Source organism: Phaethon aethereus, assembly GCF_964289735.1.
Source record: "Phaethon aethereus genome assembly, chromosome: 9".
Classification (NCBI taxonomy): domain Eukaryota; kingdom Metazoa; phylum Chordata; class Aves; order Phaethontiformes; family Phaethontidae; genus Phaethon; species Phaethon aethereus.
Genome location: NC_138585.1, coordinates 26,315,987 through 26,437,882, shown reverse-complemented (window position 1 = coordinate 26,437,882; position 121,896 = coordinate 26,315,987). Strand labels below are relative to the sequence as shown.

General features: G+C 42.5%; 3 protein-coding genes across 4 annotated transcripts; 1 reads left to right on the top strand and 2 right to left on the bottom strand.

Moving 5' to 3' along the window:
* Positions 1 to 5,046: 5,046 nt before the first annotated feature.
* Positions 5,047 to 5,631, bottom strand: ARL14 (ARF like GTPase 14; the record flags this gene model as incomplete). The annotated part of the gene is made up of 1 exon (XM_082003744.1): positions 5,047 to 5,631. One exon carries the CDS (start codon positions 5,629 to 5,631, stop codon positions 5,047 to 5,049), a length of 585 nt encoding a protein of 194 aa, XP_081859870.1.
* Positions 5,632 to 13,048: 7,417 nt separating this feature from the next.
* Positions 13,049 to 14,007, top strand: B3GALNT1 (beta-1,3-N-acetylgalactosaminyltransferase 1 (Globoside blood group); the record flags this gene model as incomplete). The annotated part of the gene is given in 4 exon segments (XM_082003889.1): positions 13,049 to 13,073; positions 13,076 to 13,329; positions 13,333 to 13,338; positions 13,342 to 14,007. Coding segments are annotated over 4 exon segments (951 nt in total).
* A 9,886-nt stretch (positions 14,008 to 23,893) lies between these two features.
* Positions 23,894 to 121,209, bottom strand: PPM1L (protein phosphatase, Mg2+/Mn2+ dependent 1L; the record flags this gene model as incomplete). 2 transcript variants are annotated; one of them, XM_082003567.1, is made up of 4 exons in its annotated part: positions 23,894 to 24,240; positions 28,328 to 28,489; positions 46,456 to 46,623; positions 120,807 to 121,209. In XM_082003567.1, the coding sequence occupies 4 exons, from the start codon at positions 121,207 to 121,209 to the stop codon at positions 23,894 to 23,896; spliced, it is 1,080 nt and encodes a 359-aa protein (XP_081859693.1). The 2 variants fall into 2 exon arrangements, with proteins under 2 accessions (XP_081859693.1, XP_081859692.1); XM_082003566.1 differs by having other exon boundaries at positions 46,456 to 46,630; positions 120,811 to 121,209.
* Between the last annotated feature and the right edge of the window lie 687 nt (positions 121,210 to 121,896).

The following is a 121,896-nucleotide window of genomic DNA, read 5'->3' as shown; positions in this document are numbered from 1 at the left end:
GTGTTTGGGTAATTCCAAGTATAAGGAGCAGCATGAGAGCCAGCGCAAAAACACTCAATGAAAATCTAATTAAAAGACGATGAAAACTGGCATCGCCATTTTGATAATTGGTGAAGGACAAGGAAAGTGAGAAAGCTCTGCTGTGCAGAGACCTGCAAGTGTAAATACATAGCTGGGGGGGGACGCAGAGGTGACAGAGGGTGAGGGGAGGTGTCTCTTGATGGCAGCCCAACTTAGCGCTAGATGTGGGCAGATTTAGACCAGATCTAAGGGAGAAATGTTTCACCATGAGGGTGGTGAAGCACTGGCCCAGGTTGCCCAGAGAGGTGGTGGATGCCCCATCCCTGGGAACACCCCAGGTCAGGCTGGACGGGGCTCAGAGCACCCTGCTCGGGTTGGGGATGTCCCTGCTCACGGCGGGGGTTGGACTAGATGGCCTTGGCAGGTCCCTGCCAGCCCAAACTGTTCTATGATTCTGTGATTCTATGATGTACAGTTACACTGCAAACACGTTGTGGATGAGTGGGAGCGGTACAAGGACATCTATCATAGCTAAATATTGTAGGAGCTGAAACACAAGCTAATGAGCAATTTGTTAAAATTGCATGCATTCAAAATAAGATGCGTTCGGACTTGCTACTCTTTTATGAATTTGTATTTGCAAACTGTAGCTGCAGTATGGTGTGTGCTTTATAAGTAGGGCCTCCACCCTCAAGAGTTTACATCCTAAATTAGACTTGTACAATCCAGCCTGTGCGATCTGATGAGATATATGTCCAGAATCCTTATGCCTGTGCTGAACAGGAATACTCAAGCTAATTATGAGTGGAAGAAGTCTAATTGTAGCAGCACAGAACACAGCATGGGTCACTTACCTTGGCAAGAAAACCTGCTTTAAGCAGTTTAATATGCATACGGTGCTTCAAAGTATTGTCTTCCCATGCAGTAGGCTTAGAACTTGTTTGATATATGAAAGTCTTTTCTTTGGTTGTTTCAGTTAACTTGTCAGAAATGAGGAGGAGATGGCAACAGAGACGTTTGGAGTAACCCGCCCAGCTCTACATTACCTGATACTGAAGAAGTCTTGTCTTGCATTCTTTATACACTACACTTTGATTCTGCAGCATATTCAATTATTGGGAGAGTGGTCTCCCGGGCAAAGAAGGAGAGAGTGTTACTATCCAAATTGCAATGGTTTTTATGCTGCTCCACACCTTCCCTTAAAATAGCATTTCATCCCACTGGAACTATGTTCAGTGAGCTCCATGACAGCTATTTCAAAACTCAGAAAGCTCATCATGATTTTATACCTCAGTAATCTTGTCAATGAATGGTCACAAGGACAGTTCCCCACACTCTGGACTTGTCAGCTTTTAAATTGTAGCATCCAAACGCGTCCCAGTGGCTAATCTCCCCGAGAAGGCACAGGATACAGCATGTCTCAGGTTTCCCAGATCCTACCCTTTGCGTTTCACAATCTCAGATGTGTACTGTTTATTTCTTCATGGATGACTGTTCTGTTAGCAGAAATAAACAGGTACAGCAAACTTTGTGTAAGGAATATTAGCATACACCGGAGGGCTGGAGGGCTCGCACACTTTAGCCACAATATAGTTGTAAAGCTTCTACCACTTCGTTGCAGTTGCGCAAGACTGCCAGTATGCATCAATAAAAAATGCAAGAAGCACCAAGGTGATCGGGGTATGATTTATTAGGAAAGCCAGTGAAAAAGGTTCCAAAACCTGAAGCAATATAAACAGCTGAGGGGGGCCAAACTCTTTAAGGCCTTTCATCCCATGCAAACTTTTCACCTCATAGACTTTGTTTCCACTGCGAAGGCGGGCAGCCCTTCATATTCTGATTGTTTACCTTCTCAAAGCACCCTGAACCCTTCAAAAGCCTAAAATTGTTTTTAGTGAGTAACCTATATAAATTCTAAATAATAAAATAAAACAAAACTTGTCCAGGAATAAATTATGCTCATGATCCTACGGATTGTATTTTTAGCACAAGTAGAATTCCACTTTGTTGTGCTCTGAAACATAAAGGCAATTCTGCTCATTATATTGTTCAGCCAAGCAGTCGAAAGATCTAAAACTCTCCAGAGCAGGATGAAGCTGTAAAATGCCTTTGTAACTTCCTTGCTATCGATTTCACCACGTAACACGTGACAGGCTTGGATATCAAACAGTTTCAGAGAGTGCCCTGGGGCGAGTATATGCATGAGGGCGAAGGCACGGATGGGGAAACGAGCCGCATGGCTGCAATGCGGGCAGTGCGGGGCCCTGCTCTGCATTCTTGCAGAGCTGAGCCAGAAGTTCCACCTCCTCTGCACCTTCCTGCCCACATAATAGGCTTTTTCAGGGATCCTTCCCAAAACATGCTGAGTAGTCCAGGCGATTGTTTACTCCAGGTGTGGAAAGGAAATTTTAAGCAGTGGATTCTATATCCTCTCTCTCCTCAACCTAAAGAAGCCCCCAAGTACACTACTTACTCATGCCATATAGAAAAAGACCAACTAGCTCCAGGAGCAGAGGAACTAATGAAGTCTGAGCTCTGTGGATTTATGTCTTCTTGTAGGCTCTCTTGCGGCTAAAATGGAACATTTATCTCTGAGGGGATTAGTCTTTTGTGCCTTATCAGCTTTGCCTTCACTGGAGGCACCAGTATGGTCACTTTTCTCTATCTCACCGTTTTTTTTTAATTAAACTTTCAGGCATATAATTCCTTTGAGAACCTGCGCCTCTGTCCGACTTGATTGATATTTGTTTTAAAGCTTAAAAATTACTCAAAAAAGCAGGGGTCTCCATGGGCAGATAAAATGGGCACAGCCTCACTTCTTTAGGAAACCATGCTCTTAGAAAAATCAATTTTTAAATACTTGATATTCTGTAAAGTGAATGGAATAGAGTTTATTTATTTCCTTTGAAGCATAACATAAGAGATTTTCTTCAAGTCAATGTGAGTATCATTTAATCTAATTTGATAACCTGGAGAAGGGACTGTGTGCCTGAAAGCTTATTCTCTTTTTCAGTTATATGAGCTGGTCTATTATACTACTTTATTTCTCCCTTCAGAACTTGCTTCTTGTCTAATTAGAGACCCTGGTGCACTCTCATTAAATCTCTCAAGGAGTATTATTCCCTGAGGAAGTCCTGAGGCCAGTGAACTAGATGCAGATTTATAATAGGCACATGATTAGATTAAACTAGTGGGAGAATTCAATATGTAACGTACGCATGCAAATGATTATAAATGTACCGATCTCAAATACTACATTTTTCCACATCGAATTGTTCCCGTTGTTGTAGAGTTTTAAAAATCTTTTTGGGGACAGAAGATGATATTTCATATTGTGCCTAAATCATCAGACCAGGCAATGGCAAGTCTAAATACTTGCTCTCCTTTTAGAAATGTAGTCTGAACATGACTCAGGATTTAGCCCATGGTCATTACTGTCAGTATTAATAACAGCTTCTGTTGAGAAACCTTCCTTTGTTTACTATTTCAGCAAATTCACCTGATGATCTTTTGCCTTTGAATAATATATGCATGAGACAACAGGGTACGTCTGGGTGCTTTTCTTGCTGCTTCACCCTTCTATAACTTGAAATTCCTGCCTGTTTATTAGTAAGAACTAAATGTACATTTCTTACGTGAATTACTTGGCATAATCACTCTGTGGCAGGAGAAAGGCTCACAAGCTGACCCTTGCCACAGCTTTTTCAGAACGCGTAACTGAGAAGTTCATTTTGCCAAGGGACTGCCTTGGCATGGGGTGTGTGAATGACTTGCCTGTGGTCAAAGATTGTGGTAGACAGAGGGAAAAAAAAATCCAGCTATCTAAGCAAGCATCCTAACCACTGGAGCATCCTACCTCTGCAGACATTGCTCAAGAAGGAAGAAATAATTGGGCTGGATTTTCTGCGACTGTACAACCAATAATTAGATGGTCTCTTTTCTCTTGCTTTTAAAAGAGCAGGCCCTATTAACTTTTCAGCTTTGGTGTTTAAACTGTTTTCATGGTTGATTCAGTTCAATTAGTCTTCTAGTTCTCAATCCTTTGTTGCTTTAATGGCATTCAGAGTACTGATTCACTCCTTCATGAATCAGGAAATCTCAACAGAAATTTAATTTGGATTTTTTTTCTACGAACTGTAGTAATAGGATTAGCAATTCTGTGCCACTTATGTCAAATTTAATCAAACCTAAATTTATCAGTAACAAAATTTCAGGTGGCTTCAGTACAGGCAGGACAGGGTCCATCGAGATCTATAAAAAAACAACCAAGGAGCCAATCCTCCCATTCCTTCCCCTTTATCCCCCACCCCAAAACCAACGGGGATCAGCGCTTTGCTGGACTGATCCCATACTGGCTTCCATTGCTCTGCTCTTGCCTAAAGGATAGAAAATAGGAAAGAAATAGGTACATGGAGATCTGTAACAGAGGGACATCAGACCTACACCTTACAAACAGCACTGGGTCTCCGTTTCGTCTGTGGCTTGATGAGGAGCAGATCCTGTTTTTTAAAATCTGTTTGGAGTAATTGGTTCTAGAATGCAATAATATCCAACAAGTATTTCAGATTCATAGGTGCTCTTGTACATAACTGACAGTACAAGCTCTAAAACGGCTATATTTTTACATGAAAAATACATCCACGGCGCATTTATTACAAAACATCATTTTCTCTATTGCTTCTCTTGCTGAACAAACGACTCGGCTATTTTGCATCTTGACAAAATAACTTGATTTAAGCATTTTAAGCACTGCTCACCTATTTTGTTTCCACTTGCTAAAATTCACAAGCTCCTCTCCACCTTTTTCATCATTCAACAGCCACACTTCTGAGCTGAATAACCCCGAGTATACGATCACTGATAAAATGCTGCAGAGTAGTATCTCAGAAGCATCTGCAGGTATATTGTCAGAGTTCTTTATAAATATTTACTTATAAGAGTTCTCCAGAATCCAGTATTTTCAGATTTAGTCTGTCCAACAAAATATGTCGATTAAAGTTCACCACAATTTGATGATAGAAATTCTTAGTGTGTTTTGGTTTCCTTAAAGATTGTAGAAGTCTCCTTTGACCTGCTGTAGTGTTTTGCAAATGTGGTTAGTGTTTGCAGAGCTTCTGACAAACCTTCTCCTGTGAGAGCACAACAGGGCTGTACGTACCAGTTTCTGTCACTGCAGTACTTCTTCATGTTGAATCTCCTAGTAATTTCCTCAGCGTTCAAAGCTCCATGCAAATCCTGCTTGTTCGCTAGCACGATGACTGGTACGTTTTTTATAAATTCATTCTTTAAAATGAGTTCAAATTCTTTCTTTGATTCCTCCAGACGTTGCTTATCAGAGCTGTCCACAACATACAGCAATCCGTCTGTGTCTTCCAGGAAATTGCACCAAACCTGTCTCATTTTCTCTTGTCCTCCAACATCCCAAAAGGTCAATGTAAAATCTTTCCTGGTTTCAATCATATCGACATTAAAGCCAATTGTTGGAATTGTTAGAAAAACATCGTTATACTTGAACTTGTACAACAGTGTTGATTTTCCCGCAGAATCAAGCCCTAACATCAGTATATTAGCTTGCTTGATTTTGGAGTGTTTGGTGTTGTGGAGGCCCATTTGTGCCTCTAGTAAGCCTTTAAAACTGGAATTTGCCGCCTTCCGTGAAGCCAATTTTTGTCAGTAAATCTCTCCTCCTCCGTGAGTTGAAGCACAAAGAGTAAGGAAGAGGAAGGGGAAGAAGCAGCTTTGCACTACGAAAAGTAAGTAAAAGCTCTGCACAAATACACGCTGGCTTTTATCAGCCTGATAATACGCAAACAGTACTTACGAAGCTGTAATGCTCAGTGCCAAGCCTGTGGGTGGAACAACTATGAGTAACGTACCAGTTGGTCACAAGTGCAAAGGTTACAGTCTTCAAACGTGTTTGAACGGTGAACCACACTTACATGACTGTTTCAGAACTCCTCACAGTGTAGAATTGTGTGTAGCGAACCAGCAGCAGCCTGGTTATACTCCCTAATCCCATGGTCCAGGGAACCGCTAGCTGTCGGCTCTGTTTCAGTGTGAACCCAGAGATAAATCCCTTTATTACTGCATCCACGTGTGTTTTGGAAAAGAAACGAAGTACAAACACAGCCAGTGAGGAGGGGAAATCTTAAGATTTGTCAATACTTATCAATCCACAAAGTGACAAGGGGCCTGATTTATCAGTGTGGCTCATCTCCCAGCAACAAATTAATCTCAAGAGTTTTCAAGTGTGTGTCTACATGGGCACATGGACTTGGTCAAACAGTAAGAGAACTCCACTTCAGAATGTGCTGAAGGCTGCCTCAGACTCCATCAGTTATTCCTCCTGCCCGCTCATGCATGAAGTTGGCTGCTTTGAGAACACTGCTGGAGTTCTAAACTCTGGGAGTTATGTTTGTATGAACAAGTTTAACTGCGCTCTGCATGGTGGAGGCTTAATACAGAGGTTATGATCTGGTCGTTGTTGAGATTCAGCTACCTGAAATCAAAAATTTCTATTAGCTTCATTATTCTGTTTTTGCCCACTGATTTACAATCAAGATTTCCTTCAGGAAAGGAATGAGAAGGGGGGGGGAAGTAGCTGAATCTCGATCAAAACATCTTTTTTTTTGCCAGCTTTCTAATGACCATAATAAAAAAAAGAGGAGACAGAAAATTTAGTCTAATATTATTTATTTCATATTGAGGCTCCATTTTCTTGACAGTTAGTTGACCCACGTGGGGCTGGCCCAATGTATACAGAATATTTCAATACTTAGTTGCCTTCATGCTCAGATGCACTAGTATTAGTTATTACCATTTGCTTTTGCTTCAGAAAGTACATAATCAGCAAAAAGAGTAAAGGTCTTCTGGCCAACTGAGCTGCTGACTGATAGGGTAATCATTTTGATAATTACAACATTGGTTGCTCAGATATTACACATGTTGCGTCTTGACAGACAAGTTATAATCTGGTTTTTCTTGAAGCTAAAAGGGTTATACCAGAACTAATTGGGGGCAACAAAAGATGACAGCGACAAACTCACTGTCGTACATTTTTCAGATTTAATAACACGTATAGATTATGTGTAGGATTTCTTGCAGGAGCCGGTCATGATGTATTAAACCAGGGAAGAAAGTGTTTGCATTTCTTTATAAATAATGTATATGAATGAATTGAAAATGGGGAGACAGGAAACTATGCAAAACACATTGTTAACACAGTCAAATGAATCATAATTCCCTGCAAAACAGCATGCCGTTTCCTTGAAATATGGTTAGCCTGATAGAGGGCAAAACCTCCCTTCTGTGCGAGCTCTGACAGCGGATGGATGGTCCGTACCCCTGGGTTGTGCCGTGATATAAAGATTACTCACAGTTCTCTGCAGCTCCATATGTTTGCTCCAACTGTATTCGATATTTATGGTCTCAACTGTTATTTTATTAAAGCAAGACTATCACTTTAAAGAAATGTTTAAGCAATGTCTGACTTTTTACAAGCTAATTAAATTTATTGCCAGGACAGAACTGCTAGCTTCTGAAGAGTCCATGGTTTTGCTGTTTTTAACGGTACCTGCGTCAAACGTGAGTTTGGTTCAGAGCAGAATTTTGTGATGCGGAGCTGCTCCCAGGAATGATTTCCCACATTACTGTGGAATTTCTATACCAGCGTGAGATCAAAACAGAGCCGTAGTCAGCTGCACAAGATGCAGGTTCCCCATCTGCATTTGCACTGAAAGGCGAGCATTTGAAAGAAGGAGAAACCTACCTCTGAATTGTCCAAAGGTGTATTTGCTTTGCCAGGGTGAGGCTATCTTGCTTGTGTAGGGTTTGCCTGTAAGTTCAGTTTAAAAAAAAAGAGTAACAAAACCAAAACTGGGGCAGCTGATTTACCATCAATTAATCCGACTTCAAACTTTGCACAAGAAACCTTTCGTAAACTATGTAGGCTTACGTAAACTATGCAGGTTCCCAAGTTGTCCAGGCAGGATATTCTTCCACAGCCACATGTTTTTGTAACGTTATAAATTGTAATTAATAATTCGGAGAGGCTTGGGGGCGAATCCTCACAATGATCAATTCCCGTAGCTGAAGCAAAAGAACAAATTCCATCTGAAAACGCCTGTAGGACGAGAGCAAATGGCCTGAAGTTGTGCCACAGGAGGTTTAGATCGGATATTGGGAAAAATTTCTTTACTGAGAGAGTGGTCAAGCACTGGAACAGGCCGCCCAGGGAGGTGGTGGAGTCGCCATCACTGGAGGTGTTCAAAACACGTGTAGAGATGGCACTTGGGGACATGGTTTAGTGGGCATGGGGGTGTTGGGTTAGTGGTTGGACTTGATCTTAGACGTCTTTTCCAACCTTAATGATTCTGTGATTCTATCTCTTCTTCCCAGGAGTCCATCAGCTTCACTTCCACATCTAACGACGCTGTGGTTTTTAAGAGATGGAACCGGCAGCCCCGAGAGCGCTGCCCGGGCCAAACCCGGCGCCAGGCCGCGCTCGAGAAGCCCGACAGGCCCCAAGGCCATTCTGACGGCCCGCGGGCGCTGCCCGGCCTCCCGCAGCGCCTTCCCGCCCAACACCCCGGCTCTGCCGGGCCCGACGCCCGCCGCGGCCCCGGCGAGGAGGCGGAGGCCGTCAGTTCCCACTGCCCGCCGCGGCCAGCGAGCGGCCCTTTTCTTCCCCCGGGCGCGGTCAGCTTTCCCCAGCCAGGCCCGCGGCTGCGAGGAGAGACGGCGGCTACACACGGGAAGCGCGACGCCATGGCCCGCCTGGCTGGTGGGCGGGCGGCGGCAGCGGCACCGGGCGGCACGGTAACGGTGACGGTAACGGTAAGGGCGGGCGGGGGTGGGGGGAACGACACAGCGCCGCTCTCCGCGGCGCCCCGAGCTTGAGGGGACACGCGGCCCCCGCGGCGGCGCCGCCGCCATTTCACGTCCTGAGGGCGGGTCGGGGGACCACGGGCCCGCCCGCGGCGCGCTGAGGCGGCGGCCGGGGAAGGGGAGCGCCGCCCGGGGGGAGCCGCTGGGCTGGGGCGGAGAAGGAGTTCTCGAACCCGTGTGCGGCGGAAGGCCTCGGGGATGACTACAGAACACTCTTCTGTCGCCGTATTCCCCTTTTTTTAAACAGAAAACCGTTAAACGGCGTTAAATTTTTATATGGTTTCAGCAGGGGCGGTAGGTTTCCTCTTAATGAATTTTGCCTTTTGGGCTGTTACCTCTGAATTAATGAATGCGTTGTGAAAAGTTGCCTGGAACGGAGAGTTAATATTGCTTGGGCAATCTGAAGTGAGAGCAAGTTGCTAAAGGTTATTTAAAATAATTTTTAAAGTATTGTTATATTAGATCGTCATAGCCCAGGATCTTGGAAAAATTCTTCTGGTTCCTATTGGTAGTAAGCCATATGAAGAAAATTAGAAGCTGGGAACCGTAATGTATTTCCGAATTATTTCTGCTGGTAGCTTTAAAAAAAAAGGATTTATTTTTCTATACATCTAACATAAATACTGTATTTTTTAAGTAATTTAATTGGACTGTCCATTGGTTACTGTAATTATTATTGTGATTATTAATATGAATATGAGAATTTGCGACCTTCTTCCTGCCAAGAAAATAATAAATTTTTTAATTAATTAAATTCACTGCACTCAGTAATTACCTAGCTATAGCAGAGTGTGAGAAATGTACCTCAGATTACTATGGAGCATGCTCACTACATGTTTTCTTACAGGTTTTAAAGTCAATCACTTTTCTCTGTCAGCATAATCTCAGACTATCGTGTTGTGCCAGGAAGCTGTGAGCTTGCAAGCAAACGAAAGTATTTCCCTGAAAGAAGCAGTTCTTGACCTTGCATTGCTCCTGCTGCATATCCCGTGCTGCCACGGTACGACTGGAAGGCAAAAACTGCTGGCAAGTAAAAGTCTGGAAGTGGTGGAGAACCTGGCCTGGGCGTAGCTGGAAGGTCTTCAACTGCACCACCTCTGAGCAAAAGTGCCAGCTCAGCTTTCAGACCCTGCTTCTGCAACCTTATTACTTTAAGCATCTGAAATAGGTAGAGAAGGGGATTTTCCTGTCGAGAGCTGTGCTTGGGGTTTCCCCTTTAATTTGCCTTTGTATTCTTTTCTGCATATGTTTGAAGTCAGAGTTCTGTGCTTAATGGTATTTGGAGGGTGACTGCCTGTATTCTGAATTCTCAGCGCTGCAGAAGTAGCTGTCTTGTGTTTTGGGGAGTGCTGTTTCTACCCCACGACCATTATGAAAGCTGTGTTTTAGTGAACCTATGCTAGATTGCAAACAGTCTGGCATATCACTGGAGGAATGTGACCTTAGGGAAGAGAACAGCAGGGTTTGTGGGCACTGGACTTCCCAGCTCCTCATTTTACATTGCTTCTCTTGGATGCCCTGTAGCACATGCTTTGCATAAGGATACGGTAGCTTTGAGATTGTGTTTTGCATAGTGTGGGCAAAGGACCTGAACTGATGATTTATTTTCCTGGATTTTTCATTACATAACAGATCAGGTATTGGTCTCTGATTCTGTTGTTCAGAATGTCATGTAATCAGGCTTTTCTGTCCATAAAGACTCAAAATCCTTATAATCAGATTTTTTTTTCCATTGGATAGTCAAAAAGTGATCAAACTTTGATATGCTTTTGCTTTAAATTGATCATCAAACCCTGAGAAATGTTATTTATGTGAAATCAAATACATAAGCACTGTTATATAACTTAGATTATCTTCTTTCAGTATGTCTTTTTCATATTGTTCACTAAAAGTCAGGTTGGTATATATAAAGAGAGAACAACTGAGCATTTTTTGTTTTTTCCTTCCCATAAAGAAGCCGGGAAGTAAATACCAGATTGGCAAATCTGAGTTTTTTGCAGTTATAGTCAACTTCCCTAAATGCAGTTTGAACAGTCCTGACGACAGTTTCCTCTGCAGTTGCCAAACTTCTGTTATACTTGCATATGTCTAATCCTTGTGGAGAAAAAGTGAATCAACATAAAGCTTCAGAGGTTCTATGTTTTTATAAGCTAGAGCATTGGTCAGGTTAGGAAGTTCTTAACAAAACTCACTTGTTCATCTGCAGTTATGTGAGGTACCTTTAATGAAGGATTGATTCCTGTTGGCCACACAGTATTTTTGGAGTAATGCAGCTTTGAGAAGGATCAGTCTGAAATTCTTTTATTTAAGCTGTTTGTATAAAACTGCTTTAATACATTTTAAGTGAGGCGCTCTGCATCATTGGTGAAATGGGCTCCAAATGCTTCCTTTAAAGAATCCTTAAAGTCAAATCATATACAGAAGTACAAGGCAGGTGGGCTCTGGCAAATCAAATTTGCCGAAATTCTAGTGTGCTGTGTTGGGTTTTGGATTTATTTCTGGTTTAGTGTAAAACATTTACAAGCCCTGCAGTGATCATGTCGAAGATAAGTTAAATAGTAATTAATTGCGCTGTGAAATTGAACCTTTCATCGTCCTTACTGTGTCATTATGGATACTTTACAGTGCAGTGTAAATATTATTACTGCAGGCATTAGAAATCATTTGGGAGTCCCGCAGTAAGACATTGTAATTATTTTGGCTTAAAGGTATCTAATATAATGTTCACAGCATGTGTAGTTTTACAGAAACACAGTAAAGGCAAGCACTGCAAAATGGAAGGTAGAGGACTGCGATTCTATTTTTAAATTCAGTTTTGGAAAGATGTATTGAGTGGAACATCTAGTCCAGACACTGTAGTAAGATCTTCAGCATGGACTCCACGGGGGTCTGTAAGTACCTGCCTGTGTAGGTTGGACTCCAGGCCAAAAAACGGCTTCGGTTCGTCTCCATCTCCTGTGCTGATATTGCTGTTTTCGGTCGGTGTCGCATGCCTGGTGGAGCTGAGCGCATCTGTCGCGTTTTCATGCACTGGCAGATGGGGCTAGGGTTTGTAGAAGTTTCATGAAAATAATGCAGATGGGATGCTTTCTACTTTAAAACTTAAATAGATGGAAGTAGCAGGAGGATTTTGTAGTGTCTTGTTTGTTTAAATGGAAAACATTAGAAGAATTTACAAAACTTCTTTAATATTTGAAGCTCATCTGCTGCAGTGGGTTCCCTGCTGCTCCCATTATGTCAACTGTAAAGCTGCTATGACAAAGTCGGTTGCAATGCCCCTTTACTAAATTGCTTGATTTAATGAGCGCATAGCAGAAAATAAATGATTGCCATATAACGTTGCGTGTTGTGGGAGCAGCCGTTTCTTTGGGCAGTGTAAAAGCTCAGTCTGTGTCAAGATAGGTTTGTGTTTGCCTGTCCGCAGCTCTCACATTGTTCCTAAGGAAGTTGGTTTTCTCCTTCTCCCTCCATCACCTACTCAGTCAATTCAGAACAAGTAGCTGCTCAACCCTTAAATGAGGGATAAAGTATTTCCTTGTACTTGTCTTTTTACCTGCTTTCTTGGCTGATTTGCTCCAGTTTGTAAAAAGTAGTAGGACTTCTTTTCTTTAAGATAAATTACAAATTTTTGAAGCCTCTGAACATCAGTTTGATGAGCACTTTGTAGCCATGAGATTTTGTGCACGGTATTCCTTCCTCGAGGTTTAACTGAGTCCAAGACGGCGTGCTGAGGTCTCTGGGATCACAATGCTTCACGTGTGATCTTTTGCAGACATCAGGGTTGTGTAGGGGAAATTTCCGAGGTGAAAGCTGTGAGGTTTAAATCCGTACTGTGCTCAGTATCAGCTCAGTGTTCTGCTCGCGCTCGTTTCTGGGATACAGCGTTGATTCGTGGTGTACAGGATGCTGTATGTAACAGCTGGGACAATGAGTCTTGGATTTCTTTTGATGATATTGTAGCATGCTTTCAACTGACACTTCAGGCAAGATAAGAAAAAGATAATATTTGAATGATAGCATTCTGAACATTACTTTTTCATTTCTTTTTTCAGCAAGAAACACGCTTCAGAACTTGTGGTAGATTTTGAAGGTCACTGACTCGCTTCTGCGAATTAGTTATCGCCCAGTTCCAGTTAGTGTCATGTATATGAGAACACTAAAATGGATTTGTTTCTCCTTGTATTTTCTGTCATAACAATGTGGTACGTAACTTTTTCTCCCAACGCTGTGGCTGAGCGTACAAACCTCATGTATTTCTACGAATATGAACCGATTAACAAGCAACACTACCTCTTCACACTGCGGGACCATTTGAAATGCAGAGACGTAAATCCATTTCTAGTCATCTTGGTGTCTTCAAGTCCTAAGGATGTGAAGTCAAGGCAGGCCATCAGGATAACATGGGGATCTCAAAACTTCTGGTGAGGACGTTGAATTCTAACCCTATTCTTACTAGGCCAGGAGACTCAAAGAGAAGATGATGGCACAGCACTGCCAGTAGAAGATGAAAGCGTCCTCTATGGCAACATAATTCGCCAAGACTTTATGGACACTTACAACAATCTCACCTTGAAAACGATCATGGCGTTTAGGTGGGTCACGGAGTTCTGTTCAAATGCTAAATTCCTCATGAAGACTGATGCTGATGTCTTCATCAACACCGCTAACTTGGTAAAATTCCTTCTGAAGCGAAATTCCTCGGAAAATATTTTTACTGGTTACCCTCTTATAGATAACTTTGCCTATAGAGGCTTTTACAAAAAAATATATATCTCTTACAATGAATATCCCTTCAAGTTGTATCCTCTATATTGCGGTGGGATGGGTTATATATTGGATGGAAAACTGGCTCTGAGGATTTATGAGTTGATGAGTCATATCAAACCTATTAAATTTGAGGATGTTTATGTTGGAATTTGCTTAAACATACTTAAAGTGAACATCAGTATTCCAGAAGATAACCAACAATTCTTTCTTTATAAAATTAATTTTGATATCTGTAAGTATAGACATTGGATTGCCGTTCATGGCATTACACCCAGTGAAATAATAGGGTTTTGGCAGGATTTGTCATCAAACACTTCAGTTACTTGCCTTTGACTCTGTATTAACATATAAACTTAAACCTAGTTGGTGTAAAAACGTTTGAAGTACAGGGCAACACAAAACAAAACCACAGTTGCAGACATGACTTTGACTGAAGGAGGGCTGTGCTGCTGGGGCAAAACTGTAATGGCAGCCTTTCTCTGGGCCATGCTGATGTTCTTAAATAAAAACATTAGGAATTTCCGAAGCACTTTTCCATGTGTGTATCCTACGCATGCAGGATACTTTGGAATACACTGTCCTGTCTTCTGACACTTCTCCACATGGTCTGCTGTAACCCCTGGATTTCTGCCTGAATCTTGTGGAATTTATGAAATGTCTCTTGAGGAATAATGTTTATGCCAACGAACTAGCTTTGAAGATGCTTCCCAAATTCCTGGCTGGATTTTTTTTTTGTTTTTGCAACTGCATCATCCTTTGCCACCTTCAAGTATTTTGTTCTCTGCCCAGCACGAAACTTAGAACAACATTCCTCTCTCAATCTCTCACCTCTGTAATCCTCCGGAGAGTGTTATGCCTGCTTATTTAAACACAGCACCTCGGTGATCCTTCAGAGAATGTTACAAGCCTGTGGTTCCTGTGGGGGTCTGCAGAAGCCGATGGAAAATTCGGAAAACGTGATGCACGCTGTGTGTGTTACCTCTAGTTATATCTATATACATACAAAATAGAATTGCTTTGGCGTCTTTGATAATGTTCACAGACGACTAGAGGGCTAGAGCCAGCAGAGGTCACACGCAGTTTAGTTAACAGACATCTTTAACACATTGGGATAATCAAAACCCACATATGGCCACACATAAATGTATGTACTGATGCAGCCCGAGAGTTTTGGAACCACATAGGGGAGATTAACACCAATGCATTTATACTGTGACTTTATATCTGTTTCTAAAATAGTTTTCTTTCTTCAAATGTTAAGATGAAAAAAGTAAGACATTCTAAGAAGATTCTTGTTTCTTAAAGAAGACAAACTACTACATATCTGTAAAGATGGGTATTTTAATCACTTTATTCATATCAGCAAGGCCAAGTTTTCAGTAGTTTACACTTCTAATAGACAACAATACAGAATTTGCAGTTGCATTAACGTAATTATTCTTGACACATCCACTACACAGTGAAGATACTATAGTTACATCCTGTACATCTAGAATGACAGAGCACTGCCACCTTATTTGTACTACAGCTAAGATGTTATGATGTATTTACACTTGGCTGTCTTTCAGATAGTCTCTTAGAGACAAATTAGAAGAGGTGCAGAAACCTCTAGTACCAAGTTTGAGGTTTCACCAGGTCTTTTGTTACATTGTGATTATGGTCAGTATTGAATTTTGCTATCGTTTCAACAACTGTGCATGGTTTTATGATGGAATTATAGGACACATTATTTTATTAGATATAAAAATGAGGTCTTGGGGAGAATACTCTCTAGACAAGTATTTCAGATGTCAGTATTCTAAGAATGGATGTTAAGAAGGTCAAAGTTATTCAAAAATAGATTTTTTTTGGTAAACTAAACAGCTAAAGCTACCGTATTGCATAACTGAGGGAAGAATGCTATTGTATTTCTAGACACAGAGGTGAAACTCCAGCTGTTGCTGTGGTTTTAGGATCTGTTACTTGGTTGTTGTACTGCAGTCAGATCCTGAGAGCTCTCTGAAGCGGTTAACTTGTCCTTTGATTGTTTGTACATCTTAAAAAAAACTAAATTTTTTTTATAAGCCGGCCATGGTAAATGTTCAGAAATAAATTGTCACAAGAACACTGATACTACAGCACAGTTTGTATTGCTTTTTCAAAAAAATGTCATTGCGAAAGACTATGCAATCTTCAGAAACTGGATAGGTAAAGCAGACAGTGCTCCTGTTGGGAGAGTAAGAAACGAGGATCACAGAGAAATGGCAGTGCAGGACTGCAATAAAAATGCAACTGTCTCCAAGCAGGGTATTTTTTTTGTATTTGTGCCCTAGAATGATAACGCTGATCACAGATTACAAGGCTTTTGCTTTCACAAATGTAGGTTTATACACAGTGATCTGTTTATGCCACCTGAAATTGTAATCTAAGGTGACATCAATTCTGGAAGAAATTTACATTGTAAAATACTCCTCCTCCGATTTTTTAAAAGAAAGAACTCATTTCCAAATACAGTTCGTAATTGAGTCTGACCTTATTATTGCTTAAAAGACCATAAAAATTCATAACTAAGCTAATGGTTCTGCTTAAAGCAAATACAGGGAAGTTTCTAGCGTGAGCAGCCATGCAAGAGGTAAAAAAATAAAAGCTTAAGACTGTGAACTAATGTAAGCATTAAAGTCAGTGGTGGGCCCAAATTTTATTGCATGTGCCTACAGTATTGTACTGAAAAGGAAGCCTAAACCACAGGCCAAGATTTTCCCAGATTCTAAGATGTTTTTTTCTTGTGCAGGCAGGTGATTCAGAAAGCCGTATTAAATCAGAATTCCAAGCACTTGCGATTTTGGTAGGAAAATTGTGGGGCTTTCTGACTTGAAAAGCCTAAAAATGATAATCTGTTGGTCAAAGATGTTTGGAAACTACTGCTGGGTGGATAGCAAAAGGGGTTTCCAATGTAAAATTTCAAGGCTGTGTTGCCTGTATATTATTTCAGAAGAGTTAAAAAGTCAAAATGCTTATGTTGTGTGTGTTCTAGAAGAAACAAGTTCAAAATAAACCATGAAATAGTAAGTGCTGCAGATTTAGGGGCGTGATTCTCTATGATCAGTTCAGTATTCACGGGACATAGATGGTTTGGAATATTTTCCTAAGTTTTTTCTCATGTTTTCTAGTTACTACTAAGGCATTTCAGTGCAAGTTCACTGTAGGTAACTCACGAATGCCTGGATGCACAGTAAGTAATGCAATTTCCTCACATTTCTTTCAAATAAAACTTATGATTGAAGGTGAACCAAACAACGTGACACGGAGTTCCCGATACGTGCCTGTCGGTTAGGTTAGGTACGCTCAAGGAGTCTGGGAGGCAGGGCTTTGCTCCCTAGTTTTCAAATTTTCATTCACTTCCATTTTTGCCTGAGTAGCGTGTACCATTTTGGTCATTTGTTGGAGATAGAGGTGGTAGGGAAAGAGACGGAAAGCTTTCTGCAGTCTTGGGTTTTCATGCAGTTACTGTGTATTGCGTATTAAGCTGTAAACACTGTCCAAATGCAAGTACTCCATGTAGAAAGGAAGGAAAACAAAGCTAAAATGAAGCTAAGCAGATGGGTTTGCTGGGTTTTGTTTCTTTCGTGTGTAGTTGAGTCCACATTTTAAAGAAACCTAAAATTGCAAAAGAAACCTAAAATTGTAAAACAAAACAAAGACCTGCTCACCCCCTCCATTTATATACTGGGTTTCAAAAAATCCTAAAGCCACTTTCTTTCACAGGACTAAAAGTATAGTCTCTCTGAAATGCTGCTGTGCCGTGATTCTTAGCTAAAGGCAGTATCGACCTGCAACTCCTGTGAGGAAATACTGCCTGTATTTCTATACAGCATAGTCTGTCTCACCTGCAGTTACGGGACTTTGGGATTTCATCTTCCTCCTATAAAATAAGGACTTAAAAATACAAAGTTTACCCCAAGTGACCTCTCTTGAGATGGTTTATGTATCTGAGCTCCGTTTACCTCTCGCCCTCTGACAGTTGTTGCGCAGCACGTTAATTTTCCAGACTACGTTAATTGGTGTCATGGCAATGAGGTTTTTCACAGCGCGAAAGGCGATGGGGTGTGCGTGCCGCGTCCATCCCGAGTGGGACGGGGCGCAGCCCGACGGCCCAGCCGCTCCTCTCAGTAAAGCTTAGCCTGCGGTGGTCCTCCACCTGGGAGTAAAGTGCAGCCTCCCCTGAGCTTGCAATAAAGATAAAATCTTAAACGCTTCTGGCTCCGAGTGAAAAAATGTTACAAGCCTGAAGAGGCTGTTATCTATGATAACACAGCCCTGTTGTACAAAATGGAAGCTGCCTTTAACCAAGATGGATTGCTCAAACACAGCGGTTCTGTTATCTTGTGTGTTGTGTAGGATTTTTGTTAACAAAGCTCTGACCTGCCCTTGCAGAGTCCTGAATGTGCGGTTCACTGTCACGAGTCTGTCTCGATTGTTTCTTGGGGAGCGTTTCCAAATACACTGGGCCGAAGTGGTTCTACGGCTGCTCAGTGGAATAGCTGCACGGTCCGGTTTTTAATGCTGTTTTTCCAGGCCCTGCGCCTGTAAACTTTGTAGTTGAGAGCTACGCAATTGTTACAGTTTGCTCTGTTAAAGGTAGAGGAGTTTGAAATTTATAAAAATAGATTTTGTTTGTGAGAAAGACCAGCATTGCTAACCACTGCTTATGTTTTGCACCTCGCTCACACATACAGGAACGGGTTACCAAAGAGCAGTGTAGAGATTCAGTACTGAACGGAACTAACTCCAAAAAACTTCTTCCAAATGAAACGTGTTTTTAACATAACCGAGCTTGTCTTGCCAGCAGGAGAAACTTCCAAAATCGCAGATGAACTCTGGCAGTTCTGGAGGGAGAGTCTCCTTTCGTCAGCCAACGCCAAGGGCGCGCGTCTGCAGAGGCGCCGGAGCAGCCCCGCTCCGTGCGGAGCCAGCACGTGTCTCCACGGGCTCAAAGGAATACAGGGTTGGTCTTTTAAATGCAGAAAAAGTGCTTTATTTCCTTATGCTCAGCTAATTCGGAGTTCTTCTTAAAGACTGAGCAGACCAGACACAGGAGCTGACCTGCTCATAACCATGGATTTCAGAACTTTACTCGGGAATTGCTCTCTATGTCAGCCTCTTTATTTATGGTTTTAGACAGGCTTTAACTGCTTTGACTGCACACATTTTGCTTAACAGAGCATCTAGACTATCACATATGTATACATGTAACTAGTTACCTAGAACTTTTAAGTTACCTAAGGAAAACTGGATGTAAAACGGCTGCTTACCTAAGCCTTACATAGTCAGCACTAGATAAATAAAAGTGATTTACAATCCAAATCAATATTAACTTCATTGTATATATCTTTTTAGGTATGAATCCTCAGGTTTAGAAAGATAATTTATAACTATATTGACAACGCTGAGGGGCAGCAGCTCTTGTCTATACAGTTGCCACACTTCAGCAGAACATTCTAAATTTTAACCTTGCAATTTTGTACAACCAGATTTCAGGATGGAGGCCTAAAAACCTACTTTAAAGCAAAAGGCTGGTGAGTTCTTTTTTTTTCTGTAGTATAATCACATACTAAATGCTTCTCTGTGTAAAATAAGTATTAGATACATTAGCAATATATTAATATTATTTAAAGAAAGGATGTCATGTATTCTGAGAGACAGCTGAACAACAAAACTCCCTTATTTTCAAGATGCAGCATTAGTGTTTATGTGGAAAACACTGTTACTACAAGCTGGTGCTGTGCTTTAGTACTAACTTCTGTATGCTAAAAACCTCACGGCTTTTTTTTTTTTTTAATTTTACCTTACGTAAATTGTATGATATTGTAATAACATTAGCAGTAATTTTGGTACTGACGTTGTGTTCGCAAGTCAGTAGACAATACTTCATGATGTTAGATGGCATTTACTTCATTTAGCTAAACATCCTATTCAGTAAAACAGGCTCATTCATTTCAACTTTTGTATTTTTAGAACTTGTAGGACTACAGTGCTGACGCAGTCCTCACCATGTCGTCTGCGAGCATCCCTCCCTCGTGAGACAGGATCAATATGCCCAGGCCACTAGTGCTGGATGTCGCAACAAAAGAAGTGGCGTACATTTTATACGGCATGAAATACCCTCTCCTGCCACCCCTGAGGCTAGCGATGAATTCGGGACTCTCCTACGGCCTGTGTAAGCTGCACTGTTGCCAAATATTTGGATCCCACAAACAAGACGTGCAGACACCCATGCAGGAGATGCGGGGCAGGGCCGTGGTGCGCCAGACTTGCAGGCACGTTTTTAGCAGCTGAATATCTGCGTTTCGTAGCTGGGTCTGGGCGTGCAGGTGTTCAGCCCGCACAGCTTCGGCACCGCTGCAAAGCTCGGCCTGAGGCAGCGGGTCTGCCTTGGCCTCACAGCGAACTTGCGCGCGAGGGACAACGGGGACGAATCACACACGTTCTTCACACGGGCTGAGAGGTGCTGCTAACTTTAACCAGTCCTGCTTGGTTACCGTGCTTAGGCCAGCCTCTAGACGGAGCTATGGTCACGCCTGACTAGGCTGGTACCTAGGCCGGGGATTCTAAATTCTTTTAAGTAGTGGATAAGCTGACTAATGACGGTACATTTTTTCATTTTGGACCATACGAAAGATGCTCTGTGGCAGCAACTTAATATATCAGTTTTCTACCATGTGATGCTCTTACTTGATGAACAGATGTCACCAAGGGTGCTACTCTGGCTTAAGCAACAAAAAACTTCTGTGAACACCTACGGCAAGAGGGAGCTCTCAGATATGTAGAAGCCACATTTTAACCAAAAGGCATCTCCCGTTTTTTGGAGCAGTGGCCAGGCAGGAAAGAGGCACCGAAGACGGCGTGCTGGGAGAGGCTACTGCCTCTCGGATGCTGCAGCGCATTCTGCCGCACTGCTGGAGCGTACGTGGGGGTATTTCTGCCTGCGGTGGCTGGCAGCCCGTTCCGGATGTAGGGTACGTTATTAAGGCAGTGGAGGCTCAGAGCCTGGATCGTTCAGGTGGCATAAGCAATACATACATTACTTAATCTTGTCCCAACAGCTGTATGTATCATGACAGAATTTGGCACAAATCAGCATGACTGGAAAGTTACAGATGTCTAGAACTGGACTAAAAACTTCTCAGACTTCTAGCGGGGAGCATAGGTAGGCACTGCGCATGTATGTGGAAGACTGCACAAAGCCTGTGATCTCCATGAGTCCTTCACCTTTCAACCTAAAGTAGCTGTAACTATTTTAAAGTAATAAAAACAAAAGTCAACAACCTTACCAGAGATCATTGGCATGAATGTCTTTGGCCAGGAAAAGGAGCTACTACGAAGGCGTTGCAGAGAAACTTGAAGGGGCTAGAACAACTACTGTTGCAACTGCAGACACTTGGAAGTTGAAAGAGAGCTGATTCGGTAACTGACTGGATGGGCCTGTGCGTGACAGAATAAAAGAATCCTTAAATATCCAGACAAGTCTGCAAAACAGTCCTGTATAGCACTGTACTATGCGTTTTCCTAAATGCTGCGAGCGTAGCTTACTTCCAGAGCGAGCCACCCTCCCACTGCTTCCTCACGGCTGCTTTGGGAGGCTGTGAACGCGTACGATTCCTGCCACCTCATCTTCCTGTCTGTCTCGCCTGCTGAAGCAACCAGCGAGCCAGTTGTGCCCCGGAGCAGGTCAGGCATCCCTCAGCAGCGCTCACTAACCTCGAGAACGTGAGCTGAGGGGGCTCGGTGGCAGCCACGGGCTTTTCGCTCGAGTGGCGTTAGTCTGTAATGGGGTTTTTTGGAGCTGGCCATTGCTCCAGTTGCAACTTCTCAAATGCCTGTGGAGGATTAGCAGTGATGTCTCTGCCGTACAGGCGTCCCTCTGCTTTAGAGTTCTGCAGGCTGCTGGGTCTAACTCTTCTTTTCCCTGGGCAGCTGTTTTGACAAACATCCAGGCAGTGTCCTACAAAGAAAAGCCGGTACAAGGGAAACATCATCTGTGAAGGGGAGAGGAAAGGCAAACGCTACGTGCACCACGAGCTCTGCCTGGAGCACAGTTTCGATACTTAGGGGTATGTGATGAAGCACTCCCTTGAAAATACCACAGAAGGATTTCATTTCACAGCAAATAACTGAAGCGCTGTGCAATTATTAACGTTTCCTGTTAGCTGCTCAATTTAACTGCAAAGTTGCATTTAAAATTCACTGAATGCACTGTTCAAGAGATTTACACAGTCCGAAACCTCCCATCCTCCGGGGAAGGACCAATGCAGGCTGGGTGCCTGCTGGTTTCGGGGGATGCTGGGCACTTTCATACTTCTGCTTTTCACTTGGCCGTTCCTCAGAGTCAAGGGGCTCTCCCCAGTACCTGGCATGAGAAGAGGCTGCTAAAGGGTAAGTATGCAATTTGAGTAGCGCTGGTAATAGAAACCGATCCAATTAAGAGTTGTGCTTATCTCCAGACAAACTAAAGGAGGGAAGTTTGTTGGGGAAGAGATAAGCTAGGAACAAAAATGAAAAGACTAAGACAGGAATTCCTTCTTCAGCAGAAATCTGTGCGCTCTCATTTTTGCCGAGAGACATCACACCCGCTCAGCACAACCAGAGCACATCACAGTATTTTAGGGACCAGCAAGCCACTTGCCCAAAAATCCTATAGGTGGGTGATGAAAAACAGGTAGCTTTTTAACGGAGTAATATTGTATCTTTACCCAAGACACAGACAATGTTAGTTAATGCATTACCTCCCTGATTCACCTCAGGACACAAATACTGACGACCTCCATCACCTTGGAGGCAGAAGACTTCAGCGGGTTGTCCAGGGCCATGTTTTGCAGGGAGGGAATCCCAAGGATTCTTAAAAGACACGATACGGGTAAGCAAGGCATCCAAAATACTAACCTGCAGCTCGGGCCCTGGCTCTGTTCCTTGAACATGCATTGCCCTGTCGCTCTGCTACTGCTGCCTCTCTGTCATGAAGCAGCCAGCTAAGTTACCAGGTGTAAAGCAAACTCAGACTGTCATTGTTTAAACTTACAGTAGTCACAGATTCCAAAATACAATTAAATACTGAAAGTTAGATCTAAACATATTTTTATCTAGATTTAACATAAGCTTTCATCTTTGCAGTGCAATGACACTGCCTGGCATTTACACATTATACCAAAAAAAAAGCTTCTAAAGTGGTCTTCCCCTGGGTCAACACCACAAATTCAACCTGCAGTGGTTCAAGGAGGTCTTTAATAGGCTTGACTTCCATCTAGGTAGCTCTAAGGCATGCCCTGTTTTAATTAGTTTCCCAAACAGTCACTAACGAAATTAGTTTTATCTTGCATTACTTCATTTACAGGCCTACGAAAAGTCCCTGCCAAATAACTCACGTAAGGGTGAGTCTCGGTGAATGGCAGACATTCTTCTATCACAACAAAGCTTTTTTTTTGATACAGAAGGTGTCGGACCTCAGAGCATTTTGCTGGAGTTTATCATTAGTTGGTTTGAATACAATACGGCAGAGAAGAAATGTTGTTAGAGTAATGCACGGACTAAATAAACACGTGGCTTCAGGTAATTCAGTAATTATACCTAATCCCATGCCTGGTGGGGATTTATTTAAGGGCAGGGGGGAGGTTAAAGTAAGAGCCAGTTCTATGGTAGCAGTCTAACAGTTGGCTCCTCTTCCTCCTTCATATCAGTAACAGGCCAATAACCGCAAACCTTTTCCTATATAACCTTATCACTGCAGATTAAAAAAGAAGAGAGATGAGAAACATGACAGCATCATTCTGAAGAGTCACACCCACGAGGGAAAAGCAGCATTGTTCCTATCGCTCGCAATGAAGCGGCAGCACTGCCCTGTCCCTGCTGTGCATCTGAACAAACCTTTGACTATTAGAAATGAGAGGTAAGGAATCAAATGAAAAGTCTACACAGGATTTGTAAAGGAAATTCTGAAATGGAAGATTACAGTTAGTTTCTAAGGAGCAGCAAGGTCACAGGAGACAGGTACATGTGAACAAACTTAATTCTTACAATTACTCAGAATGTATTTGTTGTATTGCTCCTTTTGTTAAGCAAAGAACAAAGACCAGAGACATCTGTTCCTTTTGTGTAGAATCTTAACGGTATTTACTAGAGCTTTCTACTATGTTTAAAATGTAAGAGTTTGGTTTAAGTTCAGAGTGAGGCAGAGAACCAGTGGCAATTACTGTTCTTCTGTTTTGCTGCTATTCCTGAACTTCACCACCATCACTGTTATATTATCAGGACATCCTCTGTAAAAGGACTGTAGAACTATACTCTTTGCACCAAAGTGTGGTTCATCCAAGCGTTCCTTGATGAATCGGACAGCTTCCTCGTTGCTGAAAGCATCCCACAGACCATCTGACGCCAAGATCATGAACTCTGGCTGCAGTTTGTCCAGGTCAAAGGTAAGAATATCGGGGTCGGGAATGACAACATTCAGGTTCTTCAGAGGATAATCTCCTAACGAGCGAGACATGGCCAGGATCCCCTGAACACGCCAGGAGCCATTAAAGCTGATAAATCCACCTGGAGAGAAACACCAACACTTAAAGCAGTTCTTTTTAAAGTTAAAGTATTTCCCTGGCTTCCTGCTAGACCCACCCAAAAATTCATCCTGCAGTATCCTGCAGTAAACAGATGTTACCTATCTCAAAAAGCAGGAGATGCCTTAAGTAAGTCTCACAGCGCTGCCGGGAAGAGCTGGATTGTGGCTGCTGGTGCTGTGGAAACAGCTGAAGGGGAGAAGTCAGGAATGGCTCTGCTTTCAAACCAACGGCTCGGACACAGCCAGCACCTGGCTGCTACACGGTCCGATCACGCCGGGGAGGGAGCTACACGGTGTTCAAGGTCAAGGAGTAAAATTTAGGCACCTTCAGTTCCTGTGCATGCATCTGCCACTGTCTGCACTCTTTCACAGCAATAGCCCTGTCATTTTAACATGAATGAAAAGTCACTTGAGGACAAATAATTTGCAAACATGGAACATTAATGTATATGACAAAATCAGGTGAACTGTTGTTTTTTATATCCGCAAGCAGTCTGCTTTGGTGTTCTTATAAATGTCTTTGATCCTGGTAGTTATCAGAATGTTTTAAGCTCTGTGCTTCAGCCCATGCGCTGTTGGTCACCTAGTCACGTAAATGCAAAGATAGCATTTCCATTCCTGGCTGGCTGATCTAATCTGTAAATCCCTTGTGCTTTCAGGTGAAACTACTTTTCATTTAATGATTCGTTGTTGTTTAAAGCTTGAAACTTGATTTGTGTTAAAACCAGCAGAAACAAAATTTTTCTATGGAGTCTCCATTATGAAGATGTTTCTTTCCACAGTCAAAAAAAGGAAGAACTCGTGAGCCTACTGCAACTCCTCTTCAGGTCAAACCCACACCTCGTCCGGCCGCTGCCATCGGTTTTGAGGGCGCCTCGGCTGAGCGTTACACAGCCGCCTACTCACCAGCCCAGGGCTTTTTCATTAGGACTATAGTAACTGGTGTGTAATCACGCGTACGTATGGGAGTGACAGGGGAAGCAAAATGCAGCTCAGAAGAGGCAGTTTTAAGCAGACATTTTACATGCGGTCGGAGGACAGCAGTGCCCGCACCGTTCCTGTACCTGCAGAGGAGAGAGCTGATGCTGCCGACTTGCTGAGTGTGCTTACCCCAGTCTTTGCAGGTCGTGCTTACGCGTACAGAGTGACTTTTCGGTGCCATTCTCACGTGGCACCTGGAACTGCCACAGGCACAAGCTGGATTCCTGTGGTTTGCTGAAGTGTCTGTTGGCACTCCTAATATTTTCTTTTATAAAGCCATCCATACAGAATACATAAAAATGCTCATGGAAAAGCAAACATTCTGCAGCGCTGGCTGCCACTGGAGGAGAAAAGGCATTAAAGAAGTAGAAGCTTGTTGGCAGCCGCACAAACATTCTGCATGTTAGCGAGAGCTGAGCGCAGAGGATTATGTTCAAGGTGAATGAATTAAATTTCTATCAGTGACAGTCACCTTGTGGCTCTGCAACTGAGTGTGTCTTCACAAGCCAAACCCACGGTTGTTTCAAGGCCGCTGTCTTACACTGAAATACATGGCTCAGGCTCCGATCAGAAGGAGATTCCTTGTGTTTTCTGAGGAAACCAGCACCGTTGTGTCGCAGGACGTGCATTCCCCTATCCCACAGGAACGGGTCAGAGCAGCGGGACCCCAATCTCATTCAGCCGCAGGACAAGCGGCACCGCAGCACGTGTGAGCGTGCATCTTGTGAAGATAACACTCAGCCTTGAGAAAAACCCTGTGACCGGTGCGGTTAACTGCACAGCCACGCTGCACAGCAGGTAATTCCACAAGATGTGGCACCTCAGCTCAAAATGGAGGGCCCTGCCCTGGCCTCGTAGCTGCTGTCTTTCCTTCTGGCATGTGGCTGCAGGCGTGGGTACCGGTGGCCTCTCCCTGCGCTGCAGGAACTGCCACGATAAACCTGAGCGTTGGCTTTCGGGGCTTCAGTGCGAGAGCTGCTCGGGTCATGTCGGACTGATAAAAGGAAATTTTTTTTCAGGTTGTGGGTTGACTGAAAGACTTTGTACACAGTTGCTGGGAATGGGGCAAAAGAGAGGGACTGAGTTCATTCCCATCCACCGACCGCTGACAGCAGCACGCAGCGAGCCTCCTTAACATCCACCGTGGCAGCAAAAAATGACAGATTAGTTTAGACTTGTCAGCCCAATGTTAACGCCCCGCTGAAATGCACAAGGCAAGTCACGCTTTTCTTTGAGCTGGTGTTTCAGGCTGCCTCAAATTGATTTATATTGGACTGAGGTTTGAAGGATATTTTCTCAACCATGGCTACGTGGATTTCCCTTTTAAATGAAGTCTAATCCTACAGAAATCTGGAGTCATCTTGTAACTACCCATAGAGCACTGGATGGTGCAGCTCGATGGTGTAATGTGAAGTTGGAAAACCGAAATGTACCTTAATGATGTGGTTATTGTCGCCGTCTTCAGTTCTACATGACAGGGAAGTATCTAGATGGTGGAAGAAAGTCAGGTACTTTTGTCACAGTAGCAATGTAGGCTTGATAATTCAGTACGGGCACTTTGCTTCAATTTTACACTTACTGTGTGTAAAGAAGGGGTGTTCCAAAATGTAAAAGTATCTGGCAGTAGTATAAACTGGATTGTATGTTTTTAACAGCCCTGTGAGGCCACATCAATCATGATAATACAGTGGGGCAATAGGTAACAGAGCAGTGAACTCATTAAGTCACTAGGCCAGATAGAATATTTCTTGTTTAGCTGCAGATAGTTAAAACATTTACCTACTAAAATAATTTCTTCCAAAGTTGGAAATTCCTGCAAAAATCCAGGTGCATTTTTCACGTTGCTGTGTTACAAAGCCTCACTTCTACATAAAAGAAATACCCAGATAATTTTTTTTTCTCCTAAGTGAAGGCCTTCTCTAAGTGAACAATTGCATAGAGGCCCTGGACTTGGCTAAGAGGGAAGCAATTTTACAGAAAAATCTTCAGATTTATTGATCCATTCCCCAAGTACAGGTTGAAGCAAAGTGAGACCAAGACTTTCCTGTTCCTTCTTCTTAGGATCCGTATACCTTTTCTTCCTCTTCGGGGAACGTACGTGACCTCGGCTGTCTGGCTAGCAGCGGGAAGGATCCCAACTGCTCTTACGCCTCGTCGGCGAAAAAAGCAAACTGAGAGGAAAGCGCACATTGCACGTGTACAGGCATTTATGCTGCTGTGAGCGTATTGATAACCTGTAGGTTTTAAAAATGTTTTCTACTCGCGGAAAAACTTGTTATTTCCACTTTACAAACTAAGACGTGGAGGCAGAGAGGCAGTGCATCTCTGGAGGCAATGCTCATCGGTAGGTTTAACATAAACGAGAGGAACATTTTTTCTTCATCAGGTAATTTGCTGCTTGCAGGCTGTGCGAGCCAAATCAGAAACGGGTTCAAAAGAGACTTTAACAAATTCAGGGAGAATTGGCAATTAAACTTGATGATCCAAATGTAACTTCTAGCACAGAAGGTCGCTAAAGTGAGAAGTGATGAAAGCTAGAAAGATTTACTGCAGAAAGGTTGCTGTTCCTTATATTCTTTCCCTGTACTGCTGCTACAATTTCCATGATTGTGCTCATTAGCAGTCACTATATGGGAACAAAAAATAGCTTTGATGAATTAGATTCATGCGCTGCTTATTTTAGGAGCTAAACCTCACTCAGGTTCAGAGTCAGCTTCTCACATAAAGGCTGCTGACACGGTTTGGTGTGAAGAAGCCTGTAATGCTGCTGCTCCTGTTTATTAATTTGCTCCCCGCAGAGATCAGAAGGGAACTGGCCGGGATGGTCAACTGGCTGGTGAAGATGAAGGCTGCTCTTCTTACTCCGACAGTGGCTCGTTAAGGGACAGGTCAGTCTGCTTCCACTTCTCTGTCTGCACTGTGACACCCCACTGAAAAGTGCTGTGTTAACAATGGAAGATTTTATCTGCTGATGCCTCAGTCTAGTACTTTTCAGCCTCTCTCAGGGGAAAAGTCTATATTATTGACAGACCAGAGGGAAAAAAAAAAGATGAACCTTCAATTCAAAACAAAAACATTACGACTCACCAGCTCTTTTAATCCTCTTCCTCTCTTTCAGTTGGTAGGGCTTGTGATCGTGTGACAAGGGGATAGCATTCCCATCCTTGTCACACAAGACTCCTCGCGAATCACCAACGTTGGCCACTGTGAGTTCTTTATCTGACAGCAGTGCGATCAAACAGGTTGTACCTGGAAAAAACAGAAGGGAATGGGAAGCAAAACAAATATGTGGGGAATGTACACACATATATATATAAAAAAATGATTAGCCGGAAAATGTTTTTCCTTGTAATAATGGCAGAGAGGGGCTGAAGTATTCCGGTCTCCGTCTGAGAGCCGGCTTTTCCTAATGGCCAGGGAAAGTAATAAAAGTACGAAGTAGCCCCAGAGCCCACTTGCAGCTTCTGAGAGCTGAAGCTACTGCACTGGACCGTGCACGGGTAAAGCAGAGCTCTCTCCACTCATCCCCTCAAGAACTGAGGTCAGTTTTTTTTTTTTAATTGAAAAGAGGAAAAATTTTGACATTTTTAATTTAACTACTTTAACCTTTAAATACACAGAAGATGTAATTGGTCATTGACCACTGTATCCAACAGGCATAGTATTTGTTGGCTGAGGCAGCAGGAAATATTGGGAAAATTGGCTGTTTTTCAAGTGAGAACACTATAGGTTTTGTTTTCCTCATTTAAGTGGAATGAATGTTGAGCAAAGCAGAGCCCATCCAGACCGTGCCTTTTCTGTATTTTCCCCTTCTGGCTAGCACGAGCTGTATTCCTAAAAACTCCAGCTATTACAAATATTTCTTGCATGGACTTTGGACCAGATGTCACGATTTCATTCGTATTTTAGAACAGAAAGATGGCAAGTAAGCTTTTAGGTAGACACTAACAAACATTAAAATGGAACGTGCCTGGCACTTAGTTTAGATTACATGGTGCTGCTAAAATTTTTACAAAAGGTACTCTGGTATCCTTCAGCAGTAAATAAAATTAACTTTGTGGCTGCTTTCCTTTCCTTTTAGGTAGACCAGAGAAGCACATAGTTGAGTTTTCACCTCCGTTGTTAATTTACATCTGATTCTTCATTAAAAAAAGGGTGCACCCACAGCCTGGGTGCTCGGGAAGAAGGACTCGGGGCCAGCATGAAGGGCCCCAGCGATGAAACTCAAGCAACAGCAGGGCTGCAAAGCAACGCGTTTCTGCTTGTACGTTTTAATCAGACAAGGACGCGGTTTTAATGAAAATGCTGGCAAGGGGACATTCCAGCACTGCCTACCACCAGCAGCAGCCTGGCCCCTGGTTTTGCTCCTGGGGAGCATGGTTAGGGTTTACGTCTATGTTCTGCGGTCTAAAAGTTAAATTCTCATAGCTGCTGCTGGTTGCGTTGCTGTCCAAACCCAGAACTAAAAACTATGTTTTGCTGTTCCCATGTCAGTAGTTGAATATCCCATGGCTGGTATAAATAAAATAGCCAGTAATAAACAATTTGTGTTTAGATGCACTGCGTTCTGGAGATTTATTTTTAACATAATGGTCTGTCTTGCACAGCTCTAAACGAGAGCTATTTTTTCACAAGACAGGCATATATCTCTCTCTCTTATTTTTTGCAATTGACTGCCACATTGCAGACCTAAACGGATTTGGTTCCCATTTGTTGCTAAAACCCCTTGCTAACTGCACGACTTAGTGGCTCACCTGATGACAGGGCATGCAGAGGAACCTGTCCACCAGGGTCACCCGAGGGACCCAGCAAAATGAGCTGCCTCCTCAAGAAATGTCTCCTCTGACGACTAACGGAGATTGCGCCGAAGGGTGTGAAGAAGGCTGGGCTGAAAGCGGGCTGGATGCCCGCCCGCTTCGGATGCAGGTCCTGGCCTTCATGCCCCCTCTAACGCCAGAGGACTTGGTCACGAAAATACCAGTACCCCAACCACAAAGACAACAAAACAATAATGAGGGTACACACGGCTGTAGTGGGGTGCGGCTGGTCATTTAAGCAGAACAAAATGGGATTTAGCATTTGAGGTCACCTCACTCTCCACCTGAAGAAAAGCTAGTAACTCTGCAAATGCATAAAGCTCTGGAAATTACAGCAATAAACGGCACCCTCCCTTGCTTTTATTTATGAAACTTCCCTTAACAAATGCTCGAGCAGCATTGTGCTGACAACCTGCAGGAGACCAGAGGGCTGGTACCTGCTGAAGCTGGTCTGACGTTTCGTCTAAACTTCAGAGAGAAAAAGAACAGCCGCCTTTGCAATTTGGGTTGAAAACAAAACCTGCAAGATGTAAAATGGGGACAAAAGTGAAAGCCCTCTTGGATGGGAAAACGGAGCCAGCACCAGCTGCAGCAGCGTCCCGGCGTGCCGCAGGAGAGAGACCAGGCTCCGCAGATTGCCTTCCCCCTTCCCGTTATACCAGCCCAGCGTGTATTTTTCCTACAGGCAGTAGTAAAAATCATACGTTTCCTAGTAAGAAATATACTGCAAATAACATCCCAGGGCCCTGGCGTTTAGAAAGTAAAATGCTTCACAAATACAGTCATTATCACCACAATTTATATAAAAATGGTATCTTTGAACACAGTCTTCTGGTTGTATGATCTGTGTGAATGGAAAAGAACGAGCGTCTGAAACAGGAGACAATTTCTGAAGTGATTTAGGAAGGATCAGTTGTTCCACGGTCCCCGACTGACGGCTGGGCTATCGTTAAGTCCCTGACCCCACGCTACCGCCTGGCATTACATGAGAAAGCAAACTTACTTTACTTTGTTTTCTTTTCCATCTATTTTTATTTCAGTCACTTAACCTTGTGTAGAGTTAGAAAACATCCTGCTCTTGTCAGCCGCCTCAGATTTAATGCAATTGCACAAGGGAAAATTCCCAACATAAAGGGTCCAAAATTGAGAACATGTTATATTAGTCCCTCGATGCAGCTGCCTGAATAATACCCTGCTGAGCAGTTTACAAAGAAAATCACCAGAAAATTTAAATCCTGTACTGTACTGGCTGCAGAGACAGGGTTGCGTTTTTTAAAGTCAGGTAAGATCCTGGGTGGTGTATTTTAGTATCAGACAAGGCACCTTGTAAGAGCCAAGGCTGCACTGGCTCTACCAGTTTTTGGATAACCGCCTTACCGGAAGGAGGAAAAGTCACCAGAGTGCACACAAGACCCGATTAACGCATTTTAAAAGGCATCAGAAAGCCCAGGCGTGACCCAGCTCACCCTGCGGCCGCTGGAGACCTCGCGCTTGGCGTGCGGCGGCGACAAGCCCTGCTGACGCCCGGCTCCAAACCCCCGCTGGCGGGGCAGCTCGGGAGGAGGACCCCAGCTCCTGGGCTGCGGGTGGCCCCGCTGGCTGAAGTCCCCCCAGTGCCCTCATGCCATCCCAACCCATCAGCAAAGGCGCCGTCACTCCCACCGGGTGCTCTCCACGGCACCGCTTCGCTCCTGCTTCGCCGAGTTCTCCTGTTTTCCGAGTCTCTCGTGCCCCATGGGTTTCAGGCCATCAGCACACGTAACCTCTTCCCTTCCTCTTCCCCCTCGTCGACCCTGAACTCCTGCCTGTCCCTCCGTCCTGAGAATCACACCTGCCCTTATCTCAGGCTTTTAAATGGCGCAAGTCCCCAGCCAGGGCTCTTTCTCCCGAGCAGCTGTCCTTCCCACCCGTGCCCTCTCACCGCTCCTCCCAGTCCTCCCCCACCTTTTCTGTGGCTCTTCACGGAGAATCTTTCTCAGATAAAACAGAGAAATGAGACCTCCCCTTCCTACGCTTTAACCGTCGCTCCCCCATTTGCACACCACCGAGTTTCCCGGGTGTCATTTCCCACTCCGACATCCCTCAAACCTCGAGCTGGTGAGGCTGGATGGGACTCTCGGGCACCTCGTGGTGCCACCACGGCAGGAGCTGATCGCTTTGCTGCCTCGCCTCCGCTTTCTAAGGCGTCCGATGTGGAGTTTCACGCAGCTTCAGGAAAAAAGAAGAAAACTGGCAGAATAACGACCTCAAAACCAGAGACCATCACCACTGTCTTCGGAGGGACCACCACCGTCCTCTTGGCGTTCAGCCTACAAGGGTTAAACCCCAGAGAGGGAAAAGCTACAGTAATGCCCGCACCGGCAGGGCTTGCGCCAGCACGGCGGTAGTAAACAGAAGTCTGCGCAATGGGAAATTACTCTGATCTCTGGAAACAAAGCCAAGTGACAAGAGGAAAAAACCCCACAAACGTAATCAATGTTAATTTTTAGAGAGAGGCTGAGACACATGCAGAGAGAGCAGAACACTGGACAGTGACTGGAAGTGCCCAAAGCTGCTCAGGCGGAGGGTGCGGGGAGATGGTCTGCAGGGGAGGAGGGGGGCTGCACCCGCTGCGACCGCTGTGAAGCTGCCGGGAAGAAGGTCCCCAGTAACCTTAACCAGAAGGGCGATATCCCGGGTGCCGGGACCTGCGCCGCGCTTGGACCGACACAGCCGCCGCGGTCTGCGCTTCGTGAGGGGGGAGGCCCACCGTGCCCTTTGCGCAGAAGTGCCTTCAGAGCGACTGCAGGTCAAGAAATGTGGTACTTACGTGGCGGGACTGATTAAAAAACAAACAAAAAACAATTTAAAAAAAACCCCTGCCGTCTTTTTTCAACAGTGCTCAAGCTTGAATTCATACAATAATTAAGCAGGAATTAGTATTTTCGAGCTTCAATAATCTCCAGAAGGAAACAGAATTACTCAGAACAGTGCAAAAAGCAGGATAAACACAAATATAGATTTATATGTACTCTCCACTGGCAACTTGTGCTGCATGCAGGTTCTCTCTCATTTATAGACCATGCATTTTCACTTGCCTTACAGGGACTTTAAATCCTAAACAATAAGGCTCCAGTAGTTTTCAGGGCAGATATGTGACGTTTTTATCATTAATATAGGTGTCCTCTGTGCCCATCTGCCTCAGGTCCTCCTGCCGAGCCCAGCCGCGTGTCTCCTGAATTTCTCTGTGACATGCTCTACATGTACCCCTCAGCAATGCAAATCAAACTTTGATTACAGCCTGTGGAACAGGCAAGACTGAGAAAAACACCGTAAGTAAGTATATGAGGGAGGGTAAGGGAGTCTCTTGCTTCCCAGTCACCAGGAATATGGATAAGAAGTGGAGTGAGACCATCAAGATCGTGAAACGCCGCCTCCGCGCGCCCTCCAAGTCACCCACCAATTCTAATCCAAAGCCATAAAAATAAATCCAATTACCCACTGCTTATCTATAAGATAAGCAATTATAAAACCAAGCAGCAGACATTCACGTTTCATTCGTGCTACGGCAGCGCGAGGAACGGCGGGAGTTGCAGGGGCTGAAGCCCTTTCCTTGCTCGGATGCTTCCCAAACCGCCAGGTCTGCACAGAAAAGGAGGGACAGGTCAGGTACGGAAAACAACAGTTCTCCAAACAAAGCTGATCCCAACAGCCTGTAATTGGGGTGGGGTCACCGTAAAACCTTTTGCTGGATCCCAGTGACCTGCGTGTCTCCTCCTCGGCTGGTTTCTGGTCCATGGCGCCGTTTCTCGTGCATTTTTGGCTTCTCTAATGACAACCACCCTTCATCAAGGATTTGGTGAAAGACGAAGCTCATTATGCTCATTAGCGCTTCTTCACCCTTTATAGGTTACTGAAATGTTTAAACAGCTGCACTGTTTCTTTTAGCAGAAGCTACGCAGATTAGAGAAAATTCTATCACAATCTCCAAAATATTCAATTTCAGCAAATTCTGGGCTAACCTCCTGCACGTGAAATGAACTGCTGATTGCTCACAGTACCTGTCAAAAATACATGCGCATTTTTAAAGTACCCGCCTCCTTTTCCTCAAATGTCTTGCAAGGCACACGGGCCGCAACAGCCGACACATCCTACAGGCGTTCGTCCCTGAATGCCCTCGGTGCTGGTGTTCCCCAGAAATGAGCTGCACCTGCCCTTTCCGTTAACGAAATTCTTCTGTAAAAGTCAGTTCTGTAAAGCACAAACCTAAAAATAACCATTCTGAAAATTCGAGGTCTCATAATTCTTTAATCATCTCAACATATGTGGGGTTTTTTCCCCCTAAAATTAAAAGAACTCCTTCTTTTAAAATAGAATAAACATCGGATTCTTAGACATACATAGAAATTACTTCAAATCTTTATACGAGCGTAGCTTAATTTCCACCACAAAACGATTCCTACCTGGCTGTATGCAGTACTATTTTAAGATTGTGTATTTGAAGCAGAGAACCATACTGTATTTCTATTTGGACAGATCCTATTTGCCTGTCTAATCAATGAATATGGATATATCACTCAATCCTGTTTACCATTAATCATATTATATTCATCATATTTAGGATATACTTACAGACTAACAGATTCCTGTAGATGTTCTGACTCAGCTATGTAAAAATACCTAAAAGTGCTTTCCAGGTAGGAAAACAAGAGCTGGAGGAAGGAAGTTCTGTGCATCAGGTAACAAAAGTTAATTAGTGAAAAACGGAAACCCTTTTGGGCAGCCTCTCCATCTTCCAGACTGCTCTGACATTGCCTCATCAATACCGCAGCGGAAACGGGGCGCGCTCCCACCTTCGTGCTATCCTAGCGCTCCGTGATTCATTTCTTGTCTTTATGAAAAATAATCTTAATACACAGGGCATCTCACTTTCGGTCCAGAAGTTGATTTCCTGGCATCACTCCCACACTTAGTTTCACCTGAACATCCCGCTCAGCTGTTTAATATGCTAGAAGGAGAAATATGTTGAAAACGTTGTTGTTTTTTTTTTTTCTGGTTAGAAATTTCTGTATGTTACCGGGCTAATTAAAGCGTAGAAAACCACATGTGCAACCTCCTTCGCGGATGGGCTCAGGCGTTCCGCCGCAGTTAAACCTCCCGTCCAGCCTTGCAGCAACACGACAAGAAAAAAATGCCTTATGCTAAGGTCTGGACATGAGAGGAAAAGAAATCTCTTGCTGACATTTCCCTGTGAACCTTCCATACCCAGGGGCTGAAACACAGTGCAACGCTAGTGAACTCGGACTGTAGGAGCACTGGAAACTAAAACGACGGTAGATGCTCATGCAACGTAGCGTATATATATACAGACGAGGATCCTGCTACTGCTATTTCAAACCATATTCCTGCAATAGCTCTAACCAGCCGCTGCATAAGCCAAGCAACAAGAACGAAGGGTCTAGCTTAGCGTGAGGTTTAGAGATGTCAGGCAGAGCGGACGAAGCGCAGCCCCCAGCTCAAAGGACGGCGAGCACGCAGCATTCCCTCGCTGAAAAGCACCGGCTGTACAAACTGAAAGACAGAAGTTACTGCTTTCAAACAGGAATTGCATCTGACTTCCCCCCCCCCCCCCAATCTGTTGTTGAACATGTTTTCCCCAATTCCTAGGCGGAACTAAAATTTAGGGGTAATTTCATGCAATTTATCTCCTTTGACTGGAGGCATCCCCAGGAGATCCGAGGAACTCCGACCCAAGGCAGTAACGAGCTTGGTTTCGTTTAGCTCGGCAACTGCGCTGAGCAAGCTCAGAACAAAGCAGAGGGATTTCTATCGGGTCAAACGGCCGGCAAAGGAGAGCTGGCGGATATCACCCCTGTTCCAAGCCCAGCAAAATACCCACCTCTGTTAACAACAGCTGCTCACGTGAACCTAAGGTGTTCAGGAAGAAGCTGTACGTTTTTTTATTGGGGAGGATAAGGGTATTCCCTCAAAATAACAATACCGTAACTTTTCTAAGGAAGAGCTGGATAAAAGTTGAAAAACAAATAAAAGCTACTAAAAGTTTCACAGCGAGATATGCGTAGTTTGCTTTGTCAAGATTTGTCCCAAATTCTGTGATCTCTAAGACGGATCTTCTATGGATCCACCAGCAATCTTCTACAGCTGTGCACTTCCCATTACAGAAAGATACCAAATTTCGATGTAAAACACAGTCTGCAGAACTGATCACACACAAAAAAAAAAAAAAAGAAAAAAAAAAGGGATCCCATCCTCCTAGCAATTTCAGACAAATAACCCCCTCCACAATCACAGTGCCAAAGATTCGAGACGTTGCATTTACGGCACTGACTGGCGCCGAGGGAGTCGGTTCGGTACCGACCCGCACGACGTTTTAAGCCAAGCAGGAGTTGGCCGGCGGCAGCACAGCGGGTGCTCGGTGACTGTATGCGTCAGCGGTAAGGTCAGCAACGCCACTGCTCCCCATGCTGCCCCATGAGGCCGCGTAAGAGCGTGACTGACCTTATCTAGTCAGAAAACGTTACGCTCGATGCTCAACAGGCTTTTATTCGCGACAGTCAACCGTAATGAGGCCTGTAATCACACGGAAAACGTAGGCGCAAAATGAAAATCCCACTTGGAAAAAAAACCCCACAGCAAAATAATTAAAAGCATCCGATTTGTGCCGAGTCCTGTGACGTCTCTGGCTTTATCCCACTCCTACCTAAAGGATCAAGGCTGTAAAATTTCATTTGAACCCCAGGAACTGACCTGCACTTTCCCGAGGTGCTTGAGCCATAAATATGAGACGTAAAGCAGCAGCTATAAATAAGGTGTCAGCGGGTAGGCACTAAACTGAACTCAAGACACGTAATTAGCAAATCCTTCACCAACAGCGCAACTAGCAGCTGGCTTGTAGACGCTGCGCGCATCTCCACATTGCTCAGCCTGAACAGGGCTGTTCCAAACTCCCCGGCGCGTCTGGCAATTGTATTCAACAAACGGTTTTCACTACGAGTACGTTATCCCTCGGCTCCCGGGGTCGGGTTTTACGAAGGACTAACACCCATCGGTGGCAGGACCGTCTACCAGGCTGTGGTGAATGTCGTGGAGCACCACTGTAAATACCTGCCGCGCTCTCCAGCTGGCCCTGAGGCACTTGCATGACAGATCACTTGCGTTAACTCCTAAACAAACAAGAAAGTTCTTAATATGCAGGCAGAGCTGTACAGCAAGGAGGTATTTAAGAGTTATTTATTCAGCGCCCAAGGTGTTTCGCCAAATTACAAATACAAACACGCACCCTGTCCGAAGGAACTGCGATCTCACTTTGTAGCTCCCACGCTGGCTGAAGAGTGGGAGCAAGAGGAGGAGGAAAAAAAGGGGTGAGGAGCGATCACGCACCAGAATTACACACAGTTAAGGAGGTTTGTGATTCATCTCAGGAGAGTCACTCTGTCCCCATCCCCTCCACTACCCAACGCACAAAATTTGCTGATGCGGATTTTACTGAGCTGTAAATTGAGGCTGGTTGGCCTGAGCAAAGGTGCCAGCTTAAATCAAGCTGGTGACTCTTCCCATTTTCAGGTTAATCAAACTCGGGTGCTAATCATCTTCCAACAGCTGGCCAAAAGTCACCTTCAGCCGTACTTTTTTCCTTCTATATTTTCCGGTTGTATCTTCCAGCTCTCCGTATCAAACCCTACTTTGCCCATTTGCAAATGCAAAACCTTCACATCTGCTGAACATCTTTTTTTTTTTTTAGCAGAGCTGTGACCTCGTAAATCACCCTCCTGGCACACGGCTGAGTGAAAACAGCACAGTTTGGGGGGGAACTTTTCTATGAGCTCAGCAAAGCCAACTGGCTTTCCAAAGATCGGCTCAAGTTGCTGGCAGACAGCGGCTGCAGTCCGTAATCCCGGAGCTGATGGAGAAGATCCACACGGAGGGAGCAAAAAGCACCGATATTGCCAAAACTCGACAATTGCCACCCTTAGAAAGGTGTTAGGGCACGAGGAAGAGCCAGTTTTTGCTTGTTTATGACCAACTTCTTCACCTGAATGGGTTGTTACAGATTATGGATAGGTTTTTTAAGAAAGCTTCACTTGAGAACAGAAAGCCTCCTTTTGTTCCTGCTCCTTTTTCCTCCTACATCTCCCCCATGTATAATTCAAACACTGGGAAATAATGGAAAAGGCTAACAGTGATTGATTGTGGCGTGCAATGCAGTTGTGCATGCAAAGCAGGGCTTAGCACGAGCTGAGCACTGCTGCGAACGGGGAAGAGCGCAAGAAAGACGTGTGCAAGAGCGCAAGCGATCTCCAGAAACACAGCAGCGCCCTTAGATCATAAATCCCTGTGCATGTTCTTGATGTTATTGCAATATATTTTCCTCTCAATAATTTTGCTATTAAAATGTTTTCAAAAGAAGGCAAGTATTAGCTTTTCGTCCATGGTATGGCAAAACTAGGAGGGGCGAGACTGGAGATACTCATTTCAATACTAAAATCTAGCAATTGTGGGCGTAATGAGGGGTTTTGCAAAGGTGTAGCCGGTGATGATTTTGTGCCGGTCCAGCCTACTACTGCAATGCTCTTTATGCAGCAATTTATACTCTGAACCGAGTATTGTTAGCGTTTGTGTCCGGGTAGTGATGCAGGCAAATTTAATAAGGATCTCCAAATGGTCTGTCAGCTTTGTAGGCAGAACAAATTTTGCTGCCTTCACTGCTACTCCAAAGACCCTTCAGGCATTTATGTCTGCATCCATCAGCAGGTGACGAACCTCCGCCGAGATGGATGGCTTTCTTCCAGAGGCCGGGAACTGATATTCTCTCTGCCTACACTGAATTTGCAGCAAGCCGTGTCTTCAAATGCTACCTCTGATACCTGTTTAATAAGAAAAGGAGAGAAATCCACGCTCACGTCCGTCTACTCATGCAACATGTGCGTCTGAAACTGAGGAAGAACGCCACGGTACTGACAGCGACCATCTCAAGCGATGGCGCACATCAACTGAATCTATAGGTTTTCAAATGGAATCTAACAAAAACTTATGCAAAATAAATCTCAAGTAGTGTTTGTAATTCTCCAGAGCTTACGTGATGTTTAAGTCTTTCATTAGGCCACAGATACAAACAGGGAAGATGGCAATCAGGCCACGATAATGCAGAGTCCCTGAAAAAACCTTTCAAAAGGCTGGAGGCGCAACCTTCCCCGAATGCAGGAGGCATCAAACCACCCCTCCACTGGGCGCAAACCAGAACCGACTCTGCCACGAGTTACGTCTGAATTAAGAAACAACCCAAACCTAAGTTTATGCATTTAAGATGCTTGCCAGACTTCATCGGTAAGTGCACAGGAAGGAAATGGTCAGTTAGTAATCGTGAGTATTAAAACCATTAAACAGTTTAAAAAACATTTTCTATTACACTTCTGAATCTCAGCACTCTACAGGGCTGTGTTGGTTTCTTCTCTTTCTGCACGACTTTGGAAATACTAGATTTTTAAATTATTTTTTTAAATTGCCACAAATGTATAAATACCAAAGTGAAGAGTACATGGCATTTATACAGTAAGACTGAAAATAGTTACGTACGCTTGAGTGAGAACAGAGCGCTTCACGTGATTGATAGTAAAATCCCCGACTTACCGACACAGCCCTGTAGAGTCAGCACTGCACCTACGCTGCACACAGGTTTCACCAAATATATAAAAATATATTTTTTTGGTTTTGCCCGATATATAAATATATTTACCAAATGCTCTGAACCAAATATTGTTAGCATTTATGTCGGTACTAAAAAATCGACTGCTAGCTGAGAAATTTAAATAGCTAAGTACCTACTTCAAAAGCCGATGAGGAAGTGAAGAATATTTCACAAGCAAGTAGGCACCTGTCAAAGCGCTATTTTTGCTCTGAGCCTCTGCTGAAAGGTTATAATTATATGAATAATAAAAATTTATTTTAATGGAGCAAAAGAATACAACACACTTGGGCTGGCTTAAATATATGCCTGCTGTTTAAAAACACGGCCAATATTCTAGAAAGCTGGAAGACCACCATGTAGGAAGCTGGCGAGTGCACGGTTTGCATTGAAGCTACAGCCCAAAATGTAATTTAAATGGTTTTATGTGTACACCTACAGAGACGCTTATGCTGGCAGTCAGCTCCTAACTAGACCTGCCTACCTATATTTCACCTGTGAGCAAAAGCTAATTCACAGCCAACGGAAAAGAGTGGGCACGTTTAGGATATGACTCTTCATCTACTAAAGCAGATGCTTAAAATAAACCCATGAATCAGAACAGAAATGCTGTTTTCTTTCCAATGACTACTGAAGAGCTCGAGGGAAGTTGCCCAGAATTTGATGTCTGTAATGCAGGTATGAAAAGGTAAAAGAGACCACCTCGACCCTGGGTGACTGCCCTATGATTTCTGCTGTAGGTACTGGTCCTCTGCAGAAAAACAGAGCGCTGGGTCACAGTGACCAAGTTTGAGCTGTATCTTTAACGTGTAAAAGAAATTAAGTCAGCCAAAGAAAGCGTGGAGAGTAAGGCAGAGATTAAATAAATTCAGCAGTAATCAACTGTCTAGAAAGAGCAAAACTTCTACCGTATTATTTGGAAAAGGCACAACATTGAGTTCTCACTGCAGCGACCAAAGACCCAGAGCAGGGAATTGTTTCAGATCATGTTCATGAGATCAAATACCTAAAAATAGTTGAAAAACTGAACCTGAGCTGGAGGGAAAGCAGCCACCCGTGGGGGCCTGGAGGGCACTCCGCTTTTCTCCTTGTCACAAGGAAGCCTCTGGCACAGCAATAAACGCTGCGCAACACATCCGAGCGCTGTTAGTTACACATCTGCTGTGTCGACGCATTTGCAACGCATCAGAAAATAAATGTACTGGATTGCTACGCCCCTGTCAAGGGGTGCTCACCGCAGCACGCAGAAACCCGACCCGGTAACGGCTCTTGAGATTATAGAAACACATCACCTACTATAACCATCCTTTGCTTGTACATGCTTTTTCTTCAGAAAAATACGTTGTTTCTGGCTTTTCTCTTCCTCGCAGCTTCTTTATGGCTCTCCTGGTTTTGTTCTTGCATATTCTGTGCCACCCATTGCCTTTGCAACTGTTGTTTTTATCATGTTTAGTGTATGACTTTCCTTCCTGCCCTTTAAATCCCTCCTAAAAACTTACATAAAGCTTTTCAGCCATTTTTTAGGCTCAGGCCATTTCATTTTTGGCAGTATTACATGTTCCTGCAGGACCATTATCACCATATAATGATTAGACTGCAGATGTTGGCTCTTCCCAGTGCTGCCAGCAGAGCAAGCCTATACTCTGCCTTACTGGTAACGGCTGTAGCCAAGACTCAGAGAGAAATATTTCTGAAATTCCTTGTCAGGACAAGGATTTAAACACCAGACAAGTCACCACTATTGAAAGTGTGTTCCCCTATTTCCCTGAAGACCAAGCTCTCTGTGAAAAGGGCCAGTAAAACACATACCAAAAGCATGGTGCAAGCATGAGTGTACATTATAAGACAATACTTTTTTTTTTGTTTGTTTTCAAGAAGGATGCAACAAACTCAGTAGATTTCTTTCTGCATTTTCAGTGGGTTACTGCTGAGCACGGGCCACCTTGGGATAAACATCCCAGCAAAGGTAACTTGCTTTTATCTTCACTGCGATGTAGCATAATGATGACTTTACCTGGTAAAGTTCTTTGCAGTGGGAAAAAGGGTTTTTCCCCAGCAGAATATTTATTATCCCAAATTATAGGATATATTTCTGGTGCAATTTTACTGCTTTAATTTTCTCATTTTCTCCTTGTAGTCACTTTCTCTGACGGAAAACACCTGCCTGCGCTGCCAGAAAGGGAGCACTGCAATTGAAAAAGGGGCATCATCTGCCCCTCGATGATTAAAGTTAACCTTTTCCCAGGGCGACCGCACTAGCACGGACGTTTGTGTGAAGCAGACGGATTTGCCAACCTCTTGGGCTGAAGTTTAATCTCAGATGTTTTTGCTTTTCTGTACTTTTGCCAGCAACGGCAAATGCTCACGGGACTGGATCTACGCCAGGTTGCAGTCCTGAAGTCGGAATGAAGGTCTGAGCCTTGGATTTATGCTCGGAGCCCATTTTCACAGCTGCAGCTGCTAGAGAAACCAAACCCAGCCTTTCCGCGAAGCACAAAAATACAGGCTGAACATGAGGAGTCGATCTAATTCCTTATCCGTTCATTATACACTAAATCGCGCCGGGAGTGAGGAGTGGAGGACGACGCATCGCCTGCTTTGAAGGACCGTGTGATTCCCGAGGAGAGCGCAGCACCTGAGCATAGTGGGGGAATGCGGGGTACAAACCCCCATCTCATCCAGAGACAAAGTGCAATGTGTTGTAGCGCTAATGGCCGCATTCGATCTCAGCCAAAAATAAATTTCGTTGCTAAAATCAGAGTATTCGGGCAATTTGGGACACGGACCGCTAGCACAAAAGCTCATTTTAAGAAACACTATGGTACTGAGAGTGAGCCTCTCAAGCAATGGTGCCCATCAACTGTATCTAGAAGTTTTCAATCGAAATCTAACGCAAGCGGCACCCGTAGGGAGAGGCGCGCAGGGTCCGGCCAGGCACGAGCTGTAGGTCCTCCCCGGAGGACGCGTGAAGGAGCAGCCACCCGCTTTCCTTGCAGGGGGGCTCCAGGAAACGTGGAGCTAATTGAAATATTAGCTAAGAAAACGTGTTTGGGGCTGACATCTGGCTCTGGATGCAGTGCCTAAATATCAGTATCTTTCATGACTGCTTCATGGCAGAGAAAAATGAAATTCACCTTTTTTGTCGCACAATAATGAAACTCAATTTCTACAGGACTCTGGGGGAGAGGGGCCATCCATTCAAGAAAAACCTATTGACTACAGTACAAAACCAGCACCAGAATCTCCGAGCAGGCTTTAGCTACCTGGCACACCAGAGTTAAATGCCAAAGAGCCTTTAATTATCCTAAACTTGTATTTGTACGGAGTAGACCCTGACCACCCCAGATGTTTCGAGATGCTATAAATTGAAGGAATAGGATTAACATCCCAGCTTCAGCAGGAAAAAACACTCTTGCACAAAATTGACCCAGCCTTGCTAGTCAAGAATGCCACTTTTTAAACTAAGGGATTTGAAGACTATGAGAGGATTTCTACCCATCTGTCACTTTTGGCCCGCTTTCATTTTATAAAGATTCCTTAGTCAAACTTCACTAAAAATCTTGTCAACATTTGAATATTTTTAGATGAACTGATTTGATTTGGTAGCTCGATACACTGATTTCCTAAAGGGAAAGATTTACAAAAAGAGGCATTAGGATGTCGAGCCCATCGAAGCTGCAGGTTATGAATATTGCATGCTGTTAGAAAGGCCAAATTAACATGCAAAACTGGACCAGAAGCCCAAGCCATTTTAGTGCAGTTCTGCTTTATTCTGGCAAATGGATGCAGCTGGATTCCACCCGCTTTGGGAGACATCCCTGAGGCGAAGGAGGTCAGCTGTGGGTGAGCCCTCTGCGAATCCTCGGAAAATGGCCCTGCCAAGAGGGATGGGAAAGGTTTCCTGCATGGAAAAGGTCTTAAACATTTAACTTTCTAGTCTCCCTGGCTGACACGTAGCAGAACTCACAACTGCTCAGGATCACAGAAATTAATCCCTCGACAGTGCTCTCTGGGATGGGCTTTGCTGATGTCTCACGTAGCCCCATGCCAGACAAAGTTGTATTTTCCCCTTGCATCACAATCACTTTTATTTTCACGATTTTGATTTTTAAAGATTGCTTTCTTCATTTTGTATGTACCACCAGCAGCTTGATCTTCTCATTAAATTGACTTTGGTATGGAAAAACACTAATAAAAGAAAAATGTCACCAACATAGCTGCTCGAGCGCTGAAGAGCTGGAGCGCTCGGGATCACAAACAGCTGCTGCAATTATATTTATCTGCCCATTTTCTGTGCTTTGCTCACAATCAGATCTTACTTCAAGAGCAGGTAGCAGCATTTCTGCTTTTGTAGTAAACAAGTGACATGATTAGAATGACGAGCGGGCTCCCTCTCTGTGTTTTAATCTCTAGAGGTGTCTCTGCCTGATTGGGAAGCTGAAATTCTGGCTTTTTATTTACAGTGAGTTGTGCTCTCTCTCCATTCTGAATCTATGTATATGCTGGCACTTCTGTAAACTAGTTATTTATGTAGCTTCTCATTTCTACGATTGTTTTATTGTATGATATAAATCCCAAAATGTGTGTTTCAAGCAGTTTTAATCTTTATTTTCTCTGTACAAACACATAGTTTTCAGTAAAGGAAAATGCTTGCTTTTTCTTCTGACAGGAGTCCTTAATTCCTTTCACTACATTTTTCCCTTCCTAACAAACTTCTATCAATCAAAATGACTGGAGAGATGAAGTGACCAAACTAGGGAAAAAGATTTACATGATTCATTGGACTGGTAAATTCTGCGTTAAAAAAGATAAAGAGAAGCAACAGAAACAAACAACTTTCACAGCATATTTTTTATGCATCATTAAAAACAGGTCATATGTGGTTAAACACATATCCTGCACCCTCATTTTAACTTTGCTGTCCTTCACGAACTCATATGACTCCGAGCTCCTCAAGTACATGACATATAGTCTACAAATGGCACCGTAAGGGGCTCAAGAGCATTCGAGATCAAAGCAGTTTAAGAGAATCAGGCTTATTTATTGGGTGAGTGCGTGAATATAATTGATAAAGTAACAGAGCACTGTAATTACTGGAAGTTACTAAAGCTCACAGCCCTGTAAGTACCCGGAACGCGCAGACTGCAAATGGCATTTTAAGTTGCTCGAGTGCCTTCAAAATCAAAAAGTAGCTTAAGAGAATCGTATTGCTAGTGAGTGGGAGTCTGAGTGGGAGTCTGAACAAAGTTGGTAAGTAGTTTGAGCATTTTAAGTACTTCAGGGCACCGCAGCGTGAGTACAAAGCAACAGAACAAAATAACACCAGCTTGTTAGTGCTTGGTTTTTCAGAGCTGGACTAGTGACGAGAAACTCAGATGACGGTAATTTTAGCAGGGTGCCACCTAACCAAACAAAAGAGTGATCCACTCGGGCTGGTGTCTGGCAACGTGACCTAAACAGGATGAAAAACCCAGTTATGACTTTGAGGCTTCTGCCTGTAACAACTGGAAGGAAAACTGTGAGCTGAGCTCAGCACGGTTCCCCAAGGACACCACAGTAGCAGGTACGGCCAGGGAATAACAGAACAAGCAAGTGCCACCAGGGATTAAGAAAAACCCAGCAGTGGGGACATACCAAGCACAAGCTCTCTTTTTGTACTCCAAGGCTGCCCGAGGCTGGTTGGTAGGGCTGCGGGTGAAAGGAGATGCTGTCTTGCAGCTCCCAGCCACGAGCGGTTAAGGGAACTGGGGAAAGGGAGAGCAGCGTCCTCACCGCTGCTCCTCGGGGGAGCACGATGCGCTGGGTGTGCACACACCGGGGCTGGAGAACACGTGGCTCGTCCGCGCAGACCGCCAGTCCGCTCGCCGCCATGAATACCAATTCAGCAGTAAAATAATGATCCTTTCTTTACGAGGCAGCATAGTTAACTTCAATTTATTTAAACACCAAGAAGCTTAGTAAGATTGAGGGGAGTAGGCTTATAGCAGATATTGGTGGCTATTTTGGAAGATCAGCAAAAAACATCAACAGCTTCTCTTTTTTGCTCTGTAACTGTAAAGAACACCATGCATCAGGACATGAATGCGCGTTCTCAGTCAGTGAGAGTTCACACCACTCTGTGACGGATCCAAAATCTGGGAGACATTTCTAACTACTTTAAAACAGAATGCTAGTAAAAAATACTAGCTATAACCAAGAAAACCTCCAAATTATTACGATGTAAATATCAAAACTGAAACCCCCCGTAACTGCATTGTTAAAATGCCTCCAACGCTCTACAAATGATCTGGTTTTGGCTCTCCACATGCATTATGTCACATTCAAAAATCAGATCCTGTGACTACCCAGTCCACTCTCAGCGAAGTGAGCCCCCAAAATCAGTTAGCAGTGAAGGAGAAATGAGCAGAAACCAGGTCGCACCACTTGCAGAGACAATAAAGAGGCACGGCTAGATCAATCAACATCAGTGCATTACGAAGGACAAAGTGCTGTTAGAAAAATAACTTGTCCTTTCAGCTAGTTAGCATTCAGTCACTGAAGTGGAAAATTTTCTATCTCAACTTGATTTTAGGAGGAAGAAATGCTTCACTGAGTCACCTCATGCCTTTGAAGACAAAGTTCAGTTTGCCAGCACAGGAACTAGTATTCGGGAGAAAGACTGAAAATGAGCAATTTTTTTCCAGTAAAATGTAATTTACAAAGAAACACGAATATACCTGCTTCATCGTAGGATACAGTCAATTTTTCCAGCATTTCTCGATCAATTGATAAAATCTGCTGCTCCAGAATGGTTTGGTAAGACAGCACACTGTTCTCCTTGTCCTTTTCATAGTCCTGAAGATGTTGTTTTAGGACTTCAGGCAGGCGGGACTTCACATATTCTGCTGCCGACTATGTAGAAAAGAGGCAAAAGTTTAATTAATACATTTTCTTTCGAAAAGCTTTATGCATATCCATAGTTTGGTTTTGTGTGGGGGGTTTTTTTTTTAATTTAAAGCATTCTCAAATGTAACTCCTCACAATAAAACACTCTTAATGCTACGAACTCCATGGTGCAAAATCCACAGGTCACTTCTCTGCCAAAATGACCCCCGCCTGTCCAAAACTTCCAGGGAGTCAGGGATATAACAGACCAAACTCCCCTTAGTTGAGGGATAACCCACTCTTCAGCAGGGAGTTTATGTCAGTCCAGAAAGAGTTACCCGTGCTGGACTAGACACAGACCACAACAGCTCGACTTCTTCATCGTTGACATATTTTGAAATGATAACTACGAAATACATCTTTATTCTAGATTTTAAAGTACGAAGTGACAGGGTGGAGTCACTTCACCTGCTATCGATACACAACCAGGCGTGGGCAGGGAGACGGAAGTGAATCTTTAACAGCGTTAAAAAATGGCATATACGCACGCATCGACACACGGAAAATTCTTTTAAATTTTTTTCTCTGACTGCTCAAGGCCATAAAGAAACAGAGATTAACACAAGGTGGCATGGTTGTACCGACGTTACGGAGCCTTGTGCAAAAACGTACATGGTAGTAACTGTAAGAGCATCTGCCTCTGGAGGGGAGTCGGTCCCCCGGGATCCCCCCCCTGAACAGCCCTCGGGGGGCTTGGGCACAGACACCTTGGTGGGATCCACACACAAACCAGCTTTCTGGTTTTTAAGCATCAGTGACCCTCTCCTGGGTCTCCTTCCCCACTGTAAGAGGGAAGAGCGTGTCCCTCTTTCCGGCGCGGGTTTGGCGGGTGTTTGGCTTTCCATCTCTGACATGGACGCAGCTGGAAGAAGAAGATGTAGCAAAGGCTGCTGCCCAGTGCTCCAGCTCTCCCGCCAACCTCAAGACAAACGAGAAAAATACATGACAACAAGGTTATACTATTTCAGGCCTGGAACCGACCAGAAGTTACTTCTACTCAGCAACAGGCTCTTCCTGGGTTTATATTTAGTTTTCCAAAGTCAATTGCCTATTAAATTGCAACCTTAAAATACCACTGAAGTTGCGTTCAATTTTTCTGCAAGCTAAGCCATGTGAGACGAATGAAATTGTTCTAGGAAAACCAAAGGAACTCTCCACACCAGTACAGCATATTTAATGTTACATTTTAATAGCGGTTTTCTTCCACGGGAAGGCTGAAAGATACACTGTATACTAATTATTTTAGTCCAAGTTCAGGCGTTTGTGTTTAATGTTTCCTTTGAGAAGAGGTTTTACTCTGCGTGGGGGGGTGTGTATTTTTGTGCTCTCCCTGGCACAGCAATTCTAAAGAGCAGGCAACAAAATAAGAATTTATACATATTAATTTTCTGAAATAGGTCTTGTGCTGGCTGACAGAATGTTTGTAGACCGCTGGCTGTAAACACATAAAGAAAAATACCCACCCTGTCCCAAAGATCTTGCAGCCCAAGTAAAAGTCAAGAGGCTGATGGGTACGAGCAGAGGGGAAGACTGTCAGGACCCCCGGCCGTGGTCGGTGTGACGGAGAGCTGCTGTGAGCCGCGTGCCGCCAGTCGTCACGTTCCCCGCGGGCACCGCGGCCGAGGATTGCACCCGCCGCAAGCGTGACCTCACGGCGGGCTGTTTTTCCCCTTGGTGAGGAGCAAAACCCAACACTTTCGCTTAATCCCCAGCCCTTCACGTTACGTCTAGATGTCATTAAAGATTTAAACCGTAAAGCAATGACGGAAGCAATGCAAACTCCTCTCCTTTTCTAGCGAGAAAGTGATCAGCCGCATCTGAGTAATCGCATCCCTAGCTGCACTGCAGTCATGAGACACTACTACGTTCTATGCACCACAAAAGTAATTTTATCTTGGTTTTAAAAAGTCACTTCCAGTACCTGGAATATTAAAATGAAAAAGTGTGAGGGTGTGAGTGCATGTGTTTATGCACATGCTTGGTATTAAAGGAACCAAGAGGGTACTGGGTGAAAAAAAAAGGAGAAAAAAAATTTTGAAGACTTCCACCATTTCCACGCTCTTCCATCCTACCTCGGTTCTCACTGCACAGACCGCAGTATTCAACTTCTGAGTTGAACTCCCCCTGCACCCCTTACGGATTTCGGTGCAGACCGCAGTGCAGGGACCCGTTTGCTGGGATGCCGCTCGCGGGCATCCCGCCGGCAGAGCCTCCCACCACGCTGGCCAGCAACCCGGCAGCTTGGCCGCTCCTCCTCCAGCCGGCGCGGGGGTCCCCCCGCTCATATGGAATCTGCTTTCATTAATAGACGTGTCCGTGTCACAGGCAGAACTTGGGGGAAAAATCCCATTTCACTACCCTGAGGCTTCAAAATAGCTTTATCCTCTTTTCCTCTGTACAGTCCCCCTTACTCCTGCAGGAAGGAATTACAAACGTAGCTGCTCCTGGAAGACACCTGACCTCAGCCATTAGTTATAGGTACAACTAATTGTACAACGTGCTGGTCAGCCTTCCTCATCACCACCCTGACCAGAAAGCAACGTGGAGCCGCAGGCACCGCAGCGGTGAGAAACGCAAAGAAAGGGTGGTCCTGCTCACGCAGGCACCCTCCCGCAGATCACCGCTTCCAAACACCAGCGGAACAGAAATACACGTTGCTGAACTGTTACCTGTCACGGTCACAACAAGCTCCTATTTTCTGGCAGGAACATACCCATTTCTTTTACGAAATTCAAACTGCAGCATCGCCTGTGAATCTGTTTTCAGTTTGAAGCACTCCAAATTAAAGGATTGACTTTAATACCTTAATTGACTTCAGGGTATTTTATCCTACCATGAAAAAATAATATTTCATATATATAGAATAAATTTTAAAATATCTACATACAATGAAATACACTTGCAGAGCTCATTCACAAAAAATCACATTTTTCTTTATTCACTACACACCCCCCTTACATAAAAATCACATCAGGAAATGCTGAAATCCCTCAACTGCGTGGTTACCTGGACCTCAAATGCAGCCAGCATCCCTCTGTGTAACTACCAAATTTGCCCACATCTTTTAATTGATGAGAAACACATATCTAAAGTAAATCTTCTTTTTATAAATTATGCTAACTGCCTGCTAAAATTTGCTCTGCTTTTCTGAAATGTATCCTTCTGGGAACTCCCTTTTATGTGGGGAAGTAAAGGTCCAAAATGGTTAATTAAAGGCTTCTTTACGAAGCTATTTCAAAAGTCAAGCGGCAGCTTGACAAAGACGTCTCCTTACAGAGGTATATTGGCTTTCAACACGCAGGATAGTATTTGGTGTGTGGAAAACCACCACACCCGTAAGGGATAGTTGCGTCCCTGCTCATCCTAAATTGTGTTACCGGCTGATAAATACCCGTCAGTGGAAAACCCTCTCCAAGTGGCAATGCTCTGGGAATCTGCTTGCTGTTGGCCTCGCGGTGGGGTTGGGTACGAGGAGCAGGATGCGGAGCACCGGGGCCGGCTCCCGAATTACGCAGCTCTCCATACAAATGCTTGCACACAGAGAAGATACGCTTCCATGGGCACGCGTGTAAATGTGCAAGTGACCCGAGTACTCTATGACAAAATGCATTAATTAAGATGGCAAGAGTTAAGCAGCTCCATGACCTTGTGAAAAACGAGCACCTCAAACAAGGGCTATGGCAAGATCAGCACAGTGGCACATCAAGCAACTGAAGGAACTAATTAGCTGGAACAGCCGTTATTTATAAACACAGATTTCCAATTTTAAAAATGGAAGATGGAGACTTTATTGCCTCAGACTCGCACTCCACACAGACTCCCATCATTGGAGTGGAGAGAAACCACAAATCTATGATCTCAACATTCTTGAGACAATTCATTCTGCCTGCCCAGATACTGCAAACATCCAGAGACCATGGGATAATATAGGACCTGTTTTAGAGGGTGGTATTGCTAGTGTAGCTCATACACCTCTGAAGGATTTAAAAAAAAATCACGATTCCTCTATGGCATCTTGCTACCTCTCTTCATCCACGTTTCTTTCCTCTTCAAAGACACGTAGGTCACTACAACAAGTTTCTTCAGAGATGATACACCATGAACTGCTGGGCAAGAATAGAGTTCAACTTATGAAAAAGAGGAATTTCAACTGTGTTCACCTCCTGGTTTACCTCAGGGAAAGAGTTTTTAAAGGAGGATCAAGTGAGTTTGACAAATAAAAGCCTGAGGTCGGTACAACAAATGAACATGGGTGTAAACGCTGTGGAAGACAGTGTTGGCCATGATAATCTCATGGGAAGTAAACAGAATGAAGAGTAAAGTGGGATTGATCTGTGGACCCTGTCCGTATCTATTCTTACTATCTCTGTAAGAATAGTGGAGAACACACAAAAGGACCTGAAAGGAAATTAGTACAGTATCAAAACTACAATATAATCGGGCGATAAGAGAAGCTCGATAAATAATTCACACGACTAGATTGTTAATACAGATGATATAACTTATCGAGAAAGGAGGCTATGGAAATAAAGAAATGCCTTGCACATCAAGAGAGTAGCTGTTCTTCTAGGTCCAATCTGGAAAAGGGAGACAGACCTGCTGCAAGTCATCACGTAACGAAGAGAAGCACAGGGCACTACCGTAGTGGGGGTCCACCAAACACCGAACAACAAAGTAAGTAGACAGGTTGGGGTGTTTTAGGCAGAAACTGGAAAAATCAACCAAAGCACAAGATGTCATGAAGTACTACAACTACTCAGATATGTTATAGGAAATATATTTGTCCAGCATCTTTAGAGTGGATTGGCTGTAGGATGTTCCAGCACCGCAAGTCCCCGAGGATATGGAAGGCAAAAGACAACTTGCGTGAGGGTAACGATTAAACAACAAGTTCATGGTTCTTCAGGAGGAAAATGGAAAAACAACATAATAAAGACAAAGGACTTTAAAGGAAGGACACTTTAAGTTGTCTGAGGCTCGACAGTACAAAAAGACCAGCAGCTGCAAGTCAAAGGAGAAAAGAAGCTATGAGGAGCAAACATTTCCTTAGAGAAATGATGCAAGTGAAAAATATCCTAATGCAGTAACCTAGGAACGTTAACCTGGCTAAGTCATAAGCTGCTCAGTGATCTCAAACTCAAGAACGTCACATATACAGAACACCATGTGCATACAGAAGAATAACACTGAGAAACAAATGGAGACTAAAGTAAAAAGTGAGTTAGAGTTAGCAAAGGTAGCAAGAAAAGGTTCTACAAGTCCATTTGTAGTAAGAAAGAAAACAGGCAAAATGTTGCTCTACTGCTCAGCAGAGTAGAAAAGCTATTGACAAATGATGCCATCAGAGCTGATGTATTTAATGTCTTTTTTTGCTACAGTACTATCTTTACCTTGCTGCATTCAACCGGTGGCTAATATCAGAGGCAAATAACCAAAATCTTCAGAGAAAATAGGGAAAGAACATGTTGGAAAGTGCTTATAAAGATTAGATATTTTCCAGCTGGCCGGGCCTGATGAAATTCATTCAGGTATACATAGGTAACGGGCTGAAACAATCTCTTTAATGACCTCTGTCTTTGAAAATTCACAGAGGATGGCGAGACGCTATTTGGAAAGGCCAAATGTCGGCCCTACTTTTAAAATAGTATAAAGGGAGAGAAACAAAATTACAGACTAGTCAATTTAACTTCGATGCCTAAAAAATGGGACAAAAGATCAAATGATTTCTACGCACACAAAAGCGCGAAGATTTGTAAGGCGCAGACAGCAAAGTGGCTCTCTCAGGGTGCAAGGACACCTGCTAATTCCGCTCCCACCAGCTGCAGTCTGGGGAGCCAATGCTCCCGGCTCATTCCAGCAAACGTGCCCGTGATTAAAACTCTTAGTACCACTGAGCACATCACCGGCGCAGACAAATCCTTCACGCTACTCTCTTAAGCCTTAGGGGATCCTAGAGAAATAGCCTTCCCTGTAAATGAGGATGCCGAATCCCATGCAGATGAAGCATTTCAGAGAATCTTCCAGGATTAAGACGCATCTCCAGAGTCCCCTCGGACACAACACGTGTGTTTGGTGCTCCTGGGGAGCGGACGCGGGGTGTGGAAGCCTGTCGCTGCCACCATCCCACCTTCATTTGCAGCTCAGCTGCTTCAACACTCACAGAAAAGATTTCAACTAGAGGTGCTATTTGAAATACATAATGATCCCATGCGGAATTTCACATTCCACATTGCAGGCTAGCACTCCTTAGCAAAAATACTTTTATATACAGGTTTCTGGACTCACATCTTTAAAAAAACCAACAAAAGACCCTCACCCACACAATTCATTATTCTAACTTACTAGATATCTCCCAACAGGATGGTAAAAACTATGGCATAATAAGGTTGTGGACAAGAGATGTATTCCAGAGAGTCCGTTAGTGATTTTTTTTGTAGCAACGCTATACGGCTTTCTTGTTTATTTCAAAAAAGTGCAGTACAAATATATATATATTTACACATAGATACATATAAAATCAGATTGCTAGGTTAAAGAAGTCACATCTCAGATTAAGTAAGAGACAGGAAAGTCAATCTCCCCCCGACCCACTTCATTCTGGTAGAGACGTCCCTGCTTCCAGGGGCAAACCAGGACAACTTTATGAGCACATTCCCCCTGCCCCGCCACGCTGTTTTCAAACGCGGTGCGGCACAGGGACTGAGCATCTTATTGTCGATTCCCATCTTATTGTCGATTCAAGAGTTGTTTCTTGGTGTCCTGATGCTCTGTCTGGTGCTTACTATAGGAAGGAAATGGTTAAAGAATATTCTTTGGGTTCTTGCCTCCCTGAGAGCTAAACTTACTACAGACAAACCACCTTCTCAAGCTGTTCACACTGCAGTGCAGGAAAGGCTGGTGTTGATTGAAGTAGATACAAAAATCCTGCCTCCAGGCCCACATGTGCCACTTCAACTGATTTCAGAGAAATACACATCCATCAGCCCTGACTCTCACATCTCACACTCGGTATTTAGGATCAGGTGCCTCTCCTTCATCAGCGTGAACCACGAATAACTCCAGAGTCAGTGGGATTTTGCTGAGGCAAACCTCTTGGAATAAGGACATGAAGCTATGAATAGTTATTCAAAAGGAAAACATATGATAGCAAAACACACTCCACTCTCAAGAGGATTATACAAGATCTACAAAAGGCACCAAGATGAACATTTTGCCCTCTAAAGCGAGGAACTATTTAAAGAACAAACATGCCAACAGAAAGCCGTTAGTAGAGTTTTCCTGTAATACAAACTTCTGGTACACTTAGCCTATTATTTCTATTAAAAAGTGTCTTTTTTCCTCCAGCATAAATATTCAAGTAAATAATTTACTATTGATCAATATGTATTCTAGGAAAGCCAATCTCACAATTCAAAACGAAGTTATTAGCAAAAGCATAATATCTGCAAATGTTTGAGGAACTCAGAAATTCTCTCCTAGGACTTTCAACAAGACTCAACACCAAAACCACCACTATTATTTCGTGATCCATGCACAATTTATTTCCATAGTAGGAAAAATATTAGCCTCACAAACATCTTTAGTTAATCAGAAGCTATATAATCATGAGAAAATTAACCTGATTCCAAGGAGAAGTATAAAGTTCAAATTAGTATTCACACTGGATTGTCAGAGATATATTAAATCCGTAATTACAGTAATCCACAGCTGCTTCGACTGCAGAAAATAATGAATTGCCCAGTGAGAACTGGTGTCCATGAAATGGAAAGAAAAGGCCATCTGTTGTGGATCTTTGCTCTGACTTTATGCTTTGAGCACGGAGAGCTTGATCGTCTTTGACACAGGCTATATGTGGATTTATGGCTACAAGCAATCCAAATAACCGTATCACCAAACAGATCTGTTAAAAATAAAAAATGATGATGATTTATGGCTTTAAACTATGCATTTTAGTTTCTTCCCTAAGACAGCACTTGCCACTCACGTCCTAAATAGACTTATTTAAATGTCCTAGAATGAGAAGCAAGTAAGTCAACAAAATTCGTAATGGAAAAATTACATGTTCTGTTCTCCCTCCCACTCCCCCCAATATTAGTCAGATAGAAATGTCTGACATTGCAGTGAGCATACACGCGAGTGTTGGCATGGTACTCCTTAGTGTAGGACAAGGATCAGAAGAGGCGAGAATAAATGCAAAACAATTATTTTCCATCTTCCAATGAGGGAGTTGTTAGTGAAATACTTGCACAAGTAGGTTTTTTAATAATTAATTTTGATTAATTAATTAAAATTAACAAAAACGTGCTCCATGTGATATAGCCAAGCAGTCACTCATTCTACAGATGAAGAAAGAAACAAAGCACAGATTGATTTGTCCGAGATTTCACTGCAATTGGCAGAGCTACAGGGAGTCCTCTGGAATCTGGATATCAAATTAAAAGATTCATTTTATCAAGGCAAGGGGGAGCATTATGATTATCTTGTCTTCCATCTTGAATCAGGACCACAGGACTTCCCTGTCTCATTGTTTGAATGAATAAGTCATTTTGAAAAATATGTGACTGTTTTAGAGACGAAGAATCTTCCATAGCCCTTGGAAGTTAATTATCCTTACTGTTAGAGGATAAATTCACATACCACAGAAAATGTTCACATTACTTCCAGTCTGAATCTGCTATTATATATGACTTTCAGCCACTGAATCAAATGTCTGCTCACCTACATTCCTCTTTCTCATGTAAATACATGCAAATTGATCAAATCACCCCATTATCTTCTCATTGATAAACTCAATAGATGGAGCGCATTGAATGGCACATTATTACATGTCACATTATCATGCACGCTTTCTAATCTTTTCAAGCATTCATACGGTTCTCCTTTGAACACTCCTATTTTCCAACTTTGTTCTTCAGGGGTAATCGTCGCAACAAGGCAACACACCACGGAGGAAGACTTGCTAATACCAAAACCACTTCCTTACTTTTATTAACCATTTGCATTATGCTTATTGGCTCACCATTGCCTTGAGATCTCATGTACCATTCATTAGCTCCTAAATCTTCTTTTATGACCTTCATTGTGCAATATTAGATATAAAGACTTACAGTTGATTGTACTGAAATGAATGCTACTTGTATGCATTCATGCAACAAATGAGTCAAATTTCTCTGGATTGTTACTTGAACGTCATTATTTATCACTCTTCCAATCTTTGATGAAATTATGAAGTCACACCCCTACAAGAGCCAGGACAGTTCTCCTTATGAATACACCCACTTAGTAATTTCTATTTATAATTATCCTGAAGTCTATCATGCAATCCAAGTTTAATCCTTTTAGTATATACCTTATTGATTTGGAAGTATTCAAAATAGCATGTCAGAACACATGTTCTTGTAAGTTTTGGCTAACTGTTATTAACACATTATTATTGATGAAGACAATCAAATGCTTCAATTTATACAGCCATGAAGTGGAATTCTACTCACAAGGAAATCAAGTATCTTGCCATCAGTGAACCTGGATGATGGGACAGAATGCACCCTCAGTAACTTTGCAGGTGATACAAAACTGGGAGGAGCACTTGATGCACCAGATGGATGTGCTGCCACTTAGAGGGACCTGGACATGCCGGAGAAATGGGCCAACAGGCACCTCGTAAAGTTCAGCAAAGGGAACTGCAAAGTCCTGCTCCTGGGGCGGAACAACCCCACGCACCAGTACACACTGGGGGCTAGCCAGCTGGAAAGCTGGTTGAAGAAGGACCTGGGGGTCCTGGTGTACAGCAAGCTGACCATGAGCTAGCAACGTGCTCTAGCAGCAAAGAGGACCAACAATGGGCTGCATTAGGAAAAGTGTTGCCAGCAGGTCGAGAGAGGTGATCCTTCCCCTCTGCTCAGCATTGGTGACATGCATCTGGAGTGTTGGGCTCTCCAGTACAACAGAGACAGGGACATACTGGAGTGAGTCCAGTGAAGATGATTAGGGGATTGAAGCATCTGTTTTACAAGGAGAGGCTGCTCAGCCCAATGAAAAGAAGGCTCAGAGGGATCTTATCCATGTGTACAAACCCAAATGATGGCACCAGGCTCTTCTCAGTGGTGCCCAGTGAAAGGCCAAGAGGCAATGGGCACAAATTGAAACACAGGAAATTCCATTTAACAGTAAGAAAAAGCTTTTTTTCATGGTGAGGGTGGTCAAATGCTGAGGCAAGGTTGCCTGGAGAGGCTGTGGAGTGTCCATCCTTGGGGCAGTCAAAGCCCAACTGGACAGTCCAGCTGGTGTTGGACTGGACAATCTCCAGAGATCAGGGGCTCCAAATTCAGCCTTCTGTGACTCTCTAAAAATATTTCCAGAGAATTCATTGGGATGGCTACTTCACCCACCATATTTATTCTGGTTGGTTAGACAACTGCATATATGCACCCAAACAATGTTTAGTAAATATATTAAGAATAATGAGAATAAGAGGAGTTATCACTCTAATAAAAGGAAATGCAGTACCAGTTAAACTGCATATGTATTGACACACTCTGAAACTTACTTGTGCTAGGAAGCCAATTATTATTCATGCCCTTTTTAAGAGAAGGATTAAGATTAGTGAGTAAATTAAACTGAAAATTAGCCACAGACAAAGCATTTATTTTATAACACTCCTGTTAGTTTTAACAAATAAGAAGCTGAAGCTTACTGTAAAGGTGGTGTATTTAATAAATCCTAGAAAACACAAGCACAGACACAAAAGACAAGCAGTAATTATGACCACCATGTCCATATGGCCATATCTAAAGGACATTAATATTTGGCATACGAGACTAGTATCTCCATTTGCCAAAAGGCATGATTTAGCTAATGGAACAAAGCAAAATATGTTTGAATGAATTGGTTGTCATTATTAACATAGATGAGCCGAACATTAAATTAGGAAACTTTTAAAAAAGGTTTAAAAATGCATGAAAATACTTGTCCATTACCAGTTAACAGTGCAGAAAAATCTGTGTCCCAAATTACAATTTATGGTAGCAAGTGATAACTAAATATAAATGCCTATACAGCTATACCAGCAGGGATTGCATTTGCTGAAGAGCTGCCAGAAAAATTTCACTCAACCAGGAAGAACTGAAACATTTTCTTATATTACTATAATCAAATCTAAGCAATAGGGGATAATTTTTTTTTTATATTGGCATAAAAAAACAGAAGCAAGAGAAAGAGAAATAACACTGAAAATAATGGTTGAAATGACATAAAGATGACTAACTTTACAAGAGTATTGAACTGCTTATTTTGCAAGCTAGGCAGCAAGCATTTTTTAATATAGTATTTTTTAATAAAATACTGCATTTTTTATTTTACTGAGCTCATCAAACTCAACTTAGAAGGTGAAAAAAAACCAGTTTTGCCAAGTGACTGCAACTTTGTGTAACCTCCAAGAAAACAATGTTTAAAACTTTGCGACTGTAACCTTACATCAATGCAGATGCTGAAATGAAAGCCTTCATCAGCAATTAAAGTGCTTAAAAGCACTCCAGGGGATTTCTACAGGTGTTCCTGTGCAGATGCTTTTCCAAATAGCAGTGGGATACAAGATGGTTTATGAAGAATCAGTTTCACCAGAAGCTTTTCATTCTGCTACTTTCGTTGAGGTAAAAATGTATTTATAGCCTATTAGACTCAATTAAGTAGCAAGAAGTTTTCTTCTTTCTTCACTGTTGTTCTCTCCCTCCAAGCAAAGAAAGAGTATAGTGGAATATTTTAATCTAAATGGTCTTGTCTGATTTAGAGACTTCACTTTCTGCCAAGCAGAAATCATCACAAGAACTAGAAAGATTCAGTCTGGGCTGAAACACTCCAAGAATTAGTTCATTACGTAGGAGACCAGGACGACTCTATTTTCACCTGCTTAGAATTTTACCAAAATTCAACCATCTGGTCAGAAACTTGTATTCTAGTTTAGATCCTTATTCTGCAAAGAAACACGTAGCCCAAATAATTTAATTTATCTAGAGAACGAAGTTAAGGAACAGGAAATTCCTTTTCCCGTTGTAAAAGTCAGTTTTGGCAAACGCCTCCTTAAAACGGCTTCAGCTCGATACCACCTCGGTCACGCAGAGCAGGGGACCACACGCGCGGGGCACTCGTACTTACTGGGATGTCTCCAGGATGGAGCGAGGCATTGCTATCAGGTGGCGGATGAAGAGACCAGCACACAAGACACCTTACCGACAGCTGAGAATTTGCATTTGCTACGACGCCCAGCACAGAAATTGCTCCTGTTCTCTTTGCTACCCACCATCTGTTCGACTGCGCGGTGCGACGCGTGCTCAGAGGAACGCTGGTCAGGGCTGGGAGACGAGGCTCGCTGCACTCCTGACCATTACTTTTAGCTGAAGTAATTCGTCGAGATGGCTCACGCAGAGCCGCTCTGCATTGACGGGCTCTCGCGCAGAAAGGCGGGTGCACAGGCACTGATCTGCAAGTCACTCCTCAGGGTTTAGGTCGTGGCACAAGTCCTGCCCTTCTGCATTTTGCTTTCGTAACTGTGGGTGGAAGACAGGTATGGCTCATTCTAAAAAGTGAATGTGTAAGGGTTTTTTTTGATGGACTGTGCCAAGAGCAGGGGAAGCACAGTATCAGACACACTGGTTCCCACCCTGCTGCTCTGGGCACATTTTCCCCCAAGAACCACGGTACCTGCAAGGCTCCCATTGCTCCTTCTCTCATACTGAGTCCAGAGCTCCCGAATGAAATATTTCTGTACATTATTCCAGTAAATTTCAAAACTCCAAAGCTTAGCAAGTAGAAAATGGACAGGAATTTTCAAATAACTGCAGAGTGTCAACATAGAAAGTACTATTATTTTGCCTTCCATAAATAACCTGCACATCACCACCTTCGAGACCCAGCACACCCAAAACGCTGCAGCAACAGGCGGCACGTCACCTACTTCCGTCCTGGAGATGTTGTCCCCAACAGCCAAGTCCAGTCCTGATAAGGCTTTTACTAGAACAAACTAATGCTGGAAACAATAATTAAGCTTTCACTTAGGTTCCTATTTCTCTTACAAGTGAACTTATAAAAATTCTTTGTTAATAGATCACATTAATTATTAGCCCCATGTTACATCCAGTGCTGTGGCGAGAAGGAGGTAAGAATCGAGATAAACCACTTCAGTGTGAGAAAGCAAGCATTTGCAGCCACAGAGCCTCGGGGTTAATCCAAGCGGTTCTGCTGCGCCATTTGCTCCGAGGAGCTGGGGGGATTAATGAATAGATGACACAACCGCAATTGGTTCCAGCCGTATTTACCAGAGTCCCCTGCTGTCTCTTCAAAAGCTGGAACAAACCCTGCACACAAACAGTTAACGAGGAAAACGTGGCCGTGTAGTCCTTGTGGGGGCCTGATGACATTTTGCTTTAGCGATGTACATGGAAATTAAAACCTGTGAAGATAACGACTTTGAGATTCAATGAGCTCTGTTTAAATGCAACCATGGTTCTTATGCTTAGGTCCTCTCCTCGCTTCAGATTTAGAAAGGCAACGTACTGACCCACCTTGCAAACAATGTGTGGGGAGCTAGTGACGAAAGTGCCGCATTCATAGTTTATGTAAAACTAATCCAACACCGTGCAAGAATAAAGTGAACTTTTGTCTCCTCTCCGTGCATGCTACTGTAACACCAGTCTGCCAGGAAAGAAAAGATTTTTCTTGCCCATCAGACTTTGTGATCATGTGGGTGATAAGCAGCTGAAACATAAGATTATGGTACAACATAGTGTTTAAAAAGGCTACTGGAATCCTAAGGCATATAAATAGAGGAATAATAACAACTGATTGTAGTAAAGTTATTATGGACCAGTTAATGGAAAACTGTGTGTAGGTCTTATACCGGGAATTTGAGAATCAAGAAAATATCTGAGAGATTAAGAAAACAACAGAAAAAAAGGAAAACAATACAAAAACACCCCAAAGGTTACATCAGGAGAAGCAAGGACCTGTCTCAATTTACCAAAGCTAAGCTCAAGTGCAAAAACTGGAGATGCGTCTTCCACACAGGGGTATACGCTTAGCCAGAAGGAAGCTGTCACCCATAAACTCTCTTGGAGAACCAGATTACTCTGACATCTCTACCCTGTCACCAGAGTAACCGCTGCTGAGAAGGAAACCTTCCCTCTAACGAGCAACGCACGTTAACAGGTCAAAGAGGTAAAGATGCGGAGAAGGCTCTGAAGCAAAAGACGCTTCAGTGACTCCACTGCTATGAAGGACGTTACACAAAGCAGCCGTTGAGGGCACGAAGAGGTACCACTGGCACGTAAAGAATGCCAGACCTTTCATAAGCCCGAAATAGCTCCAGGATTATAGCAAAGAAAGAACTAGGCTAGGTATTCTTCCAAGAGCGCACAGATGTCTCTATTGACACAGAGATTGGATCACAGCTCCTCTTCCTAAAAAGAGGAGGAATACGAGAAAGTTTTGGTACCTCAGTAACCGAGGAGAAAAAGAATGGCCTTAGCATCTCACCCCGCTCAGTTCAGTTTACCCTGCTGCAGAAAGTGTCTTTACCTTGGGATTCTGTGTTTTTGTGTGCTGCTTTGTCTCCCAAGTTGAAAGACTTACAAACCAGCATTGAATAAAACACCTTCTTCAGTAAGAAAACACAAACCTTCCAGAGCGGACAGAACTGATGACAGAGAGTAATTATATAAACCACTTAATTAAATGGCACAGACTCAAAGACATTAAGCAGAAAAGCAGCCAATTCGAATCCATAAATATTTTCCAAAGCATGTTCATTTTCCAGTGCCATTTCACTACATAAACACTGAGCGCAGCACCCTTGAGAGGAGAGACATAAATCAGGCCTCCAGTTAGGATAAACATCAATGCCTGGATGTTACTATTTCTTCCCTCTAAAAATGCACATAGTTAAAGAGTAAAAAAAGAATTTCTCTTGCCTGTGTAATCAACACCTCTTTGCTTGCCTGTAAGCACACGGGGACCAGCTAACGCTCTCGGGAGAGGCACGCACAGAGTCCACCTGCGAAGTGGGTGGCACCTGCACACGGAGAGAAGTTTGGATGGGGCTGGAAAGCCAAGTGTGCAGAGCCAGGTGTGATGGCTTGTCCCAGGCCGCGGGGCTGCAACGGCGGCGGAGCAGAGCGTCGAGGCCATTTGCAGCAGGGCCGCCCTTGGTGCCTCCTCACCCGGCATCTGCAAAGGCAGTGGGCCACCAGCAAAGAGATGCAGAGTTCAGGAGAAACCCCCTTTTTCAATCTTACGCGTAACCGGAGAGCCAACTTATTCGCTTGTGTTCTTTGAGGAGTGTCTGCCCTTCCTGCACCTCCCTCAGTTCCCATTATCCACGCCGGATCTCCGCTGCGCTCCGATGGTTTGCCCGCACACGTTCATGGAGGCAGTGAGGAAAGAAGAATTGCACCTGCCTTTGGAGGTATTTCTGTATTATTCACAGCAGTGTCTGGCCAGCCAAACTACCTCATATTAAAAAAGAAGGGAAAATAAGGAGGAAAGACACAGGAGTAGGAAAAAAGAACAAAGGGATATTAATTAAAGGAAGAAGAGTACAGGGAATGAAGTTAGAAAAAGGAAAGATGAAACCAATGCTAGGGAAATATAAGTTACTGTTGAAATGGCAGTTTCCTGTAACACAGTTTAATTAAATACGATAATACCCAATAATTTTGTTTCTCTAGCTCATTAGGACAAGGGGTTGTTAAATGCACTTATTAACAAGGCAGAAAGTCAAGGAGATTTCAGGCTATTTTCGTCATGGAATAGATGGAGAAACAGAGGCTGAGCAAGGAAATTATTCAGCCAAATGACTTGTTGCTGAAACCCCGTGGCTGGGATCAGAATTCAGTTTTTCAACAAGCACCTCTTTCCCCGCATTAGCTGCCAGAGTTTAACGCCAGTGCGGGACAAAAACAACCACCAAACACAAAACCAGAAAACCAAACATGCACAGGCAAAAAACCCTCAAACATGAGCAAAATAATTTCTGTGCAACTTTGAATGCATTTACCTAAGGGGGGGAAAGTAACTGCATGATACACTGATTTACAGACGTGAATAGACAGCACTCTGCTACAAGCCGAGACCGGGGACGTGCTGCCTCTCCCTCCACTCTAACCACAGATGCAGGCTCTGAGTCTCGGGATAACATTAAAGCATGTGTTGTAGTCACCACTTCAGTAGTTGTTATATCTCTATACATCATCACACTGTACTACACCTAAACTGGGACTTTTCAGCAGCATCAGACTTAAAGTTACAGCCGTGACCAGGTTTACTTCTATGCTGGGACTGAACCAGCAGACACTATCAAGTGAGCATGTTCAAACTGCTTCTTTTCCTTACTGCTTCGCTTTGCAATTTCTCACTATATTTAAGAACAGCCACAGGACGGATTAAATGCCCACGATATCACATTAGAAAAACTTCAAAGACGCAACTGGAAGTTATTCTGCTTCTGCATTGGAACCTCCTTGAAAAAGCTCCTGTTCTGAAGAGATAAGAGCACAGCTTCGATTTTAAGCCTTCTGTATTGCTTAGCATGTTTGTATATTAAAGTGACACAGCCTGAAGTTTTCGGATTTCATGGCAAGCCCTGAGACAACAAAAATCACATACCTCTTTATCAGGAGTATGTAGTGAAGCAACTTATGCAACAGAGCTTAATACTTTGGAAAGTTCCCAAAAATATTCAGCCTTTAACTTCCAGGAGTTTAAACAGAAATTTAAGCAAACCTGAGCCAATGTTTCTAAAGAAAAACAGATTTGAAATTCAGAGAAACCTAATATATCATAAAGGCTGTTCATGCTTTCATTTTGTCGGGAGGTTTCTGTTTGGCAGAACAGCAAGTGCTGGCAGTGCCCCAGGACCTGCACCACTGCTTTAAGCCATCGACCTCAGGCACATCAACCCAAACCCTTCCACCCTTCTGTGTGCCTGGCACGGTAAGTTTGTTGAAATCTGTCATCCACGTGCCTCAGCTGAAGACAAACGAGCCATAACCACCCTCGTGTGTCCTATCCACAGAAAGCAAATCTGAGACACGGAGAAAGCGTGTGTTTTGACTGAGGTTGCACAGCACACTGGTAGAGGAGCTAAGAGGTCAGACCCCCCAACTCATAACCATCATCCCATGGCTGCTGGGCGAGCGCAGGGCCACAGCTGCTGGAAAAGACCCTTCCAGGCCTATTTCCAATGGAGTTATTCCCACACAGCATGTTCTGTATACCCTGCAGACATCAGCTCAGGAGCAGTTGTGCATCCTTTACTCCAGGGAACACATATCACCTTTTGGATCATCACTTTTCAGCACTTCAGCACACAATGCAACTTGTGAGAAGAATAATATTGCTCAGATTTTCATCAAAAGTAACAGCAAAGTATAATATGGCTGTTCCCTATGAACCAGATTAACACAGCTAACAAGCAGCTTATCTCACAGCCTTCGCTTTCAAAAACTCATTGAAATACCTGCCTCTTGTAAAACTCATGTTTTTCTGATTCAGTTAGCTGACAGCCTCTGAGGTACAGAGTTGGAAGTTGGTGAGATCAAGATTATTTTCCCAGCAAAAAGAGGTGGTAGCAGATCTTTCTTTTGCTGTCACTTGGTTTCTGATTTATTATTTTCTGTATTAATTAACTTGCTTTTCCCAAACTCTTAGGCACTTGGTCTCTTCGGCAAGATGCTGTGCTCTGTCTTTCAGCCTGGTGCTGTGCCCTAACTTCAGTATCCCCCGCTGAGGATGGACAAACTCTGGGTTTCCCTCTCCCCCTCTTCATTACCTGTACTCCTACCTGCACAAGCACTATTCTCTCTCCTGTTGTTTTTTCATGCCGCACAACTGATGGAAAACATAACAGCTTAAAGCACACTGAGCTGGACCACAAACAGGCTCCACTAGTAGAGTCTGGACTGCTACCAGAGGCACACACAGCACTGTGCACTGAATGTGCAACGAATACTGTCTGCCGTCCCGAGGATTTACAAATCCCATCTCTCCTGCAGTGCCGTTCCTTGCTGCTGTATACTTCTAAGTCCTTATAAAATAAACAACTTTTTCCCCCCAGCAGAATGCGTGTATTAAACCAACACATTCCTTGTGCTTAGACCCTACACCTGAGCTCGTACTGTGCCTGGTACAGTTTGAGGCAGGAGAAACGATGTACAGATTTCACAGCAGACACAGATTTGCTGAGAGGCGTGAACAAGCAGACGTACTTCAAGGTAAAATTTCAAAACATGCCGGTGCCATCAAAGAAAGCAGAGCCCAGAACAAGAGAGGCAGATCAGCAGCGTAACTGGGGATGACTCTCAGATAAAGTTGCATGGGCTGAGGTCTCTACCGACACGTTTCTAAGACAACTCCGTCCACATCACTGGCAGTAACTTTACCATCACTGACAGTATTGCTTTCTTGAAATTTTGCCTGCTTTAATGCTGCTCTCTTGTTTCCACCCCGCCCCTGCTGCTAATTATTCCATCTGGATCTTTGTCACAGAATTATTCCTGTTATGTTCCATGAGGGTTTCATACTGGTTGTCCAAGGCAAGAATCATGGCCGAGTCCCACTCACAGAAACCAAATCAGCTGTAATCTTTATGCTGATACTTGCCAATCTACCGCCAGAGCTTTCTGAACTAAAATCCAAGACAGACAGCTTTAACATTTACTGGGGGATATTCACACAGTGGTGCAAGACAAAGCAGCAGAAGCACAGCTCTTCATCTTCTCCCACAAGTCCTCCTCTCAGTCCCTTATCCCAGAGAGCAGAACCCCAGTACTATTCTTAGGAAGACGTATCCAGCATGTTATCTCCGACCTGGCTCTGCTTACTGTACTTGATACCTAAACCATGCCTAAACCTTCCCCATTCTTCGAGCACATCATCTAAAGATGCACATGCTTTTAAACCCACCTAGATAACACATACCTTCCAGGCATTGCATGATCTCAACTACTGGATCACCCTTCACGCTGTCATCTAGCTTTATTTCCAGCCTTTCAAAATGCCACTGCGATACTGCTTCTCTGCCAACACCACTGTAAACTCTTTATTTTGAGCAGAAGTATTTGCTAAAGGGATGAACTGTGGTGAAACCAAAACAGAAGAGCAGAGTGGGAAAATATGCTACTTGAAGTGTCTCAACAGATCAGGACAAAAATGTGAGAAAATAATTTAGATCAGGAAACTGCTGGAGTCAAGGCTCTCTGCACCAAAAGGTGGGCTGCTTCTTGGCAACTGAAGTTGGGACACAAACAGAGAATAAGAAAATAACATCTGAAAGAATCCCAGTGTTGTGAGTATGGTTGAAAGAAATGGTGCCAACACCAAGCAAAAAAAGGATAAAACAGGATTTGGGAATGTTGTGGGTGTGACAGAAGCTAATCTAAATAGAGAAAAATAAAATACCAACAGGAAATGTTGGGGGACAAAAAACTTGCAGACACACAGTGTGTAGAAGACTGAGAAACCGATTTTGGAGCCAACACACTGCTACAGTGCTGCAGCCTAAGAATAATGAGATTGCTCCGGGAGAAAGTATATGCAGGGAGGAAAAGGGTAGACAAAAGGGAAGCCCAACCACCAAAAAGCTTGTTACAGAAAAGATAAATGTTAACAGACAACTTTAAAGATAGCTTTGATGAAGAAGTTAAAAGAAGTTAGAGGTACTCAAGGCACTTTGTAAATGAGAGAACATCATCAATTGCCTAAACATGGAGACACCTGACTTCTCAACACTCATTCATTACAGTGCCTTTCAGTGATGGGTGTCCAAAGATCGAAGCACCAGGCTACAGTTACATACAAAACGTCACCCTGTTTCCCCGAAGAGAAAGAAAATCATAGATTAGAAGTTAATGCTGCTGCTAAGGGCATCACCAACTTCTGGGAGGCTTTCTGGAGGCAAATCCCCAGGTTCGGGTATTATTCAGTGCCCTGAGAGGTATTAAGTCACCACATGAACTTAAGAATCTATCGATTCCCTGTTTTCTGAGAAAAGCTTACTTGGTTGGGATGAGTACTGATAAGAGCACTAAGCTGGACTTCACTCAAAAAGAAACTTGCAGTTAAAGGTAGCTTTGCCAGCTGCACAGCAACATAAAAAGCCCAGTGCCAATCCCTCTCTCGGTCTATATGCCAGCTCAGTAGTTCAAAAACAGATTAGTTTGCCTTGCTTGGCCTTTTGATTGAATCTTGGCTATTTTTAATCCATCCCTTTACAGAAAGGAGAAAATCCCCTGCAAAATAAATATGGAGAATGAACCTTACCTGAAAGCGTTACAGATACTTATATATAAACCCAAAAATATCCTAGAATGAAAATGCATGAATCTGAGAGCAAATTAAACTGATGAGCTAAACTGAACACAGGTGTTGCTTTTGTAGGCAAAAGCGCTGCTTTAAGGAAACATTTAATTTCCTTTGAGCCTAGAGGCTCCACAAAATGTCAGAGCAAAACATATAAACAAAAAGCCCGAGAAAATTTAATTCTGAACTTCTTACCTCTTCTTATGAGTCCATAAACTCTCTTCCCCATACATGTAGATGCAATATTTTCAAGAAGAGCATTTTAGTGGACTGGCAAATTGAATTTGCAAGAGCAATGACCGTAGGAAATCATGATAAAATGCTTCACATTTCCTGACACTTAAAAAAATACTCTGCTTCGACAAAGTCTGTTTTTCCAAAGTTTTCCAATAAACTGTACAGCTTGGAAATAAGGTAGAAATCAAAGGGGATTAATGAATTCAAATACAAAATCATGTAACAAATGTTTTCATTAGATACAGTTGTGAGAGATTATATTTTTAAAGAACTGCAGATTAAAGTACCTGAAAGTGGAATCGTTGATCCCAGCAATTAAAGTAATAAAGAAACAAAATTAAATTTGGCTTGATTCTATTCCACTGGGTAAAAAGCTCTTTCACAAGGAGCTGCTCGTTCGCCTACATCCATACATAAGTATTCTGGAGAGCTGGTAAGTAAATAGCTTGGATTTCTCTCCCATGAAGGTTATTTTGGTCACTATTCAAGTTTCACATACACATGAGGAACTACAGGCTATTTTTTGGTAGCAGTATGATCTTTATCCTGCTATTTTTACTTCTGATTGCCATGCTTTTGCCCTTGGCCTTTTTGCACTGCTTTCCCACTTTTGTTCCTCCCCCAACTCTCAGTTATTTGGCATCGTTTCTTAAAGCATCTAGTTTTCGTCTCCTTAAACTCCTTAAATTCTTTAACAACTTAGAATTTATGGGCTCAGCTTTCCAACATAGCCTAGCCACTGTGTTACTCAACCTTGCCTTCCCACTGCGTTTTTTTTGCATAACAAGACAATGTGAATACTAAAATCTATTTTATAGATTTTCTGTGGCAAGAGCCATATGATATGCTTGATATTATACTAAACACACACAATAAATAGAATAGTAAAACAGAGCTGTATCCTGAAACCAAATTACGTGCACTCTTCAAGTACCACATTTAGGTAATCTGACTGATGTGGTATTAAAATGTCTTAAAATCATTTGAGACGGTACTTTATATGCATCAGCACAATGTGCTTGACAGAAAAGGCTGCTACTGGTAGGTGCAAGCTAAGGGATAGACTGGTGGAACTCAGAAACAGTCCCATGACTGAATTCCAGGTTCTGACTTAACTGAAAAAACAGGTATATAAGCAGGAACACTTCAGCTGGTCCCCTGAAGAACTTCAGCTCCTCAGGGCAAGACAAAAAGGCATCACAGCCCATAGGCTAAACCAACATTCCTGTCACACAGGCCACGGTTAAGCTGACCACGGACTTCTCCAGCTTAGGGAGGCAGTAAGGGATGACTAGAAAGGAAAGGCTGGTACATGCTTGACAGATGCCTTCAACAAGAGGAGACCTTGCGTCCTCTTACCTACAGTGCCAACAGATGCTCCGTTATTGTCAACAGGATGCTGCCACCTGTGCGAACGAATGTATGTATTCTATGCTGGCCTGAGCTCTAACACGTAGACGTGATATCGTGTCTCTCCCCAACGCCAGGGACCCCAATCTCAGGCTCTCCGAGTGGGCCTGCCACCCCAAGAGCAGAGCAGACGTAGAGGCCAGCTGGCGTGGCAAGGTGGTTTAGAAAGGTTTCCCGCCGCAGTCGCTGATGGCACCTTCCTGCCAGAACTGACCCATGAACTGAGGATTGTCACCTGCAAGTTGAGGAGAGCATCTACCCGCATAAGCTATCATCAGCTGAAATGAAGTCTCACGCATCCAGCCACCCAGAAGAGCTCTGTGCTCTTGATGAGAGGGCATGGGTGGCAGCTCATGGACATAGATGGAAACTTGACGAACACTCTTACTAGAGTTGCTTGTCCAGCTCGGTCGCGTTAACGGCTGGTACAATACTACGGAGACTGGAGCAGTACGGATATATTCCCTGCCTTCTCCTGGGCGCTGTGATCCACGCCAAAATTGCACACGTCAGCCTTGCCTTTCCTTCACCCTGCCAAAAAGAGTCCAACAGAAAGTATGAGGCTACTGGGACCTGAGAGTCAACTCAGATTCGGAAACTCCAGCATGGCGTGTCCACAGGGAGGGCCCATGGACCTGCTAGGAATTTTCTGGCTTTTCATTAATGATTCCTGTGCTTTTTTATTGGTGGCAGCTATTAGCCTTTCTCAGTGCTATGGATCATAGGTATTATGTAAAATAAAATATGTAACTACAGGGTCAAGCAAAAAAGCTGTTAAAATATTTTCATAATTAGGTGTCCAAGAAATAATCTTTCACTTAAAAATCAAGTTAGAAACCCAGTCATTCAAATAATGTCTCTTAGTGGTTTAGAATCATGTACTTTTTGTAATTAAATCCATTACAAGGAAAATCTGTGCTGTTATTCTCTTACCAAATATTGCCAAAACAACATGCAGATTGTTTATTTCTAGAAGGACTAACACTTACTTTAACTTTGAAAGGGACCTAATAAAATAATTTCCACGCAACTTTATCTGAGTATTCATCTATAAAATGACTCGAGGTATAAATATAACAGGGAATTCAGGGTAAACCACATCTTTAATGTCTGGCTCTCCAGCAGTCCTGTGACTGTTCTCCTTTTCATTAAAGGTGTCTAGCATAAAAACATATGTCAGAGTTGGCATTTTGAATTTTTAATAAAATACCAAATGTTATAACCGTAAAGAAGGGAAGCAAAAGCCTTCCCTTAATTATTTACGTAACTTTGTTGAACCTTCTCATATTTTTTGGTACCTCTTAATCAACTCTAGGAATCACGGGTGACACAGGGGAAACCCAGCGTAGGCAAACGCTGCTCTGTCTCTGCATCTAAAGTTTCTGCATCATGAGGAACTGAGAGAGGGAACGGGAGAGGTTTCTCCTGGTGCAGTGAGACCACCAGTTTCCCCACAGAGCCCATCAGTGGAAGCTAAACAAATGTGATGGCAGCTGGAAATCTGTACAATTGCATTCTGTATTAAGACACAGATATCCTTAGTCAGTGGCTGCTTTGCAGCACTGACCCGTTGCTTCGCAGCAAACAAACAAGCCAACGACAAAGCCAACAAAGAAACCAAAAAGTGATTCTTCCAAGGAATGGGTAAGTTGAAAAAATCAAAGAATTCCCACCTTCAGGCCTAAATTGCTACAAAAGTCACAGTAGCGGTGTGTCTCTGAAAGAAAGTCTCAACTTTGTACCTCTGGCATAAATAAAATACATTTCTTGCTGATCCCACTGCCTTTTCTGACTGGAATAAATACTTCCAAGAATTATCTTGGATTTAAAAATAGAGTATTTTGGCCCGCCTAAAGGCTACGCGGCATCATTACACGTTGCAGCGTAAAGCCCTGCTTTGAGCTTTATTGCTGCTTTGCCTCATTCGGAGGAATTAAAGAGCTCAATCAGGTCACAGAAAGACAAAACCAAGGATCTGTACTTAAATCATAGTTGCTACTTGCACAAAAGTTTCCCGGTAAAAAATGTAGTGGCCATAATTAAAAAACAGAGCAATGGTCACAACAGAACAAAATATCTGACATATTCCTAAACCTCAATAATGGAGGAAACAATCTCATTGTCCTGCATAGAACATGATAAACAAATAAAAACGCAATTTTGGGGTTAATTTACATATAGCTTCTAAATAACGTGTTTGGAGCATCCCACTCCTGGAGGTATCACATTCCAGGGGATAGTGTAATAAATACAGGCAGCATAATTTAATTAATTCTTTCACAACTGCACGTCTGCAGGCTGCAGCAGGTAGATGTAGATGTGAAGAGAAAGCAGCTAGTCAGCCTACCTTAACTGTCAATCATAAATCAAAATAAACCCCACTGTATATAAACTGCTGGAACAGAAAATGCTTTATAAATAGATAAAAAACCTCTAAGTTTACAGATCTTCAGTCAACAAGGAAGTGACGCAAAACATTATTAATACCAACATCCTATCCAGGGCTTTGTTTGCAGGTTTATTTTAGATGGGGGAAAACTTTTTAGAGGGTTCCTCTTTGACGTATCCCTTTTAGTATTATCTTAAGAGACATTTTTTGGAAGTAGTGTTCATCACAGAAGCGGACAGGATGTTTGTACATTTTGTATTTGAAAATGGAATTATTGTATCCTGGAACAAATAGCAGCGCCTGATGTTCAAAACACATGCTTTTCATGGTAGCTGCCAGAATAAAAACTGGAATAGCATTCAACCCATGACCAGGGGAAAAAACATTCCTGGTCCAAAATCCACCCTCTGGTACGTTTTCACAGTCTCACCGACATCAACAGTCTACAAGTACACAGAGACACGGCTGGGACCTTGGGCAGCATGCGCTGCACACACTAAAAAAAGCAACGTTGATATAAGATCGGAGAATAACAAGCTACAAATGATTGCAAATCCAAGAACTTCTTAAAATGCAGGTGGTTCGGGAGAAGAACAATGTGGGAAGACACAAGCGTGACCACCATTTGCAACCTATAAAACACCAAGAAAAGCCCCATGGCCACGCTTCTGTTGTGGCAGCAAAATGCTTCCATGCCACACTTTTTTCCCACGCAGATGCAAGACATGCTGGATTTAACAGTGAGTTATCATCAAAAGGGACAGTCCTGCTCTCTCCCACCACCGGGCACACATTCCCATGTCGCTTACATTGCATCCAGCAAAAAAGTGGCCAAGGATGGCGCTTGGATCAGCCAACGGATATGACTGAAAGCTAACCGTGGGAAAAGAGAACTGGCACGAGGTCTGGAGTCACACAAGTGACCTGAAAACGGGCTAATCCTGAGGCTACACGATGCCAGAGGACCCGTGTACCCACCGCCACGTCTCGGGCTGCTACTGCACCCGGGGCCATCAGTAGCGTCAGTCACACTGCCATCCAGGAGTGACAGCGTGGGCTGCTGACTCTCAGCTCAAATATCTCAATACAGTTATAAAACTGACTGCCAAAAAATGCAGAAAACAATATATTCTAAATCTGCATAACTAAAGGAAAATAACTTCACATGCTACACATTAATTAGCTTCACAAACTTCACCTCCTTCCCTCCGTCCCTCTTGCCCTTCTCCGACCCAGCTTGGCTTTCCTGACAATTTAAGGTACTTTCTGATGAAGAGCATCTCAGGCAATAAACAAGTTTGGTTGGTTGGTTTACATCTCCCATCTCATTTACTTATCTCTGGAAGAATTTTGAAAGTGTCTCCCATTGTCTTTCTGTAAGACAGCAGTGGCAAATACCGGTTCTGGGTTAATTTCATTCTGCATTAATAAGTTCTTCATAATAATACCTCTTCTTCTGACGGAACTGCTGAAAGGTCCGCCTTAATAAATCCCACGTTATCTCTATTGCTCCTCATATTACAACATCTCTGTGAGCACTACGAAATACTGTTTCCAGCTTGGTTTCCCTTGCCACTGAATCCAAATATCCCATAATGAGCAGTTCACTCTAATAATAATATTTACCAGGAAGGGACTTGCCAGCTTCTAGGAAGAGTCCTCATGTTTCTGCATCTAGCCACTAGCAAATTTGTAACACTTAAACCTTTTCATCATCATTGCTAGTGTTAGTTTTGTCCAAGGAAGCCTCCAGATGAGTATTAGCTGGACTGAAACACTGGATTGCTCTCTGGTACTTTTTCAAGATGCTAAATTTACTGAGTATACCCAGAATACAGAGCTTTGTGTGTGTATTGTAATAAACCGTGTTATTTCTTAATTGCATTATATGTTACACACTTACAATATCCAAGATATAGCATGAGATGAAAGCAACACCATGGAAAATCAACTTAAATGAACAGTATCTACAAGCGATCTCTATTTTCCTTTCAGTGCAACTCAAGAATTTACAAGAAAATGTGAAGAAAGAAACACAGAAGAGCGAGTTTGACCAAAGGGCCTGAACGTGAGCAGGAGCGCCGCTTCGTTGTGCGAGATTGGAAAAATACTCTTTACAGAGCAAGCAGCGTAAGAAATCACAGATTTATTTTGTGAATCTCAGTGGGAAAGGACCAAAAGAGTGGAGAGACAGAAAGTACCCGTGCTATGGTCTGAGCAGAGTATACGTACCTGCACGGAGTATACCTATGGCTACATGCTCTTCTGCTAGCGCAGTGCAGTCACAAAGCTGCTCTCTACTAACCACTCTCCTTCATGAAGGACAAGAACAGCAAAGTCCAAATATAAAACAAACGTTCAGCAGGCCGGTGCTAATACAAGAATTGTTGGATTTCTCCTAAATAAAGAACCAGCGACAGGAGATCTTAAATGGGCGAGACACATCTATATATAGATAAATATGAAGAGATCAGCAGGTGTTAAGAAACAGTTCTCTTGCTAAGAATTTCAGGGGTAGTGACATTGGCATACTTCAAATAACTGCTGACAGCTGTAAAATAAAACACTGCGTTAGGGAAAAAAGCACAAGAGAAAAAAAATCCGATAAAAGACTAGGAAGTGACTTATGAGTAAGTGAAGAAAAAGTCATCTGGTGCAGTTAGGAAGGTCACTACATATACGAACAGATAAAGGCACGGCCGGTTACCTCGCCGCACTCGAACAACCAACGAAGGAAAATGAAAGGAGGCAATCCCAGCTGGAGCAGCCCTCCAGCCAGACCTCTGCACGGCAGGGCCTTCAAAACCCGCAGGAGAAAAAGGAGGTCGAAACCGGAGAGGACAGATCTCGCTGGCTCGCACAGAACCTGGGGCTTCTGCGGCTGCTGCTGGGGATCTGCAGGTCTGGAGATCTGCGGAGGACAGCGGGGCATCAGCTGGGGGCCTGACGGCAGATGTGGAGCTGTGAGCCGCCTTCAAACACGCGGATGTGTGACCCCTCATAGATTTTTAGAAGGCTCAAGCCGGAGCAAGATACCTGATGTAAACACCGTTATTTTCTAACTTTATTGCTGTGTAAAAGCCACAAAGGCTGCATCCAGAAGGACAGAATAAAGTAAATTATAAGCAGCTATGAGAAGGTGTCATAAATAGGTTGATTCCTAAGTGTTACTGCAAAAAGCTTCAGAGAATTCAAAAGTATACAACTGTAACCTGTGTAGTAATGGCAAGCTGAGCAGGAAACTATCAAATAATACATCAGAAAACTACCAGTATGGGTCAATACTTCAGACTAAAGTCCTTCTGGCATTTTATTACTGAACAGGCTCTTAATTTACTCATAGTTCCCTGCACTGCAAAAAAGGTTTGTTCTTCATTTCAGTGTTAACGCATGTGATGAGAGGGAATCCGGCTTTCAGCTCAGGTTAGCAGCTTAAATTACTTCCTTGTTATTTCGAACCATTTTAGCTAATTCGGGCTAATCGAAAGAAGTCGCCCGCCGAGTACAGCCATCTGCGGAACTCACATACACCACGGCAGCGTTTTGGGAAAAGCCACAACATTATTAATAATAAAGGATGAAAATAAGAAGGATAAAGAAACTTCTCTTCAAAAAGAAATGAATGCAAGTAACTACCTCTACATGTCTAAATTGTTATTCCCCTCATGAGCGGCTTTTCACAGCTTATTGAAATTCACATATTGTCTCTGCAGTAGATGTAGCGTTGGAAAAATAATTACAGAAGATGACAAATGAAGCAAATTATACCCAAATTGTGGCTATGAAACAAAAAAAGCTGCCTGCTTCATGTCTGATGTTTTGAGGTATTTTTTAAAACTAGAAAGTTCAGAGGTTAATCTAATAAATATAATGGTATTTGCCAGTTTTAGAACTCATATAATACCATTCTTAAACATACCACAACCCACAGCATCTACAGAGAAATGTAATTTATCCTGGCAAACGGAAAATCCTGCTCAAAGCCCTTCTAGAAAAAGACTGCACAAGTTAAAATTTAATGAACTTACTGCAGAAAAAAGAATTTGGAATTTATTAGAAGTCTAGACTTGCTTAAATGAAATAGCTCTTTAATTCTGAGTTCTTGGATACCGGCTTCCGAGTCAGAAGGTTAAAATCTTGAGGAAGAGGCGAAGGCGCGTCCGGACCTCAGGAGGCTGCTCAGAGCAGCGGAGGTGCGTGCTTGGTGGCAATGACGCAGGTATCGATTCTGGTCACGCTTAAACACCTCAGACCAGCTCCTGGCTAATCACGGGAATGATGGCACTAATGTACTAAAAAGCAATTATACCTTCTTCTGCTTCCAGCAGGCTGACTACAAACAGTTGGTATTTATTACTTGTTCTCCACTTCATTACATATGGGTTATTATAGAAGGGAAACAACAGCGGTGTAACTATTGTTTACATCTAACCCAGAACTAGTTTTATGTACCCGAGGGAACAGAAGTTAAATCACTGGAATTATGGAAATTAAAACACAAACTGCTTGACATGAGGTATTACTTACTATAGGCAAAGGTTAGCGTTACTGTTCCCTTCACTGGCATACGTAAAGACTTGAACCCCAGGCAAAACAGGGAAATAAACTGTGACTTGCAAAGGGAGAGCATCTCTACTTTGAGATTTCCTCTTGGGGTGGGGATAAGGACAAGGGCACAGCCCCGTCCCATCACTGTGCTCACACATCCTCCCTCCTGCCTTCAGCAGATCGGCAACTTTAAGCGTCTCCTTCCAGAGTACGGCACAGAAGATGAAATCACAATCATGCATTTTAATTTAATCAGATGAAATTATTTTCTTCCGCTGTTAAGGCGAAATTAGCATCACGTTGTACCTTAAACTGCCACCGGGGAAGGAAAAAAACCCCCCCCAACGATACAAATTAAATCTAAAGCTACAGCGAATACCATAGAAACTGGGCGTAGGGGGAAGTGTGGTCCACGCTACGAGGATCAGAAACAACTCCAGCATTTTTGAACTTAAAGGATTATAGCCTCAAGAATGTTCTTTTAACACTGCTTGAGTGTGTGCTTTTATAAACATCCTTAAAACATTTAAAGCAAAATAGTAGATTAAATGGCATTCTCCTACACTGCCTATATTCGTGAGTGCATATACCTCTTCACGATTGCACAGTTTATTGAGCATACACCATACAATGCATAAAAATTGTTAATCATGGGGGTTTCTATTTTTGACAAAAGCTAAAGTGGCCAAATTGCTGCTGATGTGTGGCTCACATGTCAGGTTTTTCTCCCTAAATTTACAACGGCATAAACATTTAATAAGTAAATTTCAGAAACGTAATGAAAACCTTAGCGCAGAACTGAAGTACGCTATAATAGAGTTAAGATTTGAATTTCAGATGTAATTTTTGCTTCAGGTGTGAATGCAAAAGCATGTATGAATACAGAATTGAGTATTTTGAATATATAAGCAATATTTCTAAATGTGAACAAACTATAAACGGACACCAAAGGCTACACTGTGGATACTCCTGTAAACTACTGCCCATGCAGAGCAAAGAATCGACTGCATAACTATTATTTCAGCTGCTGCTAACATACGGAATTATTTTCAAAAATCTGCAAGATTTGTTGCTACTTCAGAAATCCTTCATGCTAAAGAAATTCTAGTTGCCTCCTGGTCACACTGTCACCCTTTGTTAGCTACGGTGAAATCAATTTACACAGCAGAGTAACGGGTAAAATTGTGTACTGGCCTTTTGAAGCCCATTTTGCATTTTTTTTCCAAACCTGTGATAACAGTTCTGCTTTGAAAGTTAAAAAGAAACGTCGGGGAAGGAGAGCCTGGACTGCTCCCCAAAGGTGACACCAAGGCAGTGGGGCAGGGTGGTGGCAGAGACCTTCTTCCACATTCAGTGCTGTCCACGAAGAAGCGGCAGTTGGTTGAGGGAGCAGGACAGCCGCCCTGCCAGCCAGCGGGCAGATAAAGTCTATCCCAAGTCAGGAGAGCTATGCAAGTTCTGCCAAAGGACAACGAAACCAGTACATCAAGCACAATGTACTGAAATCAAACAATAATTCTGCACTGCTATTACCTGGGAGATCCCACAATGAAACCTGAAAATGACTTTGCAGCAGGATCGATGCAAACTGTGAGATCAGTCTACTGAAACAGTACTATGGGTTTGCTGTGTCTGGGTTATTACTCACATCTAACCTCTAATGTTTTTGTAGATGCTAACTTAATACAAGTTACCTCCATTTAAGACAAAATAATTGCAGGACAGTGAAAAGAAGATTGTTTCTTGGCTTTTTTTGGTTTTACTTAGCGTTCCCTGCAAAAGGCTGCTGCATTAACATCAGTCATGCATTTCCTAGATAAAGGAAGACCTAACATTAAGGCATTTCAGTAAGACAAGAACAACTTGCATCTTTTGCAATGCTTACAACTACTATAGCAGCCTGCTACTTCTCTAGTGCTACTTTTGCAATGCAATGTTTAAAAAACAGAGATAAAATTTCTCTCTCTATAAAATCACTCAGAAGATCCAAAGATGGAGCAAGCAAAAAGTGGAAGAGAAAGTGTGGGCTGTAGTTCCAAGCATGAACAACCCTGGATTCAGCAGCTCCTCTCGTAGCCCACTCTAGCTCATGGTCCTTCCTACTGCATTCAGAAAGCACTGGTCGCTGCTCCAGAAACACCAAAAAAAGAGACTAAAATGATGCATGTGCAGCAGAGCTAAAGCACAGGGGAAGCCGTTGCTTTGGGAGTTTCCTGCCCCGAACGTGGGACTTCTCCATCTACCCATGCGTGAGCACCGACGATGGCATTTGGTGACACAGGCTGCAGGCGGGCTGCTGCGGAACAGGCTCAGGAGTGACCCGTGGAAGATGCTTCTGATAGTAACGCGGTACCCTGTAGTGCCAGCGAAGCAAGGATGCTCTCAGAACCTCTGACATACGTTAACTGTATCAAAAATTTCATCAAAGTTGCTCTTACAATTTACACTTCATTCAGGACTGGCAATCTAAGGTAATACTTTGAATATTTTAGACAACATATGCTATAGTGTGTACATACACTATAGCATACTATCTATATATATTATAACACGTAAACAATAAATTCAGCATATATAGCACTAGGCAAATACCACACAAGTTCTTCCTTTACATACTTTGCAACAAAATTTATCTTTCAAAAGCTGTCCCCTCTTTAAACTAAAAAGTCAAATCAGAGAAAACAAAAACTGTTGAAACGACGAACAGCTATTTCCAGAAAAGCTAGAGAAGAGGATACAGGAAGATGCTCTTTCTTCTTTTTTATTATGAGAAACCCAAACGGGTTTCTTTGCTGTTTTTGACACAACAGTAGTAGTAAAAAGAAGGTTATTTGTTTGGGTAAGTCGGGGGTGGGGGCTGTTGTGTTTTTCGGAGACTTGATGTTCTGCCGTCATTGCAGGCTGATGCAAATCTGAAAGAAGACATGATTTGTTATCCCAAGAACAACAATCATTCTTGCATGTTGCCAGTATCACTTGGAAAAGGACAATTTGTCCATTTTTTTGCGATGACGTGTGTACTATCAACTGTACATGTCTTTGATGGGACCAAGAGAAACATTATGCACTGATAGGCTTTAATCTACACAAGTACATTTACAGAGACCGTGCAACATTATCACTGCAAAAACAAAATAATGGGCCTAAGTGCAGTTGCGAAGTCAGTACATACAACATAAAAATGACAAACCTTGTGTATACAAAATCACATCCACAATAAATCCACATTAATATGATATGGCTTAATAAATTCTTTATCAGTGCAAGTCTAGCATTGGGCTTTATTATCTCACTATTCAAGATATGCATACAAATTAAATCAGCTTCATAATCTTGGTCCTTAGCTTTACACTAATTATTGATACAGGTCCACCATCTCAAGCCTCAGGACAGAAAACACTACCAATTACTCAGGCAAACTGCAACACTATCCAGAAGCATAAAGGTAAACTGTGCAAAGACATACTTCCTATCATCCTTGGTCTGCTTTTACAACCAAAATTCTCCCCAAAATTGAAGAGTATTGCAAAACACACCCCCCAAGGTGTGCTGCTTTCATCTACATCCTCCGATACGAGACAAAGCAACACTTCTGAAACACCCGTTTAACAAGGAAAGCCTACCAAAGCAAACATTATGCTGCACAAACAAGTACCCACCCGGAGAAACCATAGAAAGAAAAACGAGCTATGTTATGTACCTTAACGCAATCCAGCTATACTTCAACTAGGACAAGTAGTACAGGAACTTGTAAGGCATGAAGTATGTGCGCACACAGGCTGAACAACTCAAAAAATGCTCTTTGAGTAGTCTGAATACCAACAATCAGTGCCAAGACAACTACACGTTTTGGAGAAATACTGTTGAAATGACACTTGCTCCTTAACAGGAGACACAGATTCCTGCAGAACTCCAGGCTTCAGCCTTCTTCCTTCATCTTACAATTTGTAGACTTACGGCTGCTTTTGTCTCGTGAAAAGCATTTCAGCAGCAGAGAAACTTGTTTCAAACTGGTACCGCTTAGTCACTACGGTGTAGACAAGCAAGATGCATTTTTAGTGACAACTACCCCCATAATCGCTGACAGCAGAGAGCCGATGATTTGCCAAGAACAAAAAAAAAAAAAAAAAAAAAGTGTCACTCCTTTAAGCCACTTTTTATAAACTTTAAAACCTCAATAATTTACTCTTACCTTCCTACCTGAAGTGTGTTGATCAGCAGCTCCCATTCCAGTGGGAAGCTGTCCTTCCAGGAGGAAGCTGTCAGACTGATTAATATGAATATAAAATTACACTATTAATACTACCCAAGGGCAGATTTTTGCTGAATATAAACTGTCATAGCTGCTCCACTGAATTTGAGACTGCAAACTGCCATAAAGTGTATCAATAAAGGGACGCTCCCCTTCCATTATCAGGAGCCAGGAGAAATGCTGAGGCAGGCAGGGGATGTGGGGAATTGTTCATGGAAAAGAGAACCAGGAGAGAGAACAGCTCGGAGCAGATCTGCCTCTTCCCATTGTGGGAAAGCAGGAGGAATTAAGCGCTGTGCTCCCTCGCTCCGACACCACAGCTGAGAAGGGGTGTAAGAAGGAAAGAAGCCTGGGTCAGGATCGTTCAAGGGAAAGGTGATCTTATGCTAGAATAAAATTCATGCATAACATCCAAGTTCCATATATCCAGGCAGCCCATGATACAAACCTTGATATTTCTACCACAGAAGGTCAAAACCCAACTTCTTTTTATATGTATACACACACACACGTGTATACCATAGCAGTCTTTCAGAAGGCACCCATAAAGAATGAATGGGGAAACTAAAATAATAATTAAAAGGCCAAAATAAGAGGATATAATAATTACAGTGAATTCTGGAGATTTTAAGACACTCTTGTGAATGCTAAGTTTTAGTAATACTCTGCTGCCTGTGGTTTTCCAGCTGTTCCCCCTTAGGAACACGACTGTACAGATTCTTACATATTAGCATATTCAGTATAGTACAATAAATGTCATCCATCACAGTCAACTTGAAAAGACCTATTTTGCTGCAAAACATGCATGAAAGATAAGGGACAGTTATTCATAACTCTGTTTTATAGGCACACTTCCTGAAAGCACCTTTAATAAAGTACTATATTTTGATCTTCACCAAAGAGTTACAACCCAGTTGTGAATGCAAGGTGTATTTTATATTTGTGACCTGCAAGAAACTTTGTGACAGACCTCCGTTGAACACAAGAACTGGAAATAGTTCTCCCCAAAACACCATAAAGTAGGGCACCCACTTCATTTGAAGATAATCACTGGGCCCTATTCGATATTGTTGCCAGGACGTTGGAGCTAACAAAGAGAAGAGGCATTTCTGCTTTAATTGAGCAGTCAGCTCTGGTCAGTGCCTATGAGAAAAGTTTACCCTATATATATCCACACAAATGGTCTTCAAAGAAACAGCTTTAGCTGCAAATTAACTGTGACGTTCGTCAAGAACAGAGTCTAGCAATCAACTATGAGCTATTTCAGGAGCCAAACTCTTCTACAAACTCAATGCAGGGTTGAATTTGTAACCCTACAGCAGGGTTAGATCTCAGACATAATCCTGGCCATACACTTGGTGCTGGAAAGAAACATGTCAGATACTTTCTTCCCCAGCCCCTGCCCTCCCAAGACCTGGATATGAACGGTCATTAGGCTGAGCAGAAGCCATGTCACAGCTTTTACTGCGGTGAAAGCCATTAACACAAACGCTTCCCTCATGAGCACAAAAATAGAAATATATTTCTATTCTCGAAAGAGATACATCTTGCATGGTCAGCAAACACTTTCACGTACTCTTCTGTCTCACCTCCAGACTAATGGACCGATACCAAAGCACTTTCCCTTTCTGCCTTCTCAGCTCCTCCAAGATAAATATTAATGGCAGAGTATGGAGCAAACACTCAACTGATTCCTCTGCAGCTACTTCAAACTAAATAAGCACTTTAAAGTATTTTTTCCTCCAAATCTTTTCCTCTGAATATCTTCTGGGCTTTGCTTGAGTTTCTCCTCAGTGACATTTAAAGGCTCATATAAAAACGGGTTTGACATTTGTGTAAAGCTGCCAGGCGTGGGGACACAGCTCTGCAGCCTCCGTGGCAAGCGCGTTCTGGGGAAGCAAACTGCAATTTGTCTGAAACCTCTCTCTTGAAAAAAGATGCCCTCCGAGGGGTGGTTCTGCAAGGTGGACTGCATCTCTGAGCGTTCAACCTCCGGGCACTGACGTCTGCCAACACAGCCTGTTCACCACCAGCAACCTTACGCTATGAGTAAAGGATACTCCTCATGCCCCCAAAAAGCCTTTACCGTGATCACGTGTCCCGTGTGCTTGTATAGGGGAAATACAGGTACTATGTTCACGGCACAGTTCTGTTAGGTATCTATTTGCAAGCACTATGTTTATGCTTTTAATATGGGATGAGGGCAATATGGATGCCTATATATCCGACTTGAACACCTCTCGGCAATCACTCAAACGGCAGCGATATCGCACGCTCACTCCCACACGCCACCGCGGAGCTTGTATTCTTTCATTAAGGCTTTTAAGGTTATGTCTGTCTTTCCTATAATAAGTAGAGAATTAATTAACTAGATTAAGGCAGTATCTCTGTCCTTCCATAATGCACAAAATACCTGTATGGTTTGAAAACAGCAGCAAGGCACAGCATTTTCTACTTTCTTCCTCCTCTGAGTGGACGAGACATTTTAACAGAGAACTCACTCGGTGCTACAACGTATAAAATACTCTAAATCCCCAAGTAAATGTAAAATGAATAGTCTGCACATTCTAAAAATAGTTCACATGTACATTACGCTATGAATAATTCCTCAGTTTGGGAATATTGAAGTGCCTTTTAAAATTTAGACCGCATAGGCTGCAATTTGGACAAACGATATTGCTAGGGGCACTTCTAGCGAGCAAGGGTAAGCCTGTATAATTTTCTCTTAATAGCATTGTTGCCAGTGCTCCATTTTTCAGGATAATTTGCTTTCGCTGATACAATCCTTTACACATCCATATTCATAGAGAGTACCAAGGAGGCGTTTTCCATTCATAACTCACAGATACCTTTACACCTGCCAATGACTATATCCTAAGTCAACGGAGAACAGGATAATCCCGTACCGTCAGTCTGTCCTTAAGGGACGGGGGCACTGAGCCAAGGCCAGCTGAGACCAGTGTAATGGAGGAGGAAGAGCTGTGAGAGAGGGAGAAAGCAGGAGCAGATGCTTCCATCAGCCTGGCTCGCCCGATGATGTCCCCGCGTCCCCTCCACCCTGCCAGCAAGCAGCCCACCACCCCAGCAAATCCAGCCACCATTCCCCGCCCGGGGGTCACGCACCCCCCACGGCGCTCAGAGCCGGGCCCCGTGCAGCTGCCCTCTGCCCTGCACAGCCCCAGGGTCCAACACTGGCCACCAAAGCCCCCCCCCAGCCCCAGCCCCACGGCCACCGCAACCATCCTGTGGCTCCCCAGCCACCGCCGCGCAGCTGGGACTCCCTCTGCCTCCCAGCCTGCACCCCCAGCCTGAATTTTTGGAAGTGGACTTTGATGACTTCTTGATCTCTGTGTTTTGCAGATCATCAACTTGAAACTGCACGGCTTAATCTGTGAAGATACAAAGCATTTGCAACTTCATTTGAAATAAAAATAAAATTAAAAAAAAAAATGTTTGAAATCTGTGGCCACTACGTCCTTGGGCTTTAGATGTCTCAAACAGGAGACATGGTTTTGTATTTCAGTCTGCCCATAAAGCAGCATGGGCAACCAAATTTTTTTACGACTTCAATAAAAAGCAGCTAAGTAAATACGTACTCCACATGTAGACCATATCATTCCGTAGATGCACAAACACAAAATAAAATAATTGTTTTAGTACAGGATAGACAAAAAATCCTTGAAAAACTGATTTAAATGGGATAGAAATAGACCTGGACACCTATTTGATTCACCAAGTTAATTAGGAACTTGTTTTACTTGCAAGAATTGCATATCGATCATAGCAATTACTGCTGATGAAGCTGGAGAGATGGTTTAAACATGTGCCAGGCAGTGCTAATAACACTGATTTCATCTTACAGAGGCTGACCACTATGGAAACAAAAGCCTTTTTAAGTTAAAAGTCTGCTGTTACTTGCTGAATTTCTCATCTTGATGAACTTAACTCACAGTTACTTAGATGCAATTTAAGAAGAGTCATGCCTTAATTGACAGCTAATTCCCAAAGGCTTAATTGCTTCCTCACATGTGAGGTCAGACAGGGAAAAAAAAAAATCATTATGTCACTTAGAACTTTCAGGCTCAAAAGAATATCGGTCTATAAATAGCACGAACAAATGTTGTGCAGTGCTGCGCCACGCAACGAAGCTCCAACTTGGTGCGAGCAATGGGACAGACACTTGATGCCACACTTAAGCAGCTCAAAAACATACCCTAGTTGTTCCCAGGGAATGTATACCTCTGGGTACGGCACACAAAAACCCAAACTCACTGAGCATTTCTATTTAAGAAAGCGATACCCATGTCACAGGCAGTGACATCTCTTCGGGCTGATGTACTACTGAGCATTCAAGCTGTCGATGAGCATTAACAAGTCAGATTATTCAACTCGCAACAAATTAAAGGATAGTGAGCATTTATATAATAGATGCACCAAAAAGGACTATAACAGTAATGTTGCTTCCCACAGTCTTTGCATAATAACAGTCTTAAAAAGCCATTCTCTTTTCATTTATTCTTTTCTCCCGAAAGCCACAATTATTCCAACTCAACATGCTATGCCCTAGCAATTTGTAAATGAAAAACTGCAATGCCATTCATCAAGACAGGCAAATTAAAACAGAATGTATTTATCACGCTGTTTATAGAAAGTGAAGGAAAACTGCATGTTTACCTCCCTGAACATAACTAAAGCAGGTCCAACGCTGTAACTTCAGCTACTTCTGGAAGTTATTCACAGCAGCTCCTGCCAAACAACTTTTTAAAGCTTTTATCCCTTTTTAAAAATTTTAAACTCCTCACTAGAAAAGCCCATAAACTTAAAATTGACATTCTTTCCTGCTTAAATTGCTAAACTTTCATTAAGATGTTTCAAGTGTGACCCAAAATAAATAAATAACTCACTCTCCATTTCCAGAATAATAAAATCAACCATGTACAACTAACTGGGATATGGCCCAGGCAAATCAAAGCACCGAGAGAAAGCACATGATGCCGAGGAGAGGCCACCTGGGATTTAGGGCTCTTCAGGGAAACAGCTCTGAAACGTGACCTGTATCTCCTTGAATACATAGCTCTGATAATTAATTCCTGGTGCTGATGGCAGAGGAGAAATAACTTAATTCCATTCTACCATTGATTTTCTTTTCTCTTGCCCTATAATCATACACTTCAATATCACTTTTGAGTACCTAATAAACACACACATAAACTCAAAGAGACGGATTACAGACAGATCAAACAATATTAATCCATAATCTCTTCTCTCGCTGCATATCCAGGATCAGAAGAATTTATCTTGCACGTCTGTGGTTTTGTTGTAAGAGGGAACTGTAAAGAGAACGGTTTAAGTTTGTTCTGAAATAGTAGGACTTACAGGGTATCCAGTTATTGGTGGCAGAGAATTGTATAGCAAATAATTAGCCATTTACCGGCTAAAGTAAACAGATGAAAACCTAACACAATACGAGTAATTACTGTAGCTGAACAATAGCACCGAGCAACTTGGGAGTGCCATCAGCAGTTGGGCTGTGGACAGTGACCGGGATGCCTGGGGAACAGAGGGCACCGGCCACCGGCAAGTGGGACTCGTGGTACAGCACGGATCACAACGCGCAGCCCAGAACGCGCCTGAACGTGGCGCTTAAAATTGCTTAGCATGAGCTGAGCAGAAAGGTGGCTGCTAAAAGGGTTTTGAGTGCATGCTTAATACATGCAAAAAAACATTTCGTTGGAAAGTACATCAAGGTGCATAATCAAAGATGATATCAAAGTGCTAACACATGGTATAATGTATAAAAAGCTTATTAAATTGGCAGAAAGAAGAAATCTGTATTCAAATAGCAGAACAATGAAGAACTGCAGCAGGTTTTCATGCTGAGAGCTGGACATGTGTTGTGCGTGTCTTACACCTTTTCCAGCAGGTACAGTCAGCCTCGCTCCAGCATTCATTTTCTACCGTGGCAGGTAACTGCCAGGATACAACCAGGAGGATCGCCCTCCGGATGAAGGAATAGGGTCGTAGTTCTGAAGCAGACGGCTGCCCACGGGACACGTGGGAGTCTTGTAAACTGTCTAGTTAATGGCTTTCATATTTGCATATATATGTGTCCACAGATTATAGCATGCCACAGTTAGAGATGTTACCCAGCTACCATGACTAATTCATTCTCCTCAGTTGGCTGCCCCTGCTCCACAGAGGAGACAGTACGTTTTCTAATAATATTAAAATCTGTCTTAGCATTCAAAAAATGGCTTTGTAAGCATTCAAAAAAATGGCTTTGTAATACCCCCAAAAATCTGTTGGGTTTTATTGCTAACATTTCTGCTGACCTAGATCTATTCAGGACTCGAGTAAACCGTAACCAAAATTTAAAGCAATAACAGGGCTTGTCCCCGCCTATAAAAACCTACGTAAGAAGTTAAAATAGGCATATTTTAAATCCTTTAGGTGATATACCAGGTTTAAAATTAAAGTACCTCTTTGAAATCTGAAACTGTATGATTTTTCAGTTTGGTCAAATTCTCTGGAAGAAAAGCAGCAATTATCAACTACCACTCCCTACAAACCTTGGAAAGGCCTATTCTGTTCTTCTGAATTTGAAAGATGAGGCTAAAAAACACCTCTTGCATGCAAATCTGCCCAATACATCTCAAACCACTAGAAAAGAGGCAACATTTCTTAGGCGTGAGAATGTTTCTCCAATTTTTCTTCTTATTATTGTACAAGAAGACCACTTAGGAGCATACGGTGAAGGATCGATAAACATCGTATGTCCCAAAACGTGCTGTCTGAGCAAATGCTGGCTGGCCTCCTGGCCCTGCTGCCTGTAACCCAAACCGATGCGAGGCAAGCTCCCAATCCTGCAGACCCCCGACTCTCAGCCCGCAGAGGTTATGCGGACACCTTCCCAGTATCCACACCTCAGGGATTTGCAGCAGAGCCTCATTTCCTCTTTTTAATTGACAGAAAACTCGGCTGGGCCACCCCCCAAGCGCACAGTGACATTGACGGCTCTTCCCAAAATAGATGCGAAAGGGGCTGCGGAGCAGCGTGCCGGCAGCCGGGAGAGATGCGCGACTGACACGGGCTTTGCAACATGAACGCAGCGCACGCAGGGAGAAAGCTAGCAAATGCCTGAAACGAAGCCTTCACTTGCAAATAAATTGTGCATACGGTTGCTGTAAAACCAGCCACTTTGCGACATGGATCAGCCTGTTCCCCCGTTCAAGTCAAAAATAGCATGCGACGCAAAACAACGCAACTTTTTAATTGATGTATGTAAGTAATGACAACTACCGCGTTGCATGGTAACTTTTGTTCATAAATTCATTAGGATTATTCTTAATCCACTTGGGAGAGAGTACAGCTCCAATGCTGATGGCAAGGGTCGGTCACTCCTCCACCGCATGCTGGGGAGCCCCATGCCAGCCTGCTAGCCCTCCCCGGGGAGAGGGTGCCTCACCCCTGCTCCCCACCTCACCTCCACTCTACCCTTCTCCAAGTTTCAGAAGTTTTTTAAAAAGGTGATACTTCATTACGGTCAGGTGGGGGAAGTCAATATTTAGTTTGGGGTAAGAATTTGCTCACATGACACTTCTGTGTCAACATCGCTTAATTCATTGCTAGGAAAATGATGGAGTGCAATCCTACATCAAGAGTTTCAACGTGAATTTTTTGACTCAAAACCTCTTTAATCACGAGTTATTACATGTGATTAAAGATGGCTCTAGTGGTTCAGAGTGATAGAAAGCTCGATTCTTGATCGACTATTAAAGCCTTTGTAAAACCTGCCAAAGAACAGTTACTGCGTAATACTTTCATGCACTTTTGGTTCACTAAAGGGATCCAAAAGATACCTCTCTGAGGTCCTCCAAGATCACCACGGCAAGAGGGTACAATCGGACTTCACTGCAGTGAACAGGAAGGTACGAAGGCCGGAGAATTTCACAAACGCAATTAAAACTCAAGAAGGCCTCCTACAACTGCATTTTGTACCAAATATTATCATCAGTGGGCTGTATCTATGATTAGCCCCAAAGCTTTGCTATTCATCCTTCTCCCCCATGTAGAAGAACGGACCATCCGGGCTGCTTTGTGCCTATAAACTGTAGACTGAAGAACACGGTTTCCAGGCCATTCATTAAGTAGTGTTTCATTCTCAAAATCTTAATTTCTATGTGGAAGAAAACATTATTTAGTGTTACAAGGAAAGGAGTTAGGAATTTTAGATCCTGTAATGCTCCGCATGAGGCATCACATAAGGAAATCGGGCAGTGCCAGGTATTTTTAATTTTTCAGGTTCTAAAAGATACAGATTGGTGACTGGCAGAAACTTGCAGTGCCCAAGTGCCTCAATCCTGTTTAACTTAAAGTAAATCAAGCATAGTCACTTTCTGAAAATCTCATAAAATAACTAGCAGCAGGCTGTATAAATGCCTAAAATACTTTGTCATTAATTTACCTGTTCCACAGCCTAGCTTTATGTTCACCATACCTGTTGTGGAACATATTTGCTTTGCATTAATTAATAAACATAGCTTCCAATCATTAAAAAAATCAACAGAAAATTTATTGCATACTGATTTGTCACTTCATTTGGCTGTAGTTAACACCATCAATTCATCTTTTTAATGGAAACACATGCAACCCACAGCACAAACCACCCGGCAACACAGGTACTAACGTCTGAAAAGGTACTAAGCTGAGAAGCCAGATTCAAAGTTATGGCTCCCTCCAGCCATGGAACACTTGACATGCTTTAAGAAGAATATCTCCAGTTGCTCTCACGGAAAAATTAATACAGTTTCAGTTCAGCAGTCTAAAACCAAGTGTCCCCACAGGAAAACAAACTTCCAAGTTGATATCAAAATGAACTTCGTTAGGTCTAATGAGACCAATTGTACAGTTAACTACATAAAATCAATGCTTATTTTGGATTATTCATTGAAAAAATTGTTTGTTTAGAAGGTACCTATTTCAGAGATCAATAGTGCCCTTGTTTTAACCTAGACTGTAGTATCTACAGGCCTCACAACACTTGGTTTATTTGTATTCAGACATTTGTAATGCTAGGAAGAGTTTTTCTCCCTGCTTCACAGATGGGGAAATGAAGCACACAAAAGTTAAATAACTACCCAAGGTCACACCAAAACTCTGCAACGGAGAAAATGCCGGATGGTGGTGTAATTGCTGAGCCAGTCTGCCTCTCTGGGGTATCCAATAAAGGCACTCGCAATAGGCTTGTAAAATTAACGTGAGAATGAATTTATTTTGGGGAAAATACCCCATGTAACGTGATCTTAAATGAAGAGTATCGTTTTAAAATAGTCCAACTCTTCATTCTGAAAAATTATTTTGGGTACTCCTCTTAAATGTAACACGGTCCTGAAGTAACACACACTTTGCTGTTTAATTATCACAGTAAGTGTTTTAAGATCAAGGGAAGCAAAAGTAGGAGTAATGACGTAACTGTAAAAGCCACTGACAGCAAAAGCCGCGAGATGCTGCAGTCGTGCACCTCGGGCTTTCAGACTCAGTGTGCTCACCTGCGTGAGGTCAACCTTCCACCACCCTCCACCACCAGCGTCAGCTCCGACGGAACGCATTAAAAGCTTTCTTGCTTTCAATGCATTTCTTGCTTCATGCGGCAGGTTAGAAAACACTTGAGATGGTTTCAGATTCCTCCTAAAAGGAGCTGGCACTCAACGGTAACATTTTGAAATTTTAAACATATTGAAGAGGTTGAAATACTACAGCTTTTAAAAGAAGTGGGAAGCAGCGTAATTACAAGAGGCATCTATTTAGGAAAGGCCGCGTGCAGCCTCAGATTTACTACACATACGCAAACTTTTATCCTAATACCGTGTTTTATATCTTTATATGATGTGTTTTATTTTTGAACTTGTTACCAACTGAAAGTTATCCTCCCGAGCCCGCGGAGCTGAGGGACTACCTTTTAAGAGAAGGACTTTTCCAGATAACCTTTTTTTTGCAAAGTATCACCATATCCTCAACAGCCAGAGAACCTAACAGAAAAGCAAAGAAATGAAGGAGGTAGTAGTGTTTGTGTTACTCATTTGTATGATTACAAAAAGAAAAACTTTTGATAACATATCATACTTAATTAAATAAATAATTACATTTATTTATATTGATGTTATCTGGGAGTATTTATTCCCAGGCAGTTAATTCCTTCAGTTTGATAGCATGAAAGGAAACTAGTTGATATGTAGATATAAAAACAACAGAACATTTCAGCAGGAACAAGCATGTCAGGAGGACATGCAGATTTTCATTAATCAACAGGAAACAGCAAAGACAGAGATTACCTCGCTAATCCATGCTGATGCCCTTCAGAAGTCATCCAGCTATGACTACATGTTTTTTAGCTTTGAGGGACAAGAGTTAAACATGAAATGTTTTATGCTCACAGGATAGACCTTGTTAAGAAAGGAAAGCTGAAACTGATACAATTGTGGAGAATGACATGGTCCTGTGATCATTTATTTCAAATTTCTAGTGGTTCCTAAGGAACTGCCTACATCACAGGCAGAGGATTTTACACTCTCTAAATTAAAAGGATCCAGTTCCAAGTGGAAAGCCATGAAAGGATTCATTCCCAGATTGGGAATGAAGTCTTGTATTTATTATGGAGCTTTATTTCACCACATAAGCCCAAAAGTGTTTGCTCTTCGCATCCTGAAGCCACTCACATTACAATTAAATGTCACTTGGTAGTTTTCACCCCTCATATTTTACTGCCTATGGGAGAGCTAGTTTTTAATATTTTGTATCGTTAAACATTTAGCTAGATACTTACATGGTCCTCAACCCCACAGTATCTAATTTGTGCCCATCTGTCTTGAAATGATTAGGGCCTAATCTAGTGAATTCATTTGGCTTGTATTAGACTCTTTCTGAATTATAATGATCAAACATCAGCAAAAGTACTGGAAGATGCTAGATGTTACCGTGAGAGATGCTGATCCCCATAACGGAGATCTGCAAGAGGGAGATACACAGATCTGATGAAAGGGTTGGCTCAGGTATGGGAAATTCACTGCTGTATCTGGCACTGCCTGAATATTTAAATATTGATTTTCCTCCCAGTTCTGAAACACTGCAAATATGTCACTATATGCTTACCTCTCCTCAGAGCTCACCAGATGGTATTAGACTATACTGGGATGTAACTAAAACATACTGCTGGACCGAGTTACTTTGCAAACAAAAAGTGACACCAAGATGAATTTACTCCCGTCTTAATACCTAGGTAAAAAACAGTTTTTAAACAAGGTATCTAAACAACCAAAGCCCACTTCTGAATACTAACAATTAAACAAAAAGCTCTTTTGTCAAAACAGCCAAGCCTGCCTCTGAGTGGGCTGACATTCCAGCAACAGAATAAGGAGGCGGAGAGAGCAAACGCTTTGCAAGAACAATTGCCTTCTATGAAGACACCGTGCAAGGCAGGCAGATTTTGGTTTTTTGCTATTTTTTGTTTCGCACACATAATGCATTGTTCTTCTTCGCTTTCGTTCCCTTTACTCACTGCACCCAAGCGCAACTGCTGTCTACTGGGGAAGTGCCTGTGGTTTCTGCAAAAAGAAATATTTGTTCAACTAACAGTGGGCCCAGAGCTGCACCAAATTAGCAGAGCGCCGCTTACAGCTGATGACTCTATCCTGGAGATCTAATTAGAAAGCCACAAAATGTCAAAGCACTGTAGGACAACTGCTCACTCTCTTCCCCTGTGAGAGCTGTTGAACATGAAACAGCTGGATGCACAGCACAAGCCGATCGCCTATATGCAGAAAACTTTACAAATAGCTACAGAAAAAGGAATTTATTCATTTGGCAATTACATACAACACATTTAACTACACTTTTTAGCCTCCTCCCCCAATTGTATTAGTATACGTTGTATTTGTATAGTGATAAACTAGTATAGTAAATCTAGCAATCAATAATGACTTTTCCAGCAAAGGAATAAATCAGGACTCAATAAGCACAGTCAGATGTTGCTACGACAGTGAGCAGTTAATGTGCAAAGCTGACAAAAAAAGCAAAATATTTGAATATGTTTTGCAGTGGCTTTTAAAAAATATTTTATGCTATTACTATTAGTACTTATTTCCATATCAGAACCTGTTCTCTAAACTGTGTTGAGCTCCTCTGCAAGGCTGCACACTCATCCTATAAAATCACAGACCACAATTCACTTCAATAAAACCAGAAAATCTCCTCCCCAACCCACACAATTTGTGTAGAAATACTACAGAGAGATAAGAACAAGGCAATGGGAATCCAGGACTCTTTCCCAGCAGGAAAAGAAAAGCAGGACAGTACCGCATACAAGACATGAGCTGGAGCTGAGCATAGATCAAGACCGACAGTCTTAGGAGCTCAATCAGAGAGTAGAAGAACTCAGTGTTAACAACACATCTGGAGAAACAGTGGAGCCAAGACCATATTAACGACTGGGAATGGACCGGAGAAAGTGCCTCACTATTTAGTTGGAAGCAGTCATACTTATTAACTGGCTGGGAAACACCAGCCCAAAAAAAGACAAGACACACCTAGTCTGAGAGAAAATGATAAGCATGTGTCAAGGTGCTGCAGAATTTAGCCCGCAGATAGGGCTAAAATATAGACCCAGTCACCATAAAAATAGTCAAGGAAATTATAATAGTAACAGTGATAGACGATCAGGACTTGGCCAAGAACACCGACATCTTAGCTCGGAGAGAAAAGAGGGTGAAATTTGCACATTTTACCTTTACACAGAGTCACAGAATAGTCTGGGTTGGAAGGGACCTTTAAAGATCATCTAGTCCAACCCCCTGCCATGGGCAGGGACATCTTTCACTAGACCAGGTTGCTCAGTGCCCCATCCAACCTGGTCTTGAACTCTTTCAGGGATGGAGCATCCACAACTTCTCTGGGCAACCTGTTCCAGTGTTTTAGCTGTAGAAGAAGAAAAAGAAGGGCCGAGAGGTCAGCTTCCAGGGACTCTCCCACAATATGTGGAAAGAAAGATTAAGAAAAAAAAAAAGTGCTGAAAAAGAAGTATGAAAGAGAGGAGGGAGACAACCTAGGGCCCAGGAAACGATGAGACATAAAAGCACTGGGAGGTCTAAACTCTAAGTCAATTGGGGTCACAAGATCAGCGATAGCTACAAGTAAGATCAGAGAGCCTGAAGTTTCAGGAAGTAAGGTGCTGGCAAGGATGTGATAATTTGCAAAACTTGCATAAAAACATGAATGAGAATACTGAAATTGAATATAAGCTTTTGCTATAAAAATAATTTAACAAAAAACAGGCTACAGAATGGACCACTGCAGTGAAGAAAAGCTAAATGAAAACTAATCTGATTTGGTTTTCCTCTTATGTTGAAGATAGCAACTATTTTCAGTATCCCTCTGTTTAAAGATACAGAGTTTGTGGGGACAGCCCCACGCACTGGAAGACAGGCAGCTCCATGCTATCAACTTCGGAGGGACTATGAGGCAGGAAATGAGATCCCTGAAAGTGTGCATTGAAACCTTAAGAGTAGTATCTGAAGGTTGCTCCACATTCTTCACATGCTTTAACCTCTATGTCTCAATAGACAGGCTCTCTTGAGACAGAGAAGTTAAAGAATATGGAGTATCGTTGACTCAGGTGTGATAGAATAGTGTCAAAAGTAGTGAAAGGAACTCAACAAGGACTGCTCATGCCTTCAGACAGCTCTTTAGGTGCTCCATTAGTACTGGCATTTACCTTCTTGGCACACATGGTCCTTCTCTAGTGTGGCAGATGTCACAAAATTACTTTAGACTGCGTTGGGATGGGACAAGATAAGCTTGCAAGGGGCAACACTCAGGTTTGACTGTCTTAGTTCAGCTAGAAAAATAAATTTGTATCTATCAGGTCTTTGTTTTAAGCTGTTCCCCTGCATGGCAATGCCACAGGTCCAAGGTGGCGTGAAAAAGCCAACAGGCTGTCATATCAAATGAGTATTTCAATTCTAAGCATTAGGACTTCTACCTCTTCCAGAGGACAGCATGCTCCACCCAAGCTAACCGACAGCAGCAAATGGATGACAAACACATCTATCTAAATACAGCACTAGAAACAGTTTCTTCTCTAGTGAAATTTTCAGATTTATTTATAGCACTCGGGGTTTTTTTTGAAACTATTGAAACAGTTTTCATAAATGTAATTCAGTTCCTATGCCTACAGTCTATTTCATTACTGGTGCTCTAGCAACGTGGTTTAATCCCTCACTCTCTTTATAAAACAGTATGCTTACAACATATTATATTCCCAGGTTTATACGGAAAAAACAAAAATAAAAAAGTCAGTTTCTTTAGGCTCTGGAAAGAAAATTTGTAAAACTACAATAATAAAACCACGCTGTTATTTCTAGAATGGTGTACTTTGAAGTGTAATTGATTTTGCAGGGCATCGATTGTAAAATTAGAGGTTCATTATTTGTTATTTTAACCTCTCCAAAATGTTGGCTTCATATCAGGTTGAATGAATTCTAAGAAAATAGCAACTCTAATTTAAAATCTCCCTTTGAGTCTTTATAATTGTGAGGTATTTCTAATTTTCACCCCTCAAATTCATCATCTGAAGCCCTTTTCAGCAAATACAGGGATTCTCATCAAGTTGTTTACCTATTTCTCCCTCACCAACAGCTTGACTGCCTTGTGGCATACAACATAGATTTAACACAAAGACACCTCTTTTGTGGCTGGTACTCAACAGGTGGAAATGCAGTCATCTTTATTCTGTTCACTATTATTTCCACAAGCTCTTCTACAAATTAAATGGTGATATAGTGATACTCCTATGTATGCTTTGTCACAAGTCTGCAATTTTCTTTAAAATGAAGTGAGAAGAGACATTCAGCTTTATTTTTATAAACATAATAAGCAACTTTTTTACCTTTCAAAGTTACATTAACACTTATTTGTGGACTGGCAGTGATCTGGACCAGATCTTGCATCCTGCCTGAGCTAAATATTTATAACATTTATATTTATTATTTATATTGCTGGAGCGTGTCCAGAGAAGGGCAACAAAGCTGGTGAGGGGTCTGGAGCCCAAGTCTGATGAGGAGCGGCTGAGGGAACTGGGGTTGTTCAGTCTGGAGAAGAGGAGGCTGAGGGGAGACCTTATCGCTCTCTACAACTACCTGAAAGGGGGTTGTGGTGAGGTGGGTGTTGGTCTCTTCTCCCAAGTAACCAGCGATAGGACGAGAGGAAATGGCCTCAAGTTGCACCAGGGGAGGTTTAGATTGGAGAGTAGGAAAAATTTCTTCACTGAGAGGGTGGTCAGGCATTGGCACAGGCTGCCCAGGGAGGTGGTGGAGTCGCCATCTCTGGAAGTGTTCAAAAAACGTGTGGATGTGGCGCTTCAGGACATGGTTTAGGGGACATGGTGGTGCTGGATTAATGGTTGGACTTGATGATCTTAAAGGTCCTTTCCAACCTAGTGATTCTGTGAACATAGACGGACAGTACAATCTGGGGGAAAAAACTTTACTCTCCAAAACTTGATGCATCAATGCCATTGCTGGTTTAAAATCAAGCGTCAGCACGGGCCTAAAGAGATATCTTGGAGTGCGGATGAGGCAGAGAGATAAACAAACCCAGCAAATACTGTGCTCTGAAGTGGGAATAACATAGCATTTTAAGAAATCCATCTGCTGAGCTGTTTATAAGCTTTTCAGCACACACTTTTGCCATGTCTGGCAAGATTAGCAACGACACTTCTCTTAAGATACGTGGAGGAAAAATTTAAAACAGTATTATTTATGTAACTCATGATGATCTTCAAGTGAACTTGTTAGATGTGAAGCATTTATTCTCCTGGCTGAATTTTTGAACTGACACTGCCAAATAGGCAAGCACTTTTACAGAGACACAAATCTTAATCTTGAACCAAACACTGTTGCTCTGGGATGCCGCAACTGTCGCTAACAACAGTCTGAGGCCATCAACAGAAGAGGGAAATTTCTCCTATGGTAAGGAGCTCTGCCATTTGAACCCTCTTCACCACTGGCAGGCAAGAAGATGAACACTCATCTTACACTACAGCACACAGTATTTTAAAAGTAATTTGCAAACACTGTTCCTCTTCAGCTTGCTTCTGACCTTATTTTTTTAAATCGTCCATTTAGAAACATTGTTAAAGCACAAATTAAGAACAGCTTGTATCTTCTCCATGGAAGTACCATATAATTTATAAATAGAATAATCTTACATGCATTGTCTTTTTTTTTTAATTTAAAAAAATTTAATTATTTCCCTTTTGTTTTGCTCTGCCTGATCTTAGTCATAGTTCTGAAGCAATGAGCAATATTTAGTATCAGTTTCTAAACTACGGTTGCTCATCCATGTAATACAGACTGATTCCACTGAAGAGACAGACCGTATTAACCACACTTAAGCAGACAAAAATACACCTTACAAAGACGCAGCCTAGACAATTAATCACTTTAAAAATAAACAAACCCCAAACCAGTCATTGAATAGCTTTAGTCCCTTGGGTCTGAAACCCATCAGATCGGAGCTGATTGCCACCTACCACTCAGTTCCCTTTGCCATAGAGGAGTAAAACTAATTAACCCACCTTTATTACTACAAGAAAATGCAATGTTTAAGGCCATATTTATAAAACTTAGAACTATTATTAGATAATCTCTGATTTTTCTCTCTAATTTTTGCTATATTGAAGAGACAACACAAAGCAAGCATCAAAAGGAACGCCTACTTTTACATTAAAGGAATTAAAAATTAATAAATATGGTTGAGATGATGCCAAGGAGGTCAAGATGCATGAAAGCCCATTTGGAATCACACACATTTTCAATTACAATATGAAAATAAACCATTAATACTGAGAATCGGTGAAATGCAGTCGATGAGGCCAAGACAACAAAAGCTACCTTGCCAAACAACTGTAATAACATGTCGTTTCAGTCAGATTGAAATTTACTGATCTGTTAAGTATTAGATCAAATGAAGGCAGCACCTGAGCTCTAGCTTCAACTCCTAACTGATTTTATAGCAATATCATATTCAGATAAACAAAAAAAGGAGCAATACCTATATACAGTATGGGATACTATGGATTTTGCAACTAGATCATGTAAAAATGATGGAATAATACAGCACAGATTTTATTTATTGATTATTTGGGAGTTTATCACCATCACCTTACTTTAGAGCTGAACCAGGCAAGCAGTTGCCTGGCACAGAAGAAACTCCATCTACGCTCCCTCATCCTCTGCTGCATGGAGCTCTTTTACCCCCAGTAACTCCTATTCCAGCCACTGGTGTGGAGACAGTCCCTTTTCTCTTCTAGTGACACAGTTTTTCTAGGAACACGTTGCTCCATTTTAGCCTCCTTCTGTCTGTAAAAGGCTACCGCTTCACAAAACCACTGCTAAGAATAAAACATTTGTTAACATATAGAACGCTGTACAAATTCGAAGATGCATAAACAGAGAACAGCTTTCTTTTAAGCAGAGCAGTGGTTTCAGCATACAAGATTTAGTTTAGTGCAGGAGACACGCACACAGCAAGGGTGGTATTTCATAGAGAAGACGTTCTGCAAGCCCGTTTTAAGAGACCCCAGAACTGCCAGGTTATGGCACATCACTTGAGTTTCTATGGGCTTCATGACAGGTTGCCTAGAGTCAGTGCCAGGAGACCTGTGTATCTTTTCCAAATGAATCTATCGAGCTCAAAATACAAAGGCTTTGCAATGCTATATTTTACTTGCCTTTTAATGGCTGGAAGGAGAGAAGTGGTGTTATTCCTCCTGCCAAGATTCTTCAGCTCCGAAAGTGCAGCAGCTACTTTTAGATCAGAGAGTCCTCAGATTCAACCCCCACAAAGTTTCTTCTCTATATATTATCTCTGTTTTGGAGCATTGTAATGCTATTAACTCTGTAATGAATATTAATATAGCCTTTGGGAAGATTTGTTCTGTCTCTACTATGCCTCGCGTATTCTGAAGCACTTTTAAATCTGCAGTAACAGTTTATCATATCAGAGACAAGTAATTCATTGTACCCCAGCACAATGGATGCACATACAAACCCCTGCACTCAAACACCACCTTAATTGCCTCTCCTGCCTTCTTCCCACAAAACATATTCTTTTGCAAGACGTGAACTATGGCTAGCTTCTGCTGCTGTAGTTTAAAAAAACCACGCAGAAAAGCAGCACTGCTAGTCTCCCACACCTCTGCAACATTTGTAAAGAATCAATTACGTCTCCCATAGCTTCCCAGACAGACTCAAAACCACAAGCAGTTTAATGTCCAAAACCAGACATAGAAAGAAAAAAGAAAAAAAAAAAAGGAATGAAGTAAGGGGTCCGTAAAGAATACTTGTGACACCAAGGCCGGAGGAGCTAAGCTAATATTTGGAGGCAGTGAAGGGTTTGAAAAGGAATAGGAGGAATATTTTCAACAAGACACAGGTGTAAAATTCACACTGAAAGATTGGGGTGGGGGTAGGAAACAGCAGAGAATGAGTCAGAAATGCTGCAAGATTGCCCAAGGAGCCTAACCTGGGGCACTGCCTTTGCAAGGAAAAACAGGTTCTTTATGTCACACTTACACAGAAAAAGCAGTGCCTGAGATGACAATGTTTGTGCGCTGAAACCCAGCTAAGTGGTGGTCCCTGCCCCACGTCCCCTCTCCTCCCTTCCTGCTGGCTCCAGGGTGAGCTCACGCCTGTAGATACCAGCTGGAAAAAACCAGTTTCTGCTAATTTAGCTTCCTGAAGCAGCCCTCGACAGCCAGTCAAGTGTCAGGGCAGGAGGAAGGCAAGGTCGGTGCTGCAGCGAGGGGAAACAGCCTCTTTTAGATCAGTTTGACGCCCCAAACCCACATCCTGGTTACTTCTGCTAAGCAACTTACTGTTTAGCAGATGAGTTGCGATACGTGCGCCTCGACGAGGGGTAAAAACCACCTTTGTAGTCTCAGTCATCCCGCCGGAATAAATTAATGTATTTTTTACTCTAGTGCAAAGCAGCTGTGAGCACAAGCACAGCTGGGTGCTGGGGCCGAGGAGAGAAGCTGGGGCTGGTGGAGCCCCGGCCATGCGCTCCCTCGCATCGCCTGCGCCCACCCGGGGTCGGACCCCTGAGCAGCAGCTGGTAGCTTCGACCTGGTGGCTTTGGCTCACTTCACTGGATAGAACACACAGCTTGTCAGAAAAAGTACTCTCATCTTGGCGGAGAAGCTCCGCAGGGTTTTATTTTGCTCATGTGTTCGTTTGCTATGATAGCAGGCTATAAACAAGAGCAAACCCCCCAAAACCCACACACCTTTTAGCTTAGAGAGGTATCGCCAACCCAGCTGCATGAAACAACCTCATTTCAACTCAGCTGGCTGACAAGATGCTGGGTTTTTATTAGGACAGTCCCAGAGGGGACTGTGGAATTAAGAATGCCCCCCCTGCCCTTTTTTTTAGCACAGTGAAGCTGCGGAGAAAGCAAAGTCCACGGAGAGTTTAACTATCTAAACTTTCAACTGCAGTGTTTGGAGTGTTCAGAAAAACAAGAAACCAAGTCGGGTAGGCAGAAGGCAACTATGCCAGTTAAAAGGGTAGCTACAGGGTGAAACAGGATTTTTAAGACCTGTATGTTGATGCAAAGTAATTTAGTGCAAACAAATTAAATGTCAATCTACTGGAACCTCTGCATACAGATGAGCCTTAAGAAAATACAGGCTACAGTCTGTGGAAGACTGGTTAGAGCTATTTTTGATGGGCTTGGAAAGAAACCTACTCCATGACTCTAAATCCAAAGCAGGAAGCTATACACATGGCAAATTTCCTGATGATACCTGGTCTAACTTTAGAAGGTACTACTCACTGAAGATTAGTGCTTTGTACACTGTGTCCAATAACTGAAATGTTCTATCATAATTGTTTTTTCATCTTCTTTTTAAAGAAGGTACAGCATACTCCCCTAAAAGAGCCACCAAAATACGTGTATTTACCATATTAAAGGTTTCCTAAAGATTTCAGACAAATGTTTTAACACAGAAATATGGACTTACTAGGACATTTTTCTTTCTAGCAGTATAAAAGCATTCCTGCTGCAGGTGTTTCTCAAGGGCAGAGAACACCAGGACCACCTGAAAGGCAAAGGACTGTGAGATACCTCTTCATGATGCTGGCGCTGCGCGCTCATGCTGATTGCTACCACATCTGCCTGTTTTCTGCGTCTGCATCTCTACAAGGCTGACAGTCTAGTGCAGATTTTTGGACCAGCCAGAAATACATAACTCTCGAAATACTTCCTCACGTTTATTCACCAATCCATAGGGCTAACCAGAACCCATTAAACATCTTATGTGCACCTGTTAAAATAACATTTTCACGAAGCTTTCACCCACAGAGTTCGAGTCTGTTTACAAGTAACTTGTGATGGGGCCAAGAACTGCTAAATCAAAGCAAATTTCCCATTGCACCCCTTGAAACTTTTTGCTGTGCTCCAGGCTTCAGTGGCAGAGCAGTCTGCAGTTTGGACTTTCCTGTATTTCATTCTTGCCACAATGGCGTCTGCATTTAGCATGAAATCTAAATGAACTATTGCCAATTTTTGCTGTGTTAAGTCTTAGGCAAACATCTGATGCCTGATATCACACTGAGGATTTTTATTTCTGCACTTAAAGACTAGGAGTTCACTTGTGATCAAGTGTGTGCGCGTGCGTGTTTGTGTATAAATACATGTATCTGACATATATTCCTTGTCTTACTGACTAGCAGGCTAAATCAAAAGACACATGACCTAAGAAAGCTGACTGATAAATAAAATTCTTCTAATGCTTAGACCTTTAATTAGCATCTTGGTTAGGATGTTCCCTCTCTCCAGACACTGCATCTCTAACTGAACAGCAGGAGAAGGATAATTGCAGGCACACAGGCTTTGTCACAGAGAAAGAATTAGGTTACTTTTACTTGTGCCTTTTGTGGTAAAATAATTGTGGCCTTTCTGATAAGACAAAGCAAGGACCATTTTTTAGAAAACATTAATTTATACATACAGCATTCTGCCTTAGAAAAAATATATATTTAATTTCATGTATATTTAAGAGTACCACCTGGATCTTAATGCATCACAAAGAAAGAAAATTTTCTTCCTTGCAAGGCAGCCCAAGGGCACGGTTACTTGTGACCGTCGCTTGAACGTGTCATCACATTTTCAAGACACTACATGGAGTTAAGCATTCCTAGAATATGGAAATACATTTTCTCCCCATTACAAACAGAAGACAAGGGCTGTACACTTCAGTGCAAAGTTTTTTATGTAGGAGAAAGCAAAAAGCAGATGGGGAATAACATCACGTTAACATCATCAAGCAAGAGCAGCTACCAACAGACCGCATCCGAGACACATCCCGGTACAGACCTCTCACATAGCTAGATGTCGTGGTTTAGCCTCAGATGGCAACTAAGCACCATGCAGCCACTCGCTCAAACCGGAAAATATTCAAATGAAAAAGCACACATGAAAAAATTAGCACATTTATAGGTGTTTGGATGTCAGCGTAACTTCACAGCTGGGGAATTCATAGCAGTGACCACTCCTGCAAAGATTTATCGACTCCCTGCCAGCTCTGCCCACTGACTGGAGATTGTCCACATGCAAAAGCCTTTTTATAACATCTTCAACTTCAGCATTTGACCTCTGTTTTGAAATGCCTTTTTCCTACTCAGTCACCCAATAGATTTTGCAAACAAATAGGTGTGTGTCACATGACAAATTAGATAATTTTAAGTAATTATATGACACTTAATCAGTTCCTTTTTCTCTGTTGTAGCTACAGATAATATTTTTAGGTCTATTGAAATAGCAAGAAAAAAAATATTATTTCTTCTCCTTTATTGAACTGCTGAGCACTGAAGAAAACTGCTTGTGTCCAGTCAAAATACTGTGAAATTACAGATGACTTCTGTTTCAACTTCTATTTTTGCTTCTATGAAAAAAATAAGATTAACTCAAACTATTTCAATTTCTTTTCCCGGACAGACTTGCTCTGCTAGCAAGTGTCCTTCAGTTTGCATCAGCTGTAATGGTCATTCCCAAAAAGTCTATTTCCACATCTCTTAGTCTTAGAATAAGATTTTTTTCTTGCAACACAGCTGCTCAGTTGATAAAGAAATAGTCTCATCTTCAGGAAGAGTCTTCCAAGCAGAATTACAGTGCTGCATGATTTCTGTAAAGAAGTTCAGAAATTAAAAAAAAAAAACCCACAAAAAAATTATTGTTTTTGGCACAGTAAATAAGAATCAAATTCAGACTGAAAAGCTGTAGTTATTAGAGATTTAAAGCCCTTACAATATGTCAAAAGTTTCTCTTCGTTTCTACCTTCGCTCAATACGTAAAGAATTGAAAGTCAGTTTTTCACACGTAACTTTTCAAAAAGAGAATGTGCACTGAACTCTGGAGGACACCATTGCAACCAATATTGAGCACCGGAGGGTCACTACCTCAAAACCAGACTAAAGCATTATAGGATTGAGGAAGAGCAAATAATCACAGAACATGAGTATGACTATATCCAGATTTTAAAACTGTGTTATTTCTCTAAAGAGAAGTCATATATTAAGATGGAATCAATTTAAGATTGGATTAATAAACCCAGTAATAAATACAAAAATTATTTTAAAGGATCATGTTTACAACAGATACTCAAAATATTTTGAGAGCAAAATCTGGTTTCCACAATGAAAATCAGTGAAACAAGTTTTTGTGTACCACCATGCCACTTCAATGGCAGATACAATATACACAGCAAACACTCAGCCTCTGACATGCTAACACAGCTTTACAGAGGTACTAAAAAAAGGTTTTATTTTTTTTCACTTGGAACAATTTAAAATAACAAATCTTCAAGACCCTCTTGACTAATAGAGGCCTAAGCACCAATAATGCTCACAGATTCTTCTCCATCTTCTAGACAGCCTATCTTGACTTCGTCATTCCCAGCATTTGTCTCCAATACATTTTGTCAATGAACAGCTGTAGCCTTCAAATAGCATATTTTCAGTAAGACCTCTTGCTCTTTTTGAGTTGGTGAAATATCACAATGTTTCCTTCAAGTATTCGTATTTTTTTACTAAAGAAATCTCCACCTTTTCTTTAAGACGGAGGAAAATTTTGTTCATTGGGTTCTCTCCCATGCTTCACACGCGTTTCATGGCATCTGTTTTCCTATATTAGCACACATTAGCTCAACAGTCTTTGAAAGAGTTCCTGCAGAGCGAGACCGCTGTCCACCCAAGGCGTTCCCCTGGCATAATAAATAGTTGTCATTCCAGTCATCTTCTGTCAGCCAAACAAGGACTGAAAACACCATCTGGGAGAATCACGAGAGGGCAGACTACTAGTCCTGGACATCCTAACAAAAAGCAGAAATTAATTTAATACATCTGCACAATGATGCAGTTCTTATCCTCTCTTTGCTCTTCTTCATCTCTTTCCTTACATACTTGCACACACTAAATCTTTTCTTTTTTGGTCTCAAAGTTCCGTTTCCATTTTGTCTGGATGAATGCACTGCAGCTAAAGAAGTCTTGAGAACTTTGCAGTGGGAAAGGCAGCAGTCACATCACGATTACAACCAGGGAGCAATGAATTATTCAGCCAATATAAATCCACAATTTTTACTGTATGGATAATTTTAAAAATTTATGAACTTCACTTTTAGGGCAGTTTTAAGCAACCTTTATGAAGTGGGAGCAAAAAGTTACTTCAGTAAACTCTCTAATCACCTCCTTTGTTAAATCCAATCTGCACTGACATAGCAAGGATCATAGACTAATCATGACAAGCAAGTTGTGTACCTATAAGCAATGAAAGCAAAACGTCACTGATCTTAAACATATACCCATGTAATAACAGATTTCATTTTAAAGAAGACCTTTCTTAGCTGTTAATAAATCTCTATTAAATATACTTTCAGGGTATGAAACCCTTACGGTTATTATTTGCTTTCAACTTAAAAAGAACAGTACATTTTGGAGTCTGACCTTCTACTGTTTACATACGCACTATGACCAATCCCGCAGAATGTTTCTCCCCATGCTTGATTCATTAAATGAGTATGCATGCAAATTTCTTGTCTAGAAAAAAAGCAGCATTACTAACTCTGATGAAATCCAGATATAGCGCTGGATAGTGCTTTGCAAGCTTCCCTATTCACGTTTCAAAACTATCTAAATCTAGATTGTCAAGTTCAGATTGGAATTCAGTTTTCAAGACAGGATATGAGGATTTAAAGTCTGCACTTAAAAAGCTGTATATAAAATAACAAAACCTAATATCCATAGAATTAGTAATTAGTGCTAAATTCTCTCATATGGCAGAATCTGAAACAGCACTTTTATTTTCTCTTACTAGCTAGAAATCCCAATTCCATCCTAATGAACAACAATCTGGTTTCATGCACAAAGTATTAACTCCCAGAATAGCTAACAAATATTTCATTTAAGCAGTTAAACATTTCAAATTTGTTGCTGGGAAAAATGAAGAGGAATTAAGTAGGTCTGGCGGAGACAGCAGCAGATGTATTCGTACTGAAGATAATCTATACTATTGTGCTGCAGTGCCAATTTTAAATAGCTTCTTTGCATATTGCTAGCATGTGGGTGTTGTAAGATGGAGTCCCACACAGGCTAACTTTACACATCTTTATTCAGTCTCAAGGAGTGCTGCAACAGCTACACAAGTCATGGTGAACAAGCTTGCACATGCCACAGCCGAGACAGTGGTACAGGCATGCCTTAGTTTCCAAACTATCGTAACCTGATACAATTGGGCATGCCATTGCAATATTTCTCTTCTCTTCAGAAACATTTTAAATGAGTGTTAAATCCTTTATAGCCTCAGGCTTCTGTACAAGCTGCGCTTTTTCCCGATTCAGAACTCACAAGGCGAAGCCAGCGCTGACTCTCTGCAAATCCTGAAGTACGTTATCCAGGTGCACTGCCGTTACAAGAGAGATGCCGATACCCAAGACTTTGCAATTGTACTCTTCTATCACCTCTCAGACCAGCATGGCAATACCCAATACCATGAAACGCACAGAAATATATTAAAAGCCTGTGCACCTTGCTCACAGAGCAGCCATCCCTCCCTTTTCACTTTTGTCCCAAACAACAAATCGCTCTTCTATCAAGAGCTTTAGAAACAACACAGCTGGAAACAAGAGGCGTGGATGAATACCCAAGAAAACTCAGAAACTTCTCGTTACAGCTACTTCCATGCACACAGATATTTTTGTGTTGTCACTGCTTCTGTCTGGCCTGGTGGTGGCTTTCATTAGCAGGTCCTTGAGCAAGAGCTATCCAGATGCAGGAGCAGTGTGGATATATATCTGGTGTCCACGAGTATTACACACACATACACAAGTGCACAACAAAGCCAACTTCCGTAAGTCAGTTCAGCATATGGGTCCCTCTTGATCCTTGTTTCAACCTTTGCTTTCAAGCTGAAACAGATATTCATATCTATATCAGAATGAATCAAGGAACAAATGAACTGATTTTGTTTTTCTATATAAAGGAAGGGAAAAGACTTGGCTTGTTTCACTTAGTTTTTAAACTTTCCCTCAAATCTCACTTTGGAAGGATGAGATCTTCAGTTTCTATTCTTTGATAAATTAAGAAGTCAGGGTCTTTTTATGCTGTAAATAGTGTTCCATAATGCTATAAATTCTGCTAATGGAAGAGGAAGACAGGGATAAGAAAGCCTGCACTTTTGCCTCCCCTTTCAGGTACATGCCCCACAGTCACCACGTACCTGATGGGTACGCGAGGCACGCACCAGGCAGTTAAGCCCATCCTTACTTCAGTCCCTTTGGAATTCAACTGTAATTGAAAATACCTCTGTTCTTTTCAAGTCCATGCAAATAAGAGATCGTTTACATATTTCTAATTCCAAGTGGTTCAAATAGTCTCAAATATTCAAAATTATCACATTTGAAACAATAAGGTCGTACAACAGGGACAGGTCAAGACAACATTGGCCTCGTATCTCAAACTGAAGCGCAGGGAACACTGATAACTCCTAAAGCAGCCTGGATCCTTCTCCAGTTTATCAACCTACAGCACCATAGCTAGAGTTGGACGAAAAACTGCAGATGACTTATGGAATGCTGCCAGTGCTACACCACTGCTAGAGTTCCCTCCAGGCGTCTGTGCCCCCGTGTATGCTCGCCTGAATCCAGGGCCAGAGCTTTCAAATCCAGATGCAAAGAGGTGCTCGCACAAACTGCAAAAGTACATCGAGGGGCCCTGTGCTTCCCAGGACACAGGCATCTTCAGAGACACATTACCAAAAAAATCTTTCCTGGAGTGTCTTGACTCATTTTCTTCCTGTAAAGACAGTTTCGTGACAGGCTCTTGAACTCTGACATTTGAATAAGTTCTTGGGTATTACGGCATAATGATTGAAGTAGAGAAGGCACTGGTGATGCATTTTGAAACTGTTCATTGGGGAATCTAGATTCTCTGGCAGCTCAAGGCCTAGGCATTAGCTCATTCCTACCACTAATTACTTCTCCCTACAAAATATTTACATATTTGGTCCTTTTGACCATCATCTCTCATTTTTATTTTTTAGTGTATCTCTAATTTTTGCTGCATAAAAATAATGCCTGTAGGTTCTTTCCAGTGGTGCAGAGTTTTTTAAGCTATAAGCTCCAGACAATAGTAAGATCCTTGTTCAGCTGGGGTATACACACACTTTTTTAATTTCCTTCATTTGATTTCCTCTCCTCACGTGGCTATGCAGAGGTGTGATAAAACACAGACATCCCACTCCCATTTTAATTCATTTAATTTCCTTTTATTGTTCCCAACTCATCCCTCTTCACCTTGAAATGCCCCTCACTGCCAAGGGCAATTTTCTTGCAATACAGCACTTGAATTCAAGAAAGATCAGGCGGTCTTAAATGTTTTATTAACGTAACTTTGAAAGTCAAAACCAAAACCACTTAACTAGATCTTCTGGGGCATTTTCATGAAAAGAATAAAAACCCCTTATGTTCCCTAATTTAACTTTTCTTTCCTTATTTAAAGCAGAAAACATTACCAATACTTCCAGCCTCCACATTGCTGCTGTGTTCACATCCCCAGCCTCTTAGAAGTTGGTCTCCTGGATCAAAAGCTGCTGGAAGATTTTAGTCTTCTAGGGCATTTACTTAAGTCTCAAGACCAGAAAATTAGAGAGAAGAAAGCCTACTGCCTCAGGAACCCACGCTGCAACACCTGCAGCAGTTAAATTGCAAGCAATAGATTGCTTGCAGTGACTCTCCTTTATGTTGCTCGAGAGAGGACAAATTATGCCAAGTTTTCAAGTCTTGCCATTAGCTGCCTACGCTGAAAGACTCTTGGTTGGCAAAGAAAGGGAGCACCAAGTCCCCCTTCCAGAGAAGCAGGTGAGCACAGAGATTATGTTCAGCTTCTCCCCCTGCACAGTACCACAGAGAAGGGCTGGAAGCTCTGGGGGTTAATTCAGTTAATTGGTTACGTGCTTGGGTCTCCTGAAACTGCCAGGCAGATCCCCCTCCAGCTCCAGAAATGACTGATGAAGTGCCAGACTCACAGGTCACGCGCGTGATGAGTTCATGACATCAGCAGCGAGTTTCAGCGATCAAATCAGCCACTGGGACTGGGAGTTCACTTAATGAGAAACCAGTGTGATCCTCACCCTTGTCATGCCCAACAGAGCGGGTCAGTGACCAGCTAGGTCTAACAGCTGGCCACCTTCTCACACTCATGCCTTTATTTAGATCACTTTTTAAACCAAAAATGCTGTTTCACCACAAAACACTGAAAGTTCATTTAAAATATGACAAACAGTAGCACAGCGCTTGCCCCAGGTTCAAATCAGGGTTTCTCACAGCGGCAGGGACACGTCAGTAACATTATTTTGGCATGAAAGACGACCACTAAGATCCATGGTACCAATGTGAAATAAGCATTGATGCTGCTGGGTCTTCGGTGCCATTACTTTCTTGATAACCACATTAAGAAAAGAAACTGAAGACTGCAAATCCCAGCAGGTAGGTGATGGTGTGACATTAAATAACGGAAGGCACACGGTTAATGATGTTTGTGTCTGACAGAGAGAAAAGGAGCAGTTGCACCTGGGAGAGAATGAGAGGGGGACTATAAAGTTCTATTTTCAGTTGTGTTACCGACTTGTATCGGATCAGCCAAGGGACATAAGCAGAAATTTAAGCCTGTAAAATGATCTGAAAACACCTGTTCACAGAGGTATAATACGTTTTCATGACACACTTTTGAAATACTTTGAACCAGAAGCACAGTGAGCTTAAAGCCACTGTGACAGACAAAATGTTAAGTTTTCAATTTGTATGTAAAAAAAATTCTATTAAACAGTGATTGTCACTGAAATTGTATTTAGCTCTCCTATCAATTGGGAGTGCTGGGAAACTCGGTAACAAAACATTCCAGTAAAAATATCTCTCTTCACTATAATAGGTTTGAGGTTACGGCCTTTCATATTATTCATCAACATGATTTTCATCTTCCTTCACAGTCAGGTTTTTCCTTAATAAGAGACTCACAACCCACATGCCAAAAAAGCTTTTAAAACCTGCATTTGAAACAGCTCATTCCAATATGCAGCTGGATACGCTTTCTTTTGGCTCTTCTGTCATGGCATCATAATGCTGTCTATAGTTTGTTAGAAGCAGCTCTCTCAATTGCCAGTGAACAATGAATGATGAACGCTTTACAATATACAAACTCCAACTCATGCAACTTAAAAGTGTGCAAAACCCAACATATCGAAGAGATACTCTAATTTACTCAGAGTATTTTTCTAATCATCACATGCAGACCTGCAACATGAACCAGTATGCGGCTACCGTCTTGAGCTGGTATACGACACTACCAGGCAGACTAGCACTGTTCTTTACAAGGAGGCAGGTAAGATAGATAAAAGATGCTTTTCTAAAAATCCCCATTATTTAAAAATAAAACTATTAACAAAGATTATATTCTCAGGCTTTGAGATATAAGTTATTAATAAGACAACTAATTGAAATAATAGATTGGAAACAGACTTATTGCCTCTGAAGGTTGAAGAGAAATAGTTACTGAACTGGCAATATCAAGGTACCGCGTCCTACCAAAGCCACTAGGACAGAGCCTTTGAGCGGGTTTAGATGAGGACTCCAATACTTCAGCAAAGAATACCTTATAGAATAGCAGGATCTCCTAAGCAGGAAAAAATGTGTTTGTGAAATTATTTACTATCTTACCATCATTCGCTTTGAAGAGGTTGTAGGTTAGCTTGATCAGGTAGAATTACCTCCAATTCTTGTCTGTTCTGCTCTAATTCAAGTTATAACTGGAGTCTGAGGAGACTGTACCTGACCTGATCATGGACTAGCTGGCCACCAAGTCCAGGTCTCAGGAAAAGATGCATGATAAGAGGACCTCCATCACAAAACTGACCTTAAAAGTCCCAGAAGTCTGTCTCAAATCAATTCACCCTCCAGGGGCTTAATTGCATACAATTAGTTCTAGATGCAAATCATTCAATAACTTCTAACAAATGTGGATACATTACTTGGCCTCTTATTCAGTTTTTTGTTCTGCTTGTATTTACAGCTATGATATACACACAAAACCAGGGGGGGGAAAAAAAAATCTCAACTAAGAAAAAATGGATAGTAAATACTAGTCTCCTTTTCAGAAACAATACAAAATAAAAATAATGTGAATCAGTGTATCATCAATAATCGCTAAAATAAATACTAAAGCAAAAAAAGAATTCAAATTGATAATTTAAATGTTTTTCAGTTTAAACCATCACAGAAAGTGCTTATTCAAAGCACTGATTGAAATAATTCCATCCCGGAGGCAGGAGATTGCTCCTGCCCTCAAAGTTAAAAATAATATCATCATTAACCTCAGCAACAATTTTCTAATTGCCAAAGATTACAAATCTTTTATGCAACATTCATCCACAGAGAATTCAATCACTTTACTTTGCCTTCCAAAACCACTACTGCAATGGTAGTTGTAAGGCACGCCCCTTTTAAAAAAAAAGGTCAAACTTACGTCATGTATTTTATATGAAAGCATAAAACATTTTGCAAAATGAAAAAGTCCATCATACCAATCTCTTTGTAAATTAACATGGCACCTCACATTACTATTTATGCATGAAACATAAGCAAGAAGAGGGGCTGCTTGGAGCTCTTCTCTGACATGTTGATGCCAATTGGCACTATGAAACAGGCAGCTGGTCCTACATTTTGTTCTCTAAGTCCTGAGCAATAAGGACTGTCGATACGTGCCAGCAAACCAGTGACCATCAGTAGAAACAAAGAGGGCAAAGTTTAGTTTTCAGAGCATCCAGAGTTACAAAACTGTTAGTGCTCTTTCCAGAGCCATAAAGAAACGCTGCCAAAATGCACGCTCATGCTCTCTGTTTCTCTCAAATGTGCACAGAGAGAGATAAAACAGCATTCATCCTAAATGACAGAAATAACCCTCACACGTACATCTCTCGGGTTTTGGATCTCAGGCAGTCTATAAACAATGGTACACTGAAACTGATACTAGTTTTCCTACGGTTGTTTGGTGATCTTGCTAGGACAGTTTGTTATTTAATAGGTCCAGTCTTACAGCAATCTAAAATTAAGGCAAGCTACGATGCAAAAACCACACACTATTCTTCCCTTTCTCCTCTACTCCCATTCTTGTCTTCAAGTCCCAATCTCCACTTCTTGTCTCCCTCACCGCCTTCCTGCTTGGGGGACTCCAGTTGGAGTCCCTGTGCCTTGTTATTCTGGTCAGAACACGGGATGCTTTCACCTGCATGGCCAGAAAAGATAGCAACAACTTTTTTTTCAAGCAGTTAGTAAAAATTTACTTTCCTTGTCACAGTTCAGAGTTAACTGCACCTCCAAGCATGTAGTGCAAGGCCACTCACCTTCACCTCTCTCCAACAGGAATCCCAGCAGCATCCTGCCCACAGACAAGTGGGCTTAGTCCTCACATCAGCTGCTGTGATCAGGTGTGCTGAGCATCATGATCCCACTATCAGGTGATCATTAGCATAGGCCTTTCACAACAAAATCTTGTTTCACCTCAGTTATAGGAGAACATGAGTTATACCAGAACCATCTACATGTACTGTGATCCTACATATGACTTTGGTCAGTTTGGCATCTCCCAGTTAATGCCACTTTGGGGAAATGAGATGCTCTCATTCCCAGTGTTGCTGCTTCTCCTCCTTGTGAACCAGAGACTATTTTTACCTACTCTTCTTCCTGTGTGATCTCCCTTTTCTTCCATACCAATAAAAGGGACAAACTTAGGATGATTTGGAGTAAATATCTAATGAACATACTAGTTTTGTTCAGTGGAATCATCCAGACTCTTGTCCAACTTCCCTGCTTAGCAGAAATAAAACCACTGTAACCACATCTCACAGGCCAGATTAAAAAAAAAAAACCACATTAAAAGCATCTTCTACATCCAACATAGTGTTCTATATATCTCTGAAAAGACCTAAGTAATAAATAAATTTTTAAAAGGATAGAAAAATTAGAAGGAAAAAAAATCACACTCAAATGCAGGAAAGTAGATGAAAGCTTAGGGGTATAAACATTAAGAAAACTAAGGAGACAAGCATGTTTCGTCCTCCCCTTCCTCCTACTCCCACACTAAGTTTCCATTCCTGAAGCACATAGTCTTGGATAGACATTTTATTTAATGCTGATCACAATCAGGTATTTGAATACCTCAGCTTCAGTGTGTGTTTGGAGGAAACACATTTCAGGGAAAGTTTAGGCAATTCTGTGGTGCAGTCCATGCATACAGTACCTACAAATACGTCATGTTCCCATTTAAAATGCAAGTTTAACGAACTGCAAGTGAGCCATGGCACATCAGAGAACTATATTATGAGCCACACACTTTCACTTATCCGAAGAAATGTTTCATGCCCTCCAGCAGTTTTCTATCTGGTAGAGAATGAAAAAGTAAAGAGATTTATTACATTAAAAAGCGTATTGACTGAAAGCAGTACTGTATGACAGTTTCAGCTATTATAACAGAACTTAATAAAATCAAATGTTTACCCCTGAAGGGGATTTTTGGGGAAAAAAAAAAGCACCTTTTCAACACTTATGACAATGAGAAAATTTGCAAGGGATAACATTTTAGCGCTGAAAGTAAATGCAAATAAATGTTCATTTCTCCAGGGGAGCTTTGAGGTTTGCCGACATGACGTGCTATGGATAATTGCATTGTGGCTTAGCAGTTAAAACACGTACTTTGATTGTCTGGCTGGAGATGTCAGCTGCTCACACAGCTGTGAATCAGACAAGGTCGGAGATGATGAGAGCCAGCAATGTTTCAGCATCATAATCAATTTGTATCAGCAGCAGCAGGATTGGTACGCCGTGCTGCCACGCAGCTCTCAGAAGTTTGTTATGGCACCCAGCCGAAAGAACGATGCTTCTTCCTCTCCCCTTGTCCACTCTGCTTATCACACGACAACTTGGACGCTCCCGGAGCCCGAGCCCCTGTCCCAGCTCAGTGCCATATGTAACCACCTGACAGCTACTTCTCTGGAATGACTTGCAGAAGAGTAAAAAGGTAGATTTTATGGCCTGTGAATTATTCGAGACCTGAAAGCCTAGTGTTAACAAGTACTTTATGTTCCTTTTATTTCTTCAATGTGATCAAGATAGTTCACTTAAACCAGATCAGGAACAGCTTTGCCATCTAAATATCAGGCCTTACGGCATAAATGGGCAGTTATAAAACCACAATTTACACACTCTCACCAGTCTCCCCTACTTACCCTGACTCGAGTATTTATTAGTATACTGGCATCTGCAAACCTTTTTTCTTGTGAACTGCAATGAAATTTACATTTTTTAAAAGCTACGCTGCTTTCAAATGACTTCTCTACATTTGGCACTTAAGTTTTAAACTGCTTTAATAAAAACACTAGCCAAAGTGTTTAAACAACAGGAGTAAAAGCACCCAAACAGCCCAAAAGAAAGAAAGTCTCCAACTTGTTCCAGCTACTGATTCTGCATAAAACTTACAACCTGCCAGAGATCACGAGCTGCCTGCATGTACAACTTTGTCAGGATGGAAACTTCCTTTTGGACTTGCCTTATCTGTCATCTTTGTTGTCTTATTACCTTCAGGATGAACTGAAACTCTGCAGGGCTAATAAAGACAAAAGGTCATTAGATCTTCATGACCTTCTTTTACATGGAAGATCTCTTGGGCTGGCCATGAGCCAGGGAAACGGGTCTGTCCAGCTGGACTGGTATCTAGTAACAGCCACTGATGGTGAATGCTGATGATAACCTGAACCTGACTAGGAAGGCAGCAGCGCAAGGGAACTTGTAGTTGTAAAAGCCGTTTTAAAGAAAAAAAGAGCCTTACTCGTACCTACTCCCTACTTAGACGGCAGTGGTACAGGGCATACTTTCCCGAACTTGTTGCAGAGGTTTTCAAACTGGGGCATGCACACACACTGCTATGAACATGCAGATCATTTTAATCAGCACGGATGTGCCACGTGGCATGAGCAGCAACAGCTCCTAGTACTGTTTGTCTTTGGCATCCCACCTGAGATGCAGGCTGAGCACCCCAGCACCGCTGTTCAGCTCCTCCTGGGTCTGCTTGGGTCCCAGCACGCGCAGGGAAGGACCTACCCGGTGCAAAGACCCAAGCGCAAACAGAGTACAGCTTCCTGAGGTGGAGCATCTCCTGAGTGGATGAAGATGTAATGTTCATGGGATGCTCAGGTACAGAAGCATGGTGACAAAGTTGCCTGGACAGCAGGGGACATGGGTGTGTGGGTGAGGAGGCTTGCTTTGCCGGGGCACAGTGTAGGGAGGGTGGCAATAGGGTCCAAAGGGTGGGTGAGTTCAATTAAACTTTAAGGTTTTAACAAATATTACAGTGAAGAAGTGGAGCTAGAGTCATATGACTTTCTGTGCTTAATTATAGCAGCTGCTGCCCTTAAATTAGTTTTGGGAACTCTCCTTTCAAGGGCATAGATTCAAACCAAAGGGCACTACAGAAGGAGTATATAAGTATTCTGTTCCTTTTTCCAGATCTATCAGTATCTATGCTGTCCTTAAACTGAAGAGCAATCCGTGAACTTCAATACCCAAGAAACATTATTGCCAGATACCTTTGGGTTGCCTTTCTGGGTCACAAAGCTTGACCGATCTCACACATAACCATTTCCAAAGAGAACAGCATGTCCAAAGGCTCCTGGGGATGGGGGAAGGTGCAGCACTGCCCGTAGTTTCACTTCTGTGAAGGCAATACCTGTGTGCTGACGAAGCACGCTAGATGGGCCAGATGAAGAGGGACAGGGCTGAAGAGTCCTGAGAGCAAGGGAAAATTTAGAGGTGCCAGATCCAGTGCATGGGAACCCAGCAACTAGTACAGGGCCTTCCAGCAGGGCCAAGACTGCTGTAGAAAATTGCAGCCACCAGCAAAACCAGACAGCAGCAAAACAAAGCATCCATATGCCAGGAGATTGTTTAAAAAATGAAACTGCCAGAAGCCAAAACTCAGTTTTAAGGAACAATTTACACCATAAATATTTGGATCTCTAACAACAGGGAGGAAGGAGAAATACTACTCTGGTCCAAAAGAGCTACTGAAAGCATGACACTCAAGACAGAGCCAGAGCAATCTGCTGGTTTAACTAACCCCCCACAACAGAAGAATCCAAATTTTCTTTCTCTCACACTGTTACACTCAAAAATGTCCAAGTTCCTGACCAGCGGAACGGAATCGATCAAAATCCTACTGCCCCGAAACTGTATTTAAATTTGTTTATTATTGTCTAGGCTGGACACTAGATTAAGCAGGACTAGCTAAAAAGTCTTTACCATTGCCCACGTTGTGTGGTAAGCAGTACCAGTACCACATGTCAGCACATTTTTAAAGCAATTTAAGATGTTGCTCATTTCTGAGCCTCGATCCATCTTTAGAGATTGCTTATGTATCTAAGGACGTGGCCCCAGCAGTGCTACCTCAGGGTATCAAGTTAAAAAACATCAGGCACCCTAACAACTGTGGTCTGAACATTCCTGTTCGGTAGCTGTGAAATATCCTCCCCATCTACAGCGACGGATAAACTGCTGAGCATCGGCCACGCAGCAAGAGCATGCACACAAACACTTCCTATGGAGTAGTATTTGAGTGACTCAAGTTCACGGAGAAACTTAAATGACTTTCATAATCTGAAAGCATCTAAGAATCAAAATTGATTTAATAAACCAGTGGCAATCAGTTGGCTGCCTGTGTGCCCAAACATGGAAGCGCCGATCCAAGCTAAGCTGGCAGACTACATTTAAAATTAATTGACTTTTAGATTTTATAAAAATTGAAAAAAGCTCAATTCTATACCAAATGATACAGCTGTGAATGGCAGCAATAAGAGTTCCTACTTCCAATTACATAATTTTACACTGTTTTAATCAATTTTAAGTCACAGTTTTGTACAGCAAATGAGCATATAGTGTAAACCTAAAAAAAAATCAAATAAGCGTGGCTTTGTAGGGTGAAAATCATAACTCTGTAACATGATATCCAAGAATCAAAACTTGGATAAACTAAACAAAATGACAAAAATGTTCCTGTATATCATTTCGGCTTATATTTTAGGCCACTCATGTGGAATTTATAAGCAGATTTGAGACTTGCATATCAACATGACCTCACCTATGTAAATATTTATTCAAACATTTAGGCACTTTGCAGAGGATTCTAGGTTAGAAACTGAAGGAAATTACTATAAAAGGAAAACCATCCCAGCAGTTTCTTTTTTAAAAACTGCAAAGCCTCAAAAGACTTCATGTTACACCTAGGCTATAACATCCATAAAACCTCAAAGCTGTTGTTTGATTTATTCTTGTATTTTATAAAATCTCCAACCATTAATCCTTAATGGTCTTTACTCAAAAGTATGATAAATAAGTTTTCATCACTGAGTTTGCTTAAGTAGTTCAGTATCAGAGGAACAGGTTTGAATTAGAATGAACAGACCTGGGTAAATTCGGGAAAAAAACACAGAATTGCTAGCTTTCTCTTCTTTTAACACATCATAAACATTTTCTGCTATTAGTATTAGAAACCAAGAAAGAAGGAAAAATCCAGAGATCAACAAAATAAAAATATTAGCTCATTAGTTCATATTTGGTAGAAGGCAAACATTATCCTCCAACTGTCAACTATCATCTAAAATTAAATGGAACAAATTTCCCCCATCAATGCCTGAAAAGATGCTCATCATCATAGCACAGCCTACAGCCAGGTAAGTTCAGGTCACCAGCTTGTGAAGTGGTTAAAAATCATGTTAACTGGTACGAACACAAGCGTATAGAAACTGTCCTATTCTGCCAGCGTGAATTACAGCTGCTCTGCTGGTATCCTCCCGTTGAGTAAGTTTATGGTAGTTTACCCGTTCGCCTTCACTGAGGACCATGTCATCCCATGTTCACTAAAGGAGGAGAATATACACATGAGCTATTACCACCACATGCAGCATTTCAGAGATTCCCTTCCCGACCTAGCCTCACGGCAACTTCTTTGATGCGGCAGGCCTGAAGACGACAGCAAGTTCACCCCAATGAACCAGGGAAGAATTAATCATGCTTTCAAGTACCTGTATTTCAAATGCACAGCAGGCTTATCTAAACACAGCTGGCACGGTGCCCTCTTCTCCAGGCCTTACTCCAGTGTTCACGTTTCCATAGTCTCAGACAACGCTACTAAGGACTCTCACCATTATCTTCTGGCCTTTCTATTATTTTTTGGTCTTTGTGAGTTAATCAGTAACCAGAGACTTCTGCCAACAGTTCATGCTACTGATTTCAAGGTCCTGTGGAACACAGAGCAGTACCTGATTCTGTATATGCTTACAAACGTTAGCTGTTAATATAGCAAATTCCTTCCTTTCACACTTAAGCTCCACAATCTTTCCCTACACTATGAATAAAAATAAAAAGGTGTATTTCATATAGTTCAACACTCTAACAGCAACTCTAAAAACCAATTATATCATGCAAAATGCTCTTATCCACACCTACAGACCATAAGGAATGAACCTTGCCATGTTCCTATTTAAGGAGGCTAAGAGAAAAAGGGTACGATATTTTTTATGAGACAGTCATTGAGCTTTAATTTCCCACCATTGTTACCCACATCAGTTTATGACTGCAAACAAGCACAGGCAGCATATAAGGTACTATCTATTACTATAATTATTTTTAAAGTCTTCACCTCATCGGGTTAGGATAAAAAAAAAATATGCAACGTGGCCATGATGATAAAACTGCAGATGGTAGCTGAGCTACTTTGTTCTTTTCTATTACTGAGATCTCATTAAGCTGAGTGCTTAAACCTTAAATATGTGAGAAAAGAACCCTTTAGTAAATGCTAGTTAAATTAGTTAAATCATTCTGATTAAGCATCCATCCTTCCCTTTGCTCAGCTTTCAAGCTCGTTGTTTGTAATTTTATCATCTGTGTAGCTTGCCACTTCTCAATCTTCCAGTCTAGACAGCCCCTAACCTTCTAAATAAAGGGGGAAAAAAGAGAAGGGGGAAAAAAAAAAAGCAGCACTCAAGACATCTTTAAGCCTTATAAAGAAGCTGATGAGAGAACAGACAAACACTTTCTTGTCTTCCTTTTTGATTCTAAGTTAGATCGCCTTGAAGGCTCCTTTGGCCAAAGCCATTCAGTGAAACAACAGGCAGAAACTTTTATTCATTCTTTCTAAGTCTGCTTCTCTGCCCTCCACCTGTTCTGCACTATTACTATTATTATTATTATTATTCAATCTTCACAAAACAAACTAACTTTTTATAACAGGAAGACTACACTACACACCATGTATCGAGTTTTAGCTCTGAAATATTGCCTTACACAAGTAACTGTAACAGCACACCAGATTCTTAGCTGTAACACAGAGTATTAATACTTATTTTTGCTTACTGCTTTCTGATCAAGCCAGCCACAAAATTTTAGTAAATGGCTGCCAACCTATTCAGGCTAAAATTGTAAGATGGAAGAGGAAATGACATAACAGAAAAGTAGAATTTATGCAAAATGTTGGCAATATTTAAGCAGAACTCAGAAATCTTCACAAACTAGCACTACACAGTAATCCACATTACTTGAATCGTGCTTCTCTATCTTTCCACTTCAACATGATACGGCAGGAAGTAATTGTATATAGCTGGAAGGAATTAAATCTAGCATCTCATTTGTGGTATTGTCTGTTTGGAAAAACATTTTTTCCTCATATAGAACAGTTTGTTTCAGATGTAACTCCAGAGATTAGTAGTTCTTTGTTCTTTAAACACACATAAAGAAATTTAATCGTTGCTCATATGGAAAATCTAATCTTCACAAAGGCTTTGCTACATATGTAGGTAAAGTGTCCCAGAAAGTAATTTATCTTTTAAAAATAAATAAATAAATAAGACATCCAGAAAACCAGTTCAAAGACAGACCTGAAATGTTGTATTATGTACTATGGATTAAATAAGAGCATTTTGCTAGTTCATCTCCCTCTCATCTTTTCTACTAAAAGCTACAAGACTTGCTTAGATTAAAACCTATTTTTCATCATTTATTTTTTGCTGTATGCACAGCACACAGTTCATGCTCTTCCGATCAGTTTTACATAAAATCTAAAGCTGGAAGCTAGTTATGTCCTCAGTGATTAGGCACTTATTTTTGTAGGAGTAAAGGCACTAAGAACACCTGGGGATTTCATTAGAAAGATAACTAAAGAGATACTAGAGACATACATTTTTAAAACCTTAACTTTAGTAAGGTTTGGAGAGAGATCTGCTAAACCTTTCAAAATGACAGGCCTCTTATAAAAGCCTCATACGTTGCCACTGAATCAATTAGAGCAAGTTCTGAGGAATCAGAATACAAAAGACAAATGAGCTTTTCATGGATCCAGTATTATCATTAATATATCTGATGGATGCAATTCCAAGATCCACAACAAAACAAACAAACAAAATATATAGGGCACATTCTTGTCATTTAGCTATTCTCTGTGTTAGTTTTGGATTATTTAATACACTGAGTTTGCAATCAAGTGTAAGGCAAGATACATATATGATACTAAATTAATGAAAGAAATAAGAACCCTTTTTCACAATGCCAAAGCCTAAGGGTGTATATCATACTTCTATCTGCAACAATCTCAGAATACTCTTTAAAAATGCGACGCAGATATTTCTACAAACTTGTTTTGTCTGATCAGTTCAGACAAGGAAAACTGTTGGTTTAAACAAAGGGGAAGAAGGCAGAAGACAGAGCACAAGCACCTTCCGTCCAAAGCCTCGGAAAACAAAAGAGCCAGATGTACCAAATACACTGATCAGAGCTAGTATTCCTTCAGGAGGAGATGTGTACTGGTTTGCAAGACATACACGTTTCTACCTGTATTCCTCGAAGGCCAAGGAATAGTTAACTCGCCCAAATATGCCAGTAAGAGTTGGCACAAATGTGCCCCAACTGAAATCAGACATAAAAAGGAAAACAGGGTTCAATCATGAACAGAATTTTTTATGAAGCCAACAATTTTCAATATCCAAAGTGTCTGCATTATTTTAAAGCAGGGAAAAATGCTAGACACCGCAAGGCAGCAGTAGGACAGATGACTGACTCCCTTTACAGCTGTGCAGGCAGCAGAAGAGCAGCTTTTTGATGATGTGCCTAAGGCCTGGATTTTTCAGGCAGCACTTCCAGGTTTGGAGGGGCAGCAGCTGCCATCCTTGCGCTCCATTAGTGTCTGGTCACTGCCAATGCTTTTCTAGGAAGGACTTTGACTACTTGATCTGTGGAAGCAGCTGGAGGAACAGCCAAGCTCTCTTGCTGCCTTACCCCTCCTCGGCAGGAGCACTTACGTGAAAAACTTCAACATTTCTCTCCAGCTTCCAACATCCCAGCATAACCCGTAAGTTTATGGCATACCCAGCATAACAGTTGCTAGAGCTAATTTGTCACACAAGGACAACTTCTTTGTCCTTTTCCATAGTTATGAAACATGTGCTTTGTGCTATATAAAAATCTACATGGCAGCACCACAATCCTAAATGAAGAGGAAGCTATAGTTTCAACATCTGTCATCTGTAATAAATGAAGTATCCCATCGAGCTGTAATACTAATTACATAGCACAACCTAAAGGAAATCACTCTGCCTAAAAAAGTTAAGAGGTTAAACACCAGAAAGTTTCAAAATGACAGCTTTCCTGGCTTTCCACTAGGGAGGGGAGAAGTATGACAGCACAGTCGTAATGACTTAAAAACTACATGCAATTCACAAACACGATACTCAGTGACTCGCCGGTCCCTCACTTGAGGGGGAATTACTGGGAAGACACGTTTTAGGCGCACCGACCGGCTTTAAGGCTGCACACACGCCTGCCTCTAAGAGGACTCCTTTAAGAGGACTCCTCTCTGACCGCTGCTGATGAGCACAGCTCCTGACAGGAGGGGGAGACCAGCCCTCTGCCAAAATCAGATCACACCACACTTCGCTGTAACAAAAGATGACTCCGGGGAGTTTGTGCTCATCATCGTTATTCCACGCACGTTAAGAGCCACCTCCAACGGCTTTTAGTTCAATTAAACCTTTACTACTCTAAAGGGCAGAGGGTATAAACACATTTAATACCGTGCCGATCGTATAAAGTATAATGAGAGAGAAAGGGAATGGAGTGTCTTTCAGTCCCCGTTTAGCGACACCCCCCCCCCAACGTCTCAAGGTAACCACATAAACCTGGTGGGCGAGAACACATCCATTCCTTGCCCTGTAACCATCCCCACCCCCCCTTTCTTTTTTTCCTTTTTTTTTTTTTTCCAGCTGAGCACTTGCCTCTCCTCCGTGCCCATCAAATATCCCGAAGATGGAGGGGTGAGTCTTGTTCACCAGGTCAGTGATTACTTCGAACCTGTCCTCCATGTGATCCCTCCGGCCTTGGATGGAGTAGACAGCCACGTTGTGGCTCTTGAACTCCCAGGTCTTGGAGAACTCTGCGTCCAGCACGTCTAGCCCCCCGAGCCTGTCATTCTGCATGATCTCGGCCACCTTGCCCTTCACCATCTTCACCGCATCCCTGCTGGACTTAACAATGGTTTTCACCTCATCCGTGTGGAAGAAATAACTCCACAGGGCCAGGCTGATGCACAGCAAGAACAGGGTCTCCGGTCTAAGCAAGAAGTAACGCATGATCCGACCCAGCAGAGACAGCAAAGTCATTGTATCCTCTATCATTTATTATCGAGACCGTGTGTCCCCACACCATGCAACGCGCGGCTGGGATGGCGCCGAGCCGAGGCAGCCGGTCAGTGCATGCTCCGCTGGGGCACCACGGGCAGCGCCGAGCCCGCGCCCCGCCGCTCCCTCCTCCTGCCGGCGGCCTCGGGGGGCCGCGCCGCGCCCCGCCGCTGCCGGGCGACGGCCACCGGCGCCTCCCGGCCCCGCGGCGCCCCGTGCCTCCCGCGGAGCGGCGAGGTGCGGGCCCGGCCCGGCGAGGAAGGCTGCGCCGGTACCGCAACCCCCCGCGGCCGCGGGCCCCCTCAGAGCCCGAGACCGCCGCGGGCGCCCCTAGGCCGCTGCTCCGCCTCAGGGCCCGGCAGGAGGCCGCCGCGCTCCGCCGCTCTCGCAGCTCGCCCCGCCGCGTCGCGGAGGCAGCGGCCGGCCGCAGCGAGGAGGTGTCTGGTAGGGCCGCCCGCGGGTACCTGTCTCCCGTGTCCCCCGCGCCTTGCGCCGTCCCTCCCCCGGGGCGGAGCGCCGCCGCCACCGCCTCCTCGCCCGGCCCCCGCCGCCTGACTACAAGTCCCGGCTTCCTTCGCGCGGCGGCGGGGCGGCGCGAAAGCTTCTGGGATCCGTAGTCCGGCGGGGCCTGGGGAGAAGCAGGCGGGATGCGGGGCCGCGCGGGGCGAAGGTCGGTGAAGCGGG